At 45.5% G+C, this 144179-nt stretch overlaps 3 protein-coding genes, 1 long non-coding RNA gene and 1 other non-coding gene across 15 annotated transcripts; 2 read left to right on the forward strand and 3 right to left on the reverse strand.

The window, feature by feature from the left end:
• The first annotated feature begins 14835 nt into the window (after positions 1–14835).
• On the forward strand, positions 14836–21367 carry LOC125429826. The gene is made up of 2 exons (XR_007244056.1): positions 14836–15120; positions 16602–21367. It is a non-coding gene; the product is annotated as an uncharacterized LOC125429826 (long non-coding RNA).
• On the reverse strand, positions 17845–31342 carry HINT3 (histidine triad nucleotide binding protein 3). Its single transcript, XM_048491330.1, has 5 exons — positions 30768–31342; positions 26771–26888; positions 25113–25182; positions 22643–22769; positions 17845–19196 (listed from the first exon to the last, which is right to left on the reverse strand). The coding sequence occupies exons 1-5, from the start codon at positions 30954–30956 to the stop codon at positions 19149–19151; spliced, it is 552 nt and encodes a 183-aa protein (XP_048347287.1). The 5' UTR covers positions 30957–31342; the 3' UTR covers positions 17845–19148.
• Positions 31343–33533: 2191 nt separating this feature from the next.
• Positions 33534–102768, reverse strand: NCOA7 (nuclear receptor coactivator 7). 10 transcript variants are annotated; one of them, XM_048491297.1, is made up of 17 exons: positions 102449–102768; positions 93460–93543; positions 84128–84260; positions 75592–75848; positions 65688–65767; positions 63737–63844; positions 62119–62232; positions 61114–61239; positions 59147–59331; positions 56282–57321; positions 50920–51088; positions 44394–44541; positions 40695–40838; positions 39449–39601; positions 38205–38300; positions 36578–36651; positions 33534–36015 (listed from the first exon to the last, which is right to left on the reverse strand). In XM_048491297.1, exons 3-17 carry the CDS (start codon positions 84172–84174, stop codon positions 35880–35882), a joined length of 2877 nt encoding a protein of 958 aa, XP_048347254.1. In that variant the 5' UTR covers positions 84175–84260; positions 93460–93543; positions 102449–102768; the 3' UTR covers positions 33534–35879. The 10 variants fall into 10 exon arrangements, with proteins under 10 accessions (XP_048347254.1, XP_048347226.1, XP_048347237.1 ...); XM_048491269.1 differs by having other exon boundaries at positions 102445–102768; XM_048491280.1 differs by having other exon boundaries at positions 102441–102768.
• An 8276-nt stretch (positions 102769–111044) lies between these two features.
• Positions 111045–111116, forward strand: TRNAE-CUC. Its single transcript has one exon. It is a non-coding gene; the product is annotated as a tRNA-Glu (tRNA).
• Positions 111117–123188: 12072 nt separating this feature from the next.
• HEY2 (hes related family bHLH transcription factor with YRPW motif 2) lies at positions 123189–142031 on the reverse strand. Of its 2 annotated transcripts, none has more exons than XM_048491349.1 (5): positions 141783–142031; positions 138443–138521; positions 138242–138325; positions 130851–130932; positions 123189–125210 (listed from the first exon to the last, which is right to left on the reverse strand). In XM_048491349.1, the coding sequence occupies exons 1-5, from the start codon at positions 141863–141865 to the stop codon at positions 124534–124536; spliced, it is 1005 nt and encodes a 334-aa protein (XP_048347306.1). In that variant the 5' UTR covers positions 141866–142031; the 3' UTR covers positions 123189–124533. The 2 variants fall into 2 exon arrangements, with proteins under 2 accessions (XP_048347306.1, XP_048347315.1); XM_048491358.1 differs by lacking the exon at positions 141783–142031 and adding an exon at positions 141386–141433.
• Positions 142032–144179: the final 2148 nt, after the last annotated feature.

Raw genomic sequence — 144179 nt, forward strand, 5'->3', positions numbered from 1 at the left:
GGGTGGGGGGGGGGGGGGGTGGGGGGGGGGGGGGGTGGGGGGGGGGGGGGGTGGGGGGGGGGGGGGGTGGGGGGGGGGGGGGGTGGGGGGGGGGGGGGGTGGGGGGGGGGGGGGGTGGGGGGGGGGGGGGGTGGGGGGGGGGGGGGGTGGGGGGGGGGGGGGGTGGGGGGGGGGGGGGGTGGGGGGGGGGGGGGGTGGGGGGGGGGGGGGGTGGGGGGGGGGGGGGGTGGGGGGGGGGGGGGGTGGGGGGGGGGGGGGGTGGGGGGGGGGGGGGGTGGGGGGGGGGGGGGGTGGGGGGGGGGGGGGGTGGGGGGGGGGGGGGGTGGGGGGGGGGGGGGGTGGGGGGGGGGGGGGGTGGGGGGGGGGGGGGGTGGGGGGGGGGGGGGGTGGGGGGGGGGGGGGGTGGGGGGGGGGGGGGGTGGGGGGGGGGGGGGGTGGGGGGGGGGGGGGGTGGGGGGGGGGGGGGGTGGGGGGGGGGGGGGGTGGGGGGGGGGGGGGGTGGGGGGGGGGGGGGGTGGGGGGGGGGGGGGGTGGGGGGGGGGGGGGGTGGGGGGGGGGGGGGGTGGGGGGGGGGGGGGGTGGGGGGGGGGGGGGGTGGGGGGGGGGGGGGGTGGGGGGGGGGGGGGGTGGGGGGGGGGGGGGGTGGGGGGGGGGGGGGGTGGGGGGGGGGGGGGGTGGGGGGGGGGGGGGGTGGGGGGGGGGGGGGGTGGGGGGGGGGGGGGGTGGGGGGGGGGGGGGGTGGGGGGGGGGGGGGGTGGGGGGGGGGGGGGGTGGGGGGGGGGGGGGGTGGGGGGGGGGGGGGGTGGGGGGGGGGGGGGGTGGGGGGGGGGGGGGGTGGGGGGGGGGGGGGGTGGGGGGGGGGGGGGGTGGGGGGGGGGGGGGGTGGGGGGGGGGGGGGGTGGGGGGGGGGGGGGGTGGGGGGGGGGGGGGGTGGGGGGGGGGGGGGGTGGGGGGGGGGGGGGGTGGGGGGGGGGGGGGGTGGGGGGGGGGGGGGGTGGGGGGGGGGGGGGGTGGGGGGGGGGGGGGGTGGGGGGGGGGGGGGGTGGGGGGGGGGGGGGGTGGGGGGGGGGGGGGGTGGGGGGGGGGGGGGGTGGGGGGGGGGGGGGGTGGGGGGGGGGGGGGGTGGGGGGGGGGGGGGGTGGGGGGGGGGGGGGGTGGGGGGGGGGGGGGGTGGGGGGGGGGGGGGGTGGGGGGGGGGGGGGGTGGGGGGGGGGGGGGGTGGGGGGGGGGGGGGGTGGGGGGGGGGGGGGGTGGGGGGGGGGGGGGGTGGGGGGGGGGGGGGGTGGGGGGGGGGGGGGGTGGGGGGGGGGGGGGGTGGGGGGGGGGGGGGGTGGGGGGGGGGGGGGGTGGGGGGGGGGGGGGGTGGGGGGGGGGGGGGGTGGGGGGGGGGGGGGGTGGGGGGGGGGGGGGGTGGGGGGGGGGGGGGGTGGGGGGGGGGGGGGGTGGGGGGGGGGGGGGGTGGGGGGGGGGGGGGGTGGGGGGGGGGGGGGGTGGGGGGGGGGGGGGGTGGGGGGGGGGGGGGGTGGGGGGGGGGGGGGGTGGGGGGGGGGGGGGGTGGGGGGGGGGGGGGGTGGGGGGGGGGGGGGGTGGGGGGGGGGGGGGGTGGGGGGGGGGGGGGGTGGGGGGGGGGGGGGGTGGGGGGGGGGGGGGGTGGGGGGGGGGGGGGGTGGGGGGGGGGGGGGGTGGGGGGGGGGGGGGGTGGGGGGGGGGGGGGGTGGGGGGGGGGGGGGGTGGGGGGGGGGGGGGGTGGGGGGGGGGGGGGGTGGGGGGGGGGGGGGGTGGGGGGGGGGGGGGGTGGGGGGGGGGGGGGGTGGGGGGGGGGGGGGGTGGGGGGGGGGGGGGGTGGGGGGGGGGGGGGGTGGGGGGGGGGGGGGGTGGGGGGGGGGGGGGGTGGGGGGGGGGGGGGGTGGGGGGGGGGGGGGGTGGGGGGGGGGGGGGGTGGGGGGGGGGGGGGGTGGGGGGGGGGGGGGGTGGGGGGGGGGGGGGGTGGGGGGGGGGGGGGGTGGGGGGGGGGGGGGGTGGGGGGGGGGGGGGGTGGGGGGGGGGGGGGGTGGGGGGGGGGGGGGGTGGGGGGGGGGGGGGGTGGGGGGGGGGGGGGGTGGGGGGGGGGGGGGGTGGGGGGGGGGGGGGGTGGGGGGGGGGGGGGGTGGGGGGGGGGGGGGGTGGGGGGGGGGGGGGGTGGGGGGGGGGGGGGGTGGGGGGGGGGGGGGGTGGGGGGGGGGGGGGGTGGGGGGGGGGGGGGGTGGGGGGGGGGGGGGGTGGGGGGGGGGGGGGGTGGGGGGGGGGGGGGGTGGGGGGGGGGGGGGGTGGGGGGGGGGGGGGGTGGGGGGGGGGGGGGGTGGGGGGGGGGGGGGGTGGGGGGGGGGGGGGGTGGGGGGGGGGGGGGGTGGGGGGGGGGGGGGGTGGGGGGGGGGGGGGGTGGGGGGGGGGGGGGGTGGGGGGGGGGGGGGGTGGGGGGGGGGGGGGGTGGGGGGGGGGGGGGGTGGGGGGGGGGGGGGGTGGGGGGGGGGGGGGGTGGGGGGGGGGGGGGGTGGGGGGGGGGGGGGGTGGGGGGGGGGGGGGGTGGGGGGGGGGGGGGGTGGGGGGGGGGGGGGGTGGGGGGGGGGGGGGGTGGGGGGGGGGGGGGGTGGGGGGGGGGGGGGGTGGGGGGGGGGGGGGGTGGGGGGGGGGGGGGGTGGGGGGGGGGGGGGGTGGGGGGGGGGGGGGGTGGGGGGGGGGGGGGGTGGGGGGGGGGGGGGGTGGGGGGGGGGGGGGGTGGGGGGGGGGGGGGGTGGGGGGGGGGGGGGGTGGGGGGGGGGGGGGGTGGGGGGGGGGGGGGGTGGGGGGGGGGGGGGGTGGGGGGGGGGGGGGGTGGGGGGGGGGGGGGGTGGGGGGGGGGGGGGGTGGGGGGGGGGGGGGGTGGGGGGGGGGGGGGGTGGGGGGGGGGGGGGGTGGGGGGGGGGGGGGGTGGGGGGGGGGGGGGGTGGGGGGGGGGGGGGGTGGGGGGGGGGGGGGGTGGGGGGGGGGGGGGGTGGGGGGGGGGGGGGGTGGGGGGGGGGGGGGGTGGGGGGGGGGGGGGGTGGGGGGGGGGGGGGGTGGGGGGGGGGGGGGGTGGGGGGGGGGGGGGGTGGGGGGGGGGGGGGGTGGGGGGGGGGGGGGGTGGGGGGGGGGGGGGGTGGGGGGGGGGGGGGGTGGGGGGGGGGGGGGGTGGGGGGGGGGGGGGGTGGGGGGGGGGGGGGGTGGGGGGGGGGGGGGGTGGGGGGGGGGGGGGGTGGGGGGGGGGGGGGGTGGGGGGGGGGGGGGGTGGGGGGGGGGGGGGGTGGGGGGGGGGGGGGGTGGGGGGGGGGGGGGGTGGGGGGGGGGGGGGGTGGGGGGGGGGGGGGGTGGGGGGGGGGGGGGGTGGGGGGGGGGGGGGGTGGGGGGGGGGGGGGGTGGGGGGGGGGGGGGGTGGGGGGGGGGGGGGGTGGGGGGGGGGGGGGGTGGGGGGGGGGGGGGGTGGGGGGGGGGGGGGGTGGGGGGGGGGGGGGGTGGGGGGGGGGGGGGGTGGGGGGGGGGGGGGGTGGGGGGGGGGGGGGGTGGGGGGGGGGGGGGGTGGGGGGGGGGGGGGGTGGGGGGGGGGGGGGGTGGGGGGGGGGGGGGGTGGGGGGGGGGGGGGGTGGGGGGGGGGGGGGGTGGGGGGGGGGGGGGGTGGGGGGGGGGGGGGGTGGGGGGGGGGGGGGGTGGGGGGGGGGGGGGGTGGGGGGGGGGGGGGGTGGGGGGGGGGGGGGGTGGGGGGGGGGGGGGGTGGGGGGGGGGGGGGGTGGGGGGGGGGGGGGGTGGGGGGGGGGGGGGGTGGGGGGGGGGGGGGGTGGGGGGGGGGGGGGGTGGGGGGGGGGGGGGGTGGGGGGGGGGGGGGGTGGGGGGGGGGGGGGGTGGGGGGGGGGGGGGGTGGGGGGGGGGGGGGGTGGGGGGGGGGGGGGGTGGGGGGGGGGGGGGGTGGGGGGGGGGGGGGGTGGGGGGGGGGGGGGGTGGGGGGGGGGGGGGGTGGGGGGGGGGGGGGGTGGGGGGGGGGGGGGGTGGGGGGGGGGGGGGGTGGGGGGGGGGGGGGGTGGGGGGGGGGGGGGGTGGGGGGGGGGGGGGGTGGGGGGGGGGGGGGGTGGGGGGGGGGGGGGGTGGGGGGGGGGGGGGGTGGGGGGGGGGGGGGGTGGGGGGGGGGGGGGGTGGGGGGGGGGGGGGGTGGGGGGGGGGGGGGGTGGGGGGGGGGGGGGGTGGGGGGGGGGGGGGGTGGGGGGGGGGGGGGGTGGGGGGGGGGGGGGGTGGGGGGGGGGGGGGGTGGGGGGGGGGGGGGGTGGGGGGGGGGGGGGGTGGGGGGGGGGGGGGGTGGGGGGGGGGGGGGGTGGGGGGGGGGGGGGGTGGGGGGGGGGGGGGGTGGGGGGGGGGGGGGGTGGGGGGGGGGGGGGGTGGGGGGGGGGGGGGGTGGGGGGGGGGGGGGGTGGGGGGGGGGGGGGGTGGGGGGGGGGGGGGGTGGGGGGGGGGGGGGGTGGGGGGGGGGGGGGGTGGGGGGGGGGGGGGGTGGGGGGGGGGGGGGGTGGGGGGGGGGGGGGGTGGGGGGGGGGGGGGGTGGGGGGGGGGGGGGGTGGGGGGGGGGGGGGGTGGGGGGGGGGGGGGGTGGGGGGGGGGGGGGGTGGGGGGGGGGGGGGGTGGGGGGGGGGGGGGGTGGGGGGGGGGGGGGGTGGGGGGGGGGGGGGGTGGGGGGGGGGGGGGGTGGGGGGGGGGGGGGGTGGGGGGGGGGGGGGGTGGGGGGGGGGGGGGGTGGGGGGGGGGGGGGGTGGGGGGGGGGGGGGGTGGGGGGGGGGGGGGGTGGGGGGGGGGGGGGGTGGGGGGGGGGGGGGGTGGGGGGGGGGGGGGGTGGGGGGGGGGGGGGGTGGGGGGGGGGGGGGGTGGGGGGGGGGGGGGGTGGGGGGGGGGGGGGGTGGGGGGGGGGGGGGGTGGGGGGGGGGGGGGGTGGGGGGGGGGGGGGGTGGGGGGGGGGGGGGGTGGGGGGGGGGGGGGGTGGGGGGGGGGGGGGGTGGGGGGGGGGGGGGGTGGGGGGGGGGGGGGGTGGGGGGGGGGGGGGGTGGGGGGGGGGGGGGGTGGGGGGGGGGGGGGGTGGGGGGGGGGGGGGGTGGGGGGGGGGGGGGGTGGGGGGGGGGGGGGGTGGGGGGGGGGGGGGGTGGGGGGGGGGGGGGGTGGGGGGGGGGGGGGGTGGGGGGGGGGGGGGGTGGGGGGGGGGGGGGGTGGGGGGGGGGGGGGGTGGGGGGGGGGGGGGGTGGGGGGGGGGGGGGGTGGGGGGGGGGGGGGGTGGGGGGGGGGGGGGGTGGGGGGGGGGGGGGGTGGGGGGGGGGGGGGGTGGGGGGGGGGGGGGGTGGGGGGGGGGGGGGGTGGGGGGGGGGGGGGGTGGGGGGGGGGGGGGGTGGGGGGGGGGGGGGGTGGGGGGGGGGGGGGGTGGGGGGGGGGGGGGGTGGGGGGGGGGGGGGGTGGGGGGGGGGGGGGGTGGGGGGGGGGGGGGGTGGGGGGGGGGGGGGGTGGGGGGGGGGGGGGGTGGGGGGGGGGGGGGGTGGGGGGGGGGGGGGGTGGGGGGGGGGGGGGGTGGGGGGGGGGGGGGGTGGGGGGGGGGGGGGGTGGGGGGGGGGGGGGGTGGGGGGGGGGGGGGGTGGGGGGGGGGGGGGGTGGGGGGGGGGGGGGGTGGGGGGGGGGGGGGGTGGGGGGGGGGGGGGGTGGGGGGGGGGGGGGGTGGGGGGGGGGGGGGGTGGGGGGGGGGGGGGGTGGGGGGGGGGGGGGGTGGGGGGGGGGGGGGGTGGGGGGGGGGGGGGGTGGGGGGGGGGGGGGGTGGGGGGGGGGGGGGGTGGGGGGGGGGGGGGGTGGGGGGGGGGGGGGGTGGGGGGGGGGGGGGGTGGGGGGGGGGGGGGGTGGGGGGGGGGGGGGGTGGGGGGGGGGGGGGGTGGGGGGGGGGGGGGGTGGGGGGGGGGGGGGGTGGGGGGGGGGGGGGGTGGGGGGGGGGGGGGGTGGGGGGGGGGGGGGGTGGGGGGGGGGGGGGGTGGGGGGGGGGGGGGGTGGGGGGGGGGGGGGGTGGGGGGGGGGGGGGGTGGGGGGGGGGGGGGGTGGGGGGGGGGGGGGGTGGGGGGGGGGGGGGGTGGGGGGGGGGGGGGGTGGGGGGGGGGGGGGGTGGGGGGGGGGGGGGGTGGGGGGGGGGGGGGGTGGGGGGGGGGGGGGGTGGGGGGGGGGGGGGGTGGGGGGGGGGGGGGGTGGGGGGGGGGGGGGGTGGGGGGGGGGGGGGGTGGGGGGGGGGGGGGGTGGGGGGGGGGGGGGGTGGGGGGGGGGGGGGGTGGGGGGGGGGGGGGGTGGGGGGGGGGGGGGGTGGGGGGGGGGGGGGGTGGGGGGGGGGGGGGGTGGGGGGGGGGGGGGGTGGGGGGGGGGGGGGGTGGGGGGGGGGGGGGGTGGGGGGGGGGGGGGGTGGGGGGGGGGGGGGGTGGGGGGGGGGGGGGGTGGGGGGGGGGGGGGGTGGGGGGGGGGGGGGGTGGGGGGGGGGGGGGGTGGGGGGGGGGGGGGGTGGGGGGGGGGGGGGGTGGGGGGGGGGGGGGGTGGGGGGGGGGGGGGGTGGGGGGGGGGGGGGGTGGGGGGGGGGGGGGGTGGGGGGGGGGGGGGGTGGGGGGGGGGGGGGGTGGGGGGGGGGGGGGGTGGGGGGGGGGGGGGGTGGGGGGGGGGGGGGGTGGGGGGGGGGGGGGGTGGGGGGGGGGGGGGGTGGGGGGGGGGGGGGGTGGGGGGGGGGGGGGGTGGGGGGGGGGGGGGGTGGGGGGGGGGGGGGGTGGGGGGGGGGGGGGGTGGGGGGGGGGGGGGGTGGGGGGGGGGGGGGGTGGGGGGGGGGGGGGGTGGGGGGGGGGGGGGGTGGGGGGGGGGGGGGGTGGGGGGGGGGGGGGGTGGGGGGGGGGGGGGGTGGGGGGGGGGGGGGGTGGGGGGGGGGGGGGGTGGGGGGGGGGGGGGGTGGGGGGGGGGGGGGGTGGGGGGGGGGGGGGGTGGGGGGGGGGGGGGGTGGGGGGGGGGGGGGGTGGGGGGGGGGGGGGGTGGGGGGGGGGGGGGGTGGGGGGGGGGGGGGGTGGGGGGGGGGGGGGGTGGGGGGGGGGGGGGGTGGGGGGGGGGGGGGGTGGGGGGGGGGGGGGGTGGGGGGGGGGGGGGGTGGGGGGGGGGGGGGGTGGGGGGGGGGGGGGGTGGGGGGGGGGGGGGGTGGGGGGGGGGGGGGGTGGGGGGGGGGGGGGGTGGGGGGGGGGGGGGGTGGGGGGGGGGGGGGGTGGGGGGGGGGGGGGGTGGGGGGGGGGGGGGGTGGGGGGGGGGGGGGGTGGGGGGGGGGGGGGGTGGGGGGGGGGGGGGGTGGGGGGGGGGGGGGGTGGGGGGGGGGGGGGGTGGGGGGGGGGGGGGGTGGGGGGGGGGGGGGGTGGGGGGGGGGGGGGGTGGGGGGGGGGGGGGGTGGGGGGGGGGGGGGGTGGGGGGGGGGGGGGGTGGGGGGGGGGGGGGGTGGGGGGGGGGGGGGGTGGGGGGGGGGGGGGGTGGGGGGGGGGGGGGGTGGGGGGGGGGGGGGGTGGGGGGGGGGGGGGGTGGGGGGGGGGGGGGGTGGGGGGGGGGGGGGGTGGGGGGGGGGGGGGGTGGGGGGGGGGGGGGGTGGGGGGGGGGGGGGGTGGGGGGGGGGGGGGGTGGGGGGGGGGGGGGGTGGGGGGGGGGGGGGGTGGGGGGGGGGGGGGGTGGGGGGGGGGGGGGGTGGGGGGGGGGGGGGGTGGGGGGGGGGGGGGGTGGGGGGGGGGGGGGGTGGGGGGGGGGGGGGGTGGGGGGGGGGGGGGGTGGGGGGGGGGGGGGGTGGGGGGGGGGGGGGGTGGGGGGGGGGGGGGGTGGGGGGGGGGGGGGGTGGGGGGGGGGGGGGGTGGGGGGGGGGGGGGGTGGGGGGGGGGGGGGGTGGGGGGGGGGGGGGGTGGGGGGGGGGGGGGGTGGGGGGGGGGGGGGGTGGGGGGGGGGGGGGGTGGGGGGGGGGGGGGGTGGGGGGGGGGGGGGGTGGGGGGGGGGGGGGGTGGGGGGGGGGGGGGGTGGGGGGGGGGGGGGGTGGGGGGGGGGGGGGGTGGGGGGGGGGGGGGGTGGGGGGGGGGGGGGGTGGGGGGGGGGGGGGGTGGGGGGGGGGGGGGGTGGGGGGGGGGGGGGGTGGGGGGGGGGGGGGGTGGGGGGGGGGGGGGGTGGGGGGGGGGGGGGGTGGGGGGGGGGGGGGGTGGGGGGGGGGGGGGGTGGGGGGGGGGGGGGGTGGGGGGGGGGGGGGGTGGGGGGGGGGGGGGGTGGGGGGGGGGGGGGGTGGGGGGGGGGGGGGGTGGGGGGGGGGGGGGGTGGGGGGGGGGGGGGGTGGGGGGGGGGGGGGGTGGGGGGGGGGGGGGGTGGGGGGGGGGGGGGGTGGGGGGGGGGGGGGGTGGGGGGGGGGGGGGGTGGGGGGGGGGGGGGGTGGGGGGGGGGGGGGGTGGGGGGGGGGGGGGGTGGGGGGGGGGGGGGGTGGGGGGGGGGGGGGGTGGGGGGGGGGGGGGGTGGGGGGGGGGGGGGGTGGGGGGGGGGGGGGGTGGGGGGGGGGGGGGGTGGGGGGGGGGGGGGGTGGGGGGGGGGGGGGGTGGGGGGGGGGGGGGGTGGGGGGGGGGGGGGGTGGGGGGGGGGGGGGGTGGGGGGGGGGGGGGGTGGGGGGGGGGGGGGGTGGGGGGGGGGGGGGGTGGGGGGGGGGGGGGGTGGGGGGGGGGGGGGGTGGGGGGGGGGGGGGGTGGGGGGGGGGGGGGGTGGGGGGGGGGGGGGGTGGGGGGGGGGGGGGGTGGGGGGGGGGGGGGGTGGGGGGGGGGGGGGGTGGGGGGGGGGGGGGGTGGGGGGGGGGGGGGGTGGGGGGGGGGGGGGGTGGGGGGGGGGGGGGGTGGGGGGGGGGGGGGGTGGGGGGGGGGGGGGGTGGGGGGGGGGGGGGGTGGGGGGGGGGGGGGGTGGGGGGGGGGGGGGGTGGGGGGGGGGGGGGGTGGGGGGGGGGGGGGGTGGGGGGGGGGGGGGGTGGGGGGGGGGGGGGGTGGGGGGGGGGGGGGGTGGGGGGGGGGGGGGGTGGGGGGGGGGGGGGGTGGGGGGGGGGGGGGGTGGGGGGGGGGGGGGGTGGGGGGGGGGGGGGGTGGGGGGGGGGGGGGGTGGGGGGGGGGGGGGGTGGGGGGGGGGGGGGGTGGGGGGGGGGGGGGGTGGGGGGGGGGGGGGGTGGGGGGGGGGGGGGGTGGGGGGGGGGGGGGGTGGGGGGGGGGGGGGGTGGGGGGGGGGGGGGGTGGGGGGGGGGGGGGGTGGGGGGGGGGGGGGGTGGGGGGGGGGGGGGGTGGGGGGGGGGGGGGGTGGGGGGGGGGGGGGGTGGGGGGGGGGGGGGGTGGGGGGGGGGGGGGGTGGGGGGGGGGGGGGGTGGGGGGGGGGGGGGGTGGGGGGGGGGGGGGGTGGGGGGGGGGGGGGGTGGGGGGGGGGGGGGGTGGGGGGGGGGGGGGGTGGGGGGGGGGGGGGGTGGGGGGGGGGGGGGGTGGGGGGGGGGGGGGGTGGGGGGGGGGGGGGGTGGGGGGGGGGGGGGGTGGGGGGGGGGGGGGGTGGGGGGGGGGGGGGGTGGGGGGGGGGGGGGGTGGGGGGGGGGGGGGGTGGGGGGGGGGGGGGGTGGGGGGGGGGGGGGGTGGGGGGGGGGGGGGGTGGGGGGGGGGGGGGGTGGGGGGGGGGGGGGGTGGGGGGGGGGGGGGGTGGGGGGGGGGGGGGGTGGGGGGGGGGGGGGGTGGGGGGGGGGGGGGGTGGGGGGGGGGGGGGGTGGGGGGGGGGGGGGGTGGGGGGGGGGGGGGGTGGGGGGGGGGGGGGGTGGGGGGGGGGGGGGGTGGGGGGGGGGGGGGGTGGGGGGGGGGGGGGGTGGGGGGGGGGGGGGGTGGGGGGGGGGGGGGGTGGGGGGGGGGGGGGGTGGGGGGGGGGGGGGGTGGGGGGGGGGGGGGGTGGGGGGGGGGGGGGGTGGGGGGGGGGGGGGGTGGGGGGGGGGGGGGGTGGGGGGGGGGGGGGGTGGGGGGGGGGGGGGGTGGGGGGGGGGGGGGGTGGGGGGGGGGGGGGGTGGGGGGGGGGGGGGGTGGGGGGGGGGGGGGGTGGGGGGGGGGGGGGGTGGGGGGGGGGGGGGGTGGGGGGGGGGGGGGGTGGGGGGGGGGGGGGGTGGGGGGGGGGGGGGGTGGGGGGGGGGGGGGGTGGGGGGGGGGGGGGGTGGGGGGGGGGGGGGGTGGGGGGGGGGGGGGGTGGGGGGGGGGGGGGGTGGGGGGGGGGGGGGGTGGGGGGGGGGGGGGGTGGGGGGGGGGGGGGGTGGGGGGGGGGGGGGGTGGGGGGGGGGGGGGGTGGGGGGGGGGGGGGGTGGGGGGGGGGGGGGGTGGGGGGGGGGGGGGGTGGGGGGGGGGGGGGGTGGGGGGGGGGGGGGGTGGGGGGGGGGGGGGGTGGGGGGGGGGGGGGGTGGGGGGGGGGGGGGGTGGGGGGGGGGGGGGGTGGGGGGGGGGGGGGGTGGGGGGGGGGGGGGGTGGGGGGGGGGGGGGGTGGGGGGGGGGGGGGGTGGGGGGGGGGGGGGGTGGGGGGGGGGGGGGGTGGGGGGGGGGGGGGGTGGGGGGGGGGGGGGGTGGGGGGGGGGGGGGGTGGGGGGGGGGGGGGGTGGGGGGGGGGGGGGGTGGGGGGGGGGGGGGGTGGGGGGGGGGGGGGGTGGGGGGGGGGGGGGGTGGGGGGGGGGGGGGGTGGGGGGGGGGGGGGGTGGGGGGGGGGGGGGGTGGGGGGGGGGGGGGGTGGGGGGGGGGGGGGGTGGGGGGGGGGGGGGGTGGGGGGGGGGGGGGGTGGGGGGGGGGGGGGGTGGGGGGGGGGGGGGGTGGGGGGGGGGGGGGGTGGGGGGGGGGGGGGGTGGGGGGGGGGGGGGGTGGGGGGGGGGGGGGGTGGGGGGGGGGGGGGGTGGGGGGGGGGGGGGGTGGGGGGGGGGGGGGGTGGGGGGGGGGGGGGGTGGGGGGGGGGGGGGGTGGGGGGGGGGGGGGGTGGGGGGGGGGGGGGGTGGGGGGGGGGGGGGGTGGGGGGGGGGGGGGGTGGGGGGGGGGGGGGGTGGGGGGGGGGGGGGGTGGGGGGGGGGGGGGGTGGGGGGGGGGGGGGGTGGGGGGGGGGGGGGGTGGGGGGGGGGGGGGGTGGGGGGGGGGGGGGGTGGGGGGGGGGGGGGGTGGGGGGGGGGGGGGGTGGGGGGGGGGGGGGGTGGGGGGGGGGGGGGGTGGGGGGGGGGGGGGGTGGGGGGGGGGGGGGGTGGGGGGGGGGGGGGGTGGGGGGGGGGGGGGGTGGGGGGGGGGGGGGGTGGGGGGGGGGGGGGGTGGGGGGGGGGGGGGGTGGGGGGGGGGGGGGGTGGGGGGGGGGGGGGGTGGGGGGGGGGGGGGGTGGGGGGGGGGGGGGGTGGGGGGGGGGGGGGGTGGGGGGGGGGGGGGGTGGGGGGGGGGGGGGGTGGGGGGGGGGGGGGGTGGGGGGGGGGGGGGGTGGGGGGGGGGGGGGGTGGGGGGGGGGGGGGGTGGGGGGGGGGGGGGGTGGGGGGGGGGGGGGGTGGGGGGGGGGGGGGGTGGGGGGGGGGGGGGGTGGGGGGGGGGGGGGGTGGGGGGGGGGGGGGGTGGGGGGGGGGGGGGGTGGGGGGGGGGGGGGGTGGGGGGGGGGGGGGGTGGGGGGGGGGGGGGGTGGGGGGGGGGGGGGGTGGGGGGGGGGGGGGGTGGGGGGGGGGGGGGGTGGGGGGGGGGGGGGGTGGGGGGGGGGGGGGGTGGGGGGGGGGGGGGGTGGGGGGGGGGGGGGGTGGGGGGGGGGGGGGGTGGGGGGGGGGGGGGGTGGGGGGGGGGGGGGGTGGGGGGGGGGGGGGGTGGGGGGGGGGGGGGGTGGGGGGGGGGGGGGGTGGGGGGGGGGGGGGGTGGGGGGGGGGGGGGGTGGGGGGGGGGGGGGGTGGGGGGGGGGGGGGGTGGGGGGGGGGGGGGGTGGGGGGGGGGGGGGGTGGGGGGGGGGGGGGGTGGGGGGGGGGGGGGGTGGGGGGGGGGGGGGGTGGGGGGGGGGGGGGGTGGGGGGGGGGGGGGGTGGGGGGGGGGGGGGGTGGGGGGGGGGGGGGGTGGGGGGGGGGGGGGGTGGGGGGGGGGGGGGGTGGGGGGGGGGGGGGGTGGGGGGGGGGGGGGGTGGGGGGGGGGGGGGGTGGGGGGGGGGGGGGGTGGGGGGGGGGGGGGGTGGGGGGGGGGGGGGGTGGGGGGGGGGGGGGGTGGGGGGGGGGGGGGGTGGGGGGGGGGGGGGGTGGGGGGGGGGGGGGGTGGGGGGGGGGGGGGGTGGGGGGGGGGGGGGGTGGGGGGGGGGGGGGGTGGGGGGGGGGGGGGGTGGGGGGGGGGGGGGGTGGGGGGGGGGGGGGGTGGGGGGGGGGGGGGGTGGGGGGGGGGGGGGGTGGGGGGGGGGGGGGGTGGGGGGGGGGGGGGGTGGGGGGGGGGGGGGGTGGGGGGGGGGGGGGGTGGGGGGGGGGGGGGGTGGGGGGGGGGGGGGGTGGGGGGGGGGGGGGGTGGGGGGGGGGGGGGGTGGGGGGGGGGGGGGGTGGGGGGGGGGGGGGGTGGGGGGGGGGGGGGGTGGGGGGGGGGGGGGGTGGGGGGGGGGGGGGGTGGGGGGGGGGGGGGGTGGGGGGGGGGGGGGGTGGGGGGGGGGGGGGGTGGGGGGGGGGGGGGGTGGGGGGGGGGGGGGGTGGGGGGGGGGGGGGGTGGGGGGGGGGGGGGGTGGGGGGGGGGGGGGGTGGGGGGGGGGGGGGGTGGGGGGGGGGGGGGGTGGGGGGGGGGGGGGGTGGGGGGGGGGGGGGGTGGGGGGGGGGGGGGGTGGGGGGGGGGGGGGGTGGGGGGGGGGGGGGGTGGGGGGGGGGGGGGGTGGGGGGGGGGGGGGGTGGGGGGGGGGGGGGGTGGGGGGGGGGGGGGGTGGGGGGGGGGGGGGGTGGGGGGGGGGGGGGGTGGGGGGGGGGGGGGGTGGGGGGGGGGGGGGGTGGGGGGGGGGGGGGGTGGGGGGGGGGGGGGGTGGGGGGGGGGGGGGGTGGGGGGGGGGGGGGGTGGGGGGGGGGGGGGGTGGGGGGGGGGGGGGGTGGGGGGGGGGGGGGGTGGGGGGGGGGGGGGGTGGGGGGGGGGGGGGGTGGGGGGGGGGGGGGGTGGGGGGGGGGGGGGGTGGGGGGGGGGGGGGGTGGGGGGGGGGGGGGGTGGGGGGGGGGGGGGGTGGGGGGGGGGGGGGGTGGGGGGGGGGGGGGGTGGGGGGGGGGGGGGGTGGGGGGGGGGGGGGGTGGGGGGGGGGGGGGGTGGGGGGGGGGGGGGGTGGGGGGGGGGGGGGGTGGGGGGGGGGGGGGGTGGGGGGGGGGGGGGGTGGGGGGGGGGGGGGGTGGGGGGGGGGGGGGGTGGGGGGGGGGGGGGGTGGGGGGGGAATGCTGCTAGAACACGGCCATACAGCCCGGAAACCACACAGCACCCAAGTGATTCCGGCTGTGAAAGCCTTCGACAATACTATTAGCCACAGTCCACCAACCTGGTTAATGTGGTTAATAACCCTGGTCTACACCCCACCTGAAGGAGTTATGAAATCATGGTATAGCCTGATGTCAGAAGTCAAGTAGGATCACTACTTGGAAAGGAAACCACCAAAGAAGACTGCAGAGGAAGGCAAAGACAAACCACCTCTCTTTCGCAGTTGCCTTAAAAGCCCCCAGCCTGAATTGCCATAAGTCAGCTGCAACATGATGGCACTTTCCTCCCACACACAGGTGCCAACTACCTTTACAAGCACCACCTACTTTACAAGCATCACATTTCTCAGCTCTTTCCAGTGTTCAACTGAAAGGGGGAGGGATGCAGTTGGAAGCTGCATTTCTGCCAGTCTAGCAAAACAGCTTTTAAGACCCCAGCCCCAGTCACATGCCTCTTATACAGAAAACTCTATAGTTTGAAAAACATGGTAGAACAAGATGGGAATAAACCAGAAGAAGAACACGGCAGCAAGTCCCTCCCCTCGAGGCTTGTATTTGTGTATATAGCCCCTCATAAGCAGCTGCCACTGTTACCGCTCTAAGGAAACATAATCGTGGTACCAAAACAAGCTAAGAGATCCAGACGACGTACAAAGAAACCAGTACAGTCCCGTGCTTGCAGTGGTGTAGCGCCAATGAATACATTGTGCCCAGCCGCCTGCTACATGGGGCAGAGGGGGAGGGGGGTGGGGGTGGGGGTGGGGCGGTGGCCTACTTGGTGCCGCGGACTCTCGCGCCGCGCCACGGGAGCCGACAACGCTGAGCAGGGAAACCACTTTCTGTCCCACAGAGCAGGCGACTGGGCACAGGGGGGACGGTGGCGGCGGCCTACTCGGTGATGCCGGCTCTCCAGCCTCGGAAGCCGGCAGCGCCGAACAGGAAAAAAAAAACCCTCTGACCACGGAGCAGCCCCCCGTTCCGTCGGGCAGAGAGGGGATGGCGGCGGCAGCCTGCTTGGTGCCACCGGGTCTCGCGCCACGGGAGCCAGCAGCAATGAGAAGGGAAACCCCCCTCTGTCCCACGGAGCAGCTGCCTGCTTGGTGCCGCCTGCTCTTATGCTGCGGGAGCCGGCTGTGCCAAGCAGCGAAAAACCCCTCTGCCTCACTCTGTCCGGCTGCTCGCCGAGCAGGGAAAAACCCCTCTGCCCGACACAGCGGGACCGGCAACACCAAGCAGGGGGAAAAAATCCTGCCCCACCCCTACTTGGCGTTGCCGGCTCCACGATCGAGTAGTCGGGACTCACGAGTGACCAAGCGCGCGCGCGTTCCAGACTCACCGGCAGTCGGAACTCTAAGTTCTCCTGCGCCAGCAGCAGCAGGTATCTTTTCAGCCCAGCACTGGCGAGCGCCATAGCCTCTAGTGACTGATTCTTGGGGCACGCATGCGCAGAGCCACGTTCGGGAAGAACTAGCGGAGAGGCGTGGCCAGAGCAGAGGAAATGAAGGGCACGAGGAGGGGCGGGGGAGAGCGAGAGGCTGCCGCCGAAGTGAGTATTGTAGGGTTGAAGTGCATTAGCTGCGAAACGTTCTGCTACTGAAAAGACGAATATTGTGCTTTGGACAACAAAGGTAATTGTAGTTAGTTTGTATCGTGATTTTTTCTGCTCCCTAGTGGGGCATATTATTTCCACTTGTGAGTTTTCAACAGCGTCAAGAGGGAGTTATTTCCACGTAAACGTACTTGGCAGTGGCCTGTAAAGGTGAGGCTGTGATTCTAACCACGCTAAAGACTCAGCCTCACTGAACTTAATGAGACTACGTTTGGAAGAAACATTTAGCTAGTCTTTATTAGACGCAGGTATTTATTATAGCGACAGTTAATTGGGAATTTAAAAAAAGATTGCTGTACCCAAATTCAAGTGGGATTTTTCTGACCTGAAATGTGAAAGATGGACGTAACGGTTGGTAAGGATGCACACACTTCAGTTCAATACTTTGTATGTTTTATTCACAGGCAAGTTCCGGTTTATTCCATGGGGTTTAGAACATAGGTTTAGGAGAGTAACTTAACCCCACCTAGACAGGTGTTTGACTGTAATTAGTAAAGTTCTCCTGTGTATATGCATTTTAAAGTAGTATTTATAGGAATCCAACCAAATAATGTATAACTGCAGTATTAAATGTGTACTTAACTCCTGCTTCAAACAAGGTGCCAGTAAACTCATGTAGAATTTGAAAGCATACTGTCTAAAATAACACTATTTTGTAGGTTAAAGCATGGTAATTGTGGAATGCACCAATGACATTTTTTGTAAACAAGGTTCCCATTGTCTGCCCTGTGGAATTATATTTTCTGGTATCAGATTACTTAAATATTATTTCCACTTTAAAAATAAAAATTACACAACATTGAAAAAATTCCAGCCCCTTGGGGGCCAATTTTACACTTATTGGCTTATTGTAATTTCTGTCAAGCAGGGTACTAGCCTGCATTAAACAGGTCAAGCACTCAAATAACTTAATGGTAGTTTGTTTCACTTGCCGAGAAGAGGCGCCTCTGAACAGTGAGTATAGCTTTCCCAAAGGCATCTTATTGCATACTGAGTAGTCATGAGTAGTTATGCTCTGATGCTTGAACTGATAGCTGTAGCCTTAGGTACATTTACTTCAAAGTTTTAATCATCTTGATAGGACTTGCTTCTAAGTCAGTATATGCAGAGTACTAGGCTGCAAGGCTGTAAACTATGCATATTTACTTGGAAGACCCCCTTAGTTCACTTTAGACCTCTGAGTAAGTAATATTCCTGACATCTTAATCAAAACTTGCTTTATGTTCACGAAAATTGTCAGCTCTTGCAAACAAAAACCTATAAAATCAGTGTTTGGTTTAAGCATGACTATAGCTTGGTTTGGGGTTCCACCCTCTCCCTTCAGTTCATAGAAACTTATAATGAAAAGGGGAAGTGGGACATTTTGGAGATGACAGGAGTAATTTATCATTGGAAGAAAAAGTGTAACAACATAGGTACTATTTCTACTACATGGGGAAAGTTTGGACTATTGTTTTTTGTAAGCATGTTAGTGGGAAGCTTTTTCTGTTTTCTCTACAGCTGTTACTTCAGGACTTCTTTTGGTGTATCCAGATGTGTTCTTAAAACATGGAGGGAAGCAAAGTGCAGAATATCAAAACAGCAAAAACCCATATTGGTACAGTTGGAGAACTAGCAAGAGGCTGGCAGAGTTGGACTAAAGATCATATCGATTATCAGAGACGGAATCCATTCAGCAGCAACAGACCAGTAACTCTATATGCTAAAAGGGGAGATGTTACCTATGGGAGACCCCCTGAAGGCTCCAAAACAGAACAGAGGGGTAAAGATGCTCACACCCACATAAGCAAGGAAATGGAAGAACTATGCTTGGTCATACGAAGCGTTGGAGAAATGGGCCAGGATGGACATGTAAAAATAACATTCAAACAGATCTTTGACAAATATGTAACCATATCCAATAAGGTAGTTGGTGTTCTACTGAGAGCAAGGAAACATGGCTTAGTTGACTTTGATGGTGAAATGCTTTGGCAAGGAAAAGATGATAATGTGATTATTACCTTACTTGAGTAAAGTCGCTAGGTATTAACCATACTGCATGTGGGTCTGAGAGCAGTTGAACACTGCTGGTTAGTGAAAACAGAAGGAATTATTTAAATGAAAAAGGAGCAGAAACTAAACATTTTGCAATGAGTTTACACCTTGGTCAATGAATTCTCCAATCAGTCTGTGCTAACTACTCTTATCTAACTCCAGTAATAAGACCGGATGAACTCCCACATTCTGTTCTGCTAGTTTGAAACAGCACTGGACCTAGAAATGTGTGAGCAATGTAATTAATAAATTATCACTTATTAATGCAGGCATGAATAAATAAAGCAAGTTAAAATAAGCATCAAATAAAGCTAATTAAAACAAGTTATTTCAGTGTCAATAAGCACCTTTAAAACACTATCACTTAGATTACACTTTTTACCTCAATTTCAATTAGAACTTTTCTAGTAAAACCTCTCCTTCCCCTCCCCCTTGCATTTCAAGAGATTCATTTACAATTACAGGCTTTAAGACACCACATAAAAGTAGGTCATGTCAACCCAACTATCAATAACAGCTAGTTTCAAATTAACACACTTGGTACAGGATTCCCAGTGTTATACTTGAGATGTTTGTTTTAATAGTTGGCAGGCATTCACATATCAAAGGTTGCAGCTGTATTTTTAAATTATGTTTGGTGTTGCACTCATACACATCTTCAGCAATTCTGCAGCATATAATTAGCGGTTTTCCTGCTTAAACAAAAATGTTCCAAGAGATCCATGGGCTTTTATTAGGATTTTCCTTCTTATAACAGTGCATCAACTTGTCAAAGTTTCCATTATGTACACTCACAGTTCTATTACATAAACTCACAGTCATAATACATATATAGTCTATTCACTTTTAACATTTAGTTTAACATTTCAACATGGTAGACAGCTTCCTCACCTCACAGAGTTTTAATGGAGATTTGAGTTTGCTGAAAGATTTTAACCCACATCCAGAAGTTAATCCTAGTAGCAAAATACATGCTAAATAACCAATTAATAAAGACAATTAACATTCTAAAATCCCAAGAATGGTGCAAAATATGTTTGTTTTATTTTGGTATACTTTGAACACAAGTGTAATGGTGACTGTATGAAGTAATTATGTTTAATTATTATGTTTAAATAACACACACTTGCCATCACTACTAATTCAGGTTGTTTTTCTTGAAACAGGTTGGTTATCTTAAGGTGTATGAACATTGCATAGGGCTGACATTACTGTGAAGACCGCAGTAACCATGCTGGGGAAAGTCATTTCAAGCTAAGTGTTAAACAATCTCCAGTTTTCCCATTTGATGCTCCCTATGGATTAGATGCCATCTGCACAGTGATATCTTTCTACTATATGAAACACATCCTAATGTCTATGATAGTTCCTCTACATTCCAATTTTAGGAGACATGTAGGCCCAGCATAAACTCTCTGAAAATCAGCACATGTTCTACTTTACAGTCCAAGTTCAAAGAAACAATGACTTTACTTTGTCCTATAATTCACCTTCTATTAATAAATGCATGCACTTAACCAGATAAAGTCTACATTCAAACAATCATATTCTGCTCCAACAGTATAATCTCTCATTAAGCAAAGTTCTGAGTAATTGTTCATTGCTCTTGTTATGCTTAATCGTGTAAATGCATCAGTGCTGAAGTGATTTAGCACCAACAGTCACCATAACTACTGTTAGCATTGTAATGCCAAGAGTTGCTAAAGTGTTGTATAGGCACAAAACCTCTGCATTGTATAAACAAAACTAACCAGATAGATTCATATATTAAATTTATAATTAGCTTTTTAACTAGCTTTTTGAAGACACTGTCCCCTTAATTTTCTGATTTGTAGACATAAGTACTATAAAGAGTGCTTGAGAAGTTTCTTATTTCAGATATTTGCCTGAGAACTTTAGGGTACAATGTTCACTAACCATTAGTTCAACGGTTGTATAGCAGCATTTCTAATACTCATTTTCAATTACGTTCAGTGGTCATAAACCAAAGTGTCATTTGTAGGCAAGGGCTTCTCAGCTTGTAGCACTTTCAGTTTTCAGTCGTTCCATCAGTTGCTCAGCCTGTTAAAACAAAGTGTGAGATAATGTTAGTTCTTCTCTGGCTGCCTTCAAAATACTTATTTGTCCTTTGGAGTGAACAGACTGCTCCAAACCTGGAAGAAAAGATATTCGTGCTCTTGTGAGGACTTAAAATTGATATAGCAGCAGAAATGGCTTTCTGAAAAAATGTATTAAGTGCCTTATGTTTTGTATAAGTATAACTTATATACATTAGCCTTTATTGGCATAAAATATAAGTATAATTGTTTAAGTAGAAGGAAGAAAAGTTTTCAGTGTTTAAAAATAATTGTTTAAGGAGATAAGAGCTAATAGAATGCCAAGTTTGGCCTTTTTTATCTAAGATTGAAAAGGTCTGTTCAGAAATGTTTTTTAATAAGTCAGTATTTTAACTAACAGCTTTCATTTTATTCAGTTTCATTTCATTCAGTTTAACGATATGACTCTGATTTGTCTTTGCAGAGATTATAGGGCATACTGTTTTGCTCTACAACAGTAACATATTCTTCAAAGCTATAGCAAGCTTATGTGATTTCTTAATAAGGCAGTTCTTGCGATTTTTGTCCGAAGACAGAATTATTCAGTTACCTAGAATATTAGACAGCTAGTACAGAGGATTGGTTTAAGATTATATCATTGTAGGTCAGATGGCAGTGACTAATGCAAAAATCTCTGTAAAAACAGAAATTCCAGTTCACTCTTTGCTCTTTCCAGTCTGGCCCTCACATCAGAAAAGAAAGATGCCACTGGGCGCCTGCACTCTGGACTTACAGCCATTGGGCTCTTGAGCTTGGTTACCAGCTCTGTAACACGCAATGGGACTCTGTCTTTGCATGGCAAGAGATCTACTGGATTCTTGCTGGGGCAAGTAGCCAGTAAGCTGTATTTTCACCTTCTTGCTTTCTGCAGCAAGAAAAATAGTTTAGATAAGTTCCTTAGGTTATATCTGGGGGAAAACTTTTATTTTATTAGATAACTGTTTTTATTTTATATGTCTTCCCTGAGACATTTGTTGAATTGAAGATTTTGTTTCTGATAGGGATGAAGTAAATATTTATATTTTTAAGTCTCTGGCGTTATTGAGTTGAGCCTGATAAGCAGATGGCCTAACAAAACTAAGTCTTTCAAGGTTAACTGGCATAATTAATAGACAGTAACAATGTTCAGTAACCAGATGCCTCTCTTCCAAATCAATATTGTATAGTCTCTTAGGGTACTTCCATATGTTGATGTTTTCCATGGAATTCACTACCAGTGTGAATACTTCTGAATTTGCATCAGGTATGGAGTATCCACATCGTGGCTTTCTGCACACTTTGCTTACCTTAGCCCCAGGCCATTGGAAGGTTTTTTTTAAAAAAAACTAGTAATTAACATTATTATAACCTTAAGCTATAGAAAACTGTTTTGCACTGTTCAGCTTTGGTAATCAACATGTGGTATTTATGCTCTAGTTAGTAGGTTAGTTATGATGTATTAGGGGGTATCTTCTCGATGCTGGAGATGTAAAAGGAAAAAGGATGCATATATCATATGTGGTGGAATTGTGAATTAATTAGAGAATTTTGCCTGGAGATTCATAACAAATTAACAAATTTAAGTATTGATTTAACTTTTCAACCAGAATTGTTTTTGTTGAATATGGTAGATATCACAATGAAGAAACATTGTAGAACGTTGCTTTTATATATGGTTACGGCAGCCAGACTACTGATCTCAAGGAATTGGAAAAAGACTAATGTCCCGCTGATAAAGGATTGGATTCTACTTCTCATTGACTTTGCCTCTCTTGATAAATTATCGAATATATTAAAAAAGAAGAATGTAGAAACTATTATAAATATTTGGCAGCCATTTAATGAATATTATGAAACTAAGTTTGGACACAAAAATATGCTAACATACCTTTAATGCTAGAAATTGATTAAACAAACTAAAATGAGATACAACTTTTGGATTTTAAGTTAAAAAGGATTTCTTTAACTGAAAGTTGTTTATATTTCTTTGCTTTTTTTCTTCTGTTTTCTCCCTTTTTTAGTTGATGCTTTTTATATGCAGTAATATGACGTAAGATGATATGTGGTCTGTTTTGATTATGTTAAGTTATAATGGTATTGCTAAGTTGTAATTGTTATGTATTTAATCTGAAATAAGACTTATTTTAATTTTTTTAATGTTATTGTAGCTTAATATCTGAAGAGTCGCTGCATGGTGTAATAGTTAAGGTGTTGGGCTGGACCTGGGAAACCCAAGTTCAAATCCACACTCATGCCATAGAATATTAGGTCAGTTGCCCACTCTCAGCCCTGACTTTGACTAGTATTTGGATAGGAGGTCTTCAAGGAATATCAGGGGCATAACACAGAGGCAGGTAACGGGCAACCACCTCTGAAAGTCTCTTGCCTTGAAAAGCCTACAGGGTCACTGTAAGTCAGATGTGATATGACAGCAAAAATATTGATATCTCAGTAACTGACATACCTTAATGCTACAGCATTATATCAATTGTTATGTATAAATTGTTACACTTGTTAGCAAGTTATACAGCTATATGCCAACTTTACTTTTTTAAAAAGCCCTCCCATTTGAGTGGGAGGCAGCAGTTATAGCAGCTGGGGGAAGGAAAACCTTGCCAAATTACCAGTAAGTGGGATTTGCCAAAATGTAAAGCTTCCTTGTCCTCACAACATGAAACATGCTTTGATCATGCTTTCCCAAAAAAACATATCAAACTGGATTTGGGAAAAGATCATAATAAACCAAAGGAAAAGTAGCATAATGAGCAATTAGGGAATGATATAACGTGGATACAAAAATATACCAGCTCCACTATGAAGTTGAATTGAAGCAAGATCTCCATGTGAAAGCCACCCTAGTTGAGACTTGAATTATGGCCCAATCCAGGGGTGGGGTGTGTGTGCCTCCTTGTGCTGCCGAAAAGCCCTCTGACGGCAGCTGGTGGTGCCACAGCAGCGCTGCTTTCAGCGGGCTTCTCAGCAGCACAAGAAGACAAAATACAAAAGACCAAAAACATCCTCCGCACGACCAAAAAGCCCTCCATTGGGCTCAATTCCTCGCTGCCCCAGGGCTCTGGATTAGGCTGCCCTTCTCTCTGTGATGTCAAGAATGATTAAAGTGCCTCACAACCCTATAGTACAAAATCAAATACCAGCTAAAACTGCAAAATGATAAACTAAAATAAAAGAATTGTCTATGCTCAACCTCAGTTTCACTCAAGAATTAATATCAAGTATTGAAATTCATGGAATAATGGTTAAACTGACAGCGATTTGTATGTGGGAATCAGTCCCGGTTTATTAAGAATAAGCAAGTATTTCGCATCAACCTCTCTGCAGCTAGAAGCAATGTGAAATGGAAGTTATAAGCCTCAGCATTTAAATAAGTGGTTGTGCGCTACAACTGGGAATTCATCAAAAGGCAGCACTTACTGTGATAAACCAGTAGGAATTGAGTCTGTATACCATTCGGGACAAAAATCCCAACTGACTAGCTGGAGCCAGGACATGAAGATGCAGGTGGCCTATTGAGCAGAACGGAGGCCAATGAAAACCCATCCTTGAGAAACAAGAGGAAAAGCTTATCAGCCATTCAGCAGTATAAAGTAAGAATGCAGCATGAAGTGAACAGTGTTTAATGAACATAAATATTGAATTGTCCATAACCAAGTAAGTATAATAAAATCATAGTTGGAAGAGACCACAAGGGCTATCAAGTCCAACCCCCTGCCATGCAGGAATACACAATCAAAGCACTCCTGACAGTTGGCCATCAAGCCTGTTTAAAAACCTCCAAAGGAGACGCCACCACACTCTGAGGCAGTGTATTCCACTATTAGTTTGAATCCATTACTCCTTATCCTGGTCTCTGGGGCAGCAGAAAACAAGACTGCTCCCTCTTCAACATGTCATTCCTTCAAATATGTAAACATGGCTATCATGTTACCCCTTAACCTTCTCTCCTCTAGACTAAACATACCTGGCTCCCTAAGACTCCCCTCATAGGACATGGAATCCAGACCTTTTACCATTTTGGTCGCCCACCCTCCTCTAGACCCGTTCCAGCTTGTCAATATCCTTCTTGAACTGCGGTGCCCACAACTGGATACAGTATTCCTGGTGAGGTCTGATCAATGTAGAATAGAGATGTACTATTACATCCCTCGATCTAGACACTATACTCCTATTAATGCAGCAAACAATTGCACTGGCTTTCTTGTCTGCCACAGCACACTACTAACTCATGTTCAGTTTGTGGCCAATAAGATTCCTAAATCCCTTTCACATGTTGTCAAGCCAGATGTCACCCATCCTGTATCTCTGCATTCCATTTTTTCTGCCTGAGTGAAGTATCTTTCATTTTGAATTCTGACCCTGTCCTCTGGGGTATTCGCTCCTAATTTGGTGTCATCTGCAATCTGATGAGCATGCCCTCTATTCCATCACCCAAGTGATTGATAAAAATACTGAACAGCAGTGGGCCCGGGATAGAATCCTGCAGCACCCCACTGTTCACTTCTCTCTGGATAAATATGAGCAATTGGTGAGCACCCTTTGAGTTTGGTCAGTCAACTAATTACAAAGCAATCTGACAGTAGTACCCACATTTTACTAGCTTGCTTAAAATAATAACATGGGCACCGTGTCAAAGGCCCTATTAAAATCAAGGTATGCTACATCCTCAGAACTCCCTTTATCTATCAAGTTTGTCAATCTATCAAAAAAAAGAGAGAGAGCGCTAACTTGTTTTCTTGAGAAACTCATGCTGACTTTTAGTGATCACAGTATTCCCCTTTAAGTGCTTACAGTCTGTTTGATTAATTATCTGCTCTAGAATCTTTCCTGGTATCAGAGTTAGGCTGACTGGCCCGTGATTGTTTGGGTTCACTTTTTTCCCTTTTTGTAGATAGGGATAACATTAGCCCTCCTCCAATCCACTGGACTATTCCTGTTCTTCAGGAGTTCTCAAAGTTTATAGCAAACAGTTCTGAGATTACTTCTGCCAGTTCTTTTAATACCCTGGGATGTAGTTCATCAGGCCCTGAAGATATGAATTCATTTATAGTCAGGTATTCCTGTACTACCTCTTTATTCTGTGCTGAATTTCCCCTACTGTATCTTCTGTTCCATTTCTCCCTAGCTGAAAAGTTTTCCTTTTGGGAAAAGACCAAGGCAAAGAAGGTGTTGAGTAGTTCTGCCTTTCTCCATCCCATTAACATTTTGCCATCTTCTCCATACAGTGACCCTAACATATCCTTTTTCTAACTTTTGCTACGGACATAGCTTAAAAAGGCTTTTTTATTGTTTTTAACCTCTCAGGCAAGTCTGAACTCATTCTGAATCGAGCTTTTCTGACTTTCTCCCTATACATCCTGGCTATTCCTCTTTGGTGATTTCTCCCTTTTTCCATTTCTTCTACATGTTGCTTTTAAATCTCAGTTCAGTTGAAAGGTCTTTGGACATCCATCCCAGTTTCCTTAGATACCTCCCATTTTTCCTCCTCACTGGAACTGTTTGAAATTGTGTCCTCAAGATCTCATTTTTGTCCCATCCATCATGTTCTCCCTTTTTAAAAGCATTTTTTTAAGTGCAGGGAGAGAAGGAAACTCCTGTGCTGGCTCATTAGGCAAATATAAAGGCATTCCACTAGTTGTAGCATTTGCTATAAAATGATTTCAGCTGTCTATTTTAACGGGATGGCTGAAAGCCATATTTCAATACTAAAAGTATTTTGCTTTACACAGAACTAAAAGTAAAGGCACTCTGAGCAAACTGCACCTAATGATAAACTGGAAGAGTCTTAGCCATACTGCTACCACTTCACACACTCTTTTTTAAATTGTTATGCAACACCACTCTTATTTTATGAAAGCATCAGAAATTTTCCATTCTGGAAACATACCTTATATCATTCAAGTCAGTAAACTTATTTCGCTGAAGGATACTCTTTCCAGCTGCCATCATTCTTTCTACTGTGAAACCCAGGAGAAAAAAAATGAGATTTAAAAATCAGATTTCCAAAGCATCAAAGTCCAAAAGTTTAATCCCAATTGAACACTAACCCCTTTGACAGCAGCATGATTTATTTTCAAGAAGAAAAAGGATTCAGAGTAGAAATAGGATAGGTTTTGTATCTAAAGTTGGTATCAGCACTGCTCTGAATCAGTAAAAAAATTAAAAGGATAATTTTATATTAAAATTTACTGAAATAGTTCAGGGGTAAGGGTGACCAAGGGAGCTAATGAGGCTGGGAGACCTTAGCAACCAACAAAAACTTAGGCTGGAGGAGACTTACCAGCAGGTGCAACATGGCAAAGCATCCATAATTTCCAGTTTAAAACCATTCCTCTTATCGTTTCTGAAGAATATTTCAATAAGGTATTTCTTTGATCATGCAAGCTATGCTCCTATTCTCTCCTTCTGCCCAAAGCAGAAACACTCTGGGCAAGTACTACCATGTTATTCTCTGAAGCAGCTGATATACTGGCTAAATGTTAAGAACAGCAACAGTGACTGGAGAGTCAGTGTTCAATCTGAATTTTGCAGCTTTAGCAGGATCGGGCAAAATATATTTTTTTCCGAAGGTTGAAGCAATAAAATAAAGCAAAGGGTTCCAGACTGAATTAGAAGAAGAGTTTGAATTTATACCCCCCTTTCTCTCCTGTAAGGAGACTCAAAGGGATTTACAATCTCCTCCCCCCACCCCCAGGGGCTAAAAAAGCTCCAAAGAGCTATGACTTGCCCAAGGTCACTCAGCTGGCGTGTGTTGGAGTGCAAAGGCTAATCTAGTTCCCCAGATAAGCCTCCACAGCTCAAGTGGCAGAGCGGGGAATCAGAGTGCACCTGCTCTTAACCACAACGCCACTGCTACTTCCTGATTCAAACTGCCTAATATGAGCAGAACTGTGAGTATTCTTTATTTCCCCAGCCAAGCTGTACAAGCACAGGAATAAACATCAGCTTAGAATGCTGCATTCTTAAAACAACAAACTACTGTAAAATGCCAACAAAACTTTTTCTAGTTTTTAATCTAGAAAAAAAAAGGCTAGCGCAAAATGTCTGAAGTGTGAAGAGCATGTGTGCTAATTAGGATTTCAAAAGGCAGGACCTCAGATATATACAGTCAATATGGAAAAGTGAAGGCCCAGTAAATCCATGGCGTAAACATGGATTAGCACTTCCAGATTCTAATCCAACACATTGTGCCCCTGATACTCGGTAACTAGCTTCATGAAGAATGGAAGATGCAAGGAAGTCTTCTTCTAATCGCCCATGGTGAACTGTCAGCAAGTTCTATTGCCCCTTTTATTTCTGCGTTATCAACTGTAGAGCCTGTTGGTGATATTCAAAGATATATTTATCCACTAAGCACCCCAAGTTGCATTGGGGCCTCAAGCTGCTGACCCCTACTATATCCACAAAACACCCCCAGTTGCCTTGGTGGCCCTGATCAGGCAGAAAGGTATGGGATAATTTTTTGCAAATAAAAAAAATAATGCCTGTTGAGGATCACTGTTGTTTTCTTCATAGCCATGTTAAGATCCCAGCATTCAGGCTTACCTAATGGGATGTGCTCACTCTTCAAAGTCTTGCAGTTTCCTATGTGTATTTTTGGCACCACTAGGTAATGATGTGGAGCTCCAGGTCTGATGTCTCTGAAGCACACCAAGTCTTCATGCTAACGGAAGAGAAGATGAAACCTTAGGGGGCAAATGTAAGTCACTGTGCAGTGGTAAGAACCACCCCAAGTCTATATACATTACAAACTATACAAGAAGCCCCATTCACAATGCATTTAATGGATACAAGTGTAGCTGAAGTACACACAATTTCTAAGAAACTACACATTCTGGGAGATTTTTGGTATTTCATGAACATGATTTTTTGTGATGCCCAAATCAAGGGACTGTCTCAATAAATGAGATTTTTATGTACTGTGTATATAATTGGAATTAATAAAAATTACTGTAATTTTAAGAAAAGCTCACTGCAGGTATATAGGATCTACATCACTTTAAAACAAAATAATAAAGTTAGAAGCAACCCAACACTAGAAAAACTACCAGAAATACTTTTGTTCATTTACCTCCCACAGCATTTGAGCCTAGATACAACTTGCTTATTATATATACATGCTTATATGAAATATCATATGATGAAAGACTGCTTAAAAAGATGGAGCATAAAGATCAGTGAAAGACTGGTCCTGACTTGGCCTTTATTTTCTGACCGAAGTAACATAAGCACTTTATGAAACCCTAACATTTTAATTATATGGGTCTAACAGGGAGTTAGACTCTATTCTTAATGACTTTTTGAATTTAAATGTATATCCTTTGTGGGTAGCATATTCATAATAATGCAAACTCCATCAATAATGATCACACAAGCTCCTTCAATGAATGATATATGGCTGCAATGCCTACTTATGAGGATCTAGAGACTATATGCCTCGTTCTACACGACTATGCTGTCCTCAGTAGACGGTTGAGAGCCAGCATGTTATATGGTTAGAGTCTCAAGCTAACATCAGAGAGACTCACCCTGCCATGGAAAGTTCCTGGGTGACCTTGAACTCAAACACACTCTAATGTGCCTCCCAGGACTGTTGTGGGAATAAAATGGAGGAAAGAGGAGGATGTAAAGGGACACTTTGGGTCCCTATTGGGGGAAAAGGGAAGGTATACATGAATAAATATATTTGTCATGTATGCAGCAGTCCCAATAAAAGAATTAAATAGTTATGTTCCCCTATTCATTTTTAAGAATGGGGAGGGTGGAGGGTTATGAGCATTTCCACAGTATCTCTACATACTACAGAGACTACTTCCTGGGGAAACACAGGAAGGTCATATGAGTGGAAGATGGTGGATGAAAATAACGATTGCTGCACAGAAATGACATATCAACAGCACAAACCAAACCACACCCTCCTGAATAAAGCCTGCCAAATGCAAAGTAGTCTGTTGTGAAAATGGCTTCTGCCTCTTTCAGCTGCCCAACCTGCACTTAGATATAGCATTGCAATCTTTTCTGGATGGTTGCCAATGTCTTCCACATGGGAAAAATGTGACTGGAAGAATTGAAAAGGATTTCTTCATGCTGTGGTAAGAATCCAGGTATATGGGTTTCGTGACTATAAGACATGGTTAACATTTTCTATATATGCACAGCTGGGTGAAAGATATTAAAACGAAATTGAGGAATATAATTTTTGACCTGGTGCTTAAAACTGAAGTGCCAGGTAGATTGGACGAGAAATAATGTTTCATAGAGTAGCACCACTGCCAAAAAGGCTTTTTCTCTGGTATATTTCTCTAATTTCTTAAGAATGGTACCAAAAGATGGAATTCTGAGATGACCTCAGAAAACCAGATGGGTTATATGGGAGCTAGCCATGTGTCTCAGGACCAAGACTCTTAGAGTTTTATACATTAAAACCAACATTCTTTCTCAGCAATATCAGCTGAGAAATTTTAGCAGCAGCAAGGTATGTTCTGACTGGGTAATAGTAGTCAGCAATTTCACTAATGAATGTTTCAACACTATGTTTCAGAGCACTTTTCAAAGGTACATTTGTAAAGGTGTAAAGTTGTTTGTAATTCATCCGAGCTTGATCTATCAGGAGAGATCAGGGCAGAAGCTGAACATATAAATAAGTACATGCATACATTGCAGTACTCATCCTGAATACTACCAGGGCATGGATAACTATTCAGAAAAAAAAAATCAAATTTAGCTCACCAGCCTAACCAGGCAAAAAGTGCTTTGTGCAGCTGATGCTACCAGGGCATGCACAGTACAGGTCACATATATCTTGCATCTTTGGACCTCCATTTTCATACAGCTCCTCTATAGACTGGTATTCATTCACATTAACTAAATATGTAGCAAGACAGAAATTGCCAAATGACTGCACACAAGAAATGTGAAGGCACTGAAGCAGCTGCTAAATGGAAAGTGGAATGGTGATAGAAAAAGACACAAAGGTGACAATGCAAGCAGCAGAATTGCACTGGCACACAAAAAAGATTTAGGTCATCAATGCTCACTGCCCTCAGGGGGAAGACAGAGGACTAACCTTTAGCCTCCTAAAGGCTGTGCCTACACTGTATCTCTGCACGCTAGTGATTTAAATACTGTTTCCCCAAAAATAAGACAGTGTCTTATATTAATTTTTGCTCCCAAAGATGTGCTATGTCTTATTTTTAGGGGATGTCTTATTTTTCCGCTCCACAGCTGCATGCTCTGGTCGACGGGCATGCTTCCAAACAAAAACTTTGCTACGTCTTACTTTCGGGGGATGCTTTATATTTAGCACTTCAGCAAAGCCTCTACTACGTCTTATTTTCAGAGGATGTCTTATTTTTGGGGAAACAGGGTAGTTATTGCTTCCAACTCACTAACACTTAACAGTGACACAATGGACACAAATGAATCCCTTTGGTAACAACAGCAAATTGCAGGAGATGTGCAAGTCCATGAATGGCTCCAAGTGTTTTTTAAGGATCAAAAAGCTTGCATGGGGTCTGGGATGTCGATAAAATTTCCCCTTCAGTCATGTCCGACCCTGGGGCACCACTGCGAGCAGTGATTTTGTAGGCAAGCCGCTTTTGTGGGGTAGGTTGCCATTGCTTTCCCCGGCTATTCTTTACCCCCTAGCTGTGAGCTAGCTACTCATTTACCGACCAAGAAATGGATGGATGGCTGAGTAGACCATGAACCAGCTGCCAGGATATCTGACCCACAGGGGGCTCGAACTCCTTCCTGACCGTGTGAGTGGCAGTGCAAGCACTTAAGTAAAGCACTTAAGAAAGAGGAGGCTACTACTTTCCTCTTCAACCAGTTCCTATTTGCCCTGGAGAGGGAGCCAGAAACCTGTATACTTCCTCTTGTGGGCTCACATAAAGAAAACATGCGAGGAGAGTTTCATCTTCACTAAATCGGACTTTTCCCTGGCTTTAAGAGAATAACAGCAGATCTTGGCCACAGACCTTTCACTGGAGTGTGTAGCCGACTCTTCTTTCGCTGAATCTCTCTCAGGTAGTTCCTGACAATCTCTGTCACTCCAAGCCCACCTTTCTCCTCTTTCAGTCTATCTGCGATCTTCTCTTTTTGGCCCTCCCTCATTCATTTCCTATCAGCCCCGTTGCTCTTTATTTCCCTCAGGATAGACAGGCTATATCACAAGCAAGCTACAAAGCATGCATGCGGCCCACGGCACTGAATGATAAATAACTGGTTTCCTCTGAGGTGATCCATCGTACTTTTTAAAGATTATGAGCCCTTCTTGGCGAGACGGGCTGAGAAACAGCATAGACGTTTGACATACGGATGTAGGCTGAAGTCAGAACCTAGGGTTCTTGTAGCCGCCATAGCCTCCTCTTCTGGGGCTATAAATGAGACCTCTCTGCATAGAAGGAAGCGAGGCCCAGGGAGGTCGCTCCGCAGAGGCGCTGCAACCATCCAAGGCAAGCAGGGTGAATTAAGGGGAAGAGCCCTGTGGCCCGTCCTCTCGGCGCCTGAGGTAGGCGGGAGGTGTACTCAGCAGCCTCACCTCGCAAGGCAGCATTTCGGTGCCCGAATCCTCCCCGTGGGTGATCCTGCAGAAAATGCACTTGTTATCATAGCCGCCGCCGCCGCCGCCGCCACTCTCTTCTCCAGCCGCACCTCCACCAGCCGCGGTGTCGGGACGAGGCTCCGCAGCAGGAGACGAAGCCGAGCTCCCCCCTTCGTCCCCGGCCATGGGGCTTTGCTTTTCGGCAGCCCTCGAAAGAGAGAACTTGCCTACAAACGCAGGCCGGCGGCTCCGCCCTGGCGCTTTCGCATAGAGAGACGGGCCCTGAACGCGATGCTGGCGCGGCGCTGAAGGCGGGTCTTGAGCGAGGCCGGTGGGAGGGGTTGCGTCGCAGCGCGCGCAGTGGCTCCGGCCGTACCATGGTTAGTTTAACAAAGCACTGGTCCTCAGGCCTCCCATTGTGTTCCTGGGTGAAAGAAAGCGACCGGGCCGCGGTTGTTTCTTCGGTCTCCAAAGTCTCTGACTTGTTTACGCTTCCTATTCTGTGTGTTCTCAGGGACTCGTCTATACAGTACGTTAATGGGATGTTGCGTAGCAGGGTGACCATGGAGGAGGGTGCGTTCACTCAGCCCACACGTTTCCCAAAAGAAATCTACGCTACTGCATCTGCTGTTCGACCTCGAGGGGGAGACAGGATCTACCTTTTCACACTTGCGATGGAGATTGTGTCCTTACCCTCTCCACTCTGCAAACGGATTAAGCTGCTGTGGTTTTAGTGTAAGCGGCTTCGGACCAATGTGATATACAGAAATATACCTTTTAAATAAAATCAATAGGCGGGGTGGGGACTGAGGAAGGTGATGTGGAAAGATAGTGTGGAAACACATTCAAAGTACTTCAGCCCTGATCCAAACTGCTAGTTCTCCCCTGCAGCAACTCACAGCTGCCTGGGATCACTCTTATTCTCTGCCTTCTTTGATTTTGAAGCATATAGCACCCACCATTGGTGGTGGGAGAGGAATCCTTGAAATGTACCTATTGGGCAGCAGCACTAGTGGGAAACACTGGATCTTTCACAGACAGTGGCAGCACAATCTGCTTTGTACTGTGTAGAGTGCAATGTAAATCACTTCTGACAATCTCTTTCCTTGAAAACCCTACAATGAGATACTCCAAAATAAAGATATAGTACTAGAAGACAGTATTCCCCAGGCACCTGATTAGCAATTATGGGACTGCTGAAGACAAGTATGAACGTTATTCTTAATAATGCAATTGGACCTGAGCTGACATTCAGTTGTAGATCTGAATGGATGCAAAAAGAAAGTCCAAAGCTGTTTGACACATGTACTAGGAGCATGGACTGTGAGTAAACTCGAGGTATCAAGGTAAACTCGGGGAATCAAGGTAAACTCAAAAGTTTAAAACAAGAAATTGAACGTTTAAGTGTTGTGATCCTGGAAATGAGTAAATGCAAGTGGACTGGATTAGGATATTTTCAGACTAGTGTTTTACTTGGGAAATGACAAATACAGAAGAAAAGAAATTGTGCTAATAGTGAGGCGAGATGTACCATGTTTCCCCGAATATAAGACAGTGTCTTATATTAATTTTTGCTCCCAAAGATGTGCTATGTCTTATTTTTAGGGGATGTCTTATTTTTCCTGTGTTCTGTTTGTCGGGCATGCTTCCAAACAAAAACTTTGCTATGTCTTACTTTCGGGGGATGCCTTATATTTCACACGTCAGCAAAACCTCTACTATGTCTTATTTTTCGGGGATGTCTTATATTAGGGGAAACAGGGTAGCACAAAAAAATTGGTATAATGCATAACCTGACTAATATCAATATGAAAAATACCAGACTTTGTAGAAAGGCAATAAATATAACCATCATTCAAGTTTATACCCTAACTACAGATGCTGATGAGGAAGAAATTGAAAGCTTTTACGCAAATGTCCAGGAAAAAATTTAAACAAGATGTGCTGATAATCATAGCTGACTGGAACATAGCAGTAGGAAACAAAGCAGAATCAAATATTACTGGCAGATTTGTACTAGGAGAATAAAATGAAGGAGAGAAACACAATTCTGTGAAAACAGCAATTTTTTCATTGGGAACACATCTTTCAGGCAACGAAACTGACAGTTGTATACTCAGAAAATGACCAATAAAGAAACCAAATAAATTACATTATCAGAAGGAGAAGATGGAGGAGCTCTATTCTCACTGCTAACAAAAGACAGGAGCTGACTGTATCGAAAATTAGAATAAGGCTGAAGAAAAATACCAAAATATACAAAGCACCAAAATACAATTTTGCAAATAATAGATATGCATTACTAAGTTCAAGTGAACATGAACTGGAAGATCTATGGGTTGAAACCAGAGATATTGTCAAGAAAGAATACACAAAGACTATTCCTATAGCCAAAAGCAATGCAAGTATTGATGGATGGTAGATGGAATACTTAAAATTGCAGGAGAGAGAGCGCAGCAAAAATAAAATGTGACAGAACCAGAAGTCTAAATGCAGTGTTCCAGCAACTGGTATGTAGTGATAAAGGCCTTTCCCCAAATTTCCAAATGCCATTATAAAACAGTTGCCTTCTTTTCTACTTCTGTCCTCACTGTACCATGAACATTTTGATTAAGGGAATCCCACAGCATTTCTAAAACCCATATAGTTCCTCAAAAATAACCCAGAGTTGTGAATTACATAAAACAGTCACATCTGATTTTAGTTTTCTCCGATTTCCATAATCTTTCCTCAGTGGGGAAAAAAAACCTTAAATTAAACATATGAATGCATAAATTCCTTTATTGAAAATATTGCAATAGCACTGCATTACACATATTAAATATCCATAGGTTTGAATTTTGGTTGGACAACACTGTTTGAATACACAACACAAACATTTCAGATATACTCTGACAAATATATAATGGAATAAGCTGCAGGTAACAGTAGTGAAATATATCAAATATCTAAAAACCTTTTGTTTGCTGTTGGCAAGAGTCTTGTTACAGGCAAATTACCTTTTAAGGAGTATCCTGGTATGTCTCCAAGATGTTACACTAATAGCGACTCATACATTACAGGGACATTCTCTCAGAATAGTACCACCAGTGGTCAAGAGTTTTCAGTGGGGAAAAAAAGTATAAATGCATCGTGCCCCGTGTTAAATATCCTAGTTCTGTTTTTCACATGATAAATTGTCTACAAGGATGCTAATTATTTGTAGGGAACTATGTGTGTACTTTGCCATGTGCCATCAGATAAAATGTATGCATGCATTTTTATTTACTAAAATGTACATTTTGCAGCAAGCTTCAAATGCTGCATTTTTTCACAGCATGTACAATCAGTAGTAGATGTGTGTGTTCACATACATAGTTGTTTACAGGAAGCACTATTCATGTAAAAATCATGTGAAAAACAACTTTGCAGATTGTATCTAATGCAGGGACCAATCCATACAAAGAACCTTGTGTGCTGAGAGATGATTTCAAAGAAAAGCTATGTGTTCTCTTTCATTTCTGCAGATAAAAAAATAGGGAAACATGATAAATGACAGTTTTCAACACTGTCTTTGTAAATTAGGCCCAGTTGTACAGGTCACATAGAATAACACAGAGAGAATTGGACAATATAAACATATCCATTCCTAAATCAAATCTGGATTTTTTTTATGGACTCTATAGCTTAGCTGTATATATCAATTGGCAGCCATGTTATTCTTGATGGAAATGACTTGCTGGAGAGCACCATCTTTATCAATCTGCACCCTTAATAGGACAGTTACAGGGTACAAAGTGATATATACAGTGTACTTTTAGACTGAGTCTGAGTCTCATCCTTCTTAAGCAAAATATCAAGGTAATATAAATTTTTCAGGAATTCATAACATTATCTTTTTAATTACTTTTATAACTGGAACATTTTTATGAGAGGCAAGTAGCCAAAACCAATACTTGTTTAAATTAATGTGGCTTAATTCTTTTTACAGCATTCAATAATGTGAATTCAGATCCAGTGTTCTCCTTCAACAAATGCACACAAGGTAGGATACATGCAAAATTGGATACTGCATTACTCTAATCATTTATCCTTCCAAGAGATGATTACAAGAATGCAGTATTCATGTGTGGACAGAGTATAAATGTCATTTTAAAAAATAACCAAAAAAAAGTGATTGTTAAAGAAAGCCAATCACTGGGTTCAAATGCTAGTCAGGAAAAAAAATAACATTCTTTTAAAAAATGGCTACTCTAGTCTGTTGTGGTATTATAACATTTTTCTTTATCAACATTTCAAGTAATATGTAGGGGCATGTTCATTTTACATCCCATGACCACATATTTCTGAGAAGTACCTCTGCTGATAAGAGGTTTTTTTGCCCTTGATAACCAGTGAAAAGAATCTGTCTCCATGTGTCAACACAACCAAATATATATTTGATGATGAGTACGACCAATATTCCTATCTCAATCCAGAATTATGCACTCAGTGTTTCTGTCCCCAGCCCTAAAATAATTAGGGTAAATCAACAAAAATGTTTCATTTACAAAATTAAAAAAACTAGCAAAATATAAAAATAGGAAATCAAAACTATTCATCACTGCCATTTAAGATCTCTGTCAAAATTAATCTTTCTAGCAAATATTTCTGAGACTTGAAATGTTAAAACAAAACAACATGTCTACTGCATTTCAGAATAATGTACTATACAAATAATAAATATATATATTTATTTATATATATAAAAAGTTCCCTTTACGTGCTGGGTATATAAGTTCAACTGACTACTACTTTAACATGGAAAACACTTTATGCCATAGAATTCAGTAATGAACTGTTCCTTTTTTTTTTTTTTTTTGGTTTCCACTTATCTGAATAAAAATACACATGGAATGTACTATACAGTTGTTGTTTTTTTACAAATACAGAAGAAATTAAACTGCTTTAAAAGCACATGTCATAAATGCCTTCTATAAGCATCTTGCATCTTTATAGGAGCAATGTCAGCACTGGAATAAGATTGTTGTAGTAGTAATCTATTTTTTTGTAAGGGGAGGATGAAATGTATTGTGAGGCAGCCTACATCCCAATTTTCAGAGTCATAGGCTTTTTAAGGCAGCAGGTACTTCATTCAAATGTCCACACTTCTACATCCTGGATAACAAAGTCTTCTTTTTTAGATAAGATGTCATTATTGAATGTACTACAACAGTTGCTCCGACCATGATACAAATCAGCATCTAGCCATAAACCAAATCTGCCACTGAAAAAAAAAAGACAGTTAGCTGAATGCTTTGTTTGTTCAGTTATAACCGTAAAATATTGGACATGGCCAACCAAAGTTAACTGTTTCAATTCCATTTATTTCAATGCACAATGTCTAACTTGTCCCCACTGAAATACAGAATGTAAAAACTCATAACTCAGGTGGAATTGTTTCCCTTGATTTTAAACCAGAGCTGATGTTCACTGACATAAATCTAAAAATACATCTATTTGAAACAAGAGTCCTTACTCACAGATATCTAGACATCAAAGTAGGAATCTAGACATCCTTGCACATGCAAGGAAATTATATATAATTCCTTTTTGGTTTCTCTAGTGTTTCTTTGTCCACAGTCCAAAGCAGATATATGTGCATTCGTAAAAGAATCATACACAGCTGACGTCTTGTTATGATGTTGGAGATGTCAGGCTATTTTTAAAAACAAACACCACTTTAACTCTCTAATAAGGGGGAATGACTGCTTGGAAAATGTCTAACGAGTTCCAGTTGCATATACAGTCTTATCTATTTAGTACATCACTAGAGTTTAATAACTTACTCTCCCCCTCCAAGGTCTAATGAAGTTACATCTCCATTGATAAAATAGGTGTTGTCTCCACTCCATTTGAAAACCTAAAGGAACAAGATACAGCTTCAGTAAGAAAAATATGAGACAGTGTTAAGACAATATTTGTTGGTTTCAGCCCACAACATGCCAAAGATGGCTTTCTTGCTTCCCTGTTCCTCTTGTATTTATTATTTTAAAAGTTTGCATACTGTCTCACTGATATATTCCGACGAATAATTAATATATAATGAAATGTAATGATAAATCTACTTGTTTATAATTATTTTATTACATCTCATTGCTGTCCCCAGAACTTTCCTCAGAGTTAGAGTTTTTAAGGTGCTCCACTGTGCTTTAGTACAAAATAGTCCAAGTAGTGTGCAAATTTTAGTTTTTACTTATGCTGAATAAAGATGAGCAAAATACATAAGTAGCCTGAATAGAGAGAGGAGAAAAATCAATTTACAGCTAGCGCCTTAACCAGGGTCTGCAACCTGTGGCTCTCCAGATGTTCATGGACTACAAATCACATCAGCCCCTGCCAGCATGGCCAATTGGCAGCGGCTGGTGGGAATTGTAGTCTGGAGACTACATCTGGAGAGCCACAGGTTGCAGACCCCTGGCTTTGACCATCTGCCACAGCTGACAGCCTTATGGAAGGCCTAATTAAAAATTTCCTCTGGTCTAACACTGAATTGCTCTCCCCACCCACCTACTTTCTTTGTACTCTGCACTGCACTGCACTGCACTGTAATAGTTGTATGCAAAGACACCCCTGATCCTTCGACAAAAAATTTGAACAGATGTAACTTTTGATCAGGCCAAAACGAATTCCCGTTTCCTTGAAATAAGAGATAGCAAGAAGAAAGCTTTTTATCATTCTTTTGCCAAGCTCTCATCCACACAATCGTTTCAGGAGATAATCTACAAAGAGGGAGACATTTGACATATATGTGATGGGGATAAAGGACTGCAAAAGGGTTTTTGAGGGCCCAGTAGGCTAAGCTGCCCATAAAACATTTCATACACACAAAAACAATCGAGAAAAAAGTAGCTGTAATAGCGACCCTTGGGAACAGCCTGGTGCAAAGGCCAGCATCTTGAAGGGAAAATCCACAGAAATTAACACCTTCCACTCAGGATTGGGCACAGGCACCTTTGGACCCTTGCCTATGATCAACATTTTGGGGAGGAGGGGAAGAACTTTTTTTGGATGTTTTGGATGTTTTTTTTCAAAAGCACTGTTTGTTAGTTACATGGAGGAAGGGTAAATTCATTTTATTTAAAGTGAATTGCTCTTCTCTGGCCAGAATATTATTATTTACTTAACAAAAATTTTTCTTTGCCTTTCTGCCCTCACAAGGGTTATCAAGGGCCATTACATTAATAGTAAATGTGATGATGTTCTGGTGTGCTTTTCTCTTCTGCCTTACTGATGTTTCTACCATCTATCTGGTCTTACAGCAAAATCTCAAACTGTATGTATACAATGGCTCCCCCTAAGAGTCTTCGCAGATCCTCCTGCCTGTTTATTACTGTTTTGAAATACTGTATTTGCAAGTCTCATTCATTTTTCAGATAAGCATAAAGACATTGAAGGTGTCGCAATGCACCATACCTTGAAAAGAGGGTTAAACGTGTATAGGAAAGTTTCTCCTGTGCCATAATAGTGATCACTAAACTTGAAAGGATGCGTTGCGTAAGCCCCAAATATCTGAAAAAACAAAAATAACCATTATACTGAGGAGGAAAGAGAAAAGGCAACTTTGAATGCAGAAATCCTTTGAAAATGCATGAATAGTAAAAGTGCAATCCACTGGAGGAGAGGGTAACTGCTACTTATGCTAGTGTAAAGGGTGCAAACACCACTGCCAAGATATGCCAACAAAAGAGCATGGTGTGGCAATGCCCAGACACAACAGTGAACATCTGGCACAGAGGCTGGCACCAAAGAGGGTATGCCTAGGGATGGAACTGGCATTGATTGCTCCCCCTCCCCTCCCCTGAGCCTTTTCAGGATAGGAATGCCCACATTTGGCAGTGCATAGTTATGATGGCAAAAACTTAGAAACAGGCTAGCATTTCTGGTCTTTGAGGATTGGGGTATGCCTCTGTTCTAGTGGTGGCTGCGGTGCAGCAAGCCGCTTAGTAGCTGTCTCAGCTGTGCCATTGCTGTGCCTTCCTTGGCGCAGCTCTCTCGCTCTCTCGCTTTCCCACCTTGCCCCTCATGATTTGCAGCTCCTAGAATCAACTTTGACAAGGATGGCACATCCTGCATGTTCTTTGAACATCCAAGATCCTGGTAGTATATCTCTTCAAGACAACTGAGGAACTAAACAAAACAGTCAGGTGGCTGATCTCAGCTGTCCAGCCAGGGAGTCTTTTTAGTTATCTTTGTTGATACTCTTTAATCAAATGTGTTTACCTGTGGAATGATATTATGTTTTAATAAAGCTTCTAAATTTTATCCCAAGTAGGGCTTCTTAACTGGGGCAAGTTGAAAAGCCTGGGTTACATTAGCAAGATTACTAGTGTACTGAGTTTTCTTTCCAACTGGGAACACGGCCCAGCAATCTTGCTTTTTGGTGTGTATTTACTGTGCTGCAGGGAATTTTAAAGAGAAAGTAACATAAGCACACTTTCTGCATTGGAAACTCTCAGATTACTATTTTTGCCATGTGGAGGCCCCCAATACTAACAATAATCTTCTATATTTTATTAAGCATGGTTATTAATCCAGCCCTTCTCCTGGAAGTAGGCCATATTTTGATTTACACTACGTGGGCATACTGGCACACCTCTATCTGCACTCACAAAGGGATTCATCAGTAATTAAACTAACAATTTTACTTAGTTCCTAACCTGATTGTCCATATCTTTGACAACAAGAAGGACTGGACTATCAAGAGACGCCGATTTACGATAAAGTGTTTTCAGACTAGTTCCATGCTCCTGTGTGCTGTACACAAGCCTCCAAGGATACCCCTGAACCCTTGCTGGCAGGCATCGGGCAAGCTAGAAGTAAAAGAAAAATCTACAAGTTAAAACACAACCATGTTGCTCATACCAAATATGTCACTGGAAAAAACCTGTCCGGCAAGAGAAATAAGTGGTCTCACCCATATTTGGTGAAGTTGTGTTTCTATATAAGAAAGGGAGGCAGTTCATCTTAAACTCAAGAGGCATGTGAAGAATACTTAGATCAGGATCTGATCTCTTTAGTAATCCATTCAATATTGCTAAGTGCCACAGTACTATCCAGTGCACAAAAAATACTTAAACAGTTTCTGTCCAGTGAACTTACAGTCCAGTGGACACTCCACGGACAAGATGGTAGTTTTTCCAGCTCTGCATTGTCTTTTCTGAGATACTCTGACCAGAACAACACACAGTATCCCAATAAGACTGCACCATAAATCTATGTAGGGGAGGGGGCATGGCTCAGCGGTAGAGCATCTACTTGCCCTGCAGAAGGTCCCAGGTTCAGTCCCTGGTATCTCCAGTTTAAAGGATGAAGTAGTAGGTGGTGTGAACAGCTTCTACCAGAGCCTCTAGAAAGCCACTGCCAGTCTCAGCAGACAATACTGACTCTGATGAACTAATGGTCTGATTCACTACATGGCAGCGTCATGCGAATCATTATACTATTGGCTGTTTCATCTTCAGTCCTTTTCCTAACAATCTTTCCTGATAAAAGTTCCATCTTCTCGCTGCTGCGGCACACTGGGTTGATATTTTTTATTGAACTATCCAGTACAACTCCAAGGTCTCTCTCCCTGTCAGTTTCAACAAGTTTAGACCTCATTAGTATGTTCTCTTCATAAATAGGAATTGTCTTGGTCCTGGCTTGCATCTGCTTGTGAAAGCTACATTTCTTGATGCTTGAAACAGTTGGCCTATCCATGATTCTGAAAAACGGGTACGTACCTAAAGATTCCTATTATGGCCTATACTGAAATAAAAATTACTGTTAGAACTGTGAGAAGGAAAAAGATCCTTTGACTTCTGTGCACAGAGGAAAAGACAGGATACAAATGTTTAATTTTCAAAAAAGAAAGAATGGTTATTTCATCCAAAACTAGCAAGGTTTGGATGAAATCAAGTCTACCTGCTCTATGTGCATATTTTCTAGCAGAGCACTCTGGTTTTTCAACACAGGCAATGCATCATCATTATCATCATCCTCTTCACCATCTTCTTCACAATAGCTGCAAATGCTCTGCCGGCGTTTTGCTTCTTCTACAGTGATAATCTAAACAAAACAGATACGAAGGCATTGTAAACAAAACATGGTAGACTGATGGTATTTTCATAATTTAGGTCAGTCCTAGTTGTGACAGATTACTTTCTTTATAAAGGTGGAAAAAAATTACCCAACCATGAGAACAAAAGACTGTACCTTAAACTGGAGCACACTAGGTAGGTTTTGAAGTTTGATGACCCAAATGAAGGGAGTCTGCAAAGCACTTTGTGCATTTAAAAAACTACAGGTAAAAGACAACACCACTGCTTATTCATTCTGAGATTAAGGTGGGAAGGGTGAGTATGAAAGATATGTAAAAACTTCTCATCCTTTGTAATGAAGTTTGAGAAAAGAAGGACAAAAAAGGGCAGAAAAAATATAGATTTACAGCTCTCTGAATCCATATGTCAAGACTCCAAATGGCCAAGAAGGAGCCATGGTTACAAAATAAACAATAGACCAAAATAAGTGCATCACACACTTCACTGACTACAACACTGTGCTGTGATGTTCACAAAAATAATATGTAGAACGTTTTTCAAAATATAACTAAATTTCACTGTGATTACTGGAACTAAACAGATTTGTTAACATCAACTACCCAGTATGAAGAACCCTACTATTTATCCAAACGGTGACTCTGTGTATCTTCCACGTGCTTCAAATAAATGGGCTATGCTGATAACAGAACAAAAGTCAGAGATCACTAGAGCTTACAAAAAGTGATTTAAAAAGCAACCTACCTGCACAGTGGGTTCTTGGTGAGGTCTGGCACTGTATATTATTTGAAAATTCAAGGGTATTTGCTGAACTTTCATTCTTAGGACTTTTTTTCCCTGTCACTACCGCCATCAGCTCCCTCACCACGAATGAAGTTGTTTCTTTCTAGCATGAGCTGTGAAACAGTCAATACTTCCTTGTAGTATTCACTTTCGTTTTCTACACTAAACTGCACAGGAAGGCTTAGCAACAGTCTCAGCACAAAAGAATGTTCTTTGAAATGTGCTAGGAGTCAAAGGCCTGTGGTAGCTAAGTGAGGACATTTTATTTACACATTGGGAGATAAAAGCCCATTTGGTAATGGCTTTGGTTTAGCATCTTTAAGGAAACCAACTCCCAAGATTTCTAGGAAAACACACTTCAGCCAGACCCTGGGATTCTGTCTCTCACACCCCTTCTCTGCAAGTACATTTCCTCCCCAAGCTGTACTGATCAAACACCCATTAACAGCCAATTGCTACCAGCATGGTAACTGTCACATTCTTTCCTGATCTCATTTACCTTCAGCCTTTAAAATTCGTGCTTTGAAGGCTTAGTGCAAAGGCTAGTGATTGATAAGCTTAACTGGGGATAGCCCAGGGGAAAACGTCTACCTTCCAGAAATGTTAATTTGCTCAAAGAGAAATATGTATGTGTTTATACAATCCTGGAAAACTTCTCATATTGCAAAGATTAAAGTGCAGAGATTTTAGCAAGTCTTAGGAACTACTCTGCAAATTAGTACCACATATTTTATCATTGTCTTTCTAAACTTTGTGTTACACTTACTCATTTTTATCTTTTAGATATATCTAGCTTCTTTAATTTAAGCTTCTACATAATCACATACCACAAGTGCTTAGGTGCCCCAAAATGGTACTGACTTTAATAGATGTGGCAAGTTAGGAACCTGCAAGAAACTTGTGGGGAAGTGCACCCCTTCCCCCCTTTGCTCCCTTCCCTTTCCTCTCTTCTCTAATGAACTTGTATCTCTTTCTCACCCACGCATCTTCTTTTATTTTCCCTGCCTCTCTTTCTCCTCTTCCATCTCTATCAATATTTTAAAATGTTTTTAACCCCACCCCACTATTGTCAGCGAAGCAGCCAGTCTGCCACAGATAGGTCAGAAACAGATAGGTCTGCTGTGGTTCCCAGACACCACCCCCTCTCAGCGAAGCAGTCCAGTCCACTGTGGCTCCTGTTCACACGCACACACATCAGTGATGTAAGCCAGGTGCACCGTGGCTCCCAGCCACTCCACACTCAAGCTGTAAGCAACACAGCTAGGTCTGCCACAGCTCCCATCACCAACGTAGCCAACCCCTCCCCATCATCAGCGAAGCATCATCAGCGAAGCAGGCAGTTCCACTGTGGCTCCCATCCAGCCCCCTCCCATGCACCAGGTGAGAATTTACCCCCCCCACCAATGTATTTTTTTAACCAATTACAGATTTTTCTACAAAGCGGGGGGGGGGGGGGTCTCCCCAAGTTTAGGGTAAAATCTTCTTTTTCTCCACGTGGCCAGATCTGCTGATCCACAGATCTACCAATGCTTGAGAAGGATATACTTTAAGTAATGAGTATCTCACACCAAAATGAGGGAAGTGTGAGATGCTCAGCACCTAAAATGGACAGTTACAGATCCAGCCTCATCTTCTTCCCCTCCTGAACCACTTCTCACCAAAAATGCTCTCTAACGTGGGGACTTTTAAGTCAGGTTTTGTAATATCATATATAAAATGAGGTAACACATTCTCAGAGGCTGACAATTCCTAAAACATACACTTATCAGTATATAATGTGTCCAAACCCTTATATATAGAACAGTAAAAAAAAATTAAATTGTGCTAGATGGCAGGTAACATTTTATGGGTCACAAATGGAAAAAAAAATTGGGACCAATAAAATTGGGCCCCCTGACCCAAACTTTATGAAACTCGGGGGTTCATGTAAGAAGAGGCACCTGCAGCTCCACATCAAATTTGGTGTCTCTACCATAAATCCTCTTCCCCCCAGAGCCTTGCAAAGGTTTCTCATGGGTTTCAATATAACTCCGTGGTGGCGAACCTTTGGCACTCCAGACGTTATGGACTACAATTGGCCATACTGGCAGGGGCTGATGGGGATTGTAGTCCATAACGTCTGGAGTGCCAAAGGTTCTCCACCACTGATATAACTGTTCTGGAATTTTAAAGAATTTTAAAGAGCTATTTGATTGGAGCAAAAACATGCTTTAAAACATTTGGCTATTTTGAATATTGCTTTTTAAAGCTCCATTCAAATGGTATCTTTTTCAGTTTGGCATATTAGACATCAGTTCGAGCCCCCGAATTGACGATGGACCTCTGGTTTAGGAATGATCATTAACTAGGCTAAATTCTACTATATTCCAATGGTACTGAACATTTTTGTGTGGAATATGAATCCTCTTTTTGCCATGTATAAAAGTAGTTTTATCCAATAATAAAATATTTGGTATAGAACTAATTTAAGAAAATTGATTTTGTATTTATAAAATAGGAAAATTGTTGAAAGCAAGTGTCCGAAACCATGAGGATAGCGTGTTGAAAAGCAGCTGGAGGACTGAAATAGGTTTTCCAATAGTGTCTGGTTTTCAATGCCGTCTCAATATATTACCCTTGTGTTTCGAAAGTTCTTTCTGTAACTAAGGGGACTAGTATCCAAACAACCTCAGCTAACAGAAGATTATAATCATCAGAGAGATTCTTAGAGGCCTGGTAGCATGCTTGGGGTCACCCCTACAATTATCTCAGTGATTCGGGTCTAAAATGCAAAAGCACTTACCTCCCAGCTTTTTGTTGAGGGCTCACTGAAGAAGTTGTCTATCATATCAAGTTCCTCCTTTTCCACCACCACAAAACCCTGTTCCTTAGCATCTTTGCCATACACTTCTGGTGACCACTGTACAAAAAATGTATACAGATGGTCTACCCTGTAGAACAAAAGAAAAAGAATAGTGCTGAATTTCCTAGAACACCTATTTTAGAAATATATACATTTCACTACGTTATTTAAAAGGTTACCATTGTGGAAGGGAAGATTTACACATTCACAATGCAGAAGCTGCTAGTGTGGTGGTGGTTTCTATTTAGCTTCATCACAACATCATTTCTCCATAACACTTACAGCAAAACAGAATCTTATAGAAGAACCCACTTTGCATGATAAAAAAAACACTTGCTCCATGTACAAAGTTACTCTAAAGATGCACTATTGGTTTCTAGCAGACTGCTGAGTAAGAAAGGTAGCATTGTAGGAAACATGCACCTATTCAACCGAGAGAATTCAAATCGAAAAGGGTATTGTACCCACATGGGGATGCCAGAATTGTACCCACATGGGGATTCCCCAGAATTGCAGCTCATCTTTAGAATACAGATATCAGTCACCCTGAAGAAAATGGAGGTTGGGGGGGGGGGATTCTAAGACATTGTACCCAAGTCCCTGTCCTCCCCAGGTTCCATCCCCAAATCTCCAGGAGATTCCCAATATGGATCTGGAAACCCAACCCCCCCCCCCCCCCCCGGCCACCCAGTTATTCCCTACTGGTGGCCAGGAGGACCTGGCAAACCTATTTCCACATCACTTTGAATACAGAACACACAAGAACAAGGAAGTTGCACTACACTGTGAAGACTGGGCAAGCTTGCAGGTCTTAAACACTTCCGGCATGACAACACAGAGACCATTTGTAACGTGTAGCTCTAGATTTAAGAACTTTTTCCCTAAAGCTATCAACTTTAGGACCTGACATCTCCAGCATTTTCTGCTTCCTGACAGAAATAAATTATATGAGTTGCATCATGTTTAAATAAATGTGTCAGCCACACAGCCTGGGAAAGAATTCTGATCCCTGACCTCATATGCACATAACAGTTGTATTCCTTCTTGTAGCCTAGTGGATTTTTAAAAAAAATCTGAAATTTTAAAAAGGAAACACATACTCTCCTACCAGCCATTAGTACTAGGTTTGACACTTCAAAGAGTTTTAAAGTTCTACTTTTAACACTTGATCTTTTGCACATCTGACATCACCCCTTTAGCATTTCATGTTTAGACATTACTTGATGAGAGCACAGCATGTCTTGAGTTCGCATGCATGCTTCAAACTCTTTCCACACAGAACAGAATGCTTCAAAGAGTTATATTGTGGCTATTTGAATGTCAGATGTCATATAATAATTGGACTAGTAAAAATGGTTTGGAGCAAACAAATTACAAAGATTATAAGATCTTGTAAGGTCTCTCTAGGAATCAGAAAATGTTACATTGGGATTCATTATGTAATATGTACTTAATATAATGGTGGATTGTAACATATACTTCCTCACTCACAGAGGCCCTGCAGGGCTGAGCCAGGGAGGGCTGAGGGCCCAGCTAATGGCTGCTGAAACACCAAGGCACACCCCACTCACTCACACCAACTTTTCAGGCAAATCCTGTCAGGAAAATGTACACTGCCACCTTTTTGAGGGAAAATTGAACTCTAAGAGGCTTCTTAACAGTAAAACCAAACAATTTATTTATAGGCTTTTCTTCTCAATTTGATGGTACAGAGAGGTTTTAAGCATTTATTTTTCTTAGGCAGAGACTTTTTAAATGTTTCATTCAGATCTTAGTAGTTTTGCTTTAGCTGTTCACAAAAAGGCTGTTTCAGTTTCAGATATACTTTCATACACTTCTTTAAGCCCTTCTGGATAAACTTTTCCATCATGGTCCTGAATTAAATCCTAAACCACCCACCCTTTACTCCTTAGGGTTTCACACTGGGCTGGGACAAAGCAAGCTCTGGGGTTTTTCTAAAATTTAAAAAGGACATGTACAAGAAATGGAAAAGGATGAAAATCATCAAAGACGAATTCAAACAAATAAGCAGGATGTGTAGGGAGAAAGTCAGAAAAGCTAAAGCTCACAATGAGCTGAGGCCTGCCAGAAAGGTTTTTAAAAAGTATTTTTTGGTCATGTCCATAGCAAAAGGAAGAAAAATGATAGGATAGAGTCACTGCATGGAGGAGATGGCAAAATACTAATAGGGGATGGAGAAAAGGAAGAACTACTCAACACTTTCTTTGCCTCAGTCTTTTCCCAAAAAGGAAATGGTGCTCATCTAGCTGTCAGGATGATGTTGTTGGGAGGGGAAAATGTTTGGGAGTGCTTTTGCTTTTGCAGGTGCATCACTATCTACTGGCTCTGGTCTTGGAGTTCTGCAGCTGGGAAGGGCCTCCAGGCTGGACACTTCTGCCTCTCTCTGTTCCCATGTCGGGGGTGGGGATTATGCTATCCATATTATCAACTTTTCGCCAGAACTGTCTTCTCCCATCCCTCATATGTCTTCAATAAAATCCTTGAAAACCTACAAGCGTTTTATTGTCTGAGCGGGGAACTGACATTAAGACAGTTCTGCATTATTCATGTTTCCAACTTCATGTTTCAATCGCCAGCTGAAGTTGCGAACACCTTATCGGTGATCATGGCTTTTGACCAGCCCCCCACCCCACCCCGGCAACCCTACTCTTTTAGATTACATAGCATAATTGACGCGAGAGCCACCCGACGTGGAAGCTGTTGCAACAGATGTTGAACAGTTGAACCTCAGCAAAACCAAGGGTCAGGCTGTTAGCAAGGACAGTCGTGGTTCCGAGGTTGGGTCAACAACCACTACTGAACTGCTACTGGTGGACCTCCAGCGGAGAACTGGTGGAATCCAGGTCCCAGGACTCACCCTGGGCACACAGTCAGAGGACTCTTACAACCCTGACAGAGAGTCCTTGGAATATCCTACAGAGACTTAGACTTTTTTGCTGGGGGGGAGTACGCCCCCAGGTCTTCTTGGAAACATGCATTGAGCGTAGGAAAAGCACAGTGTGGCTTACCAGACCAGTGGAATTAACCTGTGACTACGACTCGGACTCAGGCTCTGAACCCTTGAGGGCACCAGACACTCTGTGGCAGAAGGCCAATTGGTAGAGAAAAGAGAGAGACAAATATAAGACCAAGATTTTCTGCTTGTGCCGCGAAATGGAACTGCTTCAAGCCCGGGCCGAAGCAGCAGAATCAGCCCACCCACAGACTGGGAAGCAACCAAATTGCCCCCGCACACTTTCAGTTTGGCACTCAGACGAAGGGGGCCGTGCTCCCTCTACCCGTAACACAGTGCCCCCCCACCTCAATTCGTGGGATCAAGGATTTCTGGGGCTCCTGGAGGGGTCCCACCTGCTCCATTGCAACTGATAGTGGCAGCACTCTGATCTCTGAGTGCCAAAACTCACAAAAAACTGTACTCCCATATTAGGAAACCCATTACATAATTTTGTTTGCCCCCAAACGCTCTGGCACATACCCTTGCAGGTAAGCATACTCCAGGTTGGGAACCACTCAGCTATTGTGAAGCAATTTGTCCGCTCACACAGTGTGCCTATGAACCTCTAAAACTTCTCTGTTTCTCAGGTTCAGCATACGCATAGGCCAGGGCATCACAAGCCATATTTTTGACTCCTTAAATTGTAGAGCTTTGACAATTTCCCCTCTCAGGTCCTTTATCTCACTCATAGGGATATCACAGACAGGGCAGCCCAGCCCCCTTCAACAACAGGCCCTCATTCACATGGAATTATTGAAATTGGGGCTCAAACACTATTTGAGTCAAACACTGCCACCATTTATTCAGATCCCATAATACCTATAAAGATGGGGATATTAACTTCTCTGTGTGTTTCATTCTTTAAGACATGCAGTTCATATAGTCAAAAAACAAAGAAGTTAACGTTTATTTATGGTTTGAAATAACACTTAAGGAAGTAAAGTAGACGTAAGAAAGTAAGGTCAATCACTTAAACATCAGTTTTACCATCATGGTTTTGGAAAGAAGTTCCACTAATCTATTTTAACCTCGTGGTTACCATTTTTTTTTACTCAGTTGTGAAACAGTTTCAAGACACATACAGTGTTACTGTTGTGGGATAACAATTTGAAGCAAATGTAATCTGTTATCCTCTCACATTCTGACCTAAGGATCATCCCCCAAACAAAATTAGCCCTATTTTGACTTAGTGCCCTTATTCTGCAATCCTATGCATAGTTACTCCAATCTAAAATCAAAGGACTTGCCTTGCACAATTTCAGCAGCTTAACTTAATGCCTTTCATCAAGATAATTAGTTGAAATACATAACACCACTGCCAATCAAAATGAGCAAGCAACCTTGATTGCCAGTGTTTTTCCACTCTTGCAGTACTACAAACAGAGCTGTAAGTTTGACCCAGGGTCACTGACAATAGATTTGTAACAGAAACAAGCCACTTTTTATTTACTGATCCAAAACAATGGGATGGAGCAGGTTTGACATGACACAAGAACTGCAGTGACTAAAACATTAAACAGCTCTAACATATCATTTTGTGACCATTTTATTTCTCCATAACCTTTTTTACTACAAGAGTTTAATATTTTTCTTCATTGAAACCCATTCCTTCATGCTTACAGTAAGAATTCCAGGATATTATTAAAAGTTCTAGAGTCAACCCTTTCAATCATATCAGCAAAGGAGGAGTAGATCAGAAACAGAGCACATGCTTTGCACGCAGAATATTCCACATTCAATCTTTGTTACCTTCCAGTGAAAAATTCAAAGCAGGACATTTTGGTCAGATCTTTTTCTGCATGACATAGTGGAGTGCTGCCCTCTGTCAGAACACTTTGCTAAGTAGACCAGTGGTATAACTCCATACAAGGCAGCTTCATATGTTGGTCCCACAGAGAAATATTATAAGCAAATTAAGTTATACTACAGAAGCATTTACTGCATCTTGTGTTATTCCATTCCAGTCTTGCACAGATACTGAGAATTTGCTCCTGAAATTATTTGATGATTACGTGGATGGATAGAGAGGAAGGGAACAACTGGAAACCATCACACATGTGGATCGCTGGGATTAGATGCGCTCCATCCGTACATCTGACTCCTGAAAGAACTATGCCAGTTGTCCATATTCATTCTCTATTCTCTAAAATTGCCTTCATCTTATAAATAGTAGTGCCAGTTCACCTATATACCAATGTATTATAAGCAACTGCAACTACTTAAAAAATTACCAACCTGACATTCTTCAGCGACATCACGTGTGCACGAAATGACACAAGGGCTTTTTTAATTCCAGAGCTGTTCCCCATTATAAGATATACAGGCGTTTTAATGAAGGACCTTCTGCCCAGTTAACTGATACAAAGGCATAACTGGGTCAAAATGAACATTCTGCAGGGCAACAAAATCCCCTTATAAAGTGCACCTCTAATGATTATAGCTTCTCATGTTATTTGCAAAAGATAACGACTCCTTCCATTTCACAATCACAATGCAACTGTGTCCAAGTAATTGATTAACTCATGGTCATTGTCTGGATTCGCAAAACAACATACGCTTTAAGAGCACTTGCTACATATCCAAAGTCACATAGAGGATAAAAATGTTCAGCAAAAGCAGCTAAGAACTATGACTGTGACATATTGCAAGAATGTGCAAATGAAGCAATATAGATACCTGCCTAGTCAATCAGAAAGTTTTCAAGTTATATGATTTCACTTGTATACTGGGAATTCTACCACAAAGCATAGTATGTATGCCAGTTTTACAATGCAATTATAGGACTTTAGATAGAAAGAAAGGAGCTGCAGCAGTGGTTCATTTTAAACACTTGGTTGTATCCAGTCATTTCCAAGTATTAGGATCTCCTAAGCTTTGGAAGGGAATCTAGGATGTTTTCTTCTCAAGTTCTACACCATCTGAAAAACCCTTTCTGCTTTGACTTCCCAGGAAATACTGAAGGGAAATTTGCAGGTGTTCCTTGCTGGTTCCTTATATAATTTAGCTCCCACAAGGCAACATTTTTAGAAATAAGAAGCTTTTTCAGACTTCACATTAAGTCTTTTCTTTTTCCAGTACCACCCTTAACTAGGGCTCTGTAGTGCTAGCATCTGCCGCTTGCATAAACTTAAAAATTTAAAAGAAAGCTTCATGGAGGTGGGGAGAAGGAAGCAATTGTGACACTTGTCACTAACTATCTCAAACAATAGCTTATGGGCTGCTGACAATTGCACAATCACATCCTTGACAGCAAGCTCAATAAACTGAACGTGCTATCAAGGAGACACCAGAATGACTATTACAATCCATATCAGTACTACAAGAAAACATAACAACAGTCATGGGAAAATGCAGTATCTCTCTCCCTACAAACAAACAGAAGTAGGCTGTTGCAAGGAACAGATTTTACCAGTTAAGAGAAATGTGAACTAAAGAAGACCTCAGTCTTACCGCTCTCGTGGAACAGCAAACCAGTACTCTGGTTGCTTCCTTCTTTTACCATATTGCTGGGCCATGGTGGTGCTTTGAGAAGCAAATGACTTCCTCATAGGTTTGCCCACTTTGATACACAAAAACATTGGAGGGGTCTTGCTTTTTTCCTCTTTTGAAGGAAGCATATCTGAATCCAAGAAAAAGGAGACCATGTAGTCACAGGATAGCAAAGAGAACGTAAAAGTCACAGTTTAATTTTCAAACAGATTTGGAAATTTCTGTTGCAGTTTTCTTCCATGATGCATCCTAGGGAATTGATATAATTGCTTAACAGCCCAATCCAATTGGGGTAGAGTAGTAGAGCAGCCAAGGACAGCACTGCCTCCAATGAGGCAATCAGTGGAATGGGCACAGGGCGGGAGAAGGAAAAAAAAATTCCTTTCCCCCATAAAAGCCCATTGCATAGAATGACTTACACCACACTTTCCAGTGGCACAAGTTTGTGCTACTAGGAGGGGACGTTCCCAGCCTGAAAGTACATTGGAAGCTGACTAATATTGGTTCCACCTTTGGGAATGCCCCCACCCCCTGATGCCAGCCCAGGCATTTGCAGTGGAGGTCCATCACCACAGAAACTAGCTTCTGAGTTTGCCTGCTATTCAGCCATGCAGTGGCCCAATGTCGATGTAAGTGACCCAATGCCAACATCCATGCCACTTTTCACAGTGTAGTGGGCAGGGAGGTCAGCATAGGGCTCACACCACTTCCAATACAGCTTCATACACACACCCCTAGACAGCACTGTTAATATAACAGGAGTGGTGTTTTTACTGAAGAGATTCACTTTTTGAGCTGGATTTCAAAATACTTAATGGAATCCGAATACCATTTTTTTTCCTGGCACATTCCTTCATATCACTGTATTCAAGTCATGGAAAACACCCAGCCATCTGCACACTAGTTTCCACCTGAAGAAGTACCAGAAATTTCAGCAAGAAAAACATTAGAACCACATGTCGAATACATTTATTCATTAAATCTGAAAACAGAAGTCAATATACATCTAGTTACCTGAGAGGAGAACAAATTTCTTCCAAATGATAAAGTGGTAGCTTCTTCATGCAAGGTTTTTAAAAAATATATTCTAAACAATTATAATTATTCTAATACTTAACTCCTCTTTGTTGCTGTTCTCTGAGGGGAAAGTACCATGGAACTATCTATTTTTTTTAATAAATATAATCAGAACAGAAAAAAGAAAAGAATCAAAATAAATGTTAGAATTGTATCAGAAAACTAGGTAGAAATAAAATTGCACATACAATATACACAATAATCTAATAAGAAATAGACAATTATAATAGCGTTATTGCCAACAGCAAATGATATAACGAACATGAAATAATGCTTATTGTAATAATCTACCAAAAATCATAAATACTTGATTCAGTATATGATACACCTGATAATGATATTAGACAATGTTATAATATAAATTAGAATAAAGAAGACTGGTAAGTGATTATTATTATCGGTTTCTAAGAATAATGATCATAAATTAAACATTGAATACACATATTATTGTCATCTATATTTATGTCTTCTTCCCTTTAGACCCTTTTTAAATATTTATCATGGGGATTATTATCATGATAATTATTAATAGTTTATGCACATCTGGAAATTAAAACTCATCTAAAATGCAGTTGCGAGGCTGCTTACGGAAGCAACCAGTAGAGACCATATAACACCGGTCCTGGAATATCTACACTAGCTGCCCGTCGAGTACCAGATCATCTTCAAAGTTCTGCTGTTAACCCATAAGGCCAAAAGCGGCCTTGGACCCACATACTCGCAGGACCGCATCTCCCAATATTGCCCTCAGAGACCTCTCTGCTCGGCGGAGGTGAATCTACTGGTGGTCCCAAGCCCAACAGATAGACAGCTGGCTGTAACAAGGGCCAGGGTCATTACAGCCCTAGCCCTCGCCTGGTGGAACATGCTGCCAAGTAACATTAGGGCCCTGTGGAGTATGACCCAATTCTGCAGGGCCTGTAAAATGGAGCTGTTCAGCCAGGCCTTTCCATCAAGCCAGTCGGATGTGTCCCGATTACAAAAGCCTACCATGGGAAAAACAATATGTCTAGCCATCTGGGGTTTTAGCTAGATTGTTTTTATGGTTTTATGATTTGTTTTTATTGATGGTTATTTATAGTTTTTTTTAAATGAATTTTATGTATGACTAGCGGGGCCTGGCCACACGTTGCTGTGGCAACTGTCCTTCTCATCATAGTCCACAACCCACACAGATGTCCATGCAGGTCCAATGATCCCCAGCATGGCCTTTTGGGGTGGTCAAATGGAATCCATCTTTCCCTTTTCAATTCACATTGTTATATGGTGCTGTCTTGTTTTTTTAGTATAAGGTAACCCTTTCCATTCCACAACAGAACTGTCCAGAGGGCAAATCCCACTGTCCATGAGGCTGGTTGACATGCACAGTCCTGGCTTGGGTAAGGCAGAACTGGGGCAAGCAGGCTGTCCCAGTCAGGCAGCAGAGGCAGGGTAGTGAGGCGCTCAGATCGAGGCCAGCTCCCTGGGTTCTTAAAGGGCCACGTGCAAAAGAAGCGGAGCCAGTAGTGTTGGTTCGCCCCCACCCTGCGGATTTTCTTAGAAGAACAAGGCAAACTCCAGTTCGCTTTTAGTAAAAGAGGGCTGTGGCGAACAGTGGTGAGGGAGTGGGTAAGTGGTGGTTGGATGCGAGGGAGGGCAGAGTGAGGTGTATGAGGATGAGCTGGATGTGTATGAGAATATGTGTGTTGGGGGTAGCAGTGGGTGAGGCACAGAGAAGAAAGTTACCTGCGAGTGAGGGGGGGGATTCCACCTGACGTCTCACACGGCGAAGTGTGTATGTGTTTCACTTCCACTCGTATTACCTACCAGTATTACCTATTTACTGTTTTCAATGCTCATCTGTGGCCATCTGTGCAAACATTGTAAGGGCATACCAACCCCTCAGGCCACAGACATGCTGCACGAACATTCTAAGGGTGACAGTTAAGCACAACCAGCTTCATGGCCTGGTGCGCCAGGAAAAAGACGTTTTATCTGACTCAGGTATTGAATTTCAGCAATGTGAATATCCAAAAACCTGCCCGCATTGGAAAGGCACATTGAGTGAAAATTTGAAAGCAATCCATCTAGTGGTTTCGGAGTTAGAGCATGACTCACAAACGGGCGGTTTTAGGCTTTATGCCATTGTAAGCCACCCTGAGTCCCTTGGGGTAGGGTTGGGTATAAAAATAATTAAATACATTTCAGCAATCTCCTTCTCAACTATCATTTTAAAGGATAATATAAATAATATGCTTTCCATTGATCTTGATTGGTCTCTTATTCACCAAGTCAATTAGTTTTGTCATTACTGCATATTCAACAAGCTGTGACGCTATCTGAATTCCCCTCTCTGGCCAAGAGCACACTGTTTTCTCCAGCCAAGACAAATATCAGAGTTGTTTCAGGATTGCTGCATGCACTGTCAACATAGCCAACTTGAAGAACAGCAGTTGGAAGAAAAAGCAAGCAAGTGGCGCATTCCTAGTTCACAAATTTGCAAGATTATGACTGGGCTATTGTGGTTTCAGGGCATATGCTGAGAACACAACCATGCCAGGTCATACTTTCCCTCCCCTCTTTTTTTAAAGAAGCTGGAGACGCTCCAACCTCAGTGCAGACAACATCACTATGTGCTTCTTCTGTAATACTGTGAGTGAAATTCCTATTGATAGCTTAGAAATGGCAGTTCCCATGGTTGACCTAAAGAATACCAGTGTCATCATGCAGAGGCAAACCACTGTCAAAGTTCTCTTGCCTTGGAAACCCCATCAGGGATCACCATAATTTGTTTACAAGTTGATAGCAAAAAAAAGAGCACAATATCTACACAGAAAATCAAGTGTGAAGTGCCATCTGCAGCAAACAAATTTAGTGCTTATTCTGAGGCAAGGTTTTCACTTGTATTTCGGAAAGCAAGACCTGACCCTGGAAACAGTATCTTTCATGTCAAACAGTCACTGGTTTTTTTCCACTGCATATGAATGTTAATTAATAAGGAATCAAGTAAAGTATGTCCTCATAGTTACTAGAATTTCTTAGAATCTTGGAGGGGATTAAAGAGGATGATAAATAAAGAGAAGTTGGCAAAAGTTGGAATGTAATCTCCATATGTAAAGACTGTGTACTTAGGAATGCTACCTGCTGGGGAGCGGGGGGGGGGGGGGGCTGTTGCGCTCTTTGCTGCTGGTGTCTTAAAAATGTCTGGTTGACCACTATAGAAAGTGAAAAGCTGGGCATCATGGTCATAGCTGACCTACAATGCCAAAAACCATGGACCACCCTTGGATGCGTCACCATACCAAATAAATCTGGGATGGATTACCACCTCTAAAAGGTTGAGACCCACTGGTTTACTGCTTGCTTTACATCTATTAAAAAAACAAAGGCACAATTCTGGGCACTCAAAGGGATCTTTCAAGATCTCTCAAGCTACGATCTCTCAAGCTACTTTACAGATTATTATGGTAAAAACAACAACATGAACCAGTCTGAATTTCTTGGAAGTAGCATGGGATAAAAACGTAATAGGTAGATTAAAAAGGATGCAGGAAAAGCCTACACTTTGTACAATATACTGCTGCCTCTAGTAAAAAAAAAAAAGACAGAACTATGTTAGATGGATCAATGTACTAAATCAAGTACTTGTGATCTATATACCCTGTATTTGAAAATATACTATTAAGGGGAAATGTGGCATTAGAACAAGCACAAAATTTATACATTTCAATCTAGAGTTCTTTGTTTTATCTCCTACTTATCTGCACCCTCAAGACTTTCCTACTTCTCACTATTCTTTTACATGGGTAGGGAAGTGAATGTAGATACTTGCTGGCAGAAATGCATCATATGTATACTGGAGTATACTATCAAAAACCAATACTTAAAAAACAGAACAGAAATGGAATAGCAGCAGAGCATGCTGTAGTGGTTAAGAGCAGTGGACTCTAATTTGGTGAACTGGATTTATTTCCCTGCTCCTACACATGAAGCCTGCTGGGTGACCTTGGGCTGGCCACAGTTTTTTCAGAACTCTCTCAGCCCCACCTACCTTGCAAGGTTTCTGTTTTGGGAGAGAAAAGAAAGGAATTTGTAAACCACTTTGAAACTCCTTATAGAAGAGAAAGGTGGGGTACAAATCCAAACTCTTTTCTTCTAGTACTATTAAAATATCTATGCTGAAATTAGACTAAAGTGAAAGGAAGATAAATTCAGTTATTTGAGAAACTAGTGGCTATTTCTCTTATCAAGTTTAAAGGAGGCCTACCTTCAATTGGCACTTGGATTCTCTGCAGCAGCCACAGCCTGATTTCAGATTTATTATCCAGATCAATTTCTCGACAGTCCTTTCTGTCTAGATGAGATGCCAATGAAGATGATCTCGATCCTTCATGCTCCTTTTTTTCAGGCACTGCTGAGCCAACTTTTAGCAATGGCTCGGTCCTTTCAACAGAATATGAATCAGGTTCTACCTTTTTGCTTGTAAAATCTTCATTGGTTTGGGAATGAGATGAACTAAGCATGAGGTCTATACCTAACTGTTTGTTATTCTGCTCTTCTCTGAGTTTAGCCTTACATGAATCATCCGGAGGTTTTGACTCATCTTTATTCAGGTAAAATTCAATAAGCTTGTCTTTATTCAACTCCTGCTTTGCATCCAGAGTAGTTTCTACATTACTTGTTGGTGAACTGCTGCCTTTGTTTATTTCAGGTACTACATCTAGCTTTTCACAGGACTCTAAATCAATGACCTCTTTAGGGATAACCTCATGTTTTGTCTCTGATAAATCTAATTCTGATTGTTCACAGTTGCCTTTATTTGTTGCTCGTGGCTGAATTTCCTCAGTCAGTTTACCATCAGTGACCTTTATCGGTCCTACATCTCTAATGTCTCCTCTGCCATCAGTCCAAGATGAATCAGGTTCTTCAAGTTCAACAAAACCATTTTCATCCAAAAGGTAATTATCTTTGGCTAGATCCAGTGTAATCTCATGTCCAGAACATTCTTTAGTGAACTTCTCTAAAGGCACCCCTTTTGAAAGATCAGCAGTGATGGAGTCCTTGGATGGTTCTAGTGACATTAAGGAAGACTTTTCAAAAGGTTTAAGAAGTTCGAAATCTATAGGATTCTCCTTGTCTGGAGGCTTTATCCGTTTAGAATTCAAGGTGACCAAGTTGTTTACTTTTGGTTGCCTCTTCTCCTTGTTCAAGGCTTTAAATTTGCTGAAAGGATTGATATCCTTCTCAGAGGAAAGATCTTCCCATTCACCAGGCCTGTACAGAGGACAAAGATCCTTTGGTATGTCGCTGTCACGAAAAACGATGGATATATATGGAGTGTTAAAAAGAGGAGGAAAAAAAACAAAATGAGAACTAAAACACAAGATGGAAAAAAGAACGTTCAACTAAAATACACTGAAAGAATAATAATAAAAATTAAACTGTCTTCAGTCAAAATAAAATACAACTGAAATAAATGATTATGGAGATGAAAGAGTGATACAACCAACAATTTCTGTATTGAAAAACATACTGTAAAAGTGGATAAATGGCTGTGTCATTTGATGTTCTGTAAACATTTTTAAGGGTGCAGGGAAAAAACCACAGAATCAGTCTTGTAAAACTGCAACAAAGGGGGTAATGGAACAGTCATATAATCTTATCAAATCTTCCCATCCATAGTGGATTCTAATCCACTAACAGCATATAATTCCTGTCTCCTCTATTCAGAAGAATAGAAATTTAGATCCAAATTTTCAAAACCGTGATTCGGCTCAAAATTAATAGGAAATCGTGATGTCTAGAATGCAAATATGTTTGGGGGCGTTAACACTTGGCATCTCTGAACTGAAAATATAGCTTTATGGGATTACAAAATGTATTATTTCAATCATGCCAAAGCAATCATCATTAATAAAATCCTGGCAAGCAATACTGTGTATCACCCAACCTTGTATTCATCAAATACATGAAAACTTATTCACATCTGAAATACCACTTTTGGTTTGGAGATCAATGAAGAACTTCAAATACATAGGGAGTATCATTATACAGTATCCGCAACTCCTATACTTTTCAGTACAATGTTCTAATATTCTAAGTTATCATTGATCACATATACATTCATCAGAAGCTTCAATAAAGGAGCAATAAGGAATTTATAGTCACAAAAGCCCAAAAATTTAGAAAATTCAAGGACATCAGGCCTAGTTATCTGCCAGCACACACCAGGGCCCTTTATATGGCAGTTCTCATACTGACTACCCTGTATCATTTATTGTACAGATACAGTCGGCAGAACACAGTACTTTAATCTGTAATCATCTCCTTTTAATTAACATTTCCTGTGAAAAATAAATTCAGTACAGAAAAAAGTCCAGTGAAATCGAAATTTTGTGCCCATCCCTATTTCCTAAAAAATTCTTTCAGTTTTGTCTTGCTTTCCTTTTCATCAATTTTCTCTCTGGCTTTTACTTCAAACTGAAGATGTAGGCCAATTTTTGTATCTGTCTATCAGACAATAAAATTCACCAATAGTAATTTTTACAATATTATTTTCATGCAATGAGCTATTTGTTCAGAACAGAAGCCTCACAAAATACTCAAAAGTTGCCATATTGGAAAATTAAAAACTGAAATGAATAGGGCTGCCAATCTCCAGGTAGTTGTTGGAGATCCCCAGGAATTACAATTGATTTCCAGGCAACAGAGGTTAGTTCAGATGGAGAAAATGGCGTTTTTGGAAGGTGGACTATGGCATACCCAGATGAGGCCCCTCCCCTCATCAATTCCGACCCTCCTCAAGCTCCATTCTTAAAATTTCCAGATATTTCCCAACCCGGAGTTTCTCAGTGTGTTTGCGAGCCTATCATTGTGTTGCTAACCACCAATATTTATTTATTTGATACACACCTAAGCCGCCCTTTCCCCAAAAGGGCAGCTTAGAAATGTACTGTATAAGGCTTTAACATCCAAACAAAATAAATGTATTAATTAGGCCTAGGTTAGAGAATATACTTTACCCTTTTTCCTAGCTATTTTGCTGCTTATAGTCTCCCCTCCCATTTTGACTGTTATTCCTCCACATCCCACTGCTAACATACGAACATGATCAATAAAGAACACTTCTTACGATGGCAGAGCATCTTTAATCTCCATGTGCGAGATGTCATTGTACAAAGCAATTGAAATAATCTCCTCCATCGGACAAAGGAGTCCATATTCTTCACAGCCATTCTCAATGACCAGAGGGTCCGACTTGTGAGGATCAAACATGATGTTGTTTGGAGTGACTAACATGACCCCTCCAACCACACCCTTGAAATAAAAATATAGAAGCATTTAACAGATCAGGTTGTTGTAATATGTTCACAGAATACTCTTATGTCTGTTATCCAGCTCTTACATACTTTTCCATAAACTCTTTATAATCCCCTCCCCACCCCCACCCCCAAACACTTAAGTTATTTATCACAGCAGTGACCCTCAGGTCAACATTCTGTTACAACTAGCCACAGATACTGATTCAGAGTTGTCAAAACAAGTTTATCTTTGACAGACAAGGCCAAAGTTATAAAGAAATATGCAGGTGTTTAAATTTCATTCTCAACTGCAATGAAATAAAGCTCTTGTCAAACTAGAGTTAAAATATTAATATTTCTGACTCAATGCAAACACAGACCATGTTACCTTATCTCATGACATCTAGAGGAACAAGCAATAATTCCAATTTCAATGACAAGCACACAAAAACAATTTGGGAAAATGTCTACATGTGTCTCTTATGCAAACATTCCATCTAGAAAGGTTAATTTTTGGTTCAGATAAAGTTTGTAAGATTCCTGGAACAGAGATTTCCTATAACAGCTGAATTCATAAATCAGTTGAGATGCTAAAGGTCTAGCAAGGAAAGCATCAGCTAAATTAATTACTACTTATTAAATTAAAGCAAGCTGGTATGTGACCACAAAGCCAAACTTGGCCTATATATGCTGTGTGGCTGGGATTCTAAAAAGTGTGGGTTGTCCTGCATTACAAATCCCAACAAATATAGTAGGTCTGCACTGGAATTAGTGGCTTATTATACGCACTTATCTGAATGAGTCAAAATGTGAATTTCTATTCTGATTCATACTAATTTACTCTCTATGAAACAGTTGTCAATTGGTTTTCACCTTATTACCTACCTTCTGTCAGGAAGCAGTTTTATAAATATTTCTTAAAATTAATGCTATTGTATTGAGAAACTTATTTAATTAGGGTATCTTGAAATGGAAAGAATGCAAGTCAATTTGATTAAAACAAAGAATCATGGTGTAGTGGTTAAGAACAGGTGGACTCTAATCTGGAGAACCAGTTTTGATTCCCCACTCCTCCACATGAGTGGCAAACTATAATCTGGTAAACTGGGTTTGTTTTCCCAATCCAACACATGAAGCCTGCTGGGTGGACCAGTCACAGTTCTCTCAACAGTCAGTCTCACCTACCTCACAAGGTGTCTGTTGCAGAAAGAGGAAGCGAAGGAGCTTGTATGCTGCTTTGAGACCTCTTATGGTTGAGAAAATTCCTCTTTTTCTTTGCAAACTGAATTTGCAAACTGACACTATTAAAAAGTCTGCTAATCTTTTTAAAGAGTTTGGTAATAGCAATGTTGTTAAATAATACAAATCCTGTATTTGAACTGGTTAGGGATTATAGAAGCCATCTTACTCAATCCACAGCAGCTGTCTATGACACCCCACCCCTCAAGACATTGCTAGGGTTAAAGAACCTCCCCAAAGATTAAAAGCGAACTGACAAGATGGGGAAAACAGGTCAAACAGCCACTCCTCTGCCTGAAAAATCTCTCGCACCAATAAAAGCTAACCTATCAAAAAAGAAATAAATGGCTATGTTTCCCAATTCACCATTTCCATTGCAATTCACTGTGCTGGGTGACTTTGTTGTCCATGGAGTCCTCAAGAATACCTTTTTATAAATCACTGAGGACTGCTGTGAGAAGGGGAAGGTGGAGAAGATCTGATTCTATGAAATAATATAAAATACAGCCCAAGATATGAAAGTACACTTGCTGCAAAAGAAACCATTAGTACTGCCTACCTTGCCATCTGTGAAATATCGACAATTCATTTTTAAAAATTTGACAACAGTTGGCTCATCCTCCTCAGATGTGGAAGACAGGACTCTTTGGATCGGTCTGCAAGCCCTCCTTGCCACATCAGCATCCTTTAAGAATAAATGTAATGCTCTTAAATTCCCTACAAATTTATATTTTACATCCTCCTCATATAAAAACATGGAATTATGCAGAAATTCTATCAGTTAAACAGAATGTATTTTCTGTCCGATAGATGAAAAGATCTATGTGATTAGAACCACTTGCATACTGACAACAGCAGACATTTGTAATTGACAAAATTGCAGAAATCCCTCTTCCATTACCATTTAATGTTATATCTGGAATTATGAAAGCTGATATCACAAGACAACTTGCCACACTCATTGTCAAAAGGTCAAAATATCAAAGTCTCTGCTGCAGCTCATTTCCAGGCCACCGCTGACAGTCCTGGAAAGTAGAGTAGTGCTTGAGTGGGAAGGAAGCACAATGTGGATTCTTCCCATGTGATTTTAGTCCTCTGATATTACTCCTCAACATTCAAAAGGACTGTTTCTGTAATCAATCCTGACACTGCTAAAGTTGAAAGGAACTACATTTGATTGATTTCTAGAACTAAACTTAAATCCGTTATGACTGGTTCTCACTTTATAGAAGTCAAATCTTGACCTATTTATTAACTGATTTCTACTTCAACTCTTGGTTCAGAAAGGGTCTTGGGGTGGGAAGATGTAGATCAAGCTGTTTTCTCAAATCATTACAGATGTCCCATTTCTCCCTCCACAGAAAAGTCATCCAGTCCACATGGAAAGCCACTACAGCAAACAGCTTTGTATGCATGACAACAGCTGCCAGCAGCCATAACATGTAAACTATTGTGAATACCCATTGTTTTGAGGAAATGAAACTGTAATGTTATAGTTATAGTTTGACATGATTAATTACCTCACCTATGTCTCAGGACAAATAAAGCCTATGAGAGTTCTTACCAAAAGTTTATCATACTCTGCATCCGATGATGATGGTGAAACAGGAGCACCAGGACTTGAAGAAGCTAGCTTTCCAGCAGTGGAAACAGGATCAGTATTTGGCACATACAGAACCTACACCAACAGATACAAAATTAAATACACTATAACAAAAGTATTAGATTATCAAGCTCTATCAACCAGTATGAAATAACCACTCTAGAGAAAATGGTTTGAAAGTAGCAACCAAAATATACATAAATGATAGCCAGACGAGATTTTGTCAATATAGACCAATATAGAGATTTTGTCAATATAGTAGTGTTTTTCAAACTCTGTTCTTTAGAAGTTTATGACTGCAGCACAAGCTACATCACTTTGTCACTGCTATCACAAGCACGTTTCGAATATAATCGAGTCTGCAAGTTTAATTTATACAAGATCATAATAGTTCACTTGAACTGAGGGCATACTTTAAAATGCCATAGTAGATAGGATACAACATATCTCTCAATATAAACATTTGAAAAGCTAGGACAGCCAGACAAAGATTTTACACCTGAGGAAAATTCACAGTTTACATTGCCCCAAGACAGAATCATCCTAGAACTGTCTTCCTAAGATTCCAAAGTCACGAGAGCTAGCCATATTAGTCTTTAACATGCCTTTTTGTTACTTGCCACACAGATTGTTAGATTTATTGAAGCATAAACTTTTGTAGCCTACAGCTTGTTTTAACAGTTGCAGAAGTGAAATCTCTTCTGTTCAGAAAATGTGAGAATTAAGAAAAGAGTGGGTTAAAAGGCCATGAAATGTTAGAGATACAGGGTATGTCATTTCTATCTAACATTTTAACCCACTCTTCCAAAATTTTCCCCTTCATTCTACTGCATATGTATTCCACTGACAAAAGTTTCTCATTTCCATGTTTATACTTCAATAAACTTGTTTTAACCTGGAATTAAAGTACCTGATGAGTCTCCTTTATTTTTTCTAGAACTGTCTGAAGTCCCCAAGTGGCACTCTTCAACATCCCTCAAACCTCTACCTCACCCTCTGAGTGAAGGTACCCTGAACTATGGCTAAGCAGACAAGGACTGGTGCTTCCTTCATCTGGAAATCCCAATATTCAGAAGAGGACCATACAAACTAGTGGACAAACTGCTTCCCTGTGTCACTTGCTACCCATTTACAAGAAGTCAGAAGTAGTTGTACAATTAACACCACAAAGACTGTATGTCTACAGAGTTTTAGGGATGAATTTCTTATACCTTGCATGCAAATTACTACCATGTGTTCATGGAAGGCAGACAGATTCAGTGTTCTTCTCCATTCCTGAACTTTCTTATGACTTCCCAAAAGATCATTCCTTGGAATCACAGGATCATGCAGAATAATAGTCATGTGAATCAGTGGGTCAGAATAAGGAGCAACAAGGAGATTAAAATCAACTCCTGTCCTCAGCATGACTGTGCTCACAGAAGAAGCATCTTATCCTTACTTTTTCCTGCAAAAACTGTGCTGCTACTAATTCTTGCAGGTCCTAGAACCCTGGAAGTTATTTTGCCTAGCATCAGAAGTGTTCTATGATCACATATCTAATCTTTAGAAACTGGGGATTTAGTCTGGATATAATTACCTGGCCTGGAACAATAGTATGTGTGAAAAGTTTATTGAGTTCCACAAGTTTATTTGGAGTAATATTAAACTTCAGGGCAATGCTGTTTATGGTGTCTTGGTTTCCAGCCTGAAAAAAAAAGATTAAATTTTAAATGTGTTGTGATCATACATCAAGCTCTAAAATACAAGTAAAAAGCATGGAATACTACAATTCACATTTCTTATTAGTAACACTGTAACACAATTTCTTTAAAATAATTATATAAATGCAGTATAACACACAAAAAAGAATCTACCAAAAATCTCTTTTCACACATTGACCTTATGACAAACTTTCAAATGAAAATGTGCCACTAGCAATCTTTCTGCCATTTCCTTCTATTTAATTTCACATTTTCAGACTGCTCTGTATTGTTTCCATATAGGAGACTGAAACATTAGCCATTAGCTTAAAAAAGAAATGAAATCTACTTTCAGAAAACTATTTCATTGTCTACCTTAAATTTTAAAGCAGAATCAATTTTCTGAGCACAGTTTTTGGTCTGGTCTATCTCATGGTATGTTAAGGCATATACCAACATCAGAATAGTCTTCGATGCCGCTGCTATTCCAGTTAAAACACAGAATGGCTTTCTGAGACTTGCATTTGACTTCTGGGAGCCACCAAAGATACAGCAAGTATGTCTGCACATGCAAGACTCTTATCTTTATAATATGTACACAAGGATGAATGGAAAACACTCCTACATTGTAGAAGCTAGAAATTAATGGTAGGAATTTGAGTGAAAACAAACCCCAAATTGTGTGACAGGTCCACTAGGCTTTCTGGTTACAAGATACAAGGATAGTCTATACAGAGCAAGGTCATTTTTCTCTAATGCAACTAACTCCATTATATCACTACTAAGGTCTGAGCATGTACAATGGCTTGGATTATGTCTCCTCACTTTTTTCTCATCTTGTGTCTGTTAACTTGAAATGATAAGCATGTTGTCTTTCAGTGAAGAAAACAAACTGAGGGTCATGGTTGATAGTGCAATAAAAACGTCAATGCATTGTGCAGCCGTGGCAGTAAAAAAGGCAAATTCCATGCTGAGGATAGCTAGAAGGAAGACTGAAAATCAAACAGCAGGCACTGTATAGCGTGTATGGGTCTAATCATTTCCTCTCATGAAGGATATGACAGAACTTGAAAAGTATGGAAAAGGACAGCCGAAGTGAGCCAGGGCCTTAGACTGCGTTCCTGATTAAGAAATACAAAACCCTTAGAAAGCTTCTTGCGTAGATGATTTTAAAAGCAGATGAAACAAATTCATACTGGATTGTTCTAACAATGACTTTTAGCCATGGTAGCCAAATGTAATGTCCTATGTTAGAGATTCTGCAGCATAAGCAAAACCTGGCTAAGAAATTGGTTGCCAAAAGAGAAGAATGAATGACAAGATTCTCTACTCCCATTTGTCTCCCCACCCCCTTATTTTCTAAAGTGACATTTCTCAAGGTTCTTGCTTATCTAGAAGTCATAGTCTTTGACCAAAAATTATACTCCATATTTCCAGACACACAGGGGGAGCTACAAATATTTATAGTTACTGAAATATATTCTGTATATGCTCAAATATATAGATCCTAATTAGATTACACTTTCCTGGAATGCAAAACAGCATCCAGGGTCATTTAAAAATGTTCTTCTATTTACCACAGAATTAACAACAACAATTCTGGACTCGCTATGCTATATGAATACTAGTAGAAGGAGGTGTCACTTATATAGGTGTGAACAAGATATTTATATTTGAGATGATATGCTTTCCCTGTACTTTGACCCATGGTTCTGCTTGTTGATAGTACAAAAAGATCAATGAAGACAAAGTGAAAATTTGATTTAAAAGGCATCTAGGAATCTGACATGCTGACATGGCATTCCCCCAAATAAATGTATCAATGAATTCTATGCAACCAGTTCTTACCGTGTATTCTATTGTACCATGGGGTTTCTGAGAAACCATTTTCTTTTCTTTCTTCTCACTGGTTTTGGTTTGATTGTTATCTGAATGAGAAACCAGGAGAGCAGTTGAACATTTAAAGTAATAATATTATTACCTTATAGCACTAAAATGACATTAAATAGTAATATTTAAATAATGTATTTATTATTTAAATATATTAAATAATATATTCCCAGTAGCAGGCAGAAATTAATTCACAAAGAAAAGCTTGTATATAATAGTCTATGTGGAAATACCTCTCCAACCAGACCATTTCCATCTCTGACCTTTCCAGTATTGTTCAATAGAAGGTGTTTCATTGGCAATTTTATGTATTGTGGAAAACACTGACAATACATTAGATAGAATATTAATATTGTAACAAACTTGGCACATACTAGGAATTCCATGATTAGAATATCATCCTTTTTTTAAAAAAGCCTTAAAGCATAGTAGAATTACACTGAAGGTTAAGAACATGGAGCTAATTGAGAAGACAGTGAAGTACTTATTTAATGTGTGTCATATGTAATAGGCAGTGGTGTAAGACACTTTCAATACTTGTTCCAGGAAGCACGGTACATCAGAATGAACTGCATTTAATATGTCAGTGACAGTCAAAAACAACATAGTTCAGATCTGTTCCATGTCATGGAACAATCAACCAGTTGATATTTCTGTATCAAATACTACCCAGGAGAAAGCACATCTTTTGGTTGAACATGAAAATGTAAATTAAGTGAAAAAAAAAAAATTATTTGTATGGGTTTTTTCCGGGTTGTATAGATTGTGATGTTTTTTATATGCATCTGTGGCTGGCATCTTCAGAGGATCTGATAGTAGTAAAGCAAGTGGAATGTCCAGGGTGGGAGAAAGAACCATTTGCACTGGTTAAAAGTGTTATTAAGGGTGCAATTTACAAGTGTAATTTGCATGTGATAAGTGGAATCCATTTTAACATATGTATGTAACACTTTTAACCAATGCAAATGGTTTAACCAATGCAAATGGTCAGGATAAAATGCTACTGGAACACGGCCATACAACCCGGAAAACCCACAATATCCTAGTGATTCCACCCATGAAAGACTTCAGCAATACACTGAACATCTCTACAGGAAGAACCTGTTTCAAAACACACAGAGATTGGAAAAACTACGGATTAGGAAAGCACACCTACTCTGTTCTCTAATCTTTCTTTTATGCTGCAGAGACACCAGAACTATTCTATCATTTCTCATAGCCAAAAGGACTTTCAAATCATCACAGGCTCACCATATCGATAACCACCTAGAACAGGGGTCCCCAAACTACGGCCCGGGGGCCAAATGTGGCCCCCTGAAGGCATTTATCCGGCCTGCCAGGCATGGCAGTGATGGCTCCATTCATGTGCAGTGGGGGCTCGAGGGAGAGGAGGAAGTAGCTACTTGGCCGTTGATTACCGAGATTACATGATAGCACCCCCAAATCTCAACCATACAGGCCCAGAGTTGGAAACCTTACATGTCGCAACGCCCGCTCTGCTCTCCCCTCTTGGCTACTCCATGTGTCGCTCTCAGGTTTTCTCTCCCGCCCCACTCCCACATTAGCATCAAGCCAGGCTGGCCGAATCGTTCTAAGCTGGCTGCTAGGGAGGAAAGGCAGGAAGAGACCTGATGCTGAGTTAGATGGAATGCTTCGGTGGGAAAGTTCGGCTTTTTTTTTTACTGGGAAAGGTATTCCACAGCCTCTAACAATATTTGGAGCCCACCCTGTACTTGACATACTTTGGTCACTGTTCTAAAAATAGACCATGACAGAAAGGCTGAAAGGTGAAATCAAACATTTTACAATCATTTGTGCATAGGAATTTGTTCATAGTTTTTTTTAGTCCGGCCCTCCAACAGTCTGAGGGACAGTGAACTGGCCCCCTGTTTAAAAAGTTTGGGGACCCCTGACCTAGAACATGCACTCTTATGTAAGAGAATTCGCACTACCTGTAAAGAACTGGCAAACATAGACAAGGAGCTGTTATTCCTCCATATCAGCACTAGCCAAAAAAATGAGCATCCAAGACTGGGATAAAATTGACAACTTCGCCTACAGGGCAATGGAGAAAGGTTGGGCTTACCACATGGAAAAACAGAAACAAAAATTCAACAAATGCCAAAAGCATCAGTTGAAACCCACACTAGACACATCGTGGACAATCATCATTCTGACTGAGAGGCAACTTTCTGATGACGAAATATCCATTTATCAAAAGGGGCAATTTTGATGTTACCACAACCAGAATCCGATTAGAAGACATCATTGCTAATGTTGAATCAGCGATTTATCATCTCCCTGAGGAAGAAGCGGAGGAAATAAGAGAGGAAACAGCAAGGATTCTGAGAAAGGCAAAACTTCCCTCCAGTAACATAACAAGGAAAGAAAGAAAAGCTATCAAGGATCTCAATTCTGATTCAGAAATTATCATTCTCCTAGCATACAAAGGTAATGCCATGGTAATCTTGAAAACAGAACAATTCAAAGGAAAAAAATCAGACAACTTTTGGATCCCACAACATACAAAAAATTGAAACAGGACCCTACCAACAAAATCACCAGAAAAACCAACACTTTAATTAAGAAATTAATCCTAACACACACTGACATCTATGCAAATCTGAAGCTCTACCTCCTAGACTTTATGGACTCCCGTAAATCCAAAAGGACTCCACTCCACTCAGGTCCATTGTGAGCACCATCAGATCCCCTACATATATGATTGGGCAAAATTTCTGGCTGCACAATTACAAATCCATACTGGACTTACCACACACTACATTAAGGACTCAGCCCATTTCATAGAAAAAATCAGCAATCTAAAACTCAACCCCAATGACAAACTGATCAGCTTTGATGTGATCTCCCTATTCACCAAGGTTCCCATAGCAGACATCACTGCATTCATTAACCGGATTTTCCCTAAGGACATCACAGCCCTGTTTCAACATTGCCTCACTACAAGCTACTTCCAATGGGATAATGAATTTATGAACAGAGAGATGGGATAGCCATGGGTAGCCCTCTTAGCCCTGTAATAGCCTCTTTTTTTTCATGGAACACTTTAAAAAACAAGCCCTGGAAACGGCACCAAAAAAACCAAAATATGGTTCTGTTTTGTGGATAACACGTTCACAATTTGGAGCCATGGAGAAAAAGAACTAAACAAGCTTCTGGACCACATTCACAATATCCACCCAAACATCCCATTTACTATGGAAAAAGATAATGAGGGGAAACTAGCATTTCTAGATGCCCTAGAAATAGCCAGGCCTAGGTGAGTCGTGCAAGTCAACTGGTATTAAGTCACTCAGTGGTCGCTCTCCGGCCTGGATCCAATGAGTCTTTCTTCAAAGACCAAAACAGCCTGGAAAAGACCATGCCTTTCCCCCTGCCTTTTACTCACAGAAACCAACCTTTGGCGTGCTGTGGTTGCCTTCTGGGGGAATCTGTTTGCTAAAACTGCAGGTGCTTCTTTTATCATCCTGAGGTTTTTTGAAGTCCCCAATGCATTTTTAAGGTTTCAGATTTTTTCCTACAAACCTGGGACATTCTTCAGGTTTGTAGAAAGATCAGTCTTGCCCACTCACAGCTTCAGTGGGTAAGGGGGGAAATTACTCCCATTTTAAAAGATTTTTAAAGATTTTTCTGCATATCTAGGGAGTTTCCCAAGTTTGAGGGAAAATCTCTTTTGAGTAATTGTGGCCCCTTTCTGCAAATTTAAATAACCACAGACGGGGTGGGGGTGGGGACACACGAACATTTGGGTAATAGATGTATAGATGATGTTCAGTCAATTTAAAAATTGCCCTATTTTTCTTTCTAGATCTATTAAAATGCTCAGAGATAACTAATACTACATTAAAATCTAGCACATCTGCTTTCATTTGCAACCAACACATATACAAAGTGTGACAAGAGAACATGAAGGGCCTTTTTTCCTATTCATTCCAGAGATATATGAATACATTTTTTTTAAAAAAATTGTGCATTGCCACGAAGTCCATTTTTATCCAGCTTGTTTTCTTTGGCAGATGTCCCAGTTTCTGTTAGCTCTGTGGCCATTTTGAAAATTATACATCATTTATAAACAAGTAATATAAAACTACAGATTTTCCAGCTTTTCATAGAAAGGCATGACATCACTTATGGGTTTTCCCAAGAAGTGATGTCATGCCGCCACCAACAGCACCTTGTCCCCCACCCCAGACTCCCATCAGTTATAGTAACAGGACCAGATATATTTTTAATGACAATCCAGAGAACCTGTTACATGTACTCTTATAATGTTATATTGCTATAATGTGGATGACAGACAATGAACTTAATCTCAGTCCAGAGAAGACAGGGGTACTATTGGTCAATGACAAAACTGCTCAAGGACTGAGGAGCCGGCTTATCCTGGAAGAGGTTGCACTTCTTCTGAAGTAACAGGTTTAATCTTGGGAATACTGCTGTATTCTGGCCTACAGTTGGAGGGCCAGACCTCTGTGGCACATAGTGTGTTTTATCAGTTTTGGCTCATTTCTCAAAAGCATGATTTGGTCAGTGGTCCACGCTCTGACTACATCCAAGTTAGATATGCTTTACATGGGACTGCCTTGGAAAAGGTCTAGAAACTTCATCTCATCCAAAATGTAGCAACCAGGCTATTCTTAGGGCAGGATAGGGGAATGTTTCACCCCAATGCTAAATAATATGCACTGGCTGCTCCTTTGTTTCTGGGCACAATTCTTAGTGCTGGTACTTACCTTTAAAGCCCTAAATAGCATGGAATTGGGTGCTTAAAGGTCTGTCACACACCCCCATACTGTCCAGCCTGCAAGTGAAGAGGTACCTCATATGCCCTAGTCTCTGTGCCCCGCCTTCAGATGTGAGTTGGGTGGCAATCAGATACAGGACTTTTTCAGCAGTAGCACCACACTTGTAGTAGAATTTTCTTCCACTTGAGGCTTGTACATACATAAGCCTTTATTGGCATAGTCAGAAGCACATACATAAATCAGGAGCAAATACATGATAGATAAAAAAGGCAAAAAGCCCCACGGGGAGCACAACAAGTGTGTTCTACTGAGAACTCTCAACTATCTCCACAATGAAATTGGCAACCTCTTCACAAAGACCAGGGTCCAAATTATTTAACAATAAAGATAACCTAGTCAGATCAGGCAGCCCAGATTGGAAGAAAAAATGTAAGTTGGTATATTTAGATCTGATGTTATCAAATCTGGTGCAGTGCAAGAGTTGGTGAGTCAGGGTTTCAACCACATTAAGTTTGCAACTGCATAGCCTTGCAGATTTTTCTTAAATTACTGAACCTACCCTGTAATAGGGTAGAAGGCATTACGTGAAATCGCACAATGGTAAGGGCTCTCCTTGTGCGTGGATTCGTTAAAGTATGGAGGTAGTAGGCCACACTTCTCTGCTCAAATGGAATTAAGAGTTGTGTTGGAGAGCAAGTTCGTTTGGCTGCTAGATGTAAATTTGCAAATTCTACATCTAAAAGCCGATCTCTGAGCCTATTGTACGCTTCATAACAGGACATTAGGTAGAGTGATTCAATAGGCAGGCCGATGGAAATAATCTTTCTCTCAATTAGAGAGAACCAGAGGTTAGCCTGCGTGTCCTGTAGTGTCAATGAGACAAGGGAGCGTTCGGATGGCAGGTAGTGAAGGCAGAGCCAAAATGTGAAGGCTCTAAGCCAAGCTTTATGTTCCAGGGTGTTTGGCCCCAGTTCTAGACACAGGGCTACGTAAGGGACACAGCTTGGAACTCCCATTACTTGGTGGAAAAACTTGGATTGGGGGACATTCAGAGCATGGTTCACTGCTTGGATCCAGATAGGGACCCCATAGAGTAGTTGGGATTCAATCTTTGCATTGAAGATCTTTTATGCAGCCAGAACAAATGAATGCCCTCTGCTATAAAAGAATCGAAGGATTGCAGAGATACTAGGAGAGGACAGAGAGGACAGAGATACTAGGAGAGGATTGCAGAGATACTAGGAGAGCGTTGCCTTTTGGTGCAAGGTCCAGGAAAGATTGTGTGAAAAGGTGATGCCAAGGTATTTAAAACAATAAACTTGCTCAAGAAGAACATTGTTTAGTTTCCAGAAATATTTTTTGCGGGATCTAGCCACTTGAGGCTTGTCTGGCAGCTATGTTGCTTAATTTCGAGCTCCAAACCAAAATATGTCTGTTCACCCAGGCTTTTAATTAACAGGTGGATTAAAAAAACACTTTTAATCTGGGAAGTGTTATTTTTAAGCTGTTTGTGGTCTGTTCCTGTGATCTATGGTTTTATGCTGAGCTGGGACTTTTTAAACGCTGAATTTTACTGTTCGGGGTTGGGGGGAAAGCTGAGGATTCCTAGAGATACAGCATAAAAATCTTCAAAATAAATAAAATAAGCAACAAATATTCAGTTGATTAAAAAAAATCCTCAGCCAAAGCTCCTGCCCCCGGGTACTGGGGGCGGGGGGAATGTCTGCTATGAGGAAAATGACTTGCAATGTGGGTGGGAACTGAAATATCTGATTTTTCCATCCACACATCAGTCTGGGCTTTGTAGCAATCCCTCCAAAACTTTGGAGCAAAGCAGGTTTGGGAAGGAGTGCAAAAAATCCAGGAAAACCTTGAGAGGAACACGAATGCACTACAGCGCTATGAGGAAGCAGCAAAACAATCACTTCCCAAACTCAAGGGAAATAACCTGTGTGAAAATAGCCAGAACCTACCTTTGGTCTACATTATCTTTTACACAGATTTTGATATTCAAATAACCAACATTCTCTCTTTAACATATGATTTCACTGTATTGTTAGTGTGAATTTTGGAATTACAAAAGTGTGTTCGTGTGTTAAAAACGGTTTCTCTGCCCCAAAAACAAAACAGTACCAATAAATTATGTCACACCAGAACTGGACAGAGGTGCTGAATGACACTGAACATACTTTCAGTGCAGACTAGGAATTACACCATCACCACCATCTTTTATAAAATAAATAGTAACAGATCTGTGGCAACTGATTTACATGAGCTTATCTTTAAACTTTGCCCCTGTAGTGAAAAGAAGTATCTGAAAAAAATTGGTCAAAAGCCAATGTTTTACAGTTGTTCTACACTGAAGATTTATCTAGCTTAAGACTTTGTCATCTGATATGGGAAAAATGAATGAAAGCAGCAATTAAACTTAAAAAAATAAAAACTTGCAATCAGGAACAGTACACCAAATGTGACAGTTTAATGTAGGATCAAATCACCAACTTCTAAAATGTTTCTATCACTGGTATTTTATACCTATCAAAACCTACCACATAGAATACACTTCCTTCATTCTCACTCCGTATAGCACAGGGGTAGGGAACCTGCGGCTCTCCAGATGTTCAGGAACTACAATTCCCATCAGCCTTGGGGGGGGGGGGGGGTGGGGGGGGGGGGGGGTGGGGGGGGGGGGGGGTGGGGGGGGGGGGGGGTGGGGGGGGGGGGGGGTGGGGGGGGGGGGGGGTGGGGGGGGGGGGGGGTGGGGGGGGGGGGGGGTGGGGGGGGGGGGGGGTGGGGGGGGGGGGGGGTGGGGGGGGGGGGGGGTGGGGGGGGGGGGGGGTGGGGGGGGGAGGGGGTGGGGGGGGGGGGGGGTGGGGGGGGGGGGGGGTGGGAGGGGGTGGGGGTGGGGGGGGGGGGGGGGGGGGGGGGGGGGGGTGCGGGTGGGGGGGGGGGGGGGGGGGGGGGGGGGGGGGGGGGGGGCGGTGGGGGGGGGGGGGGGGGGGGGGGGGGGGCGTGGGTCGGGGGCCCGGGGGGGGGGGGGGGGTGGAAATATTATACATATATTTTATGTATTTCTGAGCTTGTAAACCTTTTCTGCGTCTTCTGCTGGCTTTACGTGTCATCTGGGTCTTCCACAAAACAACACAAAAATTCCCATTGAATGCCGTCACTCAATATATCAAGGCCACAGTGTGGAGAGTCGTGACATGGAAAGGATATCTACAGAAAACCAGGGTCGCCAAAGGCAGATTGGCTCGGGGACACCAAAAATTCAAGGGCTCAAGTCCCCTGTGATAGACACCTTAGAGTTTTCTCTGGTGACTTTCTATGCTTACAGGGGTAGGGAACCTGCGGCTCTCCAGATGTTCAGGAACTACAATTCCCATCAGCCCCTACCAGCCATGCTGACAGAGGCTGATGGGAATTGTAGTTCCTGAACATCTGGAGAGCCGCAGGTTCCCTACCCCTGGTATAGCATATGATGACATCTGTTCTAATATCAGAGTGATCTATGGCAATTTATGCATACACTACTTACCGCAGTTGTTTGCTTTGAGTCGGGGGTTCTCCCCCTGCAAAGTGTCCCTAGCTGCCATTCTGCCCATAATTGCATGTTCTTCCCATGCAATCTTTATTTGGGGAGGTTGCCTGCTGCCTTTGTGTGTGGGTCATCTTCAGTCTGGAGTTTGCTAGACCGTGTTAATCTCATGTCAATTTCAGACTGTCTATTGCTCCAGTGACAGATCTTCAGTGTTAAAGTAAAAAATTAAAAGCCTTTCTGACTATTTTGAAATAATGGCCCAAAGTGTGAGAGAATTTTTAATTCACATAACAGAAGTCACTTTGGTAACATGCCTCTTAATGCAATCCCAAAGAACTGATTGTACTTACACACACACACACACACACAGTTTTATATTATATATGTACACATTTGAAAATATCATGTTTCAACCTTTAATTCCTTTCAACAGTATGAATTAAAAAAAACACTGTCATCTTTGATATATCCAACAAAACTGACTAGGCAGTAAGACACAGAATTTTTCCTCTTATTATAATTTACTATGTTGTGACAAAAATATCCAAAATCTATTATCTGACATTGAGCAAGCTCTATGTACTGCATTCATTATTTACACATTATAATGACGAATTTATAAAATGCTGGACTGGCAATGAACCAGGAACCCCAGAGGTTACTTTAATGAAGAAAATAATTAGCAGACTTAAATGTTTTGGCTATCTACAAAGGAACGTATTTATGTTCAGAACAGTTTTATAATAGTACACAAAACATGTTCATATAAAAAATAGACTGACAAATCTGACTGACAAGAACCATAGAGGTCATTCAAACAAAGGACATTAGCCCAAGAATTGAATCCAGATTGCAGTGGGAATTTTCAATCCCACTTCCCACTGAAGACCCTCCCCCCATGTTATTTCCCCAGATCCCAGCAGCAGCATTTGTGGAGCTCAGTGGCCTGGAGGTGGGGGGAGGAGGGAGGCAGGAAAGTTTCATTCTGCCACTGGACACTTAAGCCTCGCTCAAACCCCAAGTTTACATTGTTTGGAAATCCATTTAGTGAAAAATCTTGTCAGTAACTCATCCAGCTACCCTTGATATTTCCTCAGAATGGTTGATCAGACATACATCTATAACAGATAGAGATAGAAGTCCATCATAAGGGCCAGATCATCATTCTCAGATCTGTGGTCAATATCAACCATAATTCTTTCAAATATGTCTAAGAGACTACATTTTGACATCAAAACTTTCTATTAGTTGCCATCCAATATTTCAAAATACACACAACTACTTTGTACACCAGGTCTTGCCAAGTTCAATAAAACAATCATATTTTTGTAACAGATTTTTTGTAACATTTTTATATGCAGTCTATAAAACTCCAACATGTTTATACTTTCTATATGTTTATACATTCTATATCAGAAATAAGGTTACTGCAAGCAGGATAGCAGCATTAAAACATGCATGTGTGCCTCAGCTTGTTGCATTTAAATATATTTCAACTTTCAAAAAATAGAACTCAAGAAAAAGCCAAATTATGTCAAATCTTGGATACACTCACCAATGCTATAATATCTCTTGAGATCTGCTCGCCTAATATCCTTTGGCTGACTGCTCTTTTTCTTTTTTCTTTCTCCATCAGTGACATAGTCTTCCTTTTCCACAGAAATGTTGCCATTTTCTTGCAAACCATTGGTTTGTGCTGAGGGGACTTTGCTTCTGTCATCTTTCCCAGTCTGAATTCTGCATACAGGGGTTCCACAAGCATTACCAGATGCTGTGTCTGCATTTTGTTTTGCTGCTCTCTTCTTTCTCAGACTAAAAATAATTTTAAAAAAATAAGTCAGCAAACCTAGTTTTGACAAATATGTTAACTATGTCAGTAGTTATGAGCTGAAGCCAAAGTTTCTGTTCCACTAAGTCATAGGTGTCAAACTAGCGGCCCTCCAGATGTTATGGACGACAGTTCCCATCATCCCCTGCCAGCACATTGCTGGCAGGGGATAATGGGAACTGTAGTCCATAACATCTGGAGGGCCGCGAGTTTGACACCTGTGACTAAGTATATCATTCCTCAAGTGCAAGCAGCATTGCTCCAGCAGTGGATCAACCAGCAGAGAATTCCTTAGATCAGAGGAAATATCTAATGTTAGTGAAAACAGACATTTTGAATCCAAATGGCCAATTCATATACCTCAACTAATTATTAAAGAAGGCTCTTGTTGAAAAATTGGACACATAATTAAGATTCTTAAGGCCTTCTGATCTGAGTTGAACCCACATGAAACTGTTGACATGACCAAAGCAGTATGGGACAAACATTCCACCACACCACTTGGGTAATACCAGAAGGGACATGCAAACATGGTTTATCTCAAATGATACTGTACTGATGTAATATAAAATGAAGAGGCTAACATCTGCGCTTAGTATGTCATAATAAATGAGTTGTGAGTTCACAGTCTGGCTTGGCTTTATGACCAGCTTTGCTTTGCAGAAACATGTCATTTCAAACACCATCATTCAAGGTTATTTAATCAGTGCCCTCTGATACATGTTTTACCTGCAGCTTTCAAACATCTACAGGCTTACAAACATCTGCATGACTCCCTCAAGTACAAACAGCAACCTTCTGTTTCATGAACCCTAACTTACATTTTCATTAGGAAATTCACAGCATCTATTCACCACGCTTCTGAGTTTATTACTTTTTTGTTTAATTACAATAAGTTTCTTTAGCCTAACAAAAAGATGAAGTAAAATAAATAACCATATAAATTGTAAAATTCAGTCACACCATCACTGGTATTCATTTTCTTACAATGCATGGAAAAGAGCTGTTTTTTCAATAATATTTTCCAACAACCATCTTGGAACAAGACAACAGTACCATTAAACTAGGAGATATCCATTAAGTGATCAATCTAAATCTTAATTAGTAAGTGGACAAGATCAATATGCTTTACACAGAGATTATATGGCAAGATAAAATCTGACACATCATAGCAACCATCATTCACACTGAATACGAGTACATTGAATACAAGCCACCTGAGAAGGGAGATAATAATGAAGAAAGGAAATGAATGGAAAAAATATTGAGTGTGTGCATGCACATATAAAGCTACTAATTCCAACTGCTCTTTTTATTTTATACAAAAAAAGGTGTTGGGACACATCTTCATATCATGTTCATGTTAGCAACCCAATAGTGGTATTCTGTTATTTTCTCATCTTGCAACAGGTTTTCTCTGGGCACCGTTCTGGTTTTGTTAATCTGTATACAGAGGACTGTAACCAGCCTGCCCAGGCAACACCCTCCCCACCTTCCCCCTAGATCAGTGATGGCGAACCTTTTTGAGACCAAGTCCCCAAACTGCATCCCAAAACCCACTTATTTATCGCAAAGTGCCAATATGGCAATTTAACCTGAATACTGAGGTTTTAGTATAGAAAAAACGGTTGGCTCCAAAGCGCACGTCACTCGGGAGTAAGCTTGGTGGTAGTCAGTGGCTTTGCTTTGAAGCAACTGTGCAACGCTTCAAATGGGTGAATCATGACCCTAGGAGGGTTTACTCAGAAGTAAACCCCATTGCCAGCAACCGAGCTTACTCCCAGGTAAAGGATCACGCTTTCGTTCTTCCCATGAAAATCAGTAGGGCTTAACAGGGTTACCTACACTGCTTCCCCAAAACTAGGTCTTAGGTTTAATGCTAATAATCTCCCTGAAATAATTACACTATTATCACATGACCAACTCTGTGCATGTGTGCCCACAGAGAGGGCTCTGAGTGCCACCTCTGACACCCATGCCATAGGTTTGCCACCACTGCCCTAGATATAATGGTGGGTGAGTTCTGTTTAAGTGTATCTGCAGAAATGTGCATGTACTCAAAAGCTCATACCAAAAATAAAATGTTGTTAGTCTTAAAGGTACTACGGAACTCAAACTTTTTTTCTGCTGCTTCAGACTAGCACTGCTTCCCACCTGAATCTACATCATTTACAGTTTGTTCTCTATGAACAGAGCAATTGTTTCTACAGTACCATACAAAGGAAGCCTGCCCATTAAAGAAAAAAGCAGAGGTATTTGCACAATATCAACCATTACAGGAAAATTATTAAGAGAACAACTTCAGGAACAACTTCTACAGTCCTAGTACAAATTACTGAACAAGTCAGAGGCATTGTTCTTTTGTAAGGCGCATGACAAATACTTTGTAAAGGCAGAATTTGAGCTATTATAGATTCAGGTATGATTCTATTATTGTTTAGTGATGCAATTCAAGGCAAATCTTAGTGAATTAACTGAATCATTGTATTGTCGAAGACTCACAGGTAGAATCAACTGGCTGTTGTGGGTTTTCCAGGCTGTGTAGTCATGATTTGGTAGTTTTAGATGCTAGGGCCGGCACCTGAGCTATCCAACACAGTCATATAATACTGAGGTAATAATAAGTTCTCTTTTCATGGGTGTGTTTTCTGAAGCAGAGGGTTATCTCCTGGTCTTTTGCTACATCTGCCACCACAATCTGCAATATGAAGAAGAATTATATTTATATCCCCCCTTTCTCTCCTGTAGGAGACTACAGGATATGGTAGTCTTAGCTCCTAACGTATCTCCCATATCTATGGCTGGCATCTTCAGAGGCATGTCAAAGCAAGATGTGTACATCTTACCATGACATGCCTCTGAAAATGCCAGTTATAGATGTGGCAGAAATGTTAGGAGTTAAAACTACCAGATCATGGCCACACAGCCGGAAAACTGACAACAGCAAGCTGACTGCATCATGTTGTAAGACTGGATAATGCGGCTGACTGCACCTTTTACTTGGAATTCAAGCATCTGTCTTTCCAAAGCAACTGTACAGGACCATCCTGTAAGAATGATAAATATCACTGGTGAAGGAAGGTGGAAAGAGGACATCATTTTATAATCTAGTTATGTATTATGTGAAATGTTGAGTGGAAAACTGATTCTAGATGAACACTGATTTCGCAGTTAGTGTTGTTGCAACAACCACACATTCTTGCATGAGGAAGAATTCAGGCAACAAGCACTTAGCAAGGATGAAAATGCAGTACTGTCTGGGAAGGTTTAATTTCTAAAAAGGCAGAAGACGTTTCTGTTTTTTTGGGAGGGGCGGTAAAGATATTGGTTTGAAAGGACAGTAAATTCTTAACATAGATTTAACTAGCACAAAAATATTTTGTTACTGTGATACTGACTCATTATAATTTTGGCAATTATTTTATATGACGTACATTCCTATGAGAAAAGGAAGACGACATGGTTTAACCTTATCTTGTCAGATCTCAGAAGCTAAGTAGGGTCAATAATTGGAAGGGAAACCACCAAGGAAGACTCTGAAGAAGCCAATGTCAAACTAGTTCTGCTCCTCACTTGCCCTAACAGTTCTTTGCGGGAGTCACCATCAGTTAGATGTATATCTAACTGAACAATACCCCTAAATTGTGAAAAAAAATCCAACATTTGTGTTATTTTAGAAGTATTTACTTTCAAAGTCAGCATTCCTTAGATCACTGAAAGTATACTCTCTTAAATTATAGAAAATTCTTCCACTAGTTCCAGAATGCTAATCAGTGCTGATATTTGCTTAATTCAATTCTGAATATGGCCCCAACTGTGGATCAAAAGATACACATAATGGGGTCAAGTACAGAAAAATATTATTTTTTGCAAACTGAGGAAAATCTCTAGATTTGCAAAAAAAATCTGACTTGTTTTATTGTTTTTAGAAAACCCAAAAACAGTAGAAGAAAGCAAACCTTGCAACTCCAACAAAAATGCCAAACAAAATCTCAGAATATTACAGTTTAAATTATGAGAAAGATTTTCTTTTTAAAAATGCTGGTAGGAGACATGGATTGTATGGCATCATGGCCTTCTGAGGTCACTACCTTCTTCAAACCCTCCTCTCCTGAGGCTCTATCTCTCCACTCCCTCCAGAATCTTCCCAATTTGAAACTGGCTACTCTAGTCAGGTCTGACCTCAGTGAACCTTCTGCAAAGGCCAAAATAGGCATGGAAAGGTCCCTGCCCCCTCCTCTGCCTTTTATTCACAGAAATTGAAGCCTGGAACAGCTACAGAGGGAATCTGTTGCCTAAAGCTACAGGTGCTCTTTTTATCATTTTTGGGGTTTCTAAACCCCTTTCCAATGTTTTGTTTTCTTTTTTTAAAATTTCACATTTTTCCACAAACCTGGGATCTCTTTCAGATTTGTAGAAAGACCTGTCCTGCCATTCACAGCTCCAGTTCAGATGCAAGTATTTACAGATTTAACCAACTTCGCTATTCAAATATAAGATGAAGCCTGTCTCAAAGGAAGAAAGTCACTGAAAATGCTAGTGATTGAGTAGCAGTGAAATGAAACATCTTATGGGCCAGAAGAGCCAGCAAAGTTTGTTGTGAAGAGTGCAGCTGCCACACAGGCTCATGTTGACAGAAATCTTTTAAGTATGTGGGCTTCAGTTCATGAATAGCTTTAAAGTTAATTACCAGTACCTTGAATTAGATCCTTCAATACACAGGCATCCTATATAATAATTGTAGAAGGGAAGTAATGTATGTTCAGCTAACCCCTGAGCATAGTCTATGGCAGGTCAATTAGTTCAAGGCCTGAGAATCTCTACCATAGGTTCTTAGGCAACAAGTTGCTTTTCTTCTGTTTCACTATGCTCTTTGGTTTCAGCAAAAAGAAAAAAGCAGCCTGATAAAACTATTTACAGTAGGCAGCTACTGTGCTTACAAAATAAAATATATTCTAGTCTACAGAAAAAAAGAAGTGGCAACTTGGATGTGAAAAACAAATCACAACAAACAAAAGAAAGAGTTCTAATAAGGTTCTCATTGATCAGTACAGAAAAACCATGGCCAGTTAATGTTATTCTTCCCTTGTCAGCAATAAATTTGCCTCCTTTTCATGTGAGGCAAGTAGCATGTATTGCACACTGCCATTCTCCCCACCTCTTCAGCTTTCTTCTGGCTTGGTGCAGAAGTAATACATTTCCTTGCCAATTGCGTATTCCTGCTCCAGGTTTGAGCATGACGTGCTGTCTGTGGGTGTTTCCATATCTACAAAATGTGTATAGGGAATTAGCATGGACAAGTTGGACGGCACCAAAAACTCCCAATCAAAGTAGATTTCTCAAAATAAGTATTCATGTAGTATTTATGAAGTGATTCACTGATGGTCGCTAGTTGAACAAAGGTTTTAAAGTTGGGATTGGCTAGATTTCCCTCCCCACCCAAGTTGGTATAAGCATGTGGGCAACAAGCTCACCTGGCGGAAGCCAGCATGGATACCCAGATCCCCAAACTAACAGAGGTCTTAAGGTTGCAGTTCAAAGATATTTGGCACATTATTGATGTATTACAAATGAAAAGAAAAAAGAAAAGAAAATCCATTGGAAGCCACTGGACCAGAGAGAAGAACAAAAATGGAGTTGGAAGGGATGAAGAGAGGGCCAGTCAGACAAGTGGGAGGAGGGTGGGATGACACAAGTGTAGGAGGACACTGTTATGGATGGGGAAAAGGAGGACGGGGGAGGGAGGGGAAAAACCAAAGAAGGTATTGTGCATACATTTACTTCACCTTCCCTGCAAAGTGAAAAAAGTCAGGTTTTCCCTGCATCTGGAAAACATGAACCTTCCTCTTTAAAAAGTGTGTTCACTTCAGGGTAGTTGCACAAGGTTAAGCCTAACCAGAATCATATATCAAGGCTGTTGTGTAATTAAAAATCTGATATGAAGCACTTGAAGGAGGATACATACTGGTGCATAACTGGCCTATGGTAAGGAGAAAACTGCAGTCGAGACAGACAATTAAGCTCTCATCAAATTCAGCAAAGCAAAACAAAATCCCCCTAAGAAGGCATAATTTTAATTTCTGTATTTCTCATAAAGCCTGATTTTGTATGTAACCCGTGTTAAATTTATAAGCATATTACCATAATGAAAGAATCTGTCATGTTTTGCATGCTATGGCAAGAATTAGGGAAATAGCATGGATCCCCAAAGGAAGCTGGTCTCAGATAGTTGGCTCAAGGTTGACTCAGCCTTCCATCTTTCCGAGGTCAGTAAAATGAAGATGAAGTGTAGACACAAGGACCTAGGTAAAGAGGGGGTTCCTGGGTTCAACCCCCCATTACATGTCCAAAGCGCCGCCCCCCTTTTTGTATTTTTAGTGTTTTTCTGTTTTTGGCCTGCAGGGGGTGCAGTTTTAGGCTAGACGCACCAACATTTCAGGGATTTTTCAGGAGCCTCTCCTGATGATACCACCCAGGTTTGGTGAGGTTTGGTTCAGCGGGTCCAAAATTATAGACTCCCAAAGGGGGTGACTCCATCCTCCATTGTTTCCAATGGGAGCTAATAGGAGATGGGGGCTACACATCTGAAAGTCAATAACTTTGTACCCCATAAACCAAACTTCACCAAACTTGGGTGGTATCATCAGAAGAGTCTCCTAAATATACTCTGAAATTTTGGTGCTGCTAGCTTAACAATTGCACCCCTGACAGCAGGCACCCCCCAAATTTCCCCATATTCTCCTTTTAAATCCACCCCCTACGGCATGGATTTAAAGGGAGAATGTGAAGTCCCCAATTTAAACATTGAAACATGGGGGATAACCCACCCCCAAACAGCATAACTTTCAATGTTGTTTTAACTGTGGACCCCAGATTTTCCCTTTAAGGTGGATTTAAAAGAAGAATCTGGGCTCCCTAGTTTAAACACCATTGAAAGTGATGCTGTTTGGGGGTGGATTCCAGCATCACAGCAGCTGCCCATTGGGGATTTTGCTTAGATTTTGCGCCTGGCTCCATTTTTCCTAGATATGCCTCTGCCCAGAGGGAAGGACAGAAGGGACTGCTGGTTGCCAGCTGTGGGGCAGAGTAGGGGAGTTTGCCATCCCCGGCCTCGGAGAGCTGCTTTTATAAGCACTGAGGCCTGGGGCGAGGTTTGTGGCAGCGTGACCATGCCCCTAGGGGTGGGTGGGGGCATGGCCCCGCCCCCCAAACCCACCCCATTAAAAATCTATACCTATGTCACTGTGTAGACAACTGGGGAAGACAGTGGCAAACCACACATGAGAATAGTTTGCCTAATAAATGTTGTGTTGTGATGTAACCTAAAGAGTCAGTAAAAACCCAGTGCTTGCACAGGGGACTACCTTTACCTTTTTAGCAAAAACTAAGAGCACTATCCAGATTGCTGCAGCAGGTGGAGGCTGTGCTGCACAGGTGGCACCACACCGCCTCCACTGGGCTTTCTGTAGACTGAAAAAGGGATATAAAAAAGGAAAATCTCTCCCTGCTGTCAAAAAGCTCTCCATGGGGCCCAATGAGCCAGTGTTGCAGGGCAACTGGCCACAAACCTGGGGTGGAAGCCAACTAATGTTAGCTCCACCCCTGAAAATGCTGTGCTCCCGCCCATTCCGGCATCCTTTCCAGATGCCAGTGCAGTTCCATGATGGCTCAAACTCCCAGGTTTATCTCCCTGTGCACATGCCCCTCACCCACCCCCTGCTCAATCTGCCCCAGGGGCTTTGGTGATAGGCAGGAAATAAATATACAGTAAATAAATAAGGCTGCCCTTGTTCATTATTTCACCTGAGTAGTTTAACATAGCATACATAGTATGTGAATTATTCTCTCTGTTTCAAGTTAATAGATAATCCTACAAGCTCTTGTTGCATCTTATAGTCACCATTCTCTCCATGTCATACATTATGTTTATGATTTAATGGCAAGTCACTGCTTGAAATTGTTAGAATTACACAGTAACCATTCTCTTTCTAAAAAGCATGCAAAACTTGCACTGTAGGAAGAGTTTTAATATCAACAAACTCAGAGTAAAATAGGAGCCAAAGTCCAAAGTAAACATACAGTGCTGAAATAATAATATTTAGAAAAAGTTACCACAGCAGACATAATAAAAAATGAAAGCAAGTAACTACCCTCTCAGTAGGGAATAAAAAAGCCATCTGAACCCACAAAAGGCTCCTCTGGTGCCCCAGATTAAAATGTTACAAGAGAGGGGGAAATCCACAAAACATTTGTATCAGCTTACCGGTAAAAATAGCCTCTCCGCTCTTTTTTGTCTTCCTTGGTCTCCATAATGAACCGTAAAAAGTCCAAAGTAGTGAGGTTTTGCGTTGCCACTCAGTTTCTCATGTCCTTGTTACAGCTACTACTACATTTATCTTTAAAAGAAAAATGTAAGCTCATTAATTAGCTTGCCAAAAACCACCTGACATTATTTATACAGACAAGAGTTACAGCATATAGCCGCACAACAAGTAAATTTTAACCAGCAAAAGAAAGTCACATGACACGCAGCTTATTATACCACAAACAAAAGAGAATGGACACTGGCCAGCTCACTGCACAGGGAACACAAATTATACACTGTTGCTTTTATAAAGGAAAATATAGAGTCTCTGATACAAATAAATGATAGCTTTCTAAATAATACTTTACAAGGGATTCATTCCAAGCTCATTGCAATTATTTTAACTCATGATGATAATGCTCTTGAAACCTTTAATTAAATCATCAATCTTTGATAACCTCTAGAAGATAAGAGTGTTCAAGCTTCCAGACATTCTACAGTTTGTTTCTGTACTCCCACCATTAGATGATATAAGAGCAAAACACATGGAATACTGGCCTTGCAGGCAAACTGTAGCCTCTCCAGAAAGCAAAGAGGCTTTACCATCTTCATGTTAAGTATAATGCATCTGATGGGAGCTATAAAAACCTAAATGACTCGAACAGGAAACTTTCAGACATGAAAAAGCTGCAATACTGAGAATTATAGCATGGAACTGCTCAGCAAACAAGCATAGATACCCCCTGCATTTCAAACCACCCCATCCCTTAAAGCATAGGCGTCAAACTCGGGGCCCTCCAGATGTTATGGACTGCAGTTACCATCATCCCCTGCCCAGCATCATGCTGGCAGGGGATGATGGGAACTGTAGTCCATAACATCTGGAGGTCTGCGAGTTTGACACCTGTGCCTTAAAGAAAAGGAATCCCATCTCAATGTCAGAATCTTCACCTAGGCTGCTTCCACATTGAGTATTTCCCAGTTTCAGCCATCTCAACCCATAGGGGGTTTTTTTCCACATGACATTCACCCTCAGTTTATGCCCTAAACATGGGCTGCTTGTATTTTCTCTAAACAAAATGATTAATTGTGTGTGTATATAGCGTTATCAAGTCATAGTCAACTTATAGCGATTCCTGGGGTGGGGGTGAGGGTGGGTTCAAGGCAACTGATTAAGCCTTCCTTTGCAAGGTCTTCCTTGGAGGTCTCCCTTCCAAGTATTAACTCCCTTCCAAGTATTAACGAGCCCTTCGGGGAAGAGGCGGCCTATAAATCTAAAATATAAATAAATAAATAAAATAAATAAACTCAGCTTGGCTTCCAAGATGTGATAAGATCAGGCCACACTCTACCATTCCACATTCAAAACAGTTCTTTACCTGAAAAAAAAAGCTATTTTTTCCTACATGGTATTGTGGAGGTGTTTTTTCAATGTGTCCAGAATGTGTCCAAAAAAGAATGCCTCCCTCACACCCCGATTCCTCCACTTATCCATTAGGTTGTAATTTTTTTTTTAACTTTAAAAAATCTCAGCTTCACTGATAAGTCAAATCTGCAGAGGAAAGGGGACATTTAGGCTTTTAAAAATGTGCTTGTGTTTAAAAGTGATGCAAAACTGCACAATTGCACCATGTTGACTATATGTGTAGATCACAACATTAAGAATAAAGAAGGGCAAATAGAAAGTACACCTTCGTTTCAATGGAAAGGAACACCCCTTTCCTCTGCCTATTCATTAGACTGTTTTACCTATAAAAAGTATATATAAAAAGCCTTTACAGCCCTGGCCCCGGCCTGGTGGAACACTCTACCACCAGCTGTCCGGGCCCTGCGGGGCCTTGGGGAGTTCTGCAGGGCCTGTAAGACGGAGCTGTTCCGCCGGGCCTTTAGAGAAACCGGCCGCTAATGGTGCCCCCCTCCTTCCTGTGGCCCTGACATCTAGGCCACATACCAGCTAACGAGACTCGCCATGCCTCCCTTTCCAGGGGAGAGGGAATTTTAAATGTGGAATACTAGGCGCCAATCATATATTACTTATATCCCTATCCATTGAGATTGTGTAAATTGAATCTCTGTTTTTATCGCTGCTTTTAAATGTTTAACTGTTTTATATTGTTATTTTATATGCTGTACACCGCCCAGATGGGGATGGGGCGGTATAAAAGCCTAATTAAATAAAATAAATAAAAAATAAATATAAATTGTGAGCAGGCACATTTTCCCCAATAATATCTTCCATTTTTCTGGATTCCCCATTTGTTATATCAGGCCGTTTCTGCACAGCACAATTATACCGGGTTACAATCGGTATCTTACAATCCAGGTCTATTTTATCCTGGTTTCTTCCTTCACATGGCTGCCCGTTTCTGTGAAGGCACTGAGTGAAAACCGGGAGGAAATACTCCAGTGGCGGGCAGCAGTGGCGTAGGAGGTTAAGAGCTCGTGTATCTAATCTGGAGGAACCGGGTTCGATTCTCCGCTCTGCTGCCTGAGCTGTGGAGGCTTATCTGGGGAATTCAGATTAGCCTGTACACTCCCACACACGCCAGCTGGGTGACCTTGGGCTAGTCACAGTTCTTCAGAGCTCTCTCAGCTCCACCTACCTCACAGGGTGTTTGTTGTGAGGGGGGAAGGGCAAGGAGATTGTCAGCCCCTTTGAGTCTCCTGCAGGAGAGAAAGGGGGGATATAAATCCAAACTCTTCTTCTTCTTCAGTTTGTTTTGCACAAGCCCAGGTCTTTTGTATTCACACCGCAAGCATATCCGCGCAGGTACAAACGTTCCCAGAGTCCCACGTTCTGATTGGCTGTTGTTTTGGGGGGGCAGCAGGGGAAAATAACTCCCCTTTCCAGTTCTGGACAGGGCCCAGCACAGGCCTCAACACAGCAAGCAGCAGCAAAAAACAATCTGATGATTTGGCTTCCCATACTGCAGGGAAGCCCTGTGGAGCAGGTAGACTGACACACAAGCAGGGTGTCCCTATCCGCCTCAGCTCTGGGTTGCTCAGTTAGTTCTTTTTGTTGAAATCATTTACCAACATTTCATTCAGAAAACATTTCATTATAGTATAGTCCTATTGCCCATGTATAAAATAATTAGCTTCACGAACAGCCAAGTTGAACATATAAGGATAAGTAAATACTTGAAAACAGGATTCTGCTGCCCCAATATTTTATTAACCAATATTTGAATTTTAAATGTAACTAGGTTTGATCCTCTGCATAATGACACTTTCCATGTGATGCTAAGGCTACAAGTAGAAGCATGTTTACTTGGAAACAAGTCCAACCAAATGCAGTGAGACTTACTGCTGAGTAAGCTTTCATTGAGTGGCACAAAAGGAAACCTTTCAGTTTGGCAAGCATCACTTAATGCAGCAGGGAGTCATTTCCAAATCCAATATACATTTTAGCCAATGGCTGCCAATTACTGATGCTTGAAGCACAAAAATTGATTTTTAAAATGGTGGGGGAAAGTGCATTTTCTCTCACTATAAAACATCAGCAAAGTAGCTACCAAAGAGAACAGGAAAAGAATCTGGAAACCACTACAATGTTAACTCAGAAATGCAGCAAATGCTGTTTAGTGCGCGCACACAAACTAAACCCCACACCAATTATAAACATTACCAAAAAAAAGTCACTGTTTCTATAGTAACTTTAACTCTGACATGCTGCATACAGTGCACTAAGGCACAGTATGATCCGTAATACAAAATGTTAAATATATTCAACTTGAGAAAAATTCAAGATTATTAGCAAAACAGCTATTTTGCATTTGCTAACCACTTCTGACATAACCTCCAAATTGCAATAATCTGAGGTTGACACTACCCATTTCCCATCTTCTGTGAGGAATATTAGAGCTAGATTTAGATAAGTAGTGCATAAATATTTTAATTAAGAAAAAGTTGCAGGAATCCTTGCCCTGGAATTTCCAATAGTTATTATCCTTCCGTCACATAGAAACACCATATATTAAGAGCTATTCACACAGAATACGGACAGGTCTTAAATATACTTGTTTCTGTTCTACCAAATGGCTATGATGGAAATTTCTTAAATCCTTTGTGGTGACAGGGCTTTTTTAAGGACAACTTCTATCTTTATTGTATAAACAAGGCCATGATTACAATACAGAGGAAAATACAAGGAATTCTGCATAAGGCAACACACAACACACTCCGCTCCCTGACAGAGACAGAGGCCTAGCAGGAGGCAGAGTGAAACGCTCAGCTGATAACTGCTGTTAGCCCAGGCACGCCCCACTCACACACACACAAGCCCTTTAGGCAAAATCCTGTCAGGAAACATATGCTGCCACTTTTTTGAGGGGAAAATGGAACTCTTGAGAGGCTTTTTAAAAGTAAAACAAACTCATATTTATTTACAGGCTTTTTCTTCTCAATTTGATGGTACAGAGAGGTTTTAAGCGTTTCCTGTTCTTTAGGTAGATATGACTTAGATGTTACAAATAGAATGGTGTTTCACAGAAACGGCTGTTTCAGTTTCAAGTTATAGCTTTATACACGCACAGATATCTCTTTTAAGGGTAAACTTTTTTTTACACACTCCTGAACATTTTCCTAAAGCACCCACCATTTACTCCTCAAAGTTTCAAACTGCCTTGGGACAGAGAAAGCTCTGGGGTTTCCCTCACTTAACTCTGCCAGTTAAGCTAACACACCCTCAGGAACTCTTCAGTTCCAATTTCTAGGTGCGGTCTCCTACTGAGACAATAGCTAAGCCCTCTGTGTGGTCTTAGGAGTGTCCCCGTTAAATCAGTTTCCCTCTTTTCTTTCAGTGACACCTGGCTTCCGGTGAAAAGCAAGGATCTGTCCCACTCTCAGTCTTACAGATTTCCTAAAGAACTCTGGCCACCTAGCCATTCTCTCTCCCTCTGCCTTTTAACATGATCTCAGACCAACTGGATCTGTGGACTGACACGATCTATGAAGAAGTGGGATCCAGCATGTTCTCACGGGTTCCCGAGAGTAGGTTACTAATTATTTGTGTGTGCTGAGAGGGGGTTAGTATTTGGTGATTTTGCCACGTGATTTTTGCCTTAGTTATGCCCCTCCTCTCAGCAGTAGCACGCAGAACTTAAAGCAGTCTAGCAGGAGGTGCACCGTCGTGCGTGGCAGCCTGCGCCTGCGTGCATTCGTTTCCCGCCCAAGGACCAGTGCAGCAACTGCGTCCTTGCCACAGCCCTGCCCAGGAATGCCCTGCCCCCGGAATGCCCGGCCACACCCCCGTTGTGCACCGCCCAGCCCCATTGGCGCTACGCCACAATTTTAATCCCACCACCATGGGAACCTGTTACTAAAATTTTTGGATCCCACCACTGGATCTATGTCTCATTCCCTCTGAGACAGGCTTGATCTCAAACTCTGACAGACTATATCTGCTTTTTTATAAGATGAACACACCCACTCTGTGGCTCCTGACTACTGCATCTCAGCCAGCCAATCAGGTGAAGCTCTGGTTAACTCGCTGTGCTCCTGTTCTGACTGAACTGCACCTTTTTAAATTAACCATTTTTTCTGTAGTCTGTCACACAACGTTTAGTTAAACTGCTTTGTCTTCTACAATTGAGGAAAAACTTGACAAGTCAAATGAACCCAGTTTGACTTGGAAGTCTAAAACATGCCAGATTCCTAGACATTCCACAGTTTTGTATTTCCATAAACCCCCACAAGACTTTGAACCTCTTCAAACTGAGAAAATATGGCTTTCAAGACAATTCATCTGCAAATAACAGTTTGAAAAAATGTGGCTTCAGCAACTTTATGCTTAAGAGAATGTATTCATCACACACTTGAATCATTTGCATTCTTGCGATGGCCAGCTAAGAAGAGCAGTGTAAAAGAATCTCCAAGTGGCATTCTCATACTTCACCATCTGAGCACTCAAACCATTAGCATGATTCACTGCTACTACAGAAAGCACTTGGGGAGAAAATGGCCCACTGTAATAAAACTTAAAGCAGGCAGTTGCCAACATTAGATTCCAGCATTTCAAACCTAATCATGCTGGCTCTAATCCAGAGATAATTGCACACAACGAAATGCTATGCCTGACTAGTAACACATGAGTAATAACCATGCACAGTGGACTCTGAGAATAGCAAATAAACGCATTTCCACCCACATTAGGTTAGATTTAAAAGATCAGTTTCATCTATGCTGTGATTGCATTGAATTGGCTAGGTAACAGAAGCCCAATCTGTCACTCTTTTTACGCATTGCTCTGTTGTGTCCAGTTGATTCAAGTTATAAATGTAATGTACATATTGGACGTGATTTTCCAGCTCCTTGTACTGTAAATTGCTGTGACATTACAGCTTGTATGCAAGTTGCCCATTTTATGCCTGGTTTCCCAGAAACAAATTCCAAAGGGATAATCAAATGAACAACAAAATCCTGTGGAACCTTAAAGACTAATCATTTTACAGCCCCATCCAGAGGGGGAACCAAAAGGGCTTGAGGGAGTGGCATGGCTTGAAATGGTATGTTCACCCTTTCTGCAGCAATTATCCCAGCAGAGGTGGCAGACACACTGGTGGCTGCCTGCCCTGCGCCTGAAAAACCCAGAAGTCTAGGCCCTTGTGGCCCACTCAGATGCCAGTGTGTGTGGGGAAGGCGTGTTCCCAGGGGCGAAACTAACATTAGTCATCTTCCCTCGGGGGTTTAAGGCCAGGAGTGTGGCACTCCAGGTGATTTAAGTCCTATAAGCCCTATGTGTGTACGTGTGTGGCATTTTTTGATACCCACACTGCCAGAAAGCCTTCTTGGAGGTGGCAGGGCACCGCCACAGCGGTGCCGCATCCCACCGCTGAGGGCTCTGGATGGGGCTGCCTGTGCAGCATAAAGCAAATACTCTGTGCTATATTTGTATGTTCTGTATGCCAATAAAGGCTTATTGAGAAAAAAACTCTATGCTATAGTAAATTGCTAGTCTTTTTGGTGCCAAAAGACTATTTAAAAAGATGAGAGCACATCAAGGACTACCGGAGTCTACCCATCACACCTGCCAGGTGAATGACAGTTGAATCACCCTCTGTTCCACAACTGTTCCAGGCTGCAGCAAGATCATACAGAACGGCTAACCTCATGATCACCTTCATTGCATAACAAATCCTCAGGTAAATCCTGACTGCGGCATGATGGCAGCCATCTATCTAGTAAGCCAATTCTTCATCATAACCATAACAAAGGGTCAGTATAAGACAGCATCTACATAGTATTTCAGGGGCTAAGAATCAAAAACAGGCTACAGAATCATGAACCCCCAAATTCTCCCCTCTTCAGGTTGAAGTGCTGCACATTCATTCCTTGAGCAACTAAAGCCTACTGGTGTTCCTACCAGTGTTGTATTAGCCCAATACTTCTTCCTCTGACCAATCACCCTCTAACGACCACTTCATTTACACTGTCATTCTTATAGAAACTGTAATTTCATGAGTTTCCTCCCACCTTCAGGTTACTGCCTCAACCATTAGATTAATGACTTAGCACTGAAGGTTGATGTTTGTCTCCTGTCTTTCTCCAGAAAGGCAGGACTCTTATTTGTCCTGGGAGATTAAGGGCCACTCCACATATCCTCTAGGGTCCCTTTTTACCTATAAGAAGCCCCTTCTTCCAGTAGCCAGTGTTCAATATCTCTGGACACTTCTGTGTTGATTTTGTTCCACAATGTGTTCTTTCTTCTACCAGAGCTAAGCGCAGGTCATTCAGTTAATTGGACCATCCTGCTCCAAGATCAGGTGACTATAACCCATATTCCCAATACCCTTCATCTATTCCAAACCTATTCACTCAACAATGCTTATATCCTAGGACTGTGTGTGTTTTCTGCTGCTTTGATTATTGAGTGTTTATATAACCCTGTTATTCCTAAATAAAATTGTTAAACTTATTTGCTCTCTTGCAGATTTCTTGCAAAATCTGACTTATGTATACATAGGCAACAAAGATCTCGAGCTTGCTAGACCTTCTGCTAAGCCAAGAATCTGCTCTCACTAATTCCCCTCTCTAAAAGGGACAGAATCCCACAATTTTGGGTAACAACTTAGCCCATCAAACAATGGAAGTGTCTGTACCAATTCCCCTTGATGAATTTCTTTTCACATTTGTTTCTCTTTACTGTTGCAGTACTGATCTTCTTCCCTCAGAGAGCCTAGAGCCAATGGCAGAGCATCAGTTATTTTAAATATGCACAGTGAAAGATCATACAAAAATGTAGACATTGTACCTACCCTAAATTGTGAAGACCTCATTGGATGGAAATGGTTTGGTTAAATTTGTCAAAGTAGCCAAGTTAGACTATCCAAGGGGTTGATTTTTTTTTAAATCAGTGTTAGGCACTTTTTAGTCAATCATTAGCAACTCAATATGATTTAAGAAAATAGCTAAAATTCAACTGTTTACGTGGCATAGAAGTTCAGCACAGATAATAGCCCCTCTTGATCTTAGTGGAAAGACATTTGGGAGTCAATTACATCAATTCCACAGACAAGTTCCACTTGCACAAATACATAATTTGCCAGTTCTTCAACCATCTTCTGTTTGTTTTATTAAATTATATCTTGGACTCCCTCCCCACCACCAACTGAATTCAATGTGCCTTATACAGGAGCCCTAAAAGGTTTCCTATCCATGATTTAACTAAATAGTGAACAGCGTCAGCAAGACTGCTGTATCCCATGTAATATAATCCAGACCTTTTATGAAACTATTGAGCTACTACATCCTACTTATAACAATCACAAAACTAACTGAAACAAATAAAGGCTTAACACATACTGGCAGGTCTTCAAGACCAGCCATTATCAACTTCTTACTAGATGGAATTGTCATGTTTAGGGGGAAAAATACATACAATCCACTTAATCAGCTCCAGCTCCCATCACTGACTTCATATGCGTCCAGTCTGCTATGATCCCAATCCTGGCACTGTCTATTTACACAAAGTTACCAAAGTGTCCCCATGCATGCTAAATAGCAGCTAAAACAAAATGGTAAAGACATCCAGCTTAAACTCAGTAATCTTACTACAAGATAAAAAGCAGGAAATCTATGCGGTAGTAGGATAACACCTTGAACGACATGACAGTCAAGTACATCCGGCTTACTGAGTTTATTTCAATGCAAACATCTGTTTTTCCTCAAAGGAGCAATACGTCCATGGTGACACAAACTGCATAAATACTCGCGCTCACCAGAGATCTTCATCAAAACTTGAATGGGGGAGCAGGTATCTCAGGATATGAAGACCTCACCTGGTCAGTACCCTGTGCAAAATGTGAATACCTCCTCAGCTTTAAAATGGTGCTGAAGTCTGCTTTCACCCCAGGTTTCTAGGAGCTTCCTTCCAACTGGAAACACAAATACAAACAATTGTTAAAATATCTCTCTGAAACCAGGTAACATAAACAGAACCCTTGAAGGATGTAAATAGAGGAAGCACTTGACAGTCTTTGTATTAATAATTCTGGATATAAAGTTAAGGCACTGCACAAAGCAGAGACAACTGAAGCCAAAATAGGTAGGTTTACCTTGTGTTGTGCATTAAAACCCACAAGCACAGTCTTATTCCCTTCCAGTTGACAAATGGCTCTCTATTTCTAAACAAATTATGTATGCCAGTCAACCCAGCAGGTTAATAAGTGGGTAAATTAACTCCTGTTCAGCCCAAACTATAATAAATCTGTAACATAGCTAAGCCCAAGGTGAAATGAAATCTTGCATACTGAGTAACTAGCAGCCCCTGAGGAATGAAGCTGGTATCTAAATTCACCAAAGGAAGCAGTTGGCCTTTTTACAATGAGCATTTTTCAGGCACTGAGGTCAATAGCCTTATGAAGCCAAGCAGTATAATTGCTTTTTGGCGAAAGGTCTCTGTGACTTGATTAATGCAACATTCAGACTAGAAGAGCACTGTGAGCAGTTTTGCTAGGCCTACATACACAAGAACTGACTAAAACAGATATTCACCAGTAACATGGCAAGCCTCCAACAATATGCTACAAGGTATTCATAGTTTACCTGTGTGGCATCAAATTTTCTAGCCTTCGTACAGAGACTCAGAAGAAAAACACCTTTATCCCTTCAGGTGTTCCTTTGATCACTGGGCCTTTATTTTTTATGTGGAAGTTGGTCTACAACTCTGGCTTTCTATATTCTTTAGAAATCAACATATATATCTAAGTACAACATATATACCCAAGTTATGCTGCACCTGCCTGCCTCCCAATTTGCTCTCCCAGTTGACAAAACTGCCATTTATGCCAGTGAGGTGAGTAAATGCTCCAGCATGGCCTCGCACCAGTTCCACGAGTCAATTCAGACCTCACTTCCTGGACTGGGCTTTCCAACAGGGAAAAAATCCCTGAAACATGATCAAGGCTACTAATTCTCCCACAACCATGTCCTGCCATTCCAGAACATGATATTCTTTATATTATTTCTTTGCATCATTTGTTTTCCTTGCCCCTAACACTGGAAGGCATGTACTGCTTGATTCATTTTTAAGAAGAAAAATAAGATCTCCACATTTCATAGTGATAGAGGAAGAAGCCAAATAGGTGACACTGTTTTGTTGCAGAATTACAGCACCCACGTGCCTGTCCAACAGTAGTGTTATGAAATGTTCTTAAAAAGTTGTTTATCCAAGCCTGAAAGAGAGACTTACAGTACAATCATCAGGAGAGTTACTAGTCTGAGCCCATTCATTTCAACCACATAGGATTGCACTGTTAAACGCAAAGCTCCCCCAATCAGCTCCCCCAATCTTACTTATGAAAAGTATAATCCTGTGCTAAATTGCTCCATACCAAGTCTTCTAAAATCAATACATTTAGACTAGATTGCACAGTAGAGATAATTCACACAGTATGGGTATGCAGCTTGCTGAATATATAAGCATTTTCTGAATTTTGAGATCGCAAGCATTGGAACAATATGGCTACCATGGGAGACAGACCTACTCTCAAAACACTTGGAGGCTCCAAGTCAAGTATGACGTATACTGCCACTTCAGCTCATTTTGACCTTAGAATGTTGTGACCCCAACGGGTTAATGGACAGCCTGATTGGCTAGAGAGAACTGTTGAGAGTTCTTAACCCAAAGGCAATTGATGCTGAGGGCACATCTGTTGGGAACGCCAGAGTGAGTGGATTATTCTGGTATAGATCCGAGCTTTGGAGGCTGAGGGCCAGTTCTGCAAAAGCTGAGCAACTCAGAGTAAAGGCCAATAAGGGCAGATTTCTGTGAAGAAAATTGCACCAAGGTCTTGTAGGTAATCATTACACAGAAACCCTAATTAATCACACTGGTGGCTGGGTTTAGTTTCTCTGTGTAGAACTTACTCAACTATGGGGCAGTGAAGCTCCTGAGGTGGTGGAAGTGTAAAGGATTAGGTCTTCTGGAGGAAAACAACCAGTTCTTCTCTGGAAAGCACCCTGTGAAACAGATGTGCCAGTAAGAGAGATTGTTCAGAAGTTAGTGGTTTAGGCCTGTGTTGGTTACATTTAACAGAAGTGAGGAATTAAGTCTTGTCAGCAATGGAATTAGAAATTTCCAAACAATAGAAAGGTGAAGGCACTGGAGTTAGTGACCAGTACTACCCTTGTAACAGCAATTTAAAGAATCTGAAACATCTTGTAAACAGGTATCTCCTCTGAATCATCTTCTTGTATATACCTATTCATGCATTTCTTGGCTTAAAACCCTTCCTGATTTACTTCAGTGTATTTATTTTATTTTATTTATTATTAGTTTTATATACCGCCCTTCCCCTGAGGGCTCAGTTTCCTTGTAAATAAACATCTACATATTTGTTTGAACTCTACATCCCTGTGGTGCCAATTTAATGTTTCTCTGGCTGACAGGAACAGATTACTGAGTGTCCATACAGATACTACCCATTTTCTTGAATGTAAAGTGCCTTGGCAGGAGGGAGTAATTCTTTATACAAACCATCTTCTTGTGGTGAAGGTAATTGTTTCCAAATAGAAATCAGAACTGGCTGTTTGTTTTGGGGAAGTAGCACTAGGCACAAGGGCACTAGAAAACACCAACAAGTCACCAGCACGTTGCTGGAGATCAATATAATATGGTGAAATTATCCCAAATCACCCCTCTATGACCACAGGAAATGAGTGGGAGACCATGGGAGACTATGAGTGGGAGACAATCAGCTTTGTTTCTGTGTATTCTTTCTGCAATGACAGTTCTGTTTCCACCTTTCCAGCACACTGAAGCAATACCCCTGAAGGGCTATTATAGCTTATTTTCCCCACTATTTTTATACAAGGAACATGTCACTGCTATAATTTTTTTTTAATTGACAATAAAATAGATGCAGAGGAGGTAATGCTTCTTGCTTGAAAACCTGACCAGGAATCATCATGAGCCATGTGTGATTTAATGGCAAAAAAAATTATTTGAAGACAATGCACAATAAAGATATTTCACCCGTAACAATTCTCATGAAGGTTTCTTTGATATATCTTTTTTATCAAATAAATTAAAAAAGGAAAAAAAGACAGGAATTAAATCTTTGTAAGATTTCCAAAATCAAGTGAGAAAGAGAATATCACAGCCATCATGGAGCTGCTTCTCCTGTCCAGCGGTGTAATCAGCACTGAAATGTAGATATAGCACACCTGATGGAATCCTCCATCCCACTGCTAAAGTCTCAGAAATGCTGAATCTGGGATTCTTATCTGTCTACGCCATTTCTACAAATAGCTTCTAGGAAACCCAAAGGTGAGTTTCATATTTGCAAAGACTTGTAGTTGCAAGTTGTATGACCAATCCCATTTACATCACATTTATACCTTATGTAGATTCAGAGCTTAGCTATAAATGGTATTCCTTAGCCACAGTTAAGTGTAACATCTAAATTCCTACATCATGGTTAAGGGTTGCCAAAAAACACAGGATGTGAAACTATCGTTTCAGATATTTTTACAAACCATGGTCCTCATCAACTATGGTCTGCATATCCTTAAAATTTCCCACTTTGAACAAAACTTAGCTGTTTAAGTTAAACCATAGTTTTACTGATTAAAATGTTTGGCATTCATCAGGATTAAGAGAACCATGAGTAGTGCTAATTTAAGGATTATGTCTGCAAAGAATTTTAGCTATGAGAAAAGGGTCAGTCATACTTTATGGCTCTTGTGAATGCCTTGCACATATGCAAAGCTTACAGAGATGAGTATGCTTTAAAATCCTGGTGAAAATTTTCAGTTTGTCTTACTTCTACGCTTACATCCATGTACTGCTTATGATTCTTACATTCACTGGTTACCTGTCCTAGAGGTGATTTTTTCCACACAGTGCTCTAATCTGAAAACATCTGCTCATGTATTAGATTAGAAAGAGCACACCTGAATTCTACTCCAGATACATTTGAATCAAAATTTGTAAGCAAAAGTGTTTCATTTAAACTGTAGAGCCATTTCAGAGATACTAACCATTATAAGCATGGTCACTGCAGTATATAACAACTACTCATAAGAATACATTATACATTTACTCAAAAGGATTTACATTTACTAAATTCTGTCGGACCATAATGACAAAATTCATTAATCATGACACAGAATATATACTGTTGCACAATTGAAAATGTTACAAAAACAATACTTCTTTAAACTAAAATATTGACTTTGCTGCCAGTGGATGAAGTGATGGCCACAATCACATATGGTTTTAAAATTGATTAGACAGACACATGGAAGACAGGCCCATCAATAGCGAGTAGAGGTAGTTACTAAAGAAAAAATCTGAATTGCAGTGTCAGGAGTCACCATCAAGGAAAGGCCTCAGTCTCTATGCCTTGTTGTTGGATCTCCAGGGGAACTAGTTGACCACTGTATGAAACAGGATGCTGAACTAGACAGACCACTGGTCTAATCCAGCAAGGTTGTTCTTAATTGTAGAGATTTTTTTTTAAGCCCTGAAAGAATAATGTTAACTCTCTGCACTGTGTCAGACTAACTGAAATTTCAGTTAACATCATACAAGGTATCTTTCTTCTTACTAAACCTTTAATATATCATGGATAGCAACTTATACAATCCTGTTTCTCAAGGCAAGGCTTCCATTTAAAAAGTGAATCACTTCTAAGAAAGTTCATGAGACAGAGTTGCCAGGAAGTTGCAGATGGAGTCTCGGCTATTATTCCTCATTTAAAAAAATCCACTCTAACAATTTTAGCCAGGTCAAATATACAAACAAGGGTGAACTATCCCCAAAATTCCTAACACTGGAGTGAGACAGGGATGCATTTTGGCTCCACATTTATTTAATTTATTTTTAAATGATTTAGCCCCAGCTCTCAATAAAATCAACGGCCATCCTCCAAAATTAGACGCCAGGGACACCCCTTTTCCACTCTATGCCGACGATACCACCGTCCCATCATTTACTAGAGTTGGTCTTTTAAGATACCTACAAGCTTTCTATAACTACTGTCAAGAAAATAGATTGGTCATCAATTACTGTAAATCAAAAGTTATAGTTTTTTTCAAAAAGTTGGAAACCACAAAATTGGACAATTGGAAACAACTCCCTTTCCCAAGTAAAGGAGTTTAATTACCGTGGCATAATATTTCAATACAACTTATGGTGGTCTAAACATAAGGCAAAAATAATCAGAACTGCTAACTGTTTTTCCACCCCAATCATACAATTTTTTATGCCAAAGGAAACCAAATTATTCCAGCTGCTTCCAAAATTTTTGAAGCAAAAATAATATCTTCCCTACTCTATGGAGCGTCCCTATGGGTCCAGGATTTTGAGCTCAATATAGAAAAAATTCAGTCTGCCTTCTACAGGAAATTTTGGGAGTCCCAAATTGTGTTCCCAATTCAGCAATATATGCGGAATTGGGCCTACACTGTGTGGAAACAAAAGCGTGGATTGTCTTTTTTCGATTCTGGTTGAAAATATTATTTAGGGCAAAAGAAAACTCGCTTCTATCTTATTTTAAATCGGATCCATTGAGTATCTCCTGGCTAACCAACAGAAGCGTATCTAGGCAAACTGGAGCCCGGGGACAAAACCTGAGTTTGGCACCCCCCTCATGTATGGGTGGCCACCCTCCCCCCATGACCAAACAATGATTTTTTTCACCAACACACAAAACACCTCCCATCCTCATCAAAACATACAAGGCTCTCTCCCCACCAATTTTCTTTCCTAATTTTGTCCTCACACCAACCCTATGAGGTTGGTTATTAGCCTGAGAAACAGCTCCAAGCCAGTGCAAGTGGGTATTAAGCATGTAAATCTCTCACAAATCACGCCTAGCAAAACATTTACCAAACAAATGTCAGCATCATCTCTCACAAATCACCCACCTCCACCCCCATCAAAACATACATGGCTCTCTCCCCACCAACTCTCTTTCCTAATGTTGTCCTCACACCAACCCTATGAGGTAGGTTGTTAGCCTGAGAAACAGCTCCAAGCCAGTGCAAGTGGATATTAAGCATATAAATCTCTCACAAATCACCCCTAGCAAAACATTTACCAAACAAATGTCAGCATCATCTCTCACAAAACACCTCCAGTGGAATCCACCCCCAAACAGCATCAATTTCAATGTTTAAACTGTGGACCTCACATTCTCCCTTTAAGTCCATGCCAAAGGGGGTGGATTTAAAAGGAGAATCTGGGGAAATTTGGAGGGTGTCTGCGGTCAGGGGTGCAATTGTTAAGCTAACAGCACTTTAGGAGACTCTCCCGATGATACCACCCAGGTTTGGTGAAGTTTGGTTCAGGGTGTCCAAAGTTATGGACCCTCAAAGGTGTAGCCCCAATCTCCTATTAGCTCCCATTTGAAACAATGGGGGATGGAGAACTCCCTTTGGGAGTCCATAACTTTGGACCTCATGAACCAAACCTCACCTAACTTGGGTGGTATCATCAAGAGGATCTCTTGAAAAATCTCGGAAATTTTGGTGCTGCTAGTCTAAAAACTGTGCCCCCTGCAGGCCAAAAACTGAAAAAACACTAAAAATACAAAAAAACACAAATGAACATGAAATTTGGGGGGGGCCACTAGGAGGCACCTGGGGACATAGGGTAACTCATGTCCCCTAGGTAAATACGCTACTGCTAACTAACCTAGAAACGAAAATAAAAACCTTAGGTTTCTCATTGGAATTTTTTGAACCCTTAAATGATGAGTATATTCTCAGGCTCCTCAGTCAAAGGATCTTTGATGCGGAACAGCAAAAACTTCATCCTTCACAACCAGCTATATGTTTGCCTGAGTCATTAAAATTAACCTCTTCTCACGGTAAGATGGCTCAGTATTTTTTCAGTCTTGATAATCCATCTCATCGTAGAGCATTTATGCTGGCGAGATTAAACGCCTTCCCCTCTAGAGTGATGGAAGGAAGATACCAAGGCATACCAAATCTAGAGAGACGTTGTTCGTGCCCTGCAAACGAGCTGGATTCAATCCAGCATATTCTCTTAAACTGTCAGATTCATTCTAATTTACGTAGTACCTATATAACTTCGCTTCTTAAAACAAAATCCAGACTTCCCTCCTCATACGTAGTAACTTATTTATTAAATGATCTATTCCCTGTAACAACTCTCAAGGTTGCTACCTTTTTAGCAGAAGTAATAAATGAAAGACAATATCAAAAATCTGACCTCATGTAGTCACACAAGTTTCCAAATATACAGGCCCATACGTGATTTAGTATAGTGACAAACATGTGCCGTTATCAAAATTAATCTGATCTTATTTGTCATGTATCTGAGGATCTGTATACACAATGTTTTATTTTGACTTGGATATTGGATTTCTTTATTTTTGTATCTGTGTATAGGATTTTATTGTTTGTAGAGATTTATATCTTATGCCTAATAAAGGTTTACTGTACTGTAAAAAAAAAGATTGAGTTGCAAAAGATTCAGAAATGTTACAAAGAAATAAATTCAGGGGTCTGCATTTCTGGCCTATACAATAAGATCAGAGCCTTCTTGTTTTCATTTTTTCCCATTTTTTCAAACAGAAAATAAAACAATGAAAACATTACATGTAAGAATGTAACACACCTTCATAAGCCTGGATGCAGAGCAGTCCAAAACACAAACATTTTCTATGCACAGGGTTACAGTAAAATACAATTCTCGATGCTGCACTTTTTACTGTTCACCATGTCAGTAATACCCATAGCCAACAGGAGCGTGGGGTTCACAAGAAACTGGGAGGGGGGGGGGGACTTTCAGGAATCCTGATGCTGAAAATTCCGAGGGAGTCCATTTGTTTTTAATACCTACAACAAATGTTTTGTTTCTAAACAGCAAGCTAGGTATATCATTTACCTTACCCTGTAAATTGTACATATGCTAAAGTTTTGCTGACAGTGACATGCTAAGATATTAGCACTTCATGCTTTAACACCTTCTTGCAGTAAATTCAAATCCCATGGTAAGAAGGCCCTGAAGACAATTAGCCATTCCAAAAAAACAACTAGCAAAAAGAGGGCCCAGAACCTCCCTCCCAAATCCACTCAAATGGCTACGGAAGAAGCAACCTGCATACTGGTCAGTCATGAGTGTAAACATTCTGTAAGGTGTGAGAAATCCCTCTGCAGAGATGAGCAACAGCCACTGTTGACATACGAACAGCAGTTCTCCCTCCTAATCACAGTAACCACTAGCTTGGAAAACGTTGTGGGTGTGATGGTTCGTACACTAGTACAGTCCACACACCATAGAATCTATAGATACCATAGTCGCACCCTCCCTGCTAGGTGGATACGCGTCAAATAAGCAACGCGCCTTGTATTACTCTCTAGGAAGGCAGCTTTCCAAATACTATGTCTTGGGGACTCGACAGCACCATCCCCTAAAGAGGAAGCGAGGCGGCTGACGTCTCCCCTTCCTCAGCCCCGAGGCGGGGGCTGATACTTGGCCACGCCCCCTCGCACGAGTTTGGGCGTCTCCCCGAGGCTTCTGACAGCCAAAGCAAAGGAAACAGGCTCTGGTGGCTGGAGCCAGCCCAACGAAAGCGCTTCCTTCACGTTGTCTCTCCTCTTTCTCCCGGCCCGGTGCACTGTCGTGCCGCCTCCCGTAGTGCTAGCGAGGACGAGGGCAAATACCCCGCCGTTTTGGAGGTCTGGCATTTACGCACAAGCAAATGGGGAAGCCAGCCTAGCTCTTATTACGGCACCTCCGGGCTGCAGGCAATGCAGTGGCGGCTCTTCCCGTAGCGACCCTCACCCACCCACCCACCCACCTACCTACCTCCAAAGAGGGAAGGATCGCTGAATGGATGTCTTCAGCCCCGAATCGGGCATGCCTGACCGCAGCTGCGTAGGCTCTTGGTAAGGTTGCTAAAGGGGGAGCCCTTCATGGTCCCCCGGGAAGCGTGGAGTCAGCCGGAGAGGCGCCGGACAAGCAGCAGCAGCCGCTCCAGGCTCTCGGAGCGGTCGCGAAGGGGGGCGAGCCAAGAGCGCCGACTCTCTTGCGGTTCAACCCTTCTCAGCCGCTGGCGGGCAGCGCAAGGACAGCAGTCGCTGCCGCACCAGCATGGTCCCCCCGGCGGCCACAGCCCTCCGCTCCCTTCCGTTCTGCGCGCTAACAACAACGCGTCCTCCCTCCCCTCCCCTTTCCTTTCCTTTCCTTCCCTTCCCTTCCCTTCCCCCGCTGGCTCCGTCAGCAAATCTCCGAAGACTCCGCTTCCTCCGAACCAAGGCTCCAGTCTCCACCAGCCTCCCTGCAGCTCCACGCAAAACTCCGCCCACATCCTAAGCGTATCTTCAGCTTTAAAAAAAAAGATGTGCCTTGATTCCCCCATCCCCTCTTTGCTGGCTTCTTCTTGTCTCCCAGCCAGGATCAGTTACTCAGCCCGAAAGCGTCATTTGTCATCACAGCTGATATCAAAACGCGATAGTGATGCTGGATGGATCGATGGTTTCTTGCACCCTTGTAGAACGCATGACTACTAGCTGGGCGACCCACCAGTATGGTGTTTTTTTTCTCTTGAAATCATGACATTATTTTCATTATTTGATGCATTTTATTTCAACCTAAGTAGAGCTAGGAACGTAGAACCTGTGGGAGGCGGTGTTCTCAATAATGTTTATTTCAAAAGAGAAATAACCGCAGGACACATGTGATGCAATCTTCAGAATACTTCCCTAGCAGTAAGCCCCACTGAATAGGGCTGAGTTGGATTTTAAATAGTCTGGCTGAGGAGTTTCAGATGGCTAGCCCTGTTAGTCTATATTTGAGAACAAAATTTGAGTCCAATAGCACCTTAAAAGGCCAACAACATTCCAGGATATAAGCTTTTGGGAGGCAAAGCTCACTTGGTCAGAAAGCTTACACCTTGGAAAATGTGGTTGGACTTTAAGGTACTACTGAACTCTAGTTCTGTTCCTCAGTTTTCTCTTTGACATTTTCCCCTCTTCTGATCTGCAAAGATCACTTGGAACCCACAGTATGCTGCACCTTGAAGACTTAAAAGTGGGAGTAGTTAATGTGTGAACAATCCCAGTCAGCATCTGGGAAACAGCCAACTGCAGCACCAGAAACATGTAGGTAGGGTCTAACCTACCCAATGGCAAAGTGAGGAGGTTGAGTCCGTCCTTGATTCTGACTTTTTGTGTGTGTTGGTGAGACACCTACTGTAGAATTTTAAAATGAGGTATAAAAATGACTTGTGTGGTTTTGGATACAGAATACTGTCAAGATGTTATAGAGTATACTATCAGAAAGGCATGTCACCTTTTTCGTTGCATGTGGAGCCGCTTTCTCTGGATCCATTAGATGTGCAATAAATATATAAGTCAATTTTCTTGCTGTATTCTATTGAAAATATATTGAAGTAGCAATACAATCCTACTAGAGTCCAAGAATTTAAAGGTGGCATAAAACAAAAATGCATGTATATAATAAGCAGCAAGTGAAAATTTGTTCTCAGCTATCATACAGCTGTAGAAAAGTGAAAAACAAGGTAGGAATATAACAGCAGGGCAAATGCCCCTATTCACAGATGTATGGGTAGTGGTTATGATCTGTGAATAACAATGGCTATGATCTCTTATAGCTTCATTATAGGGCAAACATTTAGAATGTGAATATTTTGCATAACTATTACCTTGAGAAAGTAGACCTTTTAGATTCCTGTTGTTGCACATATTAAAAGGAATAAAACCTGGTGTGCACGTATGGGGTGAGATATGAACTTGGGTAATGATAAAAATGAACACTGCTCATATTCAAAAGCTACTGTTGCTCACAGGCTTGGTGAAAAAATGTCATGTGTCTTTAATGGAGGCTTAATTAGTAGAAAAGGGCTGCTGAAGCTTTTCAGGGCATGGAGATCAATAATATCCTATACATCTTCTATTAAAGAAACAGCACCCCCCACCCCCCCGTCAAAAGTTTCCACAGCTAAGCCTTGACTGTGAACACGCATTCTGAAGTCACAAGTGTGTATTGCCCTCCCCAGATTCAGTTACAGCAATTATGGTACTGGCGGTGGGGGGAGGATCCCATTTTCCTTTCCTTTCCACTTCTATTTCTTCTTTCCCTACCCTTCTTTCCCTATATTTCTTTGTGTTCAGCTCTCTCACTAGTCAGTCTATATTTCTTTGTGTTCAGCTCTCTCACTTTCAGCCTCTCCTTGGAAAAAATTACTGAAACTCTCTGGAAAAACAGCAGTGGTGTAGTGGTTAAGAGCAGGTGTACTCTAATCTGGAGGAACCGGGTTTGATTCCCCGTTCTGCTGCCTGAACTGTGGAGGCTTATCTGGGGAATTCAGATTAGCCTGCGCACTCCCAACACATGCCAGCGGAGGCGGAGGACGCACCAGTGCCCTAGGCATTTCTCCTCCCCACCCTTGCTACGCCGCTGGCTTTTTCCAACTACATAATGATTCTACCAGTTTTCTTTGTCCCAGCTACCTCTAGCCCACTATTCTATGATTCGACTATTGTCATTGTTAAACCACTCCAACTACCCTAGATGAGCAATTCCAATTTTTAAAATAGTGATAGAACAGTACAGTGTTACAATGATAGTTTAGGCAGGTTCTTTGAATTTCCAACTTCTGTTTTGTTTTTTAAAGTCTCCAGTGCCTTTCCTTGTTTAGGTATAAGGAAAAGGATATATATATGCAAGGAAATGCCCAGTGGCGTACAACCTTTTAGAGCCTGCTGGGATTTGGGGTTTTTGATGTGGCTTGATGGGTGCAGGACCAGAATGGCTGCCACAGGAGGTAGACCCAGCTTTAAAAAAAAAACTACACCAGATTAACTTCAGTAACACAATGTACAATGCATATCCTTGTTCTGTGGTGGCAGCAGTTGCCAGAGCAACATTTTTAAAAATCTGCACAGCCTATCAAGTCTCCAATATTCAACTGAAATCCTTGCTGGACAAAAGACCTACCTGGCTCTGCCCACTTCATTAAAAACACTTGATGGGTGCTAGAAAATGTGTAATCAGGCACCATGGTACCCACAGACGTCACATCGGTGACCACTAGCCTACAGACTTACTCTCTTTTTTTATTGAATTCAGAGAACCTGCTTAAACTATCCTTGTAACATTATAGTGTTATGTTGCTATTTTAGAGTTATATTTTTTTAAGTAAGGCAGTGCCCTGATGCCACTGATGACAACAATGCCTTCCCTTGAAAATTCTCATTATTTAAGCATCATGCTGAAGAAAATAAACTGACTCTACAACTGTAAAAATGTGTAGAAAGACAAGCAGAAGAACCCTGCCCCAACCAATATTGTTGCTTGTGGATCGACTCCTAAGAAAATCCGGAAAAACTGCCTCCTTCCAATCTCCTTATGTCTCAATAGACCTCTCAGCTTCCCACATATTGTAGTTGGGGGAGAAGGAAAGATGCCAGCCACAGATGCAGGTGAAACGTTAGGAACAAAATCCACCAGACCACTGCCACACAGCCCGGAAAACCCACCCGAACCAGTTGAATCCGGCTGTGAAAGCCTTCAACAGAGCGCTCATTGCTTGCACCATCAATAGCAATTTTCTCTGCAGCCAATAGGTGGTATGAGGTAGATATTATCATGAAAAGCCTCACCAGCTAGTTTGTGGATAGAGAACCTGTTAATAGCTGAGGGCAGGGCAAACTTATAGTCAGCTGGTAATCCTATTTCCTTTATGAGATTTTTGGTTTTGAAGAACCATTTTGTTTTTCTTTTAAAAGGCTCCTGTGGTGTGAGTACTTCTCCTCCTACAAAACCTAATCTCTACTCCCGGTTAATTATTGTCTATATTATCTGTGATATGATGGACAATCACAGAAAATAATAGAGTGTGGAGTTTTCTTCATTTTCATAGTTGCAGATGTTTTTATTCGCCTGTAACATGACATCCAAATGAAGCAAGAGAAAAACTTGACATGGATATATACCAAGAATGCACTTATTTCCTTTATCTTTATTCCAGCTGTCATTAAAGATGCAAGAATTGGGCCACCAAAAAGTTGGCAACCCAATCTGAGGAGTTGGTTTGTGACTTCTTGTTAATTTATTTAAACCTTTTTAGGGCTCCCAAGGTGGTGAATGTGGAAACAATAAAATATTTTAACATTAAAACAATATTTAAAATTATAATTATTTAATAGAATAATTAAATAAAAACACATAAACATAGTATACCAAAAACAGGAACAACGGGCAATAGCTGTTTTTGGGGGGTACGCCAAACAAACAAAAAGTTTTCATCTATTTTCAGAAGACACTAATACAAGGAGACAGACAAGTGTCCATGGGGAGAGAATTCCAAAGTTTTGGCACCATGACCAAGAAGGTCCTTACTTGGGTTGCCACATGTGACTTCAAATTACAAGGGCTCCTAAAGCAGAACCACCAAAGATGACTGGAGTGAACAGGTAGGTTCATATGGAACAAAGCAGTCTTTAAGACTTGTTGGTCTAAAGTCACTGATTACTTTAAAAAAACAATACCAGTTTCCCTAGTCTCCGTACTGGCAGCATGAAATAGAACTGAGTGTTATCTGCAGATCTGAATTATAATTTGACTTGTAATAACTTTTGAAATTATGTATGTATTGCAAACTTACCACTGAGACTGAATATTTGAATAAATGAATTTTAGCATTATGCAGTAGTTACAGCATCTCTGCAGAATCTGGGGAAATTAATTTCAAATCACCTATGCTTTCCAAGTGAATTTGGGCCAGTCATTCTCTCTCAGCTACCTCACAGAATAAAATGGAGGAAGACCGCACCAAGTGGTAAACAGCTTTATATGACCACCACAGAGGAAAGTAGGGTATAAATATTTAAAATAAAATAATCTTCAAAAGTGAAAGCAGGGAATTACATAATTTTACCAATGATTTAATGAAAAATAAATATTTATGGACTAAAGAATTTCTAAAAACTGAGTGTTATATTTTTGACTGAATGTGTTAGGGGGCTTTTTTGCAACATACTATGAACAAAACTTAATCTAATGTTTGTTAAAATGCTGAATTTGATTCTGTAATGAATTCATAAGATGTTATTTATTGTATTCATCTATTGAAAAATGCATGTATTTTCTAACATGTTTGTTTCATAATTTTAGCAGGAAAGTGTATGCTGTTTCATAATAGCTAGTTCTGTTCAGATCTAAAAATTCCCGGTGGTTATTCAGGGCAGTTTACTCCCACATCATTACATAATATTCTTCTCAAAATGTATTATTCCCCCAGTTTTAAAGACTGGAAAATAGCATTTTTACAACCTCTTAAAGTAGTTAGGAATAAGAATGGTAAGACAGATATACCTCTGATAAGAGGTTTCCTTGAATTATCTGAAGAGATGTGGATGTGTTGTGCTTTAAAGACAAGTTCTTCATACAACTTTTATTATCCAGATGCAAATAACTATGTAGACTATTATTGCTGACTTAACTCACAGACTCTGCAGATGCACTTTCCCCAACATGTGGATTGCAATGATTGAACAGGATTTGCTGCTAAAGTAGGAACTAGAAATTAGTGTCTTCTCTAGCAAGCCACAAGCAGGTAGGATATGTTGCTGAATGATCATGAGATGCAGGGTGATTAACAGTGAAGGAATTAGAAGGATAAAACCACAATCTGTTTGGGTAAGTTAGAGGGTAGTATTCTGACATGGATTACAGTTCTGGGTCCAGAAAGGCTGATGAAAATTCCCTGGTAGCCTCATATCTAGGGTTAGAGATTCTCATCCCACGATCAGAGTTCAATCTTCCGGTAGGATTCCCCCCCCCCCCCCCCAAAAAAAAAGACATTCATAGAACCTGTTTCTGGTGCCTCTGCCATCATTTACACAGCAGGTGTAGGGGACAACCAGAAGGCAGCATGATTCACTCAGAAATGCTGTATTTTCATGTGAACTGCGCAGCCAAAATTTCTCCCCACCTGAAAATCAATCTCACACACACCTGCCTGCACAGCATGGCAGCTGCTTATTAGAGCATCCACTCTAATGGCGGTCACCTCAGGGATCCACCATAATAGTGGAAGGAAGGGAGCAGAAATTGAATGCCTTCTGCTTGTTGTAGCGTTTTCAACACAGGTTAGAGGGGGAAAGTTGCTAAAATAGTGATTTTCATTTAACCAGGGTTCTGCTCATTAAAATGGGTTAACAGCGTTTGAGGGCGAGTTCTGTGGAAACTCCCCTCTCAAATGCTTTCAAAAAGGGCCATCACCGTTTTACTTAGCCCATGCAAAATCACTCAAAGTTCATTTTCGCAGTTGCTTGGAAGTATTCAGGCTGATTCAGCTACTTTCAATGGAAAACACTGCTGCACAAGGCAGTGACTTAAATCTAGTACTGCCATTCTGCGCGTTTATGTTAACTGCTGTCTCTTTAAGTCTATTTGACTTGCTAATAGCAGTTCCCATAAGCGAAAACACATTTCACTCTGTACAGAGTTTACATATGCCAACATTTATTTGTTTATTTATTCATTCATTCTTTACATTTATATCCTGCCAACCCTCCCATAGGACCCAGGGCAGCTTACAATAAAAAAATACAGAACAATTCAATATATGATAAATAGTACAAAAATAGGCATTTAGAACATTATAAATGGCATAATTTAAAAACTAATTACAAAGACAGATGGTGTAAAAAGAAACCTAACACAGGAGCCCAAAAAACAAATGCAACACCCTATCCAGACGATGACCAGAAATTATATTTTAAAGAAAGGGATGCCTGGCTGGCTTGGCAGAAAAGGCCTGGCGGAACAGCTGTTTTACAGACCCTGCAGAACTGAGACAGACTCCAAAGGGCCCGGATGTCACCAGGAAGAGTGTTCCACCAAGCTGGAGCCAGAGTCATGAAAGCCTTGGCCCTCCTTGAAGCCAGCTGAAAAACCCTGGGGCTTGGGACCACCAACAAGTTCCCCTCAGCAGACTGGAGGAGTCTTCGAGGGCAATATGGGGAGAGGCAGTCACGCAGATATGCAGGTCCAGGACTGCTAATAGCCTTAAAGATTAGTACCAAGACTTTGAAGACGATATGGTACTCAACAGGCAATGTAGATCTTTCAGGATAGGTGTAATATGGTCCCGGTTAGAAGCTCCAGCTAGGAGCCTAGCGGCAGCATGCTATACAACTTTCAATTTCTAGATCAACTTCAAAGGTAGGCCAGGGTAGAGTGAACATGAAGCAAAATTAAATTGTTTAAGAGTGTGCTTGGAGCTGAGACTGCAGTGCACTTGTGGAAAGGTGCGCCTAAACTAGCATCCTGGCACGTGATACCTAGATAAAGTCCCGTCTTGAATGGTTGACCTCCTTCCCACACCTGCAGAGATGCTCTCCTTTTCAAAAGTAGTGTTGCCACCTAGATATTCAAACAGGTATAATCTCTCTTTCCTTCAGATCTGCTGGATTTCTATCTGTTAGAACCACTGAGAGAAACAACTGAAAGAACAAAGGCAGCACAATGTTCTCAATGGCAAAACTATGTTGCATTTCCCCAAAGATTTATAACACTTTAATGTAACCCTACAACGTTCTCAAACTTAAAGCTAATATTTTTCAGTGGCACGTTTGGCATTAGGATCCGCAGAAATCACAAGGCAGCCAAGAACCATTCACCGCCCAGCAGCAGCTGCGTGGGTGTCACTTGCTATTTGGGGGAACAGCCTCATTAATCTTTGTTTTACTTATGCAGATTTGAGGTTGGGGAGCCGGTGGGGGGAACAGCGTAAACGGAACGAAAATCAATACATGCAAAAGATATTCTTTATTGCTGTATCCGCCCTCCATTTTAATCCCGCCTTGAAGCGGTTCCTTCCCCTGCACCGGGCAGTCTAGACAATGAAGCGGTAATCCCTCAAGAATCTGTCAAAATAATTCTTATTGACAGAAAACCAGCACGAAGAAAGGACACCACAGAGGGCGGGGCAAAGGGGGCTCTTCGCCCGTGGCGGCATGCGTCACCCCCACCCCCTCGGGAAAGAGGAACCCCGGGCGCTCTTCCGTCTCCCCTTAGAATGCGAAGGCGCCTAGGACAAGTGAAGCCTTCCGGTTCTTTCGAGGTACTCGTTCTCGCTTAGCTTCCGCCCAGAAATTGGCAGTTCAAGGAAGTAGGTAGAAATACTTCCGTATCCGGCAGCCTTTTTAAAAAAAATGCTTTCTTTTAGCCCAAACCTCTTCCCCTGACGATCCAATCACACGCTCTGCCCGGCGGATAATCTATATTGGATTATAAAAATTGGGGACTGCAAGATTAGGGGGCTAGTGTGTCTCATTGTTAGGTCAGATTTTTTTTAAAGAGATAGGATATTAGAAAAGACCAATGGAAAACTTTCTTATAGATGAGAAAGAACGACTGAAAGTGAGTTCCCTGGTGGTCTAGTGGTTAGGATTCGGCGCTCTCACCGCCGCGGCCCGGGTTCGATTCCCGGTCAGGGAAAGTTGGTTTTTTAAATAATTCATTTTGTTCATCGTTTTCTCTCTTGTGATTATATTTACTACTTTATGGAACCTTGTTTCCTCTTTCTATTTTGCTGTGACAAACAATAACGTATAAGTAGAATTAACAATTGCTTTATTAAAATGTATGAGGATGTCAAGAGATGATATTTATGACACAGTTGTTTTGTTTTGCTTTTTTTTAACATGTAACATGTTATTTTTCGATTTCTTGCTAAATATAATCTGTGCTGAGGAGACAGCTCTGCAACACTGGGGACCCTGCCTTGCTCTGTGTTAGGAGAAATGGAAAAAGTGCATGGTAAAATAGAGTTCATGCTAATGGGGCGGGGGCGGGGGGGGGGTGTTTTGTTTTTTGGACAGAGTGACAAGCTGGTTAGATGAAAGGAATGCTTTGGATTTAGCATACCGTGAATTCAGAAAGGTCTTTGACAAGTCCCCCATGATATTTTTGCAAATTAAGCTAATAACATGTGGGCGAGACAATGCCACTGTTAGATGGATTTGTAATTGGTGTCCCAACAGATCCCAAAGGGATGCTTACTAATATGAATCATTTTCATCCTGGGGATAAATTATTTTTGCAGGTGCCACGGGGCTCTGTCCTGGGCCTCGTGATATTCAATATTTTTAAAAAATGAGTTGAATGATGCAATACAGGGCATGGTAATCAAAATTACAGATGACATCAGATTAGGAGGGTTAGCAAACTCCCTCAGTTAGGTCCATGGATGGTGGCCGTTGCAGGAAGGTTAAATCCTTCTTGCCAGGGCAACTTGCCTTTGAGCCCTCCCTATGGAAGACAGCTGGAACAGCTTCAGCACAGCACTTGTAGCAGTGTAGAGTGTAACCTGTTGATCAGCTCACCACTCAGACTACCTGACTACATATGAATTGTATTGTTGAAGGCTTTCACAGCCGGAATCACTGGGGTGTTGCGTGTTTGTGGTTTCCAGGCTGTATGACCTGTTCCAATAGCATTTTTTCCTGACATTTTGCCTGCACCTGTGGCTGGCATCTTCAGAAGATCTAATGGTAGTAAAGCAAGTTGAGTATATATACCTGTGTATATATACCTGTCCACTTGCTTTACTATCATTAGATCCTCTGAAGATGCCAGCCACAGATGCAGGCGAAACGTCAGAAAAAAATGCTACTGGAACACGGCCATACAGCCCGGAAACACCCCTGTGTATTAATTGTTTCTATGTCACTGCTAGATTAAGCAGTCATATGTGGTTACTGGAACATCTTCATGTGATGAACAGGAATGTGGGGCAAACTGTTTTTCCAATTTATTGCAACTATGTCATGAAATATAGATGTTTCAGCTGGTTCACCATTCATGACTGGCAAAGGATGAAGATTGCCCTTGAGCCAGTTGTTTGAATCTCTTAAGGTCTCTTTCTAAAAGACATACCTCATGCAGTGGCATGAACCTCTCATTCCTCTGTTTTGATCAGTTTCAACACGGCTAGAAAATAAGCAGGCACTGCCTGATAAACTGCTGTATAATGCGGTTACTCTGGGAGCTCAAAGCTAATTGCAGAGTTCCTGCCATAAAGCAGAATTCAGTGATCAAATAACTGAAAAATGATGCGGAGTTATTCCACAAGGGGGCATGCCAGTCCTGTGTCCCAAATTTTACTTTGGTCACTCCAGAGGAAATATGTATGTCAAAGCAAATAGGTAAACAGTGTAATTTACAGTAGTGGAATTAGGTCATCTGAGTAGCTGACCCGTGACAGGATTCTTACTATCACATTTTGTATCAACTGAAACTTCAGAGACATCTTCAAAGGTAGCCCCATGTAGAACACATTACAGTAGCTCAATATGAGTTACAATAGAATGGATCAGTATGGCTAGGTCTGCAAAGTCTAAATAAGGGGTCAGATGTCAGTGAAAGAAGATCTCTGTAGCAAAAGCACAGTCCTAATTGCCCATCAGTAAGGTCAGGCCTAAGAGCACTGCACTCTTAAATTCTTAACACTGTCTACCAAAGAAAACGTAACTTCATCTAGGTCTGATAAATTAACACCAGCTGAACATTTTACCTGTTTAGCAAGCCTATCCTCCAACTTGGTTGAATTAATGATGATGATAGCCTTTATTGGCATTCCAAAATACAATAAATACAACAAAACAATAAATACAATAAAACAATCTTAGAGGCCAAGACTTGAAGCGTAGAAACAAGAATTTCCCAAATGTCCATAGAAAGACAGATAGTTACAGCAGCCATTCAGACTCTCATCAAAAGTTTAGTCCAAATGGACTCATCAAAAGTCGTATTCCTATACACCTCTCCACAGACCTGACTAAAAACCCACCAACAGAGCCCAGGCCTCACAACAGCATATGCCAGTGTCCAACTACTCCACTATAAAACTACAGAGTTTCGTTAGAGTGGCACCTAATCCTAACACAGAACAAAGGGATAGAAGTGAGGAAATGGGCAAAACAAATTGATTTGGCTCCCATAGAGTTGCCACAGCCTTCAGTTGTCACTTCACTCCATCTAGTAGAAATCGAAAACTAACAAAACCCTACGACATCCCTCAATGAATCACCCACGTTTGACTTTGGGTGACCGCTGACTGCGTGAACTCCAAAAGGTTGCTGCAGCAGATGTAGGCACTGTGTGCCAATAGCAAATAGTTAATGTGAGCAAGCATTGTTGTTGTTATGATGATAGCAATCTAGTGCTTAGTGTCCATCTAATGCGTTGCGTCTATAATCTTTTAAAAGATATTTTGCTACTGCTTTCGCATGAAGCGCAATGAGATCCAAGATTATCTAAGATTAACGGAATCCTAAGAGCATCAGTTAGAATGATTGTATAGAATTGTGAAGCAATGATGGGCTGGGGTGTTCTGCATTTCTGATCTTGGCTTAAATCTTGCACAATAGAAAGCAGAGTGTGCTCCGGAGGTGTCTCTACTTGGCCTTGAAGGTTTGCATGAGGCACCGAGCCTCTCTTTGTTTATCTATGCGTTGAAGTATCACTTGCCTTGCTAAGGAGCATAGAGGGCATTAAATTAGAAACGGACCAAGGAGATTGCTCTTCTGTGCTCCTTGGATTGGTAAGGCCAAGAAAGGTGAAGTTGGCTGTATGTCCTTGTTCAAAAGGGATAAAGCAAATTCTAGAGGAGAGCATGTTTTTCCTCGCTTCAAGCTATCATGTTGCAGTACTCATGTTCCAGCAGCCTGATTTTCCAGGCAATTATAGGCCTCTGGTAGAGTGAAAGCAGTTAAGTGAGCTCTACAGTGGGGAGGCCGATAGAGCTAATTTTTTTCTTCCACCAAGCGTCGTCCATCTGGGAACTACCGGAGTCCCGGAGAGCATCGAAGTGGATTAAGCTAGAATGATCTTGTGAAAAAATGTGGATGATGCAGCCCAATATTTGATGGTCCTCAGCTAAACTTTCATTTGCTGACATGGGATATTTGCCCCAAGTTCCTAAGCGGCATAGAGACAAGTACATGGAGTTAATAGATTAGGTGAGTCCCATGATTTTATAAAAAAAAACGGATTGAGATCCTATTTAAGATTTTGTTCGCCGCTTCAATCCAGATAGGTGCTCCATAAAGGAGCTTGGTTCCACATTTGGCATTGAAGAAAAACTTTCAACGCTTGATGGTATATATATTGATGGCCCGGATTTGTGGAAGAAGCTTAGGAGTTGCTGAAGCTGGCTATTTATTGGCTGCATCAAGTGCTAGTGTCCTGTGTACTGCCCATAATTAAGATTGCCTCGTAAGCAGTAATGCTCCAGATATGGCTAAACTTCCGTTTGACTCTACTCCTATAGGTTTCTTTGTTTGATAGTCCATACACCTGTCTAGAGAATGCGTCTGGCGAAGATCACCAATATTTTGGATTTCTCATAGTTGATTTCCAGTTCATTTGACTTACAGTATTCCGCACAGCGATTCACTGAAGGCGGGTGAGGGCTTAACAACACTTTGTGCATGAGGAGAGAAGAGCAGTGTCATCTGCATAAAGCCCAGGGCAGGGACATGTTTGTTAGAGCAATAGATTTCGTGTAATGTCCACAGATTGACCTTTGAAAAGAATAGGCAGCTAAATCGCTGAGAAAAGAATCATGTTAAACAAAAATAGGGGCCAATATGCAGCCTTGTTTTAACTCCCCTATGTAGTAATTAGGGATGCACTAGATGTAAAGGGCCCATTCGAGGGGCAGCTCTTGATTTTACAGCTAGTGCCAATTATTTTGAATTGTTTTATTAAGAACAATAATCTAGGAGTCAATGTTCCACAGGACAGAGAGTTTACTCCAGAGTAGTTCTCTTGAAACTGGAGTCAAATGCTCCCTTTCAAATCTAAAAAAGCAACAAAAAAAGTTTGGGTATGGTTGGCATGAATTGTTACATTTATTGGCTAGGTGTGATAAAAAACAGATAAATGATCAAGAGTGTTGATTTATTTTTAGAGAAGCCAATTTGCTCTGGACCAATCATCAATTCTCTGGTTTGTCCTGATCCACTCCTCAAGTTTCAAGTATAGAAATTTGGCGTTATAGTTTGCCCAGTGACTGAAAAGAAGAGACTGATAGAGGTATTAATTTGAAGGATTAGTAGTAGTGAAAGTCTCTCCCTTTTTTTTGTATATGGGGGACAATTGCTTATAGCTGTTAACCACTTTCGCTTGGTATAAGGCCTGTGTTGTTGACATAAGTGAATATGATGAGGCCAAAAGCGTTGCTGCCACCATTCTGGAGAAGATTTGAATATTTCTCAGGTATTATTTGGTCGGGGCCAGGGCTTTGGCCTCTTTTTTTTAAACTCATTAATTAAGAATTGATCACTTCCTGAGGGACTTTAACCGCAGGCCATTCAAAGGTAGCTCCAAAAGGCTGAGGAGCTGGGGGGGCAAGAAACAGAGGTTCAGTAAGTAGGTACCCACATTGAAAAGGTTGGAAAAGAATATCTGTGCCAGTGAGCCAGAGAGATAGCTGCGAGGCATGCGTGCCATAGGTTGAGGTACTTCTATTACAATTAACTGCCAGGAATTGTTTAGGATGTTGCATTAGTTTATAGTGGCCTGGTATAATTGAGTTCAAATTGAGTATTCAATGCCTAGTTCATGCGTGTTTCACAGTTGAACTACAAGTTGGAACTTTCTTTTAATTGTTAGTGATGTTGCTGAGTAGCTCCTCCATCCCCCCGTGTACCGCGGCATTTCTCCTTCTATAGTAAAGTGCATCGAATTATATTATTATGTTAGATGCAATAATGAGTCAAACCATGTTGTATTGACGTGTTTGGAAGGCCTTGGGTTTGGACAAAGGGAAATTGATTGTAAAAAATTTTGCATTTCTAAAAAAACTAGTAATTAGTTGTTCAAATTGAGACTATTCCACAGTTCTGGGAAGCAGCCTTTGTTATATCCTCTTTAATTTGGTTATCATAGGTAGCCAAGCCAGGGCCTCTGGAAGCTGGCTGCTACCTGTGGTGACCATGTTAACTTATAGTGCTTGGGTGTCAAAGAAGGGTCCTTCGCATACAACCCCAACCTTACTTTGAAAAAGGTTAGAGTTAGTGGTAGATGATCACTTTGCGAGTAATAGGTCCCCAATACTAAAAGAAATGTAACGAACTGATATAAATAGGGTTTGACAATTAAAATATAATCAATTACACTCGAACCCATGGGATTAACCAGGGTAAAACTATCTGCTGATTTCTATGGTGTTTTAAGCCCATTCAACCATAGCGTTTGTTAAATTTTAAGGGCAAATTTTATTAGCTGGATTCCAGCAGAGTTCACATGTGTGGATCTTTAGAAGTCCGTGGGCAGGACATAGGAGAAGCTGTGCAGAGTGCGTCCTCAAAGGGATTTGTGAGCCCTGGGCCAAAGTTGGTGATAGTTCTGCACCAACCCTGGCATTAAAGTCTCCTGGCAATCTTAACTCCGTAAGTGGGTGATTATTTTCCAGGTTCTCAATGAATGATGATAAACTGCTCCAAGTGTTGGATAAGGAGACTTCGTGATAGACCGGGAGAGATATAGAGGTTTACTATAATCATAGTCAGATCTTCCCCTCTCTATCAAAACCGCATGGGCAAGAGGTGGACAGGAGCCCAGAGAAGTGGATTTAATACCGTTGGTAACAAACAGTGCAAGACCACCCGCATAGCGGCCAAATTTGGATACTCTGGTAGCTGGAAGGGAATATTGGTGGTAGCCTTTTAAGAATAAATCTGTGTTAGACCAGGTTTCTTGCAGAGCTATAAACTTAAATCTGCTTAAGTAAGCGGTAAAGTCACGGTTCTTGCTTTTGTTGTTCCATCCTGCGATGTTCCAGGAGATAAGGGAGGCTACTTCCCTTCCCTGGCGTCAGTCCGCAGGAGTGATTGGTTGAATTAAGCTTCAGTTTGTTAACCCTCAGTCACTTGACCACAGCCTCAAGGCACCTTCACAGCTGCTTCTGGATACTCAGATAGTGATAGATAAAGCTGAGTATCATTTGCATATTGTTGACAATCCACTCTGAAGTTCCTGATGAATTTGGCCACAGATTTGATATATAGATTAAACAGCACTGGAAATAAAATGGGGAGCATTGGGGTAAAAGTTACCTATATCGCATCCTGACTAACTGATTCTACCTCTCCTGCAGAAACTCTTTGCTTCCTGATAACAAGAAAAAAGCAAAACCAGTGAAGGACTGTCCTTTTAATCCCCAAAGCTCATAGTAGCCAATCTCCCAAAATGTCATGGTGTACCCTGCCAAATGCTGCTGATAAATCTAACTGTTGTACTAGTCAATGGCAGGAATAAATACTATTGACTGATAAATCTAACTGTATCAGCAGTGATAGACTGCCTTTAGCTGTAGCTAAAGATTATTCACCAAAATAAAACAGAAGTCCAGTGACATCTGAAAGAATAACAACACTTATAGAAGCTTGTGCTTTTGTGAGTCACTTCTTCATACTATCTCTCTGCTCCGAGTCCTCCTTCCCCCCTTTTGCCATTTTCTTTATAATATTTTCTGAAATTCTTTCCTTCCAATAGCCATCTGAAGAAGTGAGCTCTGACTCATCCAACCTCTTGCTGGCATAAATGTTTGTCTTTAAGGCACTATGGATTTGTGTTTTATTTTGGTGCAATAAATTAATGCAGCTGTTCCTCTGGAATTATCACATACTAAAGCCATTGGTACTGATTCAGTTCTGAATCCTGGCCTGAAACCAGACTGAAATGGGTGAAGTACAGTTACAAATATTTGGTCCAACTTAAAATTACAAAGCCATACATCCAAAGTGGAAAGTAAAACAGCTTCTTCAAATCATTTCTGAGTAAGTCACATGAATGTGCCATTTTGAATCATCTGAATGTGTGTGTTGGGGGGGGGGGGGTTGTGTGTAGTATTGATGCATGCATCTCTTTTTTGAACCACTTATGTACAGGGAATTTTGTGTGATATGGCCCTAAGGAGTGGGGTTATTTTTCCTTCTAGAGGATCCCTTCCGGTATTTTCTTACCAACTTTATGACCAATACATCGAAAGACCCATACTTCATAGGTTTGCTTAAAGGAGGTCTTAAATTTGATTCACAGTATCTCTAGTTAAAACTCTCAGGTAAGTGAATTTGGGGTATCTCTCTGTTTGAGACCTAGCAGAACCATTGTTACAAGGAGCAGACAACACTGGACAAACAGTGTCTTTCCTTCACCTAAGACAACTTCATATGCAGTAGGTACAGTCAGGAACTTTTCACAGGAGTTGGCTTCCTAACTACATGTAAGTACAAGAATGATGCTTGAAGGTTAAAAACCTCTAACGGCAGAGATGCTGGTGTACATTCAGATTTGGAGGGAGCAGGGAAGATACGATTGAATAACACCTTAGTGGTTCAGTCACACACTGGTTATTTTCTTCAACAATAATGTTTATATTACCTACTGTGTTACTTGGAAATCAAGAGAAGTCTTGTGGCACCTTGAAGACTAATGCTGAAGAGGGTTCTGGTCCATGAATGCTTACGCTTGAATAAAAACTTGTTCTTCTGTGAGGGGCCCCAACAAACTTATCATCCCTTTACAACATAACCAAATGGAAGTGTAGAACTGGACCAGGAACTCCTCTGCCAATTGAGCATGATGACTTAACACTACACAGTGTCAGCAACTAGACATCACCAGGGCTTTAATTTCCACCAGTGTTCAGCAAGGAAAGGCTCTTGGACATATTTTCAGTGTTCTGACCAGGGATGTATTTAAGAATATTTAATAACAAAAAAATTGAGCATGTGTGAAGTATCCCACCTAGTATCTTATGGATTGGGGAATTCGAATTGGGGAAAATGTTTCTTGGTAAGAGGATGTTATATCCAGGCAGACTAGTGACACAGTGTTGCCTATTTTATGACTAAGTACCACTATGCAAGCTGTGGTAGAAGCAGGACTAAATCACCCAAAGCACTTCAATTGATATAGGTTACCTTGTCCCAAAACCATGCAGGAAGCCAGGCTGGTAAAGGTTAAGATAAAACTCTTTATCCAGTTGGGATGCCGGGCATTTGTGTCCTTTAGGAAAACTTCTTTTTCAGTTGTGACCTAGGCAAATTGAAATTACCTTTCCAGGAATTTCTGAAATTTATCACTTTGTTGCTTTAGGATACAACTGAAATCTTTTATTTCACTCAAGCATTTCAATGCTTATTAATCTTTTATGATGTAGTCTTTTGCAATTTTGGCTGTATGTTTTAAGGTTTTGCTGTTTTTGCTAGCTGGCATTATGTAGACTGTTATGAACCATCTTAAACAATGTGGACTATACTCTGTCTCAGATAAAGATGTTACAACGGTCAGTTAAGGTGCAACAGTTGAGAAAATTGTGTGCTTCCACATTAGGATATAGTCCTGAACGAATATGAGAATTATCATTTTTACATTCTGCTTTTGTCAAAACCATTACTTTGTGCATTATTGAACATGGTACTTTGTTACAAAAGCATTCATAGTACATTGAACGACTATCAAATGGATGGGAGGAGCAGGTCTAGATAGGCACCAGAGGGAGCATTCTACAGGTCCAGCGTGTTAAGTTCTGTGGCAGAGGAATATATAATTTACCAATATCATTTTGTGAGGCAGAGTACAGTAGCTTACAGATTTTAAATGCTCTGATAGCATGCTACTATAGCATACATCCTTCTCCCCACCACCCTAACCAGAAGGAAATTTTGGCAAAGCAAGCAGTTCTTTGCAAGCAGAAAATAATAGTGGGGTCCTCATGGCATCTGCTAATTTATAACAGAGGGAACTGGCCAAGCACCCAAACAGCCCTGCTAGAAAGCAACTTCAGATCCTCCAAAGGTCAACAGCATGCAGAAATAGCCTCTTCCCTTATTTCCCAGCTGATTCAGACAAGACAGCTGCAAGAACTTGGTCTTTTCTATTTTTCTGGCTTCATGCCACATGCAACACTGTTTAGGAGGATTTCCTAATCAAAGCCATGTAACTCCTTAAACTTATAAAGATAGTAGTGGTTGTGTCTTTTGTTTGTAGAATACTTGACAAAGAAATTCAAGTGTGACAGCAGTTCCCTAGTATTGTATTGAGAAAGATTACATGTTTCTTCTGCAGGCAACCTTTGGGCGATGATCACACACATTTGTACACACTGAGTGTACACACAAAAGATGGGGCTGAAAATCAAATAATACTTTATGTCTATTGGGAAAATCCACCTGCCCTTTTAAAGCCTCCCATTTTTCCCAATGAAAAGTTAAGTATGTGCTAAATCGCTTTTACTAAAACAAATTGGACTTTTAAATGTTTCTCTTTGGTTGGCTCATGCTCAGGACTAGCATTAGTTTAGAAATCTTATTGTTGAATAGTGTCCAAAATACGACAATTCTCTCTTTCGGTGATTTCTTTAGCTCGGGGTGGGGAGAGTCTACAGTGAAAACGACAACTTTAAATGTAAGCTTTACATATTTCTGCCAAGTTACTACTTCTCTTTTGTTTTGCTTGTGGCTCCTGCTGCTGTTCTTGGGCATCCTTGAGTTTTGAAAGGGACTTTTGTGGTGTGAGAACCAATCAATGTGAGGCAGATAATGCCTGGATTTATTACCAAGGTTGGTTCCCATGATTGTCAGTGGTGTTGTAATCCTCATTCTCTTGGAAAAGCACATTGTGCTGCTAAAACATTTAATGGTTGAATAGTGATTTACTAATGTGACTCATTCTTATAGGTTTACTAGGTCCTGACATGCATCCTGAGGATGCAGCAGCAGGCACGTCAAGGCCAAGGTTATACTGTCAGCAGTAGCCCAAATGTTTTTCTTCTTATTATTGCTCATAATAGTTTTAGCGGTACAGATCAATTCTTGTGGTTTAGTCGAAGGAATAATTCTGCATCTTATTCATGTAAGACTCTTTAAAAATGCTAGAAAACATTTGATAGCATGACAAACACATCGTAATCATAATAAAGAGATAAATGCCCCAGTGCTGTTATGTACATCTTGTTTTTAAATCCTCCTACAGGAAATGAGTTCTACTAATTAGTCTGGGTTTAAGGTTCCCTCAAAATCTGTAAATTGGATTATATTTTTCTATGGCACAGCAGCTGCCTGGATAGAAATAAGGATACTGAATTTTTAAAAAAACTGAGCACTGGAATGGATAGCCCCAGTCAATCCAGTACCTAAATTCAACATGAATGTTTGTGATTCTTCGAGGTGATGAATTCACACATAATTTTTAGTCCTCACTGTAATTACTTTTCTGAGCTGCCAGCAGGACATAGACAAGCAGGAGAAGCAGGCTTTATTTAGGGGTGAGAGTCAAAGAGTTTCTTAAGCATATATACATAATACTTCATTCCTGACTGTAAAAGGCTTGGTTTGTTCCAACAATATCTTCATCCAAGTAAAAGTTCTATTATGGCTACCACTCCACCTTAACTATGTGATATGAGAATAAAACCAAAGTACTTTTGGCACTGTACTTAAAATAACCTGAGCATTCCAGGGATATATTGGCAATACATTCTTCATAAAAGGAATAAATAGTTGATATCCATACTCTTTATAGAATTGAAACGGTTTTTAAAATTTAATTAGATTCATTGCCAATTGGCGAAACCCCTAGACTTGATGTGTATCACTGAAGTTACAGGTCACTAATAAACTTTGTACCATTATTTAGTGCTGTAGAAAACACAAGAGGCACAATCAAAGCCAAACCCCTGCTATCTATAACTATGCATATAAATGGTATTTATCTTATTATTAAAGAATCTGTTCTCAAAAATTTGAGAGCCTCCAATGGGAGCATGGAAAGTTGTTGGAGGAGGGGTTGTGGCTCAGTGGTCAGGCTTATTCTTTATATGCACAAAGTATAGATCTAAGTTCTAGAATTGTCCATTTAAAACTTTGTGTATTAAGGACAGCTCATGTCCATCCATCAGTAGGTATTCCTGAGGTAAATGCACCGGTGGCCTACACGCTTCACCTGTATGTTCAGGAACTTCTAGCAGTTCCCTAATCCTTCCCAGTGTATTTCTTAGAGTCAATCCATCCCTTCCTGGTTATAGTTCACTACAAAAAGTTCACCTGACATGATGAATTTTCAGTGTTAGGGGCCAACAGAGTAACTCATTTTTTGTTGTTGCTTTTCTCTTCACAACATTTTTGCAGGATGAATGCAAGTGCTGAAAAACATGTCTTATTTGTTTTATCTTGGTGAACATTTTCAAAATCAGGACAATTCTTTTCTTGCAGATAACAGCAATTACCAACTTTGTCACCTGTTTTATCAAGGACATCCATCAGTAATAATGTCAAACTAACCCAAAACAATTTAAAGTATGCTTACTGATTTTTCCAGACCTTGGGGAACTGAATTTAACTAAGAACATGTTCTTTAATGAAAAAATGCACACCAAGACTTCTACTTGTCTAGTATGCTGCAGCCAGCAGCTGTCCAGGAAGCTGCCATTTGAGCTTCTTCTGACATTAAATCCATTCAGGCTTTTTACTTCCCACAGACAATAAACCATCTCAAGAAGTCAGTCAAAAGGAACTTCATTTAATTAGTGATATGTAAAGATTTTTTGCATAGAAAAATGGTTAACAAAATAATTCACAAATCCTCCATTTAAGAATAGTATTTTTAAAACAAATATTTTAAAAGTATACTTTGCATAATGTTTAACATTCTCAATGTTTATTGCTTTCTCCACACAGCAGAGAAATGAAGTGCATAATAATACACGCTGTGCTTTTATTCTGTTCCCCCTCCCAAACTCTCTAGCTCGAGTCAATGAATTAAAACACTTAGGCTATTTCATGTTGCTATAATAAAAAAGCAAAAAAATTTTTTTTGCAGCACTGCTTGTCCAGATAGTGACAAAATAACTTACATCCTCTAAGAGATTTAATTTGTGAATCTAAGACATATGACACCATAGGTATTGGAGCAGGGGGGACAGTCAGCTAAAAGGGTCCACATAGCCACACTATAGCTATTCTTTCAAAACTAGGAAGAAATTTATTCCCAAGAAATGCCAAAGAGGAGAACTAAGGGTTTGTATCTGGCCAGAGAATGCTAAGTTTTAACAGACACGTCAGTTACAAACAGATCCAAGTGCAATGTCTTGGTGTGGAACAAGTGTTTGGAGAGACATAACTCTGGACCACTTGCTTTAAAGAAAATTGCCTGAAGTGGGAAATTTATAAAACCAAGTTCTGGAAAGAACAGCACTTTTATTAATGTTATGTTAGCTATTACCACTGGACATATCTGTACAAACAGTGAGCTAGGTAAGTAGCTGTGTAAAGCTTCAGAAATCAAATTGGTTACTGCTTTAGGTGGCAATCCTGTAGAGAGTTAAATTGCTTTAATCCCACTATACCAAAGGTTTGAAGCCTGTAGACTTATAGTGTATACCCTGTTTCAGAATGACATTCCTTTCTGGATCTCATTCCCCATTCATATTCTTCTCTTCAGAGGTGTTTCTATTTGCCCGTGAAACAAAAGTGTACACTTGGCAGAGATCAGGCACTTCTCCATTCATCTTTCTTGAAAACTATTTAAGAGTAATGTATACCTCCCTCTGCAAACACAAAGAGATAGCAAGAGGGTTCATTCTACAATCTATACATTTTTTTGGACAATGCCTACATGGTAGTCATCATTTTGATAATCACCACTGTCCTGTATGATGCCTAATGCAGCAAAGAAGAAAATATCTCATGTTCATTTTGACGCTTTAAGCCAAAAAGTTTTGCTGTTCTCCATGTGGTTTCTGGGCATCCATAAGGCAACTTTACTTGTTAACAATTACATTTTGTGCGAAGAAGCATCTGTTGTAACTTGATAAACATCCCAAAAAGGCTTATAAAGGTGAGATTTAGAAAGCCCCGACTTCAGTTCCCCAGGGTCGGTAAGGCTTACTACTTCCGTTACTGGTTGCTTGTTGAGAACTGGATGTTGCAGATGCAGACAATGGTGGACTGACTGCTGTTGCAGCTGCCACAGCTGCTGCTGCACTAGGTGGAAGCATTGGGAATGCCCCAGTGAATGACAGAGGGAAGCTCTGGGCAGCTGCTGCAGCTGCAGCATGTACGGTGGCAGAGAGGGAGAGAAGAGAGGTAGAAAGTGGTGGTATGCAGGGAGCAATGCTGCCAGTAGAGGGCACTCTAAGCGTGGAATCAGCATGAGCAAAAGTGGCAGTGAGTAGAGCAGATCCGTGGGGAGACATTTCTGATGCTGTTGACAGTCTGCAAGGAGAGATGTCAGAGGAATGTAGTCCGTTCTGCTGTAGTAAAGCTGTAGGGAGATGGTGAAAAGCTGCTGCCCAGTGGTGAGGGTGCAAAGGATGGTGGTGATGGTGTGCCATAGAGGAGGTCATGGCAGCAGCTTCCCTCTGGGAAGCACAGGAACTGAGATGAGAGACTAGCCTAACTCGTAGAGGGTCAGATGTGTCCAGACCTTCCACAGAGCTCAAGTATCTTGCAACTTCAGTTAGACATTCTCGAAATCCAATACTAATAAAATCCATGGCAAGAGCATGTGCATCAAAATAACCTGGAACACAGAGAAAACAAAAATACTTTAGTCAGTCACACAATTTTAACCTATTTTAACTTATGATATTACAGAAGAATAGATCTGTAATGTCATAACGCCGATTTTAGAGCTGCTTTTATTAAAGAAAAAATGAAGAGCATATTTACATGTGAATAGTGATGTCAGTACAACAAAGTTTTGATCACATTGTCTTTACATTCAGACATCAAAATGGAAAGACACTACCCATGTCAGAAATACTTAAAAAAATTATTGTTTAAGACAAGGTCTATTTAAAGATTCCCCACAATAATACCCATCTCTTGCTGTACTTTAGTATAGATGTATGAGAGAAATGCTCACAGAACAATTAGTCATATATTAGAAGTTTAGACAGTAAGATTTTTTTTCCTTTTCTCTCATATACGTAAAAGACTGCATTTAAATGTTATGTTTTCTTTGTAAATAATGCCTTCAAAGGGCTGATCATTCACCTAATTCAACATGACCCATACACACGTTCCAATGTACATGAACATCACCTCTTTTAAAATTAATAAAGATTTGCACACATAGAAAGTTGTGTTCATGCATCAGATGTGTTCTGATTAATCTTGTGCAATAAAGAATAGCATGGAGTAACACCCCCTGGTAGCTTTTGGCATTATATTGTTGTGACTAGTGAACTACATTTACTGCCAAAATGAATATTGCTTTGAACTATAAGAAGTGCCAGATGTCCTTTAACCTCAGGACATTTTCCCTAGCTTTGAATATTTCACATATTTTCTGTTGAACAGAATTTGTAATTAATTGTGGCTCCTAATCTGAAATCATTATCAATTTTGTGACACCCGGTCTGTGATATTCTAATGAATCACATTTCCCCTGTCTTTTATTGACAGAAACCAAGGCTGGAATGTATTGTCGAAGGCTTTCATGGCCAGATTCAAGTGGATCTTGTGGGTTTTCCGGGCTGTGTGGCCGTGGTCTGGTGGATCTTGTTCCTAACGTTTCGCCTGCATCTGTGGCTGGCATCTTCAGAGGTGTATCACAGAGGGAAGTCTGTTACACACTGTAACACACTGTGTCCAGACTTGGACACAGAGTGTAACAGACTGCCCTCTGTGATACACCTCTGAAGATGCCAGCCTATGTCGAAACTCTGGGAACAAGATCCACTGGGCTCTGGACAACCAAGCTTGGAAGGCCCACAAGAACCAAGGCTGGAAGGTTTGGCAATACTGTTGAGGTTCTGCATTAGATATATTGATTAACCTTATATTAAGTTATCTGAGACACAACTTAAGTAAAACCAGTAACAACAGAAACAACAGTTTGTAACATGATATTCAGGCTAATGATTGATTGTTTTTAATATTTTACACAAGCGGGGTCTCATAGGAGTTGGTTATTTTTCTGGAATTTGTTGTTGAATAAGAAATGTCAGTTTGCTATTCTGTAAGTCTTTGTGTTACAACAAATGTATGTTATTGACAAGGAGAAATAATGCTTCAGTCATCTAAAATAACCACCTGGAAAAGGTGGCTTTGAGTTGGTTACCAAAATCATAAAGCCAAGATTTTAAAAATGTTTTTGATGGCTCTCATTAAAAATTTAAAAATGCCAGAGAGCCATAAAGTGTTGGACTAGGATCTGGGAAACCCAGGTTTGAATCCCTATTTGTGCCATGGAAACATGCTGAGTGACTTTTGACAGTCACAGTCTCAGCCTTGACCCTGGCAAGTATTTGGATGGGAGATCTCCAAGGAATACCAGGGACGTGATGCGGAGGCAGGCATTGGCAAACTATGACTGAACATCTCTTGCTGTGAAAACCCATTGCGGTCACCATAAATCAGCTGTGACTTGATGGCAAATGTGGGGTGGGCAGTTTAATTGCCTAGCCATGCACTCTCCCCTGCTATCACTGTGTGCCAATGAGCCAAAGTTACCTTTTCATGTAGTAGCAATCAAGGTATCCAGCATAGATAAAGACCATTTGCCAGGCTTACACAGCCTTAAATTCAGCTGCATGCTCCAAAACAACAGGACAGAAAGCAGAAATGAACACCTATCTCTCAGGTGAACAACAGAAAAATACCCCTGACAAATAAACTATGTTGGAACAGATCAATTTATATTGCAAGCTGAGTAATTCTTAAAAGAACTTGAATATCAGACAGCTAAATGAGTTCTTTTAGAATAGATCTAAATTCTAAAAAAACATGACATACTTTTCTAAACCTGTTATGCAGAAAGACCCAAGCTGCTGCTTTTTATTTTTAAAAATATATAAAATAACTGTGAGCCTAATCAAAGTTTACATCTACGAAAAGCTCAAATTAGAGTTTCTACACTCCATTTTTACATAACATAGTTCTACAGTCATCAATGTCTATCAAAATTGTACAAAATTGTTTAACGTTCTCTAATGGGTGAATATTGTTCCAATAATTAATAAATGACTGCTACTGTAAGCAAATAATAAATGCAATAATTTCCTTTCCAACAAATGATTTTAAGTTGACATGTGGTTCATTGACATTACATGCTGTGCCTTCCAAATCCACATACCCAGAGAATTATTGCCATTACAAATCTCCCCCTGCCCACCCCCCAATATACAAGCTTTCTTTTTGCTACATTTTGCACAAACCCAAAAGACGCTTCATGAGATTAAATTTTATATGTTTGTAGTTTCTAGTTAATGCGAGCTCACTTAAATTTTTTGTGACAGTGTGCAATCCACCCCCACCGCAAAGATATGCACAATCTGATAATTCATTGCCTATTTTCATCAGATCTTATTTAACATGATATGTGGGGTAGTACAGTATGTAGGGTGTTATTAATTCTCTTTTTGGAAAAACGTTAGTTTTTTCCTACCAGGGTCCAACATTTCATAAACAAAATGCTGAGAAAGGTCCATAGGAGATTCAATAATAAGCGTAATCATATTCTTCTACACCTACTAAAGTCAGTGTCGTCGGGAGAAGAGCCTAGATGCAATGTTTCAGTATGACAATGAATGGTAAAAAGCAGTGCCCATCTTTTGGCCCGTGTGCATTTAAAGAACCATTAAATATGTACTGAGTAGGTCATTCCAGCTGCCACAGCCATACCTTAAACTATCAATCAAATTAAAAATAGCTGCCACATTACCCTTCATAATACCCTTCCCCAACAAACTGCTTGCCTAACAAACTATATAGTGCAAAACATTAACTACACATGATGGTTTCCTAGGTAGGTTCCCAGTTAAGGTTACCAACATGTTCAGGGAGTTTTTGTGCTTGGCAGAATTGGGGGATCTGGTTCAGATCAGGAATGAAACAACCATGGATCTATCTCCCAGCCCACATCCATACAAACAACATTTACCCCAGCTGTAATAGCTGAGGAGCTGCTATTTGCCCCAGTTTCACGTTGCTCTCCTTAGCTGAGCAAACAGTGGTTCTTAGGGGCTGTTATTGGTCAGGAAAACAGTGCTGTTGGAAGCTTCAAGCCCCTTTACACTGCAGTCCTGATCCAGAATAGGCCCTTATGAAGGATAGAGCTTTCAGAACATGCCTGTGACTCAACCCAAGGCCGTACCTAAGAAAAACAAAGTTTTGCAGCCTCACCCACAAAAACAACTAAAGTCGAAGATTGAAATCCTATGCTCTTAAAAAAATATACAGCACTATATAAAGGGAATTCACATCCTTTGCTCAGTATAAGTATGCAAATGATTAATTAATTAAATATGCTACATCTAATATGTATGCTTTGTTTGAGTTTGAACACACTTTGCAAGGTAGCAGAGGGAAAGGAACTGAAAAAAGCAGATGAAATAAAGGATACGATCTATTGCATCCATAACCATGTTTCCTTCAAAAGCTCCAAGTTGGCTGTGCATCCTCAGAACAGATCTGTGAGATACACTGTACTAAAAAGATTAGTGCCTTCCTTAAGAAAAGTGAGGGTAATCTACCTGGCACCCCAAACCCTACCCAATGATAAATCTTAACATTTCTGTAGTGTTTCAGACCATTCAAAAATAATTTACATTATCTCACGTTTAATGGCTCTGTAATCAAAGCAAGCATTGCTGTGACAGAGGAACCCTAATCTTAAAGAAAACATTCTTTCCTGAGAAAGACTCCTCAGATTTCAGATCAGGTGGCTTCTTTTTGGAAACAAATAGATATGATGCAGATGGACACGATAGATGGTTATTTAGATATCCTGAGTTACGCCATTAAAAGTTGAGGAATGTGCCCTTTGATATCACTGGAGAAGGGTGCTAGGCTACACATGTAAAGAACCAAACCTAATTCCATGTTAGGTCAAAGTGAACCCCTCCCATCTGGAAGAGGAAGGGTTAAAAAGGTATAACACACTGTGTGAAAGTTTGAAAGCCAAGAACCAAGGACTGGGGAGAAATGGGGTGAAGTCTGCCTTAATCTGCCTTTGTTTCAAAGCTCCAGCAGACTTCTGTCTGTTTCACAGAAGGGAATGCCAAGGTAACACCAGTATCTTGTAGAACTTAGACTCATGTCTATGTTTGTTTTCTTAGTTCTACAATACCCTGTAGTGTTTTGCTATTTTTTCCCCAGTTCTCTTGTGCTGTAGTGAATCAAGACTGGTAAATTAAGACCTTTACCTTCTAAAGATCTCACTGTGTAAAACTCTCTCATCCTGAGTGTCTGCTGCTTGTCCACATTTAGACCAGAAACTCCTGACTGGACTAAAGTCAGTTAGCAGGCAGGGAAGGATTACTACCCAATACTTGTAGCCTCTGTCAGTGCCTAAAACCACAGAAAGCGAAAGGAAGGGCAAAACTTGAATGGTGGCAATGTAGCCCATGTAACAGAAAGGGAAGAGGCAAGCCCTCTTACACACATACAACCTTCCCCACCCACCTTACAGATACCCTTGGATAAGAATAGAAAGGATGGTAATTTTTACAGGCAATATAGTCAGTGCAGGTGGCTGAGGCCAAGAAAACATGCATATAAGGCCATCATGGCTAAGCATAAAATTGCATTTGTTTGAATTCCCTATCGCACACAATACAAATTAAGACACACAGAATGAGAACTGGAAGGTTTTTTTTAAAAAAATTAGTATTGGGTCTCTCCTTAACCGACAAACACCCAAAAGACAGAAGCATAAGTGTTGCCCTGGTGAGTGAATAGCAAAGCCTAATTTTGCATGGAAAACACTCTTTCTAAAACAAAATGCAATACATAAACAATAAGGAATGTTTCCTCCGAGTCCACCGTAGCAGCTGCATAATGAATTTTAACTTTGGTTTTGTTTCTTGCCGCACAATTGTTGCCGTAGCCATCCTTGTTTATGTTTGGATGTTTGGGGGATTTGTTTTGTCTCCCTTGTGCTGATTTCAGTGCTCTTTGGAAACCCCAAACAAATCTCTGACTGGGCTGCCTGTGAATGAAGCCTTTACTCTCCCACAGTGTTATGAAAGCAAACACAAGCCCAGGGTCAAGTGCTTCTTTTGTCCCAATAGTACTTTCCCACGAATTCAGTCCTGCCTTTAGCATTGATTTCCACTCCTTTAAGCTAGAACTGCCTATCCTGGCTTGTCAAAAGGAGCGTTTTGCTAGGTTTCCCCAGCTAATATTAGAAGCAGTACAAAAATCAGTTCCTTACCTTTCCCACCTGTCGCCTGGAGCATCTTCAAATGATCGACTGTCATTTGCAGGATTTCTGCTTTTTCTAATTTGGCAGATCCCTTTAAGATAAGAGGCACAACCAATAAAAGCTTAAAAAGTTTTGTGTGCTGTGATTTGGTATACTCTCTTTTAAGCTCTATCTTATGTTTTCAATTTTCCCAGTCACTAGAGCGTTCTCAGCTAAACCTTCTACAGAGCATCTGTATTCCAGACCTTTATTTTTTAGCACAAGCTCTATATCACAGCATCAAGCATGACAACTGCACACATGCTTAGAATAGTACATAAATGGTACAGGCAAGGAGAAAAGGTTTAGGGTACAGGCATATGTGCTACACATATGAAAACTCGTGCCAATTTTTTTAACCATTTTAAAACAAGGTACAAAGATCCATTCCAATTCTGAGAGCCACACAGAACCCCAAAAGGCATAATTCACTGTAAAGCCCTTACAAGTGCAATTAAGTGAATGGGACTACAAACAGTGCAGTAGCTGATCAGTGAGACTTACCCAAAGTCCAACCACAGCAGTCCATAAATTAAATTAGGGTTTGAACTTCACTTTAGGCGATACTGATTTTCTTAGGCCAAAAAGAAGCAGGTCTTCTAGCCTTTGAAATGGATGATACATTAAAAGTCCTGGTCTTGTTGCTCCATTCTTGCCATGGTCTTGTTGACCACATGTGCTTTGATAGTTCCACTTTCAGAACTTAATGCTTAGTTACACATGAACTCAGTTTGGATCAGGACCATGGCTCACAAGTTGGGAGGGAGAAAACATAAGCCTTGTCCCCTTCATCATTCTTCTGACCTAAAACAGCCACTAATGGGAGTCCCAACTGGAAGACTTATCAATAGGAGAGAAAACAAGGACTTTGTAACACATAGTTAAGCCCTAAAAATTAACCAATAAGAGAAAGCCAAAATACAAAGATGGTCTCTAATAAGCAGCATATTAAAGCAATTATTCAGAAATAGGGCCTACCAGGACTGTCTTTAAGCTCCTGTTTGGGAGGAGTGCAACACAAAAAAACTGGTCACCCAGCAGATAGGAAACTAGTGACAAATTCTATTCTACCCTGTGGAGCCCATGAGAACATTTGGAATTCTGACAGGGCATGATGGGCACCGAAATAAAATGATGGCCACAGGAGGAAGAGTCATTCACAAAATGATAATCACAACTTAACTTCAGTGCAGATCCTTGTGCTGTGGTGACAGTTGCTGCCACAGCAATATTTTTTTTAAAAAAAACACCTGCACAGCCAATCAAATTTCTAATGATCAATAAAAATCCTTGATGGGCAAAAGCCATCATGGCCCTATCTGCTTCCTAAAAATGTTTGGTAAGCACCAGAAAATGTATCAGTGGGAACCATGGTACCCATGGGAACCACATTGGGGACCCCTGATCTATTGTAAAAGTCACTGCTCAAGCAGTTTCTCCCCAAATGGTAAGGCCAATATAGTCTCAAAAGTGGTATATCTAGCCAAAGTCAATCAAGGTAGAGTAAAGACCTTGGCACAGTAAAAAATTGTTATTTTCTCCTTCAAATTTTATTACCGAGTTATTCTCCATACTACTGGAAGACAAAAAAAATTTTTTTTAAGGCAAAGTTTGCAAGGTTATAAAGTGGCTGGAGGGAGATATGTTGTAATATCATGGGTGTCGATATGGGTCCACTACAGTTCAAGTTCGCTTCCCTTTCACAACCTCCAGCTTTCCCTGTCCAAACCTGCAGGACATTATCCCTCCTCACTCTGTGCTGAAGCCTGAGAGTCTTTACTCCTGCTTCCATCAACCAGCATCACCTTGGAGAAACATAACTAAGTTGCAAGCCATCACAGATGGCAGCAGTCTTTTCCAATTACAGATAAAGCAGGAATAATAATCTAGGGAACACGGTTGGAGAAAGCTGAATGTTCCTTTTGAGGGAAAAGTGAATGAGGGAAATGAGCAACAGACAGCCAACTGTTCTTTGATATTGGAGGCCAGCAAGTGGAAGAGTTGAATTAGAAGAGAAGCTCCAGGGAGGTAAGACATGTTCCTCCTTTTCTCTAAAAACTGAGTCCCACAGTCCTTACTCTAAAAACTGAGTCCCACCCCCGTCTAAAAACTGAGCCCCACAGTCCCCAACCTTTTTCAGCCTGTGGGCACTGTTGTAATTCTAATACGGGATGATGTGTGCAACCTGAAAATGGCTGCCACAGGTGACAGAGCCAAACACTAAATGTCAGGATGTGAAGCTCTGTTTAACAGGCTGCCTTTCCAAATTAATGCATTGTTTTTTTTAAAAAAAAAATGCTGGTTCACACACCAGTGTGACAATACAACTTTTGAAAAATCTGCACATCCAATCTGACATTCTATGGTCAATCAGAAGCCCTGTCTGGTTTTTCTTAAAACACTAGGTGAGTGCCAGGAAATGTGTTGGCTGGTATCATGGCACTGATGGGTGCTGCTTTGGAGAACCATGCATTAGATTATTACAGCTGTAATGAATTGTTATTAGTGAAATCCAAGGCTTACTGACATGGTAGTCATTCTTGATTAATTACCACATACAGAGCTTTGCCACCTCATATCAAAACACAATGCTTTTATTAAGTAGTGCCCATTCACTAGAGACCAAAAGAGGTACTTCCATGTACGAATTGGCATTTTGTCACTGTAATGAGAACTGAACTAGGCCAGCTTAAATGGTGCAAACAACTGTGACTGTTCTGAGCCGAAAGAACTTGTAAGTCAGCAAGCACCAGTGAAACATAATGGTTACGGTGTCTGCCTTGGATCTGGGAGACCCACGTTCAAATCCTCACTGTGCCATGGAGGCTTGCTGGGTGATCTTGGGCTAGTCACACAATCTCAGTTTAACCTACCTCACAGGTAGGTTATGAGGACAAAAAGGGAGAGGGGATAACAATATAAGCCAGTTTGGACCCACTGGGGTGAAAGTCTGGGTATAAATGAAGCAAATAAATCATAAGGATGTTCAAGTGAATGTCACTACCAATAAAGTTTATTCAGGATAAGATGAAAAGTTCAGGGTGTTGCTGAGAACCCTTCTGATACTTAAATAGGCACCGCTGGCGCCTGGCTAAAATGGAAACTCATAATTGTTTCGCTGTATTTTTGAGGATCATCAAGAAGTGGGTGCAATTTGAAATTTTCTACAACCATTTCCCATGTCTAAGAGCATTCAGCCAACATCTTTTTTTAAAAAAAGAGTTTTTAGAAAATATTTCTGCCTAAAACTGGAGTCACAAAGCATGTTTGGAGTCCTTGCGCATGCCAGTACCGTTACCGGCTTCGCATCTTCCATACGGCGAGTCCGGTAACCCTGAAAGAATCTCTTTGGGTTTTGAGGTCATCGGAAAACTGCAGCTCAAGAGGGAAATCGGCAGAAAATGCAGAGTCCCTCTTGAGTAAACAAAAGCATGTTCTATTCATACAAGTTCTCACCTGGATCTGAGTGTTTCTTTTTATAATATGCTTCTGAACTTGTCTTCTGGGTACTTTGGATTGAATCAGGTCAGAACACTAATATTTGCTATACTGTCTACTACCCTGACCTGAATAGCCCAGGCTAGCCCTGAATCTTACGCCACCGAAGTCGTAGAATTCTAAAGAAATTACCGGCCATTGGCGGTCCCGGCCTCTGTTCCATGCAGGATCAGCCCTAAAAAACGTCCCTGACGATGATGTTTGTCCGATCACCGGTTCAGGTTGCCAGTGACGGGGAACTCTTCACCTCCCTAGGCGGCTGGGTTCCATATTTGAATTTATTCTTAGCATTACGATGATTTTCCTGTATTCCGTATACTTTTTTCGCCTTCGTGGCAATGTATAGCGTTATTGCAGGGTTCCGATATCTGATTTAACAGAGACGGCTCACCATCATAAGCTTTAAAGTGACAACCTTTCGGGGGGCTTCCAATGCAGCAATCATTGTTTCCTCCCACCATGCCCTCCTCTTTTCCAGATTGATATTACCGGGGTTATCAGCCTTTCCTGCAGTAGGGCTCCAGTCATCCCTGTTTTGATCGGCTACGCCGGATTCGCTCCAGCTTAATAAGAGCCCTACCCAGGAGAGTAACTGGGTTACCGCCAGGCTACAGAGCAGGCAATGGCGTATCACCTCTGAATACCGCCACCAGTGTCTCAACGAGGCTACTCGCGTCATGCTCAATCGGAACGCTGACTTGATGGCAAAAAGAAAGAATGTCTACCAGTTTGTTTCCAAATTCAGTTGAGGTTTCTGACCACAACCATTAAAGTTGTTGGCAGCATAGGACCCTTCTGTCTGGGATGGTTGTCCTCTTCCACACAGCTTTGGGAGGGACGCACATGGAGCAGAGCAAATTTCAAGATTTTGCCTAACCAGCCAGAATCAGCCGAGTCGCTCTAAAAGTCAATGCAGGAATTGTTGATAGATCGCGAAGACCGGGTAAAGCACCTCCCATCCGCGCCGGATTATTGAAGAACTGTGTATAGCGCATATATCTCCACGCATCATTCATTCTCTTTTGGTTTTGTTGTTATTTATTACCTTACCCCACTTAAGGTTGCCCATAACGCCGATATACTACAGTCAATTCCTTTCCTACAGTGGCTCCCTCTTGTGGACCAAGCTCTCCAAAGAGGCAGAAGGCACTCTAAGACCACTTTATTTGTAAGGGTTATAAAAGGTGGCTTAAGTTACAGGCATTCTCTTGGGAAAAAAATGAGGCTTTACATTGTTTAATATTTGTAATCTTTGCATTCTAAGCCACCTTAAGCAACCTGATAGAAGGCGCAATAAATCAGTAAAGGAGGCCAATCAAAAACAATAACAGAAAAGAGATGAGACCTGGCAAATCATATGAAGGTTGTTTTCGCTTCCTCCCACTGTTGTTTCTTACAGTTAATGTGCACAATGCCAAGGTAGTTATAAATATTTTGTGATGGGGGTTCTTGAACTGTTTAAGAAAATGTTCTTTTACAATGCACATGCGTACACACACGCTAAATTACAATGTGTATTTTCCTCTGTGCTAATCTTTTGCATAGTCCCAATACAACTGTTGGTGACAGCGCAGTAAAAAGCTCGCTGCTGGGCAATTTTGAAGGAAACGGGTCTGGAGACCCTTCCACATTGTGTTTGTCCCATTGCATTGTTTACTTCTTGAAAACCACAAACAACTGTTGTCTCTTGTCCCAGTTTCTTTGACTAGGCTCCATTCTTCCATGCTTTCCAACCGAAAAGCCCTTCGCCCGGTGAACTGCTTTACCGATTACGCTTTAAAATTAGCCTGGCTAGCACAATTGCTTCGGTATTGCCTGCTCTTTATCACCTGCTTAACAAAATATACTTGCCGCACCACAACTCGGTAATGCTTTTCTCTCTGCCAGGACGGGCATGCTGTATGTAATACCGCTTCAGATCAACTACCATAATTTATATAATTTCCCCACTCTGATGGAGAAGTTAGACAAACCCAGAACAATATACGTAGTCTAGACAAATAAGAATTTGTTTTTAAAGCCTGTATAATACTCTTAATGGAATTGCTTTAGGTCAAATATTTGGTATTATTCCACAGACTACTTTAGCATAAGTGGTAGAGCGTTTGTAAAGTGAGGTTTTAATGTATACAGTTTCTCAAACACAGTCAAATAATTATACAATGCTGATTACTTGTTGCATTGACATTCCTGCTTTCTTCTGTGTAAGCAAGATATCTTACCGCCTGAAATCTCCGAGCACCAGCTACCGAGGCGGTTTGTGGGATGCTTCATCAAGGTACAATGAGAATTCCCGAGTATGTTTTAAGCAACTGAAATCTCAAGGTTTAAATTAAAACTTCAGACCTTATAGCAAGGAAGACTTTTTTGTCCTTTCCTCAAAAATCATAGTTATTTTCCCCTTCCATCAGGCACCATTTGTAACTGCAACTGGATGTGTCTATCAGGGAAGCAACAACCTAACCATTATAAGGAAATTAATGCATGGGTTTTTTTTATTTAGAATTAAACCAATCAACCAGTCTGGAACATTAAAAGAACCTCCTTTCAAATCTTATAGGTTTGGGACAGGGATAGGATTTAAGTTTCCCCTCGACATACAGCACATCTTGCTGAGACGCTACACTTCCTAGCTTGATTCCATAAGCACTTCAGGTTCTATGTGCTCCTGTCTTACTGTCACTTTTGATGCACTGTAACCTGGAGAACTGGCGTAGTGGCTAAGAGCAGGTGCATTCTGATCTGGAGGAACTGGGTTTGATTCCCTACTCTGCTGCTTGAGTTGTGGAGGCTTATCTGGGGAATTCAGATTAGCCTATACACTCCCACACATGCCAGCTGGGTGACCTTGGGCTAGTCATAGCTTTATGGAACTCTCTTAGCCCCACCCACCTCACAGGGTGTTTGTTGTGAGGGGGGGAAGGGCAAGGAGATTGTAAGCCCCTTTGAGTCTCCTACAGGAGAGAAAGGGGGGAAATAAATAAAAAAATTTAATGGGATAGGTTGACATCTCTGATGGTGTGCACCCATTCGCCAAAGAATAAATGGATTTCTTGTGCATTTTGGGATTGGAAAATTAGGATAAAGAGGGACAGATCCACAGATTTTCCACCAATTTTCTCCCATGCCTCGTGCCGTACTGTCCCAGAGGAAAGGCTCTGAGGGGAACGTGAGGCAAGGGGCTGTGGCAGAAACAGGATGTGGGATAGCCCTGCTTTACAAGTAGGCATGATAATTATTATGCTAGTCATTCACGTTTGCTGCAATTATCCCTAAGTGGGATACACGTTTCTGTTGACTCTTACTCATGCCATTCTCGCAGGAATACTAATATTAGACATACCTTTTCCAAATCACAGAAAAAGTATACTTCTAAAAAGCCAAAGAAGTAATTTTTTTAAAAAAAAGCTCAAGCAAAAATTGTTATATTTCTTTGCAGATATATTATAAATATTACAGAAACTGACCCATGACATCATCTGCATATAGGTATATAACTTAAAGAAGCATTAAAAAAATTATTAACGCTGCTATTGAGGTCTGTCCAGAAGGGAATTTGACTTTTTAAAACAATAAGCATGTAACAAGAGAAAAACCACTACTGGGATTCTTCGAAAGAACAGAGGCAACATTTTAACACGGTTGCTCTCAAAGGAACAGCAAGGCAGAGAATGGAAATGTTTTCAGCTTTGTGGAGGATTTTGCCTTTTAATAGTTTTGCCACAACAAAGCATTTTACTGACGTTTCTATTTTGTGCCAAGATCAGAACCCATCAAGTCTCATTTTAATGAGCTTTATGAAAACGCCACCATGGCCAGATGGGAGGAGAGTCAGAATATAAATATAATGAATGCATGCTTACTTGTTTTTCAAACGCTGTTGGCACAAGCCGCCTCAGTTCAGATAAACTGTTATTTATACGATCTCGACGCCTTTTCTCAATAATCTATTCCAAAATAAAATGAGATATAGATTTAAAAAGCTGCAAAATATACATTTTTTTAAAAAAAATTACACAACATATGTGACTGTAGCAATACAACACTGTTAGGAGGAAACCTACCCCTCTTCTTTTCTTCCTGGCCATAATCTGTGATGTTGTGGTAGGAGAATTTGATCGGATCCCAGAACTGGCACTATGCCTGGGAAACAGTTGAAAAGACATGTCAGATGTTTAATCTCATTATGCTATTTATTACATATTCCCATTCCCTTCCCATTAATAGCACACAGTGTATTCTAAAAAACTTTCACCTCTCTCTTACCTTTTCTATTAGATTTTTGGTAATGCATCTTATTGAAAAGATGCCTTCCCAAACACACTCCATATTTGAGTTGAGCTTAGCTGAGTAGCTTCAACTAAATATAAAACATTCCATCTAAAAGAACAAGCCTGTAGATTAAACTGATAACGCAAGACTTCATACACTCAAAGAAACATTATTGCCAGAAGTCTGATTCTGTGTATGTTCAGGGCTGCTTCTTTCAATACTTTGTTGTACCCAGATGCTTATGCTCAAGTACAGAACACACATGCCTCCTGTCACCAAAGAATGGCACATTGTCAGCACAGATTATAATATTGTCAAGCAACATATATGGAAGCAATGATCTGCATAGGCTTGAGTTTACTCCTATGTGTTTGGCTGAGAAGAGCAGCAATTTAAATAAGTGGGCAATGTTCATTCACAACCGATACAAGGCACACACACACACACACATATATACTGGTATATATTTGCACATACAAAAAGTACTGTTTACCAGTGGTTGGGCATATATCTGTTCCACTAAAATGAATGGGACTTTCTTTTAAGTACTCATGGTCAGGGTCAGGATATAACATTCTTCATCCTAATATCATTACTTTTTTGCATTTCTTAGTGTTCACAATCCAACTAAGAAGTTGGGTTGCAATCCCTGTCTTGTCTGCAATATCCAGTCCTTTCAATAAGGCATTTGCAACCTCGATTTAAGTTGTTCAATCCCATTCAGTAGGTTGAAGCATTTGGAATGCCAAAACGACCCAGGTTCACTCAAAATCCCACAAATCTATTCAGCGAGTCCCAAGTGTTGTTAGGATTGCATTGTAAAGTGGCTTAACATTGTTCCATTCTTATAAGTCATGTTTTCATATAATCCACTCCAGGTTAAATATTTCAAAACTTTTGGCATGATTCAATTGAAATCCAACACTTAAATATTTCACTGATTTCAGTGAAAGAGATTAAATGCATGTTTGACTCAACTTTTAAAAATGGATATATTTTAAAATGAATGATTATATACATATTTCTATATATCTTTCAAACATACCTAGCTATCAACAAACAGGAAATTTTTGTCTTGTTATAAAATACTGACTGTATAACTTCATTTTAAAAAATGATCGTTAGAATTTTCCATCTGTTACATTCAGCTAATTTTTGGCTTATTGTAACAGTTACACCAGTAGAATTTAGCTGTTCCCTTAGGCCAATGATTCTACAATCCATTAAACTCCAAAGATGACCCACTGATTTTAAAGAGACTATGCAGAAAGGATGTCATTTCAACCAAGTTTAAGATTTAGAATGTGCATATAACTTTTATTTTTAAAATAATGAGTTAAGAATAATCATCCAGTTAATCTGCACCATCCAGTTCGGTTGGGATCAAGATTGAATTGGTCCACTGTACAGCAAATAAGTCAATCTGGCTATCATTAAATGTTAATGCTATGTAGATGCCCTCAAGCATGATACAGGTTAATTTAAAATGGATGAGAAAGAGTAATTGGATTAAAACCATCATGTGAGTAATGCCTCTTAATACTCCTAAATCATACTGTATCTTGGTAAACCTGGAGAAAAGTTTGAAGTGAATAGGAACTATTGGCCCAAAAATGAATTGTGTTTCTAGCGGTTTTTACTTATAAAATCTTGAGGGAAATCAAAAGTTGTTGCATTGTATTGGCAAGATTTAAATAAGGTCTTCCTAGTGTCATTAATTTAAATGGGACAATTTTAAGCATGTCCTTCATTCTTCCATTAAATCCAGTGCCTAAGTGCCTAACATTGGGAAATCCATTGTTTTGCTCTCCTGTTTTGATTTTGGTGTGTTACTATACTACAGAATCAAAATAAAAGATTAAACACATAACAAAGAAGTGGTACCTTTCGTTTAACTGTTACACAGAAACACAAAAGGAAGCCTTGTATTGAAATGTCAGTTACACAATTATCTAAGTGATCAATAAAAGCTATCCTTAAGCATTTATATTTTGAAGTAAACCCTACTGAGTTCAGTGAGATTTGATCCTTACCAAGTTTATTTATGATTGTAGTATGATAGTCTAAAATTTATTTAATAGGACTCTTGTTAACTGCTTTGGTTTGATAACACCTCGAGGATTTGATAGACAAGTAGGGAAACGGTGCTTGGTAGCAGACGTTTTCAAGTGTATCTTGCCCAAACCATTTTCCATCTATTCTTCTGTAGCGAAATAAAATCTGATGTAGTACAATCCATTAGCCCCTTTCTCCCTCCTTACCTTGTTCTACCCCATTCTTTCCACCAGGCAAACCCTGGTTATCTCAAAACAGTATGCACTGTGTGGTGTCTTACACAAAAAGATTCCAGCAACATACATCCTATTCGAAAGTACCAGACAATATTGTCCAATAGCACTTACTGGATGAGATGAAATGTTTCCTACTGTAAATGCTCACTCCTTAGCACAAGGAAGCATAGCATATTTTTGGCATCCTTTCAATACTGCTGCTACTTAACATGGGCAGCATCACCAGAGTGTTACTGGGTACTGTACAGGGCAGATCTTACACAGAATACTTCTATAAAAGAAACTTCCAAAACATCTCACAGAAAATATTATTTTATTCAGAAAAATCTTCCACTCATACCTCCAAGATAGTTGGGATTTTTAAAAAACAATGTATGCACTTCATTTTATGCACTCCGCTAACTTTGCTACCCTTAAGGAAGGGATCCATGACTGTGACTTTACTTTAGAAATTCGCCTCTCCTCTATTTTATCATCTCTACAACGTAACCCCCAGGAGAGCAGCGGTAGGTTAGGCTGAGATGACAAAAAGAGGTAAAAAATGAAGGTAGTTGCTTGTTAAAGAAATAGAAAGGCAAGGATAAAGTAAGCCAGCAGTGCATAAAAGCTAAGGACCTTTGCCAGAACTGAGCAGATCCTCCATCCCTTTCATCTTATTTATTTATTTACCAGGATATCAGTAGTTCGGAATTCCCAAGGGATTCCCAGTTCCCACGTGGGTACATTTTGATGCTCTCATTTCTAGCCTTAGATGTTTTAAAGAATTCCTCCGTCCGCATACCAGCATCCCACCCCCGCGTGGAGCAGAAGAGAGAGACACAACAAACAAACCTCTCCTTACCCAGAATAATTATTTTCACTCCCTACGTCTATAGTCTCGTCCATATCGCTGTCTGAGGTAGTTTCCTCGCAAGGCCGCTTCATCGTGGCTATGGGAGACAGCCCAGCTTCCACAACAGGAGGTCAGTAATGCCAATTAAAGCGGGGAGCGGCGGGGGGGGGTTAGTCCCTTTTGGACTCCTCCGGATTAAGTTCGCCTATATCCCTCCCAAGCCGGCGCCAGCGAACCAAATGAATCTCTGCAGCGCTTTCCCACGCCGCAGCCCAGTCTCAACCACAGAGCCCCGCCCCCACATCCTAGCGCCACGCCCTCCCCCCTCGAGTGAGTTGCTGGATTGGAGAAGAAGGAGAGTGAGTGACAGCCCTCCATCCCCAAGCGCGTTGGCGCACCTTTTCATTGGCTAAAGCGCGCAGCTTTCCCCGCGCCAAACAGCGTCGGTGCCTTGGAAGCGTGGGAAAGCCCCGAGCGCCTCCTGCACACAAGGGAGACTGGCGGGAAGGGGGAGGGCTGGGCTGGCGCTGGCTGGGAGGCACCTTCAGGTCTGCCGAGCCCGGACGGGAGAGTTTGGGGAGGAACTGATCAAAACGTTTGTTTTGACCCGGCTTCACAAATCTCGTAAAACCAAAGATAAGAATGGCGCACAGCACAGCCGGCTAAGAAAACCACACCAGGGGGGAGAGAATCCAACCCGCCAGATTGTTTGGATTGGTTTCACTTCTTAGATCTGACCCGGCCTTGAAAGAAAAGTGACACCAAAACTAAAGCGTGATGCGAAAAAATGTAGTCAGTTTTTCTCTTTGTGTTTGTATATGCAGCCGCTCTGGATTCATTGGAGCGGGGGAGAGGAGAGTTTTCTTTCATTAAACTCTGTCCTTGATTATGAGCACCGTGTCCATGTGGGTCTTCTCTTTTTTACTTTATGGACTGAAAGGGGATGGGGTGGGGAGAGGTCTGGCGTTTTCTGAAGACCTACGGTATCCAACGGTGTGGATCCCCGGGGAATTTGTAGTCCCATTCACTTGCATCTGGTGATGGAAACTTTCGATTGGGATAATTTCTTAAGCAGCGTGGCGTGTTTCTTCGGACAGACCCTTCGGTTAAGAGACCGGCGTGGGAAGAATGCGAGGTAGAATATGGTCTAGAGGCCAACTGCTTCCTCGGGATTTGAGAGCGTTTAAGGAGAACTGTGAGGGGGGTGGGAGGAGGCACCGTGATGGGAAGGCTTATTGCCACCTTATCCTCGAAACCTGCCCATTCTCGCTTTCAGTTCAGGTCACATTTGGCTATTCAGCTCAACTCCCAGGCCGGTTAAACGAAACCAGACTGAAGGTCTCAGAAGACGGGGTTGGGCCGTGGTCAAGAGAATTCCCTTCTCAAAGAGTTCATTGTCTGCAGGGGCAGAGCTGACAGGTGGAAACTGGGAGACCTGGATTCACCCTCACCATTACCTTGATTTCTTCAGTTTGTTCTCGGGCGGAAGTGTGGAAAGTAGAGAAGTGACAGATAAGAGGAGGGCTAACAGAGAACACGACCTGTCTTATTGCAGCCTGCTTTCGCGCCACCTGTTCCAGTTGCTTATCGCTGTCTCCATCCGCTACTGCCATGCTACTATTAGTAATAAAGTTGATGTTAACAGCGCGCTGTATGTTTCTAAAATATATTCGAAAAAAGGAAGGGGAAAGAAAGCTGAAGTAGGAGGAGAAGGAAGGGAAACTGGGACGGAAGACACAAGAAGAAGGCAAAAGAACCGGGAAGAAGGAAGGTAGAAAAGAACGTGAGGAAGGTCCTGGGCTTGTTTAAAAACTCTTTGGAGAGTCGATCAAGGCTACTCACAACGTTAAACACGTGAAAATCAGAACAATTTAAGGGAGATGATGAACGCCGGCCTTTAGGTTCTAACTACTAAAGCCATCTTTATTTAAGAGCTCCTACGATGACAGCAGCCCGTGCGCGTCTTTTCTCCTTCTAGAATTCAGAGAAGGGGTGGGTCGTTTGGGCCGGCCCTGCAGTGGGGCAGGTTCGGGCTCTCTCGTGTCTGCATCCGGCGCAAAAGGCCGGGTGGCTTCGAATAAGATTGTGCGGATGGACGGAGAAGTCGCCGGGTTGCCTCTTAGGCCCTGAGGCAGAGTTGGGGAGTTCTCCTGGCGTCCTCACCGGTTGTTCCTGCTATTTCGTTTGCTCCCCCCAAAAGATGTTTGGTATTTTGGATTCTGTTTGGACGGTCCAGTCTAGAGCAGCGATTCGGCCTCAGAGGCGAAAGGCGATGGCAAAAGGACTCTGGGAAAGAAGGAAGGGGAGACCGCCTGGTCAAAATGCGCGGGAGGCGCAGGGAGGGAGGAGGACCAGCTCGGTCTCCGGTCGCCTGTCCGTGGCGGTGGCGGGGCGCCTTCCCCGCGC

This window comes from Sphaerodactylus townsendi, linkage group LG01 (assembly GCF_021028975.2).
Source record: "Sphaerodactylus townsendi isolate TG3544 linkage group LG01, MPM_Stown_v2.3, whole genome shotgun sequence".
In the NCBI taxonomy this organism is placed as follows: Eukaryota; Metazoa; Chordata; class Lepidosauria; order Squamata; family Sphaerodactylidae; genus Sphaerodactylus; species Sphaerodactylus townsendi.

Bases quoted from the DNA above. Each gene is read 5' to 3' on its own strand.
- HINT3 (XM_048491330.1), bottom strand. From the start codon at position 30,956: ATGGCCGGGGACGAAGGGGGGAGCTCGGCTTCGTCTCCTGCTGCGGAG. The intron at 26,889-30,767 runs GTGAGGCTGCTG...CTCTTCCGTTAG, and splicing joins CCGAAATGCTGCCTTGCGAG to CATGAAGACTTGGTGTGCTT. The intron at 19,197-22,642 runs GTAAGTGCTGCC...TTGTTTTAACAG, and splicing joins ATTCCTACTGGTTTATCACA to GCTGAGCAACTGATGGAACG.
- NCOA7 (XM_048491253.1), bottom strand. From the start codon at position 84,174: ATGGAGACCAAGGAAGACAAAAAAGAGCGGAGAGGCTATTTTTACCG. The intron at 61,240-62,118 runs GTAAGAACTCTC...TTATTCTTAAAG, and splicing joins CAGAGTATGATAAACTTTTG to GATGCTGATGTGGCAAGGAG. The intron at 36,016-36,577 runs GTAAGTTATTAA...TTTTTTTTTCAG, and splicing joins TTAGACCTTGGAGGGGGAGA to TGGCAGATTTGGTTTATGGC.
- HEY2 (XM_048491349.1), bottom strand. From the start codon at position 141,865: ATGAAGCGGCCTTGCGAGGAAACTACCTCAGACAGCGATATGGACGAG. The intron at 138,522-141,782 runs GTAAGGAGAGGT...ACTGTTTCCCAG, and splicing joins AGTGAAAATAATTATTCTGG to GCATAGTGCCAGTTCTGGGA. The intron at 138,326-138,442 runs GTAGGTTTCCTC...ATTTTGGAATAG, and splicing joins CCAGGAAGAAAAGAAGAGGG to ATTATTGAGAAAAGGCGTCG.